At 40.0% G+C, this 144,179-nt stretch overlaps 2 protein-coding genes, 1 long non-coding RNA gene and 1 other non-coding gene across 12 annotated transcripts in view; 2 read left to right on the top strand and 2 right to left on the bottom strand.

The window, feature by feature from the left end:
- Positions 1-12,703, bottom strand: part of LOC125364959 — a 16,921-nt gene extending 4,218 nt beyond the window's left edge. The window contains exons 1-2 of the long non-coding RNA XR_007213601.1: positions 12,693-12,703; positions 9,646-9,651 (exon numbers count right to left, since the gene is read on the bottom strand). This is a non-coding gene — a long non-coding RNA (uncharacterized LOC125364959). The remainder of the gene's footprint in view (positions 1-9,645; positions 9,652-12,692) is intronic.
- The window catches only part of Klhl5 (kelch like family member 5), a 67,117-nt gene extending 5,338 nt beyond the window's left edge, over positions 1-61,779 (top strand). For 3 of the 8 annotated variants that reach the window (XM_048364779.1, XM_048364775.1, XM_048364776.1), the window contains 12 exons: positions 14,884-15,360; positions 16,457-16,555; positions 26,106-26,285; positions 29,688-29,824; positions 30,343-30,539; positions 36,247-36,459; positions 43,954-44,140; positions 48,704-48,928; positions 53,154-53,316; positions 55,046-55,258; positions 57,044-57,215; positions 60,188-61,779. In XM_048364779.1, the coding sequence (XP_048220736.1) occupies positions 14,978-15,360; positions 16,457-16,555; positions 26,106-26,285; positions 29,688-29,824; positions 30,343-30,539; positions 36,247-36,459; positions 43,954-44,140; positions 48,704-48,928; positions 53,154-53,316; positions 55,046-55,258; positions 57,044-57,215; positions 60,188-60,244 (2,226 nt within the window). In that variant the 5' untranslated portion in view covers positions 14,884-14,977 and the 3' untranslated portion in view covers positions 60,245-61,779. Of the gene's footprint in view, positions 1-969; positions 1,041-14,883; positions 15,361-16,456; positions 16,556-26,105; positions 26,286-29,687; positions 29,825-30,342; positions 30,540-36,246; positions 36,460-43,953; positions 44,141-48,703; positions 48,929-53,153; positions 53,317-55,045; positions 55,259-57,043; positions 57,216-60,187 lie in introns of all 8 variants that reach the window. The other 5 variants (XM_048364781.1, XM_048364780.1, XM_048364777.1 and 2 more) reach the window with 4 other exon arrangements.
- A 17,340-nt stretch (positions 61,780-79,119) lies between these two features.
- On the top strand, positions 79,120-142,134 carry Wdr19 (WD repeat domain 19). 2 transcript variants are annotated; one of them, XM_048364773.1, is made up of 37 exons: positions 79,120-79,252; positions 82,090-82,175; positions 82,511-82,576; positions 87,083-87,208; positions 89,412-89,527; positions 93,781-93,896; positions 97,634-97,711; positions 98,964-99,076; positions 99,306-99,479; positions 100,171-100,241; positions 100,697-100,869; positions 100,964-101,078; positions 102,675-102,781; positions 104,039-104,161; positions 105,315-105,464; positions 107,382-107,529; positions 107,626-107,830; positions 109,451-109,610; positions 110,305-110,415; positions 111,378-111,487; positions 113,011-113,068; positions 115,622-115,762; positions 115,843-115,925; positions 116,753-116,836; positions 118,180-118,326; positions 118,877-119,001; positions 121,702-121,814; positions 125,730-125,798; positions 128,909-128,986; positions 131,061-131,157; positions 133,963-134,087; positions 136,223-136,304; positions 138,459-138,609; positions 139,690-139,813; positions 140,607-140,683; positions 141,198-141,322; positions 141,853-142,134. In XM_048364773.1, the coding sequence occupies exons 1-36, from the start codon at positions 79,247-79,249 to the stop codon at positions 141,307-141,309; spliced, it is 4,020 nt and encodes a 1,339-aa protein (XP_048220730.1). In that variant the 5' UTR covers positions 79,120-79,246; the 3' UTR covers positions 141,310-141,322; positions 141,853-142,134. The 2 variants fall into 2 exon arrangements, with proteins under 2 accessions (XP_048220730.1, XP_048220731.1); XM_048364774.1 differs by lacking the exons at positions 121,702-121,814; positions 125,730-125,798; positions 128,909-128,986; ... (6 more) ...; positions 141,198-141,322; positions 141,853-142,134 and adding an exon at positions 120,777-120,787 and having other exon boundaries at positions 118,877-119,052.
- Positions 135,266-135,372, bottom strand: LOC125365070. The gene has a single exon (XR_007213627.1). It is a non-coding gene; the product is annotated as a U6 spliceosomal RNA (small nuclear RNA).
- Positions 142,135-144,179: the final 2,045 nt, after the last annotated feature.

Here is a 144,179-nt window from a genome sequence, read left to right as displayed (position 1 = left end):
GAAAGATCAGACAAAATGGGGAGGAGCTCAGGTTCAATTATAGAAAATATGGCTTACATTATAAAATGTGCTTATACTTTTATTTCTATGTAAAGTGGTCTTCTAAGTTCAACTAAATTGTTCAAATGCAGAAAACTACCATACCATAGGCTTTTTATTCAGATGAATATTAGACCAAAATCACCTTTTACCAGCAAGGTACTGTCAGTGTTCCTTATCCATGGGAGTGATCTTCACAACATTCAGTCCTCCCAAAGCAGCTCCATACCTTTTGGGCAGTGTCTCTGAAAAAGTGGGCACAGAGCTGAGCACTAGTGGCTCATGCCTTGTAATCCTAGCTCCTTGGGAAGCTGAGACCCAAAGATCACAGTTCAAAGCCAGCTAGGGCAGAAAATTCCATGAGACTCTTATCTCCAATTAACCACAGAAAAGTGGAAAGTGGTGCTGTGACTCAAATCACAGCCAGAGCACTGGCCTTGAGCAAAAAGGAGCCCAGGGACAGCTCCTAGGCCCACAGTTTAAGCCCCAGGATTGACAAAAAAAAAAAAAAGTTGGCACAGTAGCTACTTGGCTTAACACACACACACACACACACACACACACACACACACACACGACTCTATTTTGCAACTCTGTAGACTTAGCTGAAAGGCATGTGCTGATGAAAAGAGCCATCACAGAAAGTTAAAACTGTAATTTGCTTTTGAGGAATTAGATATACAGATCTTGAGTCCTAAGTAAATGGACTAAGCAGGGAGCTCATTCTTACTATAAGCAGTGTTACCTCAGTTGAAATGTCCAGTTTTACAGATTGACAGCAGTGCCGAGCTAGGAGGGTTAACTGAGTACAGAGGAGACAAGTTTTATTAACTCTGCTCACATGTGTACTGTCTGCAGTGCCTTTCATTTGGAAAATATTCAGTGATATTATTTTTCTTGATGTAATGTGTTTTAACTTTTTATTAATAGGTAAAAGTGTAAAATAAGCTGAACTGTTTTAGGACTAAAATATTCAGACACTTGAATTCCATACTAAAGAGGTTGGTGTTTATTATCTTCTAGATCAAAAATAGAAGAATCAAACCTTTTGTTAGAATGATATAGTCACAAATTGTACTCCAAGTTCCTTTAGCTATACTGAGGACAGTGGGTAGGAGAGGATTTAGACTTGAGGCTGCTTGGTTTGTTTCTAGTTTCTAGGGGCAGAGAGGTATTTTTCTGACAGGCAAGAAAAAAAATTCTGTGCTCTGTGGAGTTTAGAATTGCTGAACAGGTTTAGCATGATTCTTTGGGAGGGGCCTGAACTAGTTTGTCCTTGGAGATTATTTGTCATTCTCTTCCCCATTGGGGGTTGAGAAGACCTGTCTAATGAACCTCTTAATAATGTTGGATTTATTGTAGTGTACAATTAGCATTAAGAAACTTTCACAGATTTCCATTTCCCTCACTGGTTTGTCCTCTTTTGCTTTTTGGAGCTAATTTATAGCAGTGTATTGGTGGCTTTTAAATTTTATTTTTATTTTTTAAGTTAAGTTTTAGAAGAAGCATTTCTAATTATGAACATCCCATTTTGTCCTCTGTATTATTTACATATCCTTTACTGCCCTTTCCTTGTCTGGCTTATATGCTGTTCTGATGTTACTACATTGTTTATAAAATCTGATTGGTCCTGCAGCAGAATCAAGTTGATCTCTGATTTGTTCATTTTGTGTTCATACACCCCAGGCAGCTTTGGTTATATATACTAGAGAGTACTGATTGGTTATCTTTTTTACCTCTGTCACCCTAAAGCTACACAGAAGACAGAAACACTTCTGGACTTGGTTCAGGTCAGTACAAGACAAAATGACAGTTATCCACACTGTTACTTTTTATGGCACATAAGCCAGATGGGTGCCTCGACACATGCCACAGGTAACAGATCAGGCCAGGTATTAGCAGTGGTTCTCACCACTTTGTAGTACTACAGCTCCTGTCAAGTGTCACAGCAAATACAAAATATAGCTATATCCACAAAAATCTAAGGAGTATGTGGCAAGGGAATCTCTCTTTCTCTCTCTCTCCTCTCTCTTCTCTCTCTTCTCTTTCTACCAGTTGTGCATGATTTTTTTTTTTTTTTTGCCAGTTCTGGGGCTTGGACTCAGGGCCTGAGCACTGTCCCTGGCTTCTTCTTGCTCAAGGCTATCACTCTGCCACTTGAGCCACAGCGCCCCCTCTGGCCATTTTCTGTATATGTGGTGCTGGGGAATCGAACCCAGGGCCTCGTGTATATGAGGCAAGCACTCTTGCCACTAGGCCATATCCCCAGCCCTCTTTCTCCCAGTTGTGAAGCCAAAGGCTGTTTACTAATTTTTGTGGAGCTGGGGAGGATTGAACCCCAGGCCTTTGCATGTTTAGCTAGGCAGGTATGTGCTCTACCTGGGAGCTATCTGGGGTTATATGTAGCCACTATTTGGCTACAATCATGCTACAGTCAACTATAATCTTATACAAATGAGTTTGAAAAGAAAGGATACATGGGGCTGGGAATATGGCCTAGTGGCAAGAGTGCTTGCCTCGTATACATGAGGCCCTGGGTTCGATTCCTCAGCACCACATATAGAGAAAATGGCCAGACATGGCGCTGTGGCTCAGGTGGCAGAGTGCTAGCCCTGAGCAAAAACGAAGCCAGGAACAGTGCTCAGGCTGAGTTCACCGCCTAGGACTGGCCAAAAAAAAAAGAAAGGATACATAATATTAATTTAGTCAACTTCAGAAGAAACAAATTTTGGCCACATTAGAGTACTCAGGCCCTCACATTTGCTTAGCTTGCTTGCTCTCTACCACTTGAGCCTTGCTTTAATATCCTAGATTTTTGCTGGTTATTTTAGAGATAGAATCTAATGAACTTTTCTGGCAAGGTTGGCCTTGAACTGTTTTCCTTCAGGTATCAGCTTACCAAGTAGCTAGGAGTACAGGCATGAGCCATATTTTCCTAACTGCTTAGCTTTTTAAAAGAGGTTCCTATTTGAAAACCAGATATTACTACAGACAGGTGGTTAAGGTTACTTTTAATGTTGCATATCAGCACTTTATCTTATAGGAAATAGTGACAGAAATGGAGGGAACCAAGCAGTGAGAAATCTGAAGCACTTATATTTAGTGCATAAATGCCACTGTGGTGTGTAATTGCAACTATGATGAATTTAATAATATTTTTATGTAAGTAATAATGTGTTCTTCAAGCGCTCTTTTAGTACCTTGTTTACTATTAGTTTGTTGTGGGCTTTTTTCAGGGGGGGATGGGAGTTGGTTTTTTTTGTTGTTGTTCTGTTTGTTGTGTGTGTGCTGTTCTTTGAACTCAGGGCTTCATGTGTTTGCTTGGTTTTCTTTTTTTTTTTTTGGCCAATTGTGGGCCTTGGACTCAGGGCCTGAGCACTGTCCCTGGCTTCTTCCCGCTCAAGGCTAGCTGGTTAATTGGAGATGGAGCCTCAAAGACTTTTGAGCTTGGTCTGGCTTCAGACCATGATTCTCTGGGTCTTAGACTCCTGAGTAGGTAGCATTATAAATGTGAGCCACTGACCTTCAGCTCATTTGGTTTTTTTGAGACAAGATGTTGCTATATATCTCAGATTGGCCTCAAGTTCAGCCTGTGTATCCCAGGCTAGTCTTGAACTTACATTCCTTCTGTCTTGTCCTCCTGAATTCTGGGCTTAAAAGATGGAAATCTCCATGCTTGACTCTCATTTACTAGTAGTTTGATCAGATCTTACTGGTAAAATAATTTTTGTTCACTTCACTATTCTTCATTTAGACATCTAACCTTGTACTTGGAATCTGTCCTTGTTTGTACAATGAGCTAATAACTACTGTATCTACCTCACAAGGTAGTTGAGATGATTTTCATGTAAGTTTTTGATCCTACTTTACTGAGAGAGCTTAGGATCGGGAGGTGATTTGCCCCAATTATATATTGGCTGATGAATGGCTTAGCTCAGGCTCTTGTACCATATTAATTAGGCAATCACTTAATGATAATGTGGGAAAATAAGAACAAAGGACTCTCAAACCACTACCTTTTAACGGACTCAGATTTAACCTGATGCTTTCTTTTGTGTCTGTGAAATATATGTACTGATCCCAACAGCCAGCTGAATGAGGATGGCTCAGTAGACTACACCAGAACAGAACTGTAAGGTGTATAATTCACAAACCTGTTTCTAACAGTTGAACATATAGGAATTGTAAAACTATGGTAAATGCAAAGTAAATAGAATATAAAGTTATTTCTATGAAAATTAATGAATGCTTTGGGATATTTCAAAAAAGTGAGTTATTAAAAATTTGCTATCAAATCGAATCAACACTGGATAATTGTAAATGATTAAGAAAAAAGCTCTCAAAGTCTTTCTGTCAAAGACCCTGGATCAGCTGCCTAGTCTTTAGACTGTTATTAGTTCTCAAGGAAGTAAGGCACTCACACCAGAATACAAATGAACAACATCACTAAGTACACTGTTTGGTTCAGCTGACACTTTTTTTTTCTTTTTTGTGGTAAGACTTCCTTCTTGAAGAAAGCAATGAATTTAGTCTGGCACTGGATTTTTCTGAGGTGGTCAGACCACTGGTCTAATGTATTTTGTATTATTCTGCTATTCTATCAGAAATGTATATTGTGTTCTTCCAATGTAGAAACCCTAAGTGTAAATCATGTAGATTGATAGATCATCATTGGCATGGCTTATATAAGAAAGATGACCCTAGTCCATTAGGAGACTTTCTCAAGTATATGGCTTTAACCTAGTACAGAAAGATTTGTGAATAGATGTGCATTTGTATGTCCAAATCAAAAAATCTTTAAGGTTATATACATGTCCTTTTTTATGATTGCTGACTTTTTCATGCAATTGACGACTATAGATTTTACCACAGTGTGGAAACAATGGCTCAAGGGGTAGATTGCTAGCCTTGAGCAAAAAAGCTTAGGCCCAACACAGACCCTGAGCTCAACCTAAGGAAACAACAGAAGACAAGAAACAAAATGAGAAGCTCCTTAATGAAAGAGTTTACCAATTTTATGTAAGTAGTCACTGGTGTCATATTTTCAATAATGTGGAAAAAGTATGCTTTTCAATATACCTTCTCAAATTACCTATATTCAGGTTAATGATGAGTGTATCGTAACAAGTAACAGAAGGTGCTTAGAAAGTATGTTAAATAGCATTATAGTTTGCTGTAATATGCATGTATGTTTTTAAAATTAGAAATTAATGACCAAATGTCAACATACCAAGCATTTTCAAAAACTTTTCACACGTGCCTGAGTATCTAGGGTGTTTTTAATTTGCTTAATAGAATATATTCCTGTTTTTGTGTTTTCATAATGTAATATTCTTAGTAGACTCCTGCTTTTAAAACTTTGTCCCCAGTGGACTGGGCTGTTGTGGAACACTTGTAGACTTCTGGGTGGAGGAAACAGGTCATTTTGGGTATGTCCTTGAAGGCTCTACCAGGAATCTCTTTTGCTCTTCCTCCTCTTAACTGTCCTCCTCCTCTCCCTCCGCTCTTCTCCCTCCCTTCTCTATAATTTTCAAGGTCTCCCTCAGCCTCCTTCCTGGCTGCTAGGAGGTGTGGTAATTCTCTGCTCCATTTTCCCACTGTGGTCATGTTGTGTCCAGTGCATGGGTCTCAGGAATGGAGAACAGAATCCTTTGAAGTAATGAATCAAAATAAACCCTTTGTCTCTTAAAAAAAAAAAAAGATTTTACCACAGGGTGACTTTCACTGTTGTGTTGATTGTGACTGTGACTTTGACCTCTGTGACTGTCTTAGCTTACCTTGCTGTCTTAACTTATGCCTTGTATTTCTTTGTCATGCTGTAATTGCAGTTTTTAAATTGAATGTCAGTTCCTGACTTATAAGTGCCTTGAAAGCCACAATCCTTTCACCTTCATAGAGAAGGTATTAATAAGTAATATGGGTAAAATTATGGAGTTGATATGAGCAAGTTGATATGAACTGCCATAGGATTGTATGATAATAATTTAGTTTATGCTTAAACTTTATTCCACTTACATTTTTTATCTTACTTATAGGTATATATTCTAATGATTTTATTCAAGTAAAAAAAGTAAATAAATAAAACAAAAATCCCTTTATGGATGGCTTTTACTGTGAATTCTTACTCCCATCTTCAGGATATGCCAGAGTTCTTAACTGCTCTATTTTCATTTGCCAAGAAGCTTACAAAGCCAAAGCCTTCTCTTAGCTTGTTCAACTCATTTAAATATTTGATTTTAAATTTTATTTACTGATCAGAAATAATTCTCAATTATTTTTAGCAAAATGATTAAAAATTGTACTTGGTGACCTTAATTTGGGATTTTAAGGCTTATTTTCAGTTTTTTTAATTACAAACAAAATTTTGATGCAAGCATTTGTGGTAATTTTGAAAGGAATTCAAACAACCAATGTTAACAGCGCAGCATTTTTCTACTTTCTTCTGGTTTCTTAAATAGACTGTTCTTTTAAAGGATAAGCTAATCCTCCTTTAGACTCTCATTTAGTGGCTAGATAGATAACTAAAACCAAACTGTACAGAGTCACACTCAATCTTTCTGAAACTATATCCTTCTTTCATTCCTTGTGTCATTTTTGTCTCTGTCACCAGGTCTCAGAAAAATTTGTTGTTGTTGTTTTGTCTTTTTTGTTATTTTTTTCTTATTTATTGTCAAAGTGATGTACAGAGAGGTTACAGTTTCATACGTTAGGCATTGGATACATTTCTTGTACTGTTTGTTACCTCCTCCCTCTTTCTTCCGTCCTCCCTCCCTCTTTCCTTTTCCCCCCATGAGTTGTTCAGTTGGTTTACACCAAACAGTTTTGCAAGTATTGCTTTTATAGTCATTTGTCTTTTTATCCTGTGTCCCTCAATTTTGGTATTCCCTTTTACTTTCCTAGTTCTAATACCAGTATATACAGTTTCCAATGTACTCAGATAAGATACAGTGATAGTGCAGGTACAACCACAGGAAGGGGATACAAGAGGATCATCAACAATAGAAGCTAAGGTTTCACATGGCATGTTGATAGTAATTACAACAGTGATATAGCACTCGTTTCCGTAACATGGAGTTCATTTCACTCAGCATTATCTTATGCATTCATAGCAGGTCTCTGAAATATTTTAAAACTATTTATCCCCTTTCAAGTTCTGTGACTTCCAGCCAAGTTTAAAGAAGTATTAAATAAATGACTCTTACATTGTCGAGTTTTCAAACAGGTTCTACCTCTTTGCCCTCATAAATCCATTTTTGCCACTGCTAAATTCATCTTCTTGAAGTTTACCTGTAAGTCCTTACCTTCAGAATCTTTTCCTCACCGAAGTACAGGATACATTCACTCCTTCATATACCAGGAAGCCTTCATTCAAGACTTCCTTCTGCCTAATTTTAGGATCTGCATTATCAAGACCTATGTCGTTGATTCATTTTTTATATTTAAGTTCAGTAAATATTTAAATGGCCATGTACTATATATACAAAGAGTGTCATTTATTTTCTCTTCTTTATATAGAACAAATGTCTGTAGAACTTACATACATGCAGGATTTTTTTTTCATTTGTAATAATGAGGTTGGAGAAGAAGTATTGAATATTTTTGAAGTTATCTTTTCTAATCTGGGTAAATTTAATTAATAATGTTTTCTGCCATCACACATTATAAAGTGCTAAGTTAGAATTTAAATAATAGAGTATTAGTATGTAAATTTTAGAAATAATTTTTATAGATTAATTTGGTAAATTTTTTTTTTTTTTTTTTTTTGGCCAGTCCTGGGCCTTGGACTCAGGGCCTGAGCACTGTCCCTGGCTTCTTCCCGCTCAAGGCTAGCACTCTGCCACTTGAGCCACAGCGCCGCTTCTGGCCGTTTTCTGTATATGTGGTGCTGGGGAATCGAACCTAGGGCCTCGTGTATCCAAGGCAGGCACTCTTGCCACTAGGCTATATCCCCAGCCCTGGTAAATTTTTTTAACTGTCCTGCAATTTCTAAACTTTAGGTCTTTAGAAATTATATGATGTAACTCATTCTCTTCATAATTGAAAGTATGTTTAGAAAGGAGAGTTTGCTGGGTTATTAGTATAATAAAATTAGTTCTAATGTTTTTATTACATTCACTTTTTATATTATATTATGTTGTATATTTTATGGCATATTATTACATAACATGTTAACATATATTACATTACAGTAATAGATCTATTAAAACTGATTATTCATAAATACTATCATCTAAACTCTTTTTTTTTTTTTTTTGGCCAGTCCTGGGCCTTGGACTCAGGGCCTGAGCACTGTCCCTGGCTTTTTTTTTTTTTTGCTCAAGGCTAGCACTCTGCCACTTGAGTCACAGCGCCACTTCTGGCCATTGTTCTGTATATGTGGTGCTGGGGAATCGAACCCAGGGCCTCATGTATATGAGGCAGGCACTCTTGCCACTAGGCCATATCCCCAGCCCGTCTAAACTCTTATGTGAAGTGAGAATTCTAAAATGGTGATAAAGTGGTTATCATATAAACTAATTACCAAATAGATTTAAACTGTTGAGTAGAGCTATAGATCTAAAAAAAAAAATCCCCAATAACAAGGAACAGTCAAAATGTATTACATGCCTAAAGCATTATTAGGCTTGTTCCACTTACATGCCTAAGGCTTCTTAGACTCCAAAGCCATAGCTTAAAAGCCACACTGTTGAAGTGTGTTCATCTCCTTATCTAATGACATTTAATTGTTCCTATTATAAAATTGAATAATGTCATCTTTTAATTTCACAGACTAACATTTGAACAGACTTGAAGCAGAAATTTCAAAATTTCTGAAAAATACATTCATAGATGACACCTATTTTAAATAATGTATGAGCTGTGTGTCTCAAGTTTAACTTGAACTAAGGCAAGTATATTAAGATAAAAGAAAGAGGTACAGATTACAATTTCATAATCCACTTGAAAAAAGCATATGTCAGTTTGAAAACTGCCATTTAGCCATTGGATTTCAAAGTGATAATTTTATTCCTTAAGAATGAAGTTAAATAAAAATTTTTAAATAATAATGTATTATTTTTCTTAAATTAAAATACTGAAAAGATTTTATACCAGAGGTAATTTTTATCATGTTTTTTGTTGTTGTTTTTGTTGTTTATCAGTTGTAGGGATTATACTTACAGCCTGGTTGCCTGAGCTTATTTTTTTTGCTCAAGGCTAGCACTCTAGCACTTTGAGCCATGGTACCACTTCTGGTTTTCTGGCAGCTAATTGGACTTTCCTGCCTGGCTGGCCTTTCAAACTGCTATCCTCAGATCTCAGCCTCCTGAGGAGCCAGGATTACAAGCATGAGCCACTGGTGCCCAGCTCTCTTTCATGTTTTAAAAGTATGAAGTTCATACTTTATTTTACAATTGGCAGTATATAGTATAAATCATTTTTAACATCACTCCTGTAATTGTTGTTTGTTCATTATTAGAGAAATATTCATTGAGCACTGTTTGTCACTAACCTGTATAAATGCACTGCAGTTACAGAGGAGAATTAAAGCAAAGCTTTACTCAAAATTACCTTATGTATGGGGCTGGGGATATAGCCTAGCGGCAAGAGTGCCTGCCTCGGATACACGAGGCCCTAGGTTCGATTCCCCAGCACCACATATACAGAAAACGGCCAGAAGCGGCGCTGTGGCTCAAGTGGCAGAGTGCTAGCCTTGAGCGGGAAGAAGCCAGGGACAGTGCTCAGGCCCTGAGTCCAAGGCCCAGGACTGGCAAAAAAAAAAAAAAAAAATTACCTTATGTAGTGAAGTTAATGACAGTAAGTAAACACCTGATATGCCACATAGTGTGAAGTGCTGCAAAAAAGTTAGTTTAATGGCCAGAGAATGATAATGTATACATATTAAATGGACTAGTTAATGATGTCCATGCTGGTAACTTAACTGTATAATTGTGTTAGAAAATATTTGGCTAAACCAGTTATTATATTGTATGGCAGCACTTGATGACAAGCTAGGTGCCAGTGATTCATATCTTTAATCCTAGATACTCAGGAGACAGATCTGAGGATACTAGTTCAAGGCCAGCTCAGGCAGGAAAATCCTAGAGATTCTTGTCTCTACATAACCTTTAAAAAGTACTGGAAGTGGAGCTCTAGCTCAAGTGGTAGAATACGTTTTAAGTGACAAAACTAAGGGACAGTATATAGGCCTTGAGTTCAGGCCCCGGTACTCACACTTACATAAAGTTGTTGGGCAGAAGGAAAATTAAATAAATGCTGAACTTCAGGCCATAAAAGCACTAATGCTTAGCTAACTACATATTTTTCATAAAGAGAATATCAAATATTAGAGCTCTTACAATCAAGAATATAAGGATAGGCAGTTGAAAATAAGAGCATGTGATCTCAATGTCTCCACTGCATAGAGGACATCCAAGTAGTGAATAATAAACATGAAAAATTACTCAATAGCACTTATAGTCGAGAAAATTCAATGAAGCAAATGTTATAACACCTCTTTATACCCAACAGAATGGCAGTACCAATGTTGCCTGGATGTAGAGTAACTGCCGATCTCATGCACTGCTCTTAGGAATATCAATTGGTAACAGTCAGAGTTGAACACATGTATACTTTGTTATATGGCAGCCTTACTTCTGAAGATAGATGTAAATGTATATACACACCACTATAATGCATGTATATCCAGACCAGACAACATATACAAGAGTATTTACAGCAAAAATTTAAAACTAGAAACAACTGAAATAACAGAAATAGAATGGGCTTTGATGGTTGTACATTTATGCAGTAGAATAGTATATAGTCATAAAAACCTCAGCTACTACACAATACAGTGTTGTTGTTTTTTATGGTGCTGAGACTAAACCCAGATGTATAAGACAAGAAGTCTGCTACTACTGCTACTACAAATTGATTTTAAAAAATAGGAAATAAAAGAATACATTGGAATGCAGGTGAAAATAATTTATCATGAGGATAGTGGGAAGGGGTGTGAGGAAGACTTGTTAAGTGTTGCTATAATCATAATTGTTTCTGAGCCTGGTGAAGATTATATGATGGGTTCATATGTTAAAAATTCATGTATTTATCAGTTGCACAGTCTTCTACTGTGTGTCAAACTTTCATATTAAAATGTTGCTATCTATCTGGAAAATAGATGCAAAAAAAAATTTCCCAAACAAGAACAAAATAACTTGAATGTCTGTAATGAGCAAAAGGCTTCCACTTGGTGATGAGGCAATGAATGACCTAGGAGAAAAATAGGCAAAAAAAAAAAAAAAAAAAAGTAAGTTTGTAGCTCAGAAATAGCCAAATAGACCTATGAAGTTATGCACCACATCCAGTACCCATCTGGAGTTATGACAGAATAAAGTTAGCAATATGATCCTTCTTGGCAATAACCAATAGTCCTATAAATTTGCATATGTGGTTAAATATGATTTTAACATGGAGAGAGATGTGAGTCTGTGTACTTACCTTTCTATGCTGATTATTGGGGAGAATGAGTGAAGGAGGGCAACTAAGTGAAAATAACATGTAACTAATCCATTCATGTAAAAGGATTTTTTAGTGCATATGTATACACAAACACATACATACACATGCATATATGTGTGTATGTATGTATAATAGACATATATGTATATATGCAAAATAAAAACAAATCTATATATAAAATATGTGGGGATAAAATGAATATGTGTATATACATACAAACATATGAATACATGTATACACATGTATATATACATATATGCAGATAAGCCCATCTTCTTGGCATTAATAATTAAATACTACTAGTTGGTCTTTTCCAACCCAGAATTCTGGTGTCCCTTTAAGATCATGTGTCCTCCCACCGGTAGCCACATAGAACAGTTACTACATTAAGGAGGTATTCATTCAATGTATAGCTCAAATTTTTGGTTGAAAGACCATTTGGACCTTCATGGGAATAGAGGCATAATTTAACCCTCATACCTGTAATATTCATATCTCTGTTAGTCTTTGAATTTCTTCTTATAAAAAAATAATAATAAGAGTGGTCTCGCATCTCAGTGGCCTTGAGTTCAAGCCTCAGACAGGCAACCAAACAACAAAATCATTAAAGTGACTTCTAGCTATTGGAGCTATCAAAGCTAGAATTTACTATAATGAGGACCTCTGGTCTGTGCTTTCACAACACTGTTCTGCAGAATTCAATATAAAATGTTATTTGTATGAGTTGCATTTGTTAAAATTCGTTCCTTTGAAATACTCATTTAATTTTCCCCTTTGTTAAGAGTGTAAGCTTAAAATTTCATGAAAGCACAATCTGTTAGTGAACACATGAACCCTTGGTAAAAATGAAGAGAGTGATGGCAAGATCATTATGAGCTACAGTGGAGATGTGTTTCATTGTGTCAGTCATACCATGCATGGCAAGATGTCTATTATTTCTGGCCCTTGTCCACTCAATGCTGTTAGCATACTCTGAAATCTGCCCTTCCCTCGATTTTCAGAAGCCTTTGTGGGAGGAGGTGGTGGTGCTATTTTTATCGAGACCCACAAAGCTAGAGTAATTGAAGAAATGTTCCAGATGGGGCTAGGAATGAGGCTTAGTGGTAGAGTGCTTCTCTGACATACAGGAAGCCCTGGGTTTGATTCCTCAGTACCAAATAAACAGAAAAAGCCAGAAGTGGCACTGTGGCTCAAGTGGTAGAGGGCTAGCCTTGAGCAAAAGAAGCTCAGGGATAGTACGCAGGCCCTGAGTTCAAGCCCCAGGACTGGCAAAGAAAGAAAACTAGAAATATTCAAGAGGGTTGACAGTGCTTGAATTCTACCTTGAAGGAGTAGTGTTTTAAAACCAGAGAAATCAGGAGACTGTACACAGCATTGTTAAAGGAGAAACAACATAATGTAGACTATCCTGACTGATGAAGCTGATAGATTGATATAAAATAAGACAGGTATGAGGAAGGAAGTGAACATATTGACAAAGGAGGAAGGTGGGAAAGTAGAAATAAAGTGACGTTCATTGAGCTAGAACAGTGTGGATATCTGGAAACAGTCTGTCAGGGAAAGAAATAATTTCATTCTGCAGTTTCCTTGTCCAGTGCATCCTGCATATGACCCCAAATTAATTTTCTAAAACATTGTCCTGTTCAACAGTCACTTAATAACACATTTGCTTTATGCTCAAGGCATTTTATCTCATCAGATTCATCTAACTTTATCTCACCCTTTAAAATTAATTAGGTATGGCTGGCTGGCTGATCAAACTGATACTTGCCCTCTTCCTTGGTCAGTATGTTCACTTCCTTCCTCATACCTGTCTTATTTTATATCAATCTATCATCATTCTGCCTGAATAACTTCTTATTCTTAGAAGCCTGATGTCTAGTGAAACTGGCCCACACTACACCTTCCTCATACCTTTTTCTTCCTTAACATGGAGTTGTACGTGGCTTTTCCTGCTTCTCACTCTTGTTTTCCTGGATAGTTTTTTATTGTAAGCAGCTTGTGAGGTTAAGATATATGTTCCACAATACTTTCTATCCTTCCAAAGCAGCTTTTAGTTGGTTATATATATTTTTTTGTTCAGCCAATAGAAGTACAGCTTTTTGTGTGAAATTATCTTATACATGAGTAGATATTGAGGACCCTGAAAACTGAAATTATGTACTTATAGGATATAAATTTTTAGTATATTGGCATTATAATGTTTTGTATTTTAACTTGTAAAATATTTGTGTTACAATAACTAGATTTCATTTTATTAGACATTAGAATTCTAGCAAGATATTTACAATTTTTGTGTCCTTATGGTACCTAATAATGCATGCATTACTCACATAATCACTCAGCATTTTTAGATTTGATTTTTATTTGTTTTGTCTGTTAACTTGCCTTCACTGTATTTGTTGTCACACCCTTGCTTTGTTTTGGCAACAACAGTGGGTACCCCCAAGTAGGCACCAGTGTACCCAAAGAAATAGCCTCTTTAAGTGCCGCATTTTCCTTTTCCTAAGTAGTATCTTAGAAATTTCAACCATTCTACTTAATGGAAGGGACCCTATCTGAACTATAGAGCAATATTGGCTTCAGGTCATTTATTTGAAAAAGAGTAAGAACTGTCATATTTTAATCCTTGGTAGTTTTCAAACTTTTGCTTCCAATTCTTACTACTCTTTGTTCAAATGAAGTCTTACCCATGATCTTACCTCATTAATTGAACGTACTCCTCCTTTTCAGATGAAGGCGGAAGGTAACAATCTGGAGCCCCACCTTTGTATTGCTTCCCCCCCTCGCCCCCCCCCCCCATCCAAAGAGCAAAGCTTGACAGTCATCGTAATTCACCTAATTTAAAAAATGCTTTTTACAGAATTCCTTTTGTGGTATTTCATCTAGCAACTTGATTCAAGACTAGAAATGCCTCCATTGTAAAGTGTTTTTTAAGTACAAAGGAAAATGCTTTGGAATCCATTTCTTGTTTCAGCAATGAAAGAGTTAATACACTAAGCAGGAGAGACTGAGACACTGCACTGGGATAGTGCTTTCTGTCTCGGTCATTTGTGGTCTAAGAAAAGGGGGTGGTATTCTGCATTTGAAAGGACTTTAATGAATGCTGTGAGTGTTTGGGGAGAGCTAATGGTCAGATTGGGAAAGGAGAGCCGGGAAAGTGGTCTAGCTGCTTCAGGATAGGTGGATCAGAGTTTGCTCTGATTGAACGGAATGTTCCACCGTGTTTCATCTTTATTCATTATCCTTTGTTCTTTATAATCTGACAGATATATTGGCATGCAAGTAAATGTAGATATATGTGACTGTGATTTATTTTCCCTTCAATCTGTTTGTTGTGTACAGCAGGGCATATACTTCTCTTGTCTTGGTCGGATGCACATATCTGTGTGCAGTGCTTTTTGCCCGTTGCCTAGACGATCACTTGGTTTCACTGAGGATGTCTGGTTCTCGTAAAGAGTTTGATGTGAAACAGATTTTGAAAATCAGATGGAGGTGGTTTGGCCATCAAGCATCATCTCCTAATTCTTCAGTTGACAGCCAGCAGGGAGAATTTTGGAATCGAGGACAGACTGGAGCAAACGGTGGGAGAAAGTTTTTAGATCCATGTAGCCTACAATTGCCTTTGGCTTCAATTGGTTACCGAAGGTCCAGCCAACTGGATTTTCAGAATTCACCTTCTTGGCCAATGGCATCCACCTCTGAAGTCCCTGCATTTGAGTTTACAGCAGAAGATTGTGGCGGTGCACATTGGCTGGATAGACCAGAAGTGGATGATGGCACTAGCGAAGAAGAAAATGAATCTGATTCCAGTTCATGCAGGTTGATTATTTTCTTACTGTTAGAAATGGGGTGTGGGGTTATACTCTCTATACTATCCTAAAATAGTGTAGTATTTATTGTTTAAAATATATGCTTATATGTGCATCTACAAGCGTCTGCATAAATAGTATCGTGGTATAAACATGCAGTACTTTTGCTAGGATTTAAAAAAATGCTCCAACATTAATTCTATAAAATTATAAAGATAATAAGTAGCATTCATTTTGAAATAGCTTGTCTCTCATATGTAGATCTGACTATGCTTTGAAAATAATATGTAGTAGCAATTTTAAGCATCATTGCCTAGTGGTTTGCTTTATTTACCCTCTAAATGCATAGCAAAACTACGGAAGACATTTCTATAGTATAAAATTTTGTGACATTTTAGCTTTAATCGATTATGGTCATTTTAAATTGAATGGAAATGAAGGCTTTACAAAGAGATCCACATGGCAGTTGCCCATTCTTGACACCATTTTAGTTGTCAATACTATTTTTCTGTGGTTATTTCTCTTTGTCCTGTCTCTGTTTCTGCTTTCCTGACTAATACAGAGAAACACCAAGTAATACATCTCTTTTCAAAATGACAGCTACTAATTCCTATTACCTTCACTTTTACTGAGATTCCAGCTGTTTAGAGAAAGGAAGGACATTCTTTTTAGGCGAGTTTAAAGGAATGTAGAGGGACTAGCTGTCACCCACTGCTGAAAGGGGGGCGGGGGCAAGAAGAAGGGGAATAAATTAGAAGAAAAAAGTAAAGATTAATAATGTCATTCAAATATTTTCCTCATCACCCTTGGAATTGGTTGGTTGGTTGGTTTTTTAAGAATAAATTTTCTTAATAATCAGTTTGGACAGCTGTAACTTATCATCTAACAAGTTAGATCATAAGTCACCTTTTCAGTTCATTTTCATTGGAAAATATTTCTAAATATTTAAAACACAAGTAGCATATGATTTGGCTTAAAATTTCTTTCAGGTTTTGCTTTGTTATTGTTAATTTAAGCATCAAAAGGGATTGAAATAAAATTAACTTACATATATAAAGATCTCCTGATTGAGGATATTTACTATCTTTTACCTTTCTAACCTTCAGAACATGGAATTCTGAATTGTGGTGTTGGAATGATAAAAAATATAGACCAGTCATCTGTAATCAATTGTATAATGGAGAGAGGGGCATATCATTACATAGGTAAATAGTGCATTTAATTTTTTTAATTAGTTCATGACTTGTCGTTGTTAGGGACTAGGAAACTACAAATTTTGTTGCAGAAATCACTCAGGCAGTGTAATTTTATTGTTCTGTATTTTCTGTGGATACTTGTTGCCATAAAGAGAATAACTTGCACAGTAAAAGGTTCGTTGATCATTTTTGTGAGAAACTGAAGGATAACCGTTGTTCCATTTGAAAATTGATTTACAAAGTTTTTTTAAACAGAATTAGAAAAGAGGGAATATTCATTCCTTTACAACAAAGGTTATAAAATTCTTAACATGAATCTATCTCCTAGAAAAATTATGTGTAATCTTGGGAAGAATGTACACATATTGGTCACCGTAATTTACTTCCTCACAGCAATGGCAGTTCACATAGATAATGATACATGAAACTTAAAACATCTGTTCTTTGGTATGGCTCGGTAAATATCTTGGTGGGATACTTACTATGAAAGAAACTGAGTTTTTTTGTATTGAAAGATTGCATCCTGCATTTTCCAAGAATTTTAGATTGACATTTAGTTGATAGGAAATCGAAAAGAAAATGGTATTTTAAAACCTAGAGCAAAGAGGTATTTTAAAACTATTAATCAAGAAGACTGATCAAAGTAAGATGGTAATATAGTTTGCACTTCAGAGACCAAACTTTTCCCAAGTATTATTTTGAAAATAAAGTATATTGAAAGAAAATGCCTCTAATATTTGACATGAGGGGAATATATATTCCTGATCATCTTAAACCAAATTCTTGATGTTTTAAAACTTCAGCCTTTGCATATCACTGAAAAAAAGTCTAATTATAGAATGTCCTGTGTGTCTTAACACTTTCATGTCTGTTTTTCTAGATTAAATGTACCTAGTATTTACATCTTCCTTTGATTCTATAGTTTTGTCTTTGACCTTTGTCCAAAAGACACATATATTTGCCCTCAGCTTTTTGATTAAGTGAACATCCTGATTTTTCTAAGTGGTTGTCCTGTAGTAAGCAAAACAAAGCCTATCATGGTTAATGTCAAGAGAAATTTCAATTACATTAATCAAATACTTGCATATAACTTGGAAACAGTTTTATTTGCAAATAACATAAAAGAAATATTTTGAATACATTATAGATTGATACCTTAAGATACTAATTTTTCATATTTAAAATCACAAAACCCTCAGTGGATCTGTGGATTTAAAGCAGTAGTTAGGAACATATGTAAGTAATATTATTTGCCATATATATTTCTAGCTAAGAAAAGTATGTGCCTGAACATTAGATACCTGATCATTGCTACTGTCTACCTAAATGGTTTTTTAATTTTCTGTCTTTTTACTTTGATCTTGGGTCCATTACCTATTGACTATCTCTCCACGAGAATCATCTAAGTCATTGATATTAAAATATAAACTCTGTATATAATATGTATAAATAATGTATGTAATACATATAACTCCATTTTTTTTATATCATGGGGAAGTTTAGACACTAAACAAAATCATATGAACTATAGATTGCCAAGAACCTCAATTCCAAATTCTTAGCAAGCTTTATATGGTAGTCATGATGTTGAGTACAGTATAATACAAAATGTATACTTTATTGATTTACTCACTCTGAAGTTAATTTAACTTGTGACATCTTTTAAACTGAGGGAAATTTCCTTATTTCAAATCTTATTTATAAATTAGCTTAATATTTTAGATTTTAGACTTTTTACTCAATTTGCATAAGGTTTCACTTGTAAACAATTCCAAAATAATCATTATCTATATCTAATATGAGGCATACAGGAAGTTTTAAGCATATGAATATATGGATTCTTTTTGCCTTTACAGCAGATTAAATAGTTACTGTTACTTGCAGATGAAACAAATAAGGCACAGAAAGGCTAAGTAACTTGCTCACAGTTAGTAAATAGAAGATCTGCATTTTAAAAAGAAAACTTCAGTTTAGAATAGCTTAAAATTTAGTAAAAAATAAAAATAGTACCATATACTTATATACATATGTGTATATAAGTGATATACAGTATAGAATATAGAATATATATATTTTTTAGTATCCCATGCTGAATTTTTTCTATTATTTATACCTCACATTAATATAGGTACATCATTGCTTTAGTGAATCAATGTTGATGCTATCTTTTTTTTTTGGTCAGTTGTGACACTTGTACTAAGGGCCCAGGCATGGTCCCTGAGCTCTTTTACTCAAGGTTAGTGCTGTTCCACTTTGAGCCACAGCTCCACTTCCAGTTTTCTAGTGGTTAATTAGAGGTAAGAGTCTAATGGATTTTCCTGCCCAGGCTGACTTTGAACCATTAACCTCAGATCTCATCCTCCTCAGTAGCTTGTATTACAGGCATAAGTCATTGATTGGCTCCTTGGCTTGATGTTATTTTTAACTAAAGTTCATACTATTCAGGTTTCCAAAGTTTTTTTTTTTTTTTCACTGAATGCCCATTTTCTGCTCCAGGATCTGACCCAATATATATATAATTTTGCATGAAGTCATAATGTCTTAGGTACCGCATGGTTATGACAGTTTCTTGGATTTATCTTGTTTTTGATGATTGTGGTGTATTGTAGACTGTTTTACTCAGTTGGAATTTGTCTGTTTTCTGATGACTAGACCAGAGTTAGGAGTTTAGGGGGAAAAGTGCCACAAAAATAGATTTCATGCTCTTACATATGAGTAGACAGTTCTCTGTGCATGTTCACCTTGGCTTAACATATAGTTATTTATTCAACCAGTTTTACCTTCTTTCCCAGTTAATTTTCTTCACTCACTTCTTTCTGAATTTCAATTGTGGGAAGGACCAAAAACAGAAAAGTCAAGATGTCAACCAAGTGACATGTGCTACATATATCAGTACCGCTCGCTCATAGGCACAACTATGCAAAACTGGAATCACTGCAGTGTTGACCTGTGTCTGTAGTTCACTCATTGAGAAATGAGTGTATTTGAGGTTAGAGTAAAAAATATACAAGAAGTGAAGACAGTTATATAGAACTCCACAGTTCTTTGTATCTCACTTTAATTTTTTTCATATTGCACAATATTTTTTAATCATAGAGCTGTTGGAAAAAGATAAGCAGAAATGGAAAAATAGAAATCAGGTCTACATACCTCAAAATAATAAGTAAGGGAAGTATTATGGTTTATTTTCTATTTGTGAATAAAAATAATAATGATAAACATTTTTAAATAAATGTTCAATCTAATGGTACATACTGTTTTGTAATTTGCTTTTTACTTGAATGTAGAATTGAAAATCAAAACTTTTTGTTGAAAAGAGCAAAGCCAAGTCAATCCAATTTAAGCAAAACCTAGAACATTTTGGATATAAAAGTAAATAAAAAGTCCAAGGGTAGGATCAGGCTTCAGACATTGCTGCATTTAGATACTTAAATATCACCAGTCACCTATTTCTCTCCCTCTCTAAATTCAGCTTTTCTTTGTGATGGTGTTATCTCAGGTAGACTCTTACTAGAAGAAGGAATTCTAGGCAAAAACTGCTTTGTTCACTAAAGTAGCTTTCCATGTCATTAATTGCCCTTTATCTTTTTAAATGACTGTACCATTCTCCCGTGTATGGATACAGGCATATCCTTTATTTATCTGGTATTTAACTTGTTCCAGTATGTTCCTCTTAGAAGCAACCTGTGATAAATTCTCCCTATAGCTAGATGTCTGTACATAAAGATGATTATTTATTTCCCTTGGACCAAGTCCTAGGGGTCTGCACATTTTTAAGGCTTTTGATTTGTGTTCTCCAATTCTCCAAGAATACTGCTATTTTATTTCTCACCAGTATTGTCTGAGAGGGTTCATTGGCCTTTCTCTTTCATATGGGTTAGTAAGAAATGTTTTAAGTCTTTGTTATAGATAGCCTACTGACCATGGTACCAGAGGGGGGTGATAAAATACCCTTAAGTTTTCAAATCAAAATACAGTGGTTAAGCTGAACACTGCTGGCTCACATTTGTACTCATAGCTATTTAGAGGCTGGGCTGTAAGAATTGTGGTTCGAACCAGACTGGACAGGAAAATCTGTGAGACTCATATTTCCAATTAACTTCCAAAAAAGCTGGAAGTGGCACCATGGCTCAAGTGGGAGAGAATTAGCCTTGAGAAAAAAACAAAGATTGCTCAGAGACAGAGGCCAGGCCCTGAGTTTAAGCCTCAGAAGAGGCACAAAGAATTATAAATAATTATGTATTATATCTCAATAAAGTATTATAAATATACATATATTTGTCTTGAAGAGGGTAAGAGATTAAAATATTCTTTTAGAGAGGGTGCTGGAGCTTGGACTTGGACCCAAATATTAATCCACACTGCCCAGGAGGCAGAGATAGAAGGGTCATGGTTTGAGACCAATCCAAGCTAAAAGTTAGCCATCTCAACAGCAAAAGCTTAGTATGGTCCATGAGCCTTTCATTCCAGCCTCACAAGAAGTTTGCCTAGGAGGACTGCATCCAGTCCATCTCAAGCAAAAGAGCACGAGACTATTTAAAAATTTTTAAATAAAAGCTAAAAGGGCTGGGCTGTCTTAGGTGCACCTGTCGAGTAAGCACATGAGGCCCAGAATTCAAACCTCATCCTGTACCCCAAAATTCACCCTTCACCTAAAACTATCTTATAAGGTATAATTCCTATGAAGTAATTTTTGAAACTTCATTTTAAAAATTACTTCATTAAGGAATATTGAGGCATAACACTATGGAAACTGAATTTTTTTTTTTTTTTTTTTTTTTTGCTCAAGGCTAGCACGCTGCCACTTGAGTCACAGCGCCACTCCTGGCTGTTTTGTGTGTGTGTGTGTGTGTGTGTGTGTGTGTGTGTGTGTGTGTGTGTGTGTGTGTGTATGTGGTGCTAGGGAATGGAACCCAGAGTCTCATGTATATGAGGCAAGCACTCTTGCCACTAGGCCATATTCCCAGCCCCTGAAAACTGATTTTTAAGGTGTGTAAGAGAGCCGAGGGCTGAGGGCTTCCCCTGTAATCATAACTGCTCTAGAGGCTGAGACCTAAGGATCTTAGTTCAAAAACCAGCCCAGACAGAAAAATCCATGAGACTCTTATCTACAGTAAACCACCAAAAAGCAAGAAGTGGAATTGTGACTCCGCTGGTAGAGTACCAGCATTGAGCAAAAAAGCTAAACCCAGAACCCCAGGTACTGAGTGCAAACCCCCATTCTGGAGGTGGTGAAAAGATGTACAGGCGAAATGACACTTTTGGTATCTGTCTTCTGTAACACAGTCAAGGGAGTAAATCCTAAATGAAAAGAAGTCCCGCATCCCGCTAAGATTTTAAGATTTGGACCATCAACCTTAGGTCCATATTATTTGTTTTGTTTTTGTTAGTGTATATTAGTTGCATAAAGTTGGGTTTTATTATGATTTGTCCAATTTCTGTACCTTTATGTCTACTGCTCAACTGTGATCCTACAGGCATAGATAAAACTCAATTTTTAAATGCTAAATAAAAAGTTTTAAATAACCAAGATTTTGGTGGGAAGGAGAATGGTAGAAGCCATGTTGAGTTGGATCCTTGTACAATCATTTAAAGATACTGTTTAATTTAATTTTGTTAATCCATGGAATGGAAGAGTCAGATATGGGACAAAATTAGGTATAGTGGCACTGTCTTGTAATTCTGTCACTCAGCAGACAGAAGCATGGAAAATATGATTTCCAGGCTGGAAATCATATTTTCCATGCTAGCCTGAGTATGTAGCAAGACATAGCAAGACTGTGTCAAAGTAAATGAAGAAAAGGGGGAAAAATCCTAGTACAAATTCTCATGACCAAACTAAAACACATAGGAAAAGGAAGAGGAAGTGTTTACATTGTCAATTACAGATCAGAAAGTTTAGTCAGAGACAGGGATGTAATCACTAAGAAACCTGAGATTCTTGTTCTTACCTGGCTAAGGTACCATCAGTCACGGGACTGTGCATTGGATTTTTGTCTCAAATCTCTAAATATAATGCCTTTTTTTCCTGTTGAATTACTATTTTCCTCTCAGACCCTCAGTCCTTGCACTCATTGCCTCCGTGTAAAAGTAAAGGAGAATTCCATTCCCTCATAGATAGATGATTTGACCGGCTCTGAATATCATCTAGTCCTGGCCATTTGGGACCTCAAATGTTCTCATCTGCAAAATAAGGCAGTTGAACTAAATGACTGAATAGTTTCCATCTACTTGTGAAAATTGTGTATGTCATTTTAAATTATATTAAACTATAGACCATAGTTTAATGGTCTAGAGTTATAAGAATGAGCAGTAGATTTTTTTCTTTTTCTAAACAAATTATTTCTTTAATTGCTTTTACAAAGTCCAAAATGTCTTTAAAAAATAAAAACAAGAATTAGCAAAAAGCTATGCAGCTTGCTTATTGTCTTTTGTGAGGGATGGCTTTGCTTTTCTATAGAATTCAAATGAAAAGATTGCACTACTTTTAGCCGGTACTGGAAATTAAAGTGACAGTCTTGTGCTTGCTAGGTGGGCTCCCACACCTACCTACACTTCTTTTGTCCTTGCATTTGGAACAGGGAAAGTGATGATTGTTATACCCACACTACTATGAAATGTCTCCTTGTTCAGTTAATATGAAATGGTAGTTGAAGACGTGATAGCAAATAAAGAAGTTTGAAGTGTTATTATAGAAGTATAGGGTTTTTGTTAATGTTTATGTATATCAGTAATGTTTTCCTATATGCTCACTTTGCAAATAACAGATTTAACTTATGTTGGTAAATGACTTTATTAAGGGAAATTCAGTTTACATGAATGGAGTAAAGTATTCATTGTGTAATTCAGTGTTTTTGTTTTTTTCTTTTTTCTTTTTTTTTTTTTTTTTGGCCAGTCCTGGGGACTGGACTCAGGGCCTGAGCACTGTCCCTGGCTTCTTTTTGCTCAAGGCTAGCACTCTGCCACTTGAGCCACAGCGCCACTTCTGGCCATTTTCTGTATATGTGGTGCTGGGGAATCGAACCCAGGGCCTCATGTATATGAGGCAGGCACTCTTGCCACTAGGCCATATCGCCAGCCCCTAATTCAGTGTTTTGAACTGTGGGTTCATCATGGACTGATTTCATACTATACTCACCTCTTGGATTAGGTGTGTGCTGGCAGCCCTCAGCCTATGACACATTAGGATTACCTGTAGGGTTTCTGAAAAATAGGGATCAGGTCTCACTCACCTCAGAACTAGTGAATAAGCCTCAAGGAGTAGGGCCTCAGGTGGGAGGACCCTTCATGTTACACTGTTTTGTTTCAGGATCTGAACCCAAAGCACTGAAAGTTCTTGACAAGAATCCAGTAATTGGGCTTAGATCAGCATCCAAGTTTGCTTGTACTAATCAGTGATGAAAGTATTATAAAATGTTGTTGTTCTTTTGGATTCAACATTTGTAGGTGCTTACATTTGAATGGCGACAATTCACTCAAAAAATAACCAACTAATTGTTTTGTCATTATTGATTATTTAAGATTTAATGTAAGAAATGTGCTATAAAATATAGGAATGCTAAGAAGTATTTGATTTATTTACTTTGTTCTTAAATTTGTGGCTTACAAAAATTAGAATTTAGGGGCTGGGGATATAGCCTAGTGGCAAGAGTGCCTGCCTCGGATACACGAGGCCCTAGGTTCGATTCCCCAGCACCACATATACAGAAAATGGCCAGAAGCGGCGCTGTGGCTCAAGAGGCAGAGTGCTAGCCTTGAGCGGGAAGAAGCCAGGGATAGTGCTCAGGCCCTGAGTCCAAGGCCCAGGACTGGACAAAAAAGAAAAAAAAAAATTAAAATTTTTTCTCATACTGAGATCGTTTATGTTTTCTTTGGGGGGTGGGGGCATGAGGGTAGGCATTGAACCCAGGGCCTCACACATGCTAAATACTTGTTTTTACCATGGAGCTATATCCTCAGACCATGTTCACTTTTTATATTTATAAAGCATTGAAAATGCAACGGACTAGGAAGACATTTACTAGTCAAACTACTGTTAACTTCAGAAACACATAAATCTCAGTCCAATGTAAGTGTTGTTGTGAGCATAATCTATATGATCATTCTTGCTTCAGTGGCCATTCTTGTGTTTGATCTCTTCATCTAAGGCCCCACCTTTCTCCAGTAAACATGTAGATGGGAAAAGTATAGGAAGGTCGTGCTGCTCTTAGCCACAACAGCTAAGGTGAACTGTGCAATAACAATTCATTTCTATCATAAGACCACACATATCTGCAAGTGAGTCTGGGAAATGCTTTCTGGCCATAATCCTAGAAGAGAAAGAAGAAGGGCTTCAGTAATCACAGAGTAGTCCCTACAATAGCCTTTATGCCATGAATAAATGGTACAGTTCTTGACAAAGCACTTAATTCCTTTGGCTTTAAAAAGTTAAAACTTTCAATGTCTTTTAGGTTTTTGATGAGATTATTAGTTGTATTAAGAAAACTATCAAGATATAGAGAGGCTTGATGCAACAAAGCATTCATCAGTATCTTAATATCTTCAAGATGTGATAAGAAATGGGTACAAAACTGGTAGCTTTTGTTGATTGCATAACCAATGGATAGCAATTACTTGACTTAAATGATTTAGGAAAGTCAGGCCTGGTGGCACATGCATGCTAGCAAATATGTTTCTCAAATTATAATTTGCAAACTTCAAATCCTATTTTAAACTCCTGGGTTTTAATTTAATCTAACTTATTTACTATACATTATTGGTTACCTGGGCTTTTGAGGAGTAGCCAGGGAGTCAGAAGATTTATAACACCTGTTTTTATGGCAGTGTATTTAGTAAATGAACTGTGCAATATAACCCATTTTTAAGTAAAAAATGACTAGGATTTATATATCCAAAACATTTTAATTGTCTTTTTGCCTCCAGACATAAGACAGAATGATTACATACACCATTAAATATAGTGTTAGGGATAAGGCTATCAATATGAATATAGCTTGGCATTATAAAGAATATATGTAACTTATTGGCTAGCAGTTAAATGACTCATTCACTCAATGTTTACAGACACACAATGGACCTGAGCCTTCATTGATTTTAAAAGGCAAAAGTAATTAGTGTAGGCCTGGTGTGTCACATGTCTGTAATCCCAGCATTTAGAAGACTGAGGGAGGTGTGTCATAAGTTTTAGGCAAACCTGGCTATATATCAAGATCCTGCCTCAAAACAAATGCAGTGGTGGTATTCACAGATACATTGACTATAGAATTTGTGAGTGAGGACAGGAAGAAAAAACTGGGAGAGAATGAGAGAAGGAATGACATTGTCCCAAAAGAAATGTACTCATTACCTGACTTGTGTAACTGTAACCTCTCTGTACATCACCTTTATAATAACAATTTGAAAAAGAAAAAAAGTTCCTGCCTCAAAATCAAATGACCATACATTAATATCAATTAGCATTGTTTTTTTCCAATACATTTGAAGTCTTTAACAAAGTTTACTAGGAAAGGTCTTTTTGGTGTGATAACAATATTTTAAAATGTGTTTTCTTTCTTTTCAGGACTTCCAATAGTAGTCAGACATCGTCTTGCCATACCATGGAACCATGTTCATCAGATGATTTTTTTCAAGCCCTTAATCATGCTGAGCAAACATTTAAAAAAATGGAAAACTATTTGAGACATAAGCAGTTATGTGATGTAATTTTAGTTGCTGGTGATCGAAGAATTCCAGCTCACAGGTGACTGTTTTCTCATTTCTAGCTATGTGAAATATTTCCTAGATAATTCTGTTATATACAGTGAGATCATTTAGGCCCATTAGCTTCTGCTCCCAAACATGTCTTGTGGAATTTCCATGAACAGTGCATAGGAAGTTACTATACATTGAATGAGTGTAAGTGGTTGTGTTTGTTTTTGTAGAAGCACAAAAACAAAACACATTAACCCCAGTTGTCAATATTTTTGGTATAAATTTTGGCTATTATAAGCACCTTTCACATCATATTCTACCTACTGAATACTTACTGTTAGTTTTGTTTTGTTTTCTGAGACAGATTCTTTTTTTTTTTTTTGGCCAGTCCTGGGCCTTGAACTCCGGGCCTGAGCACTGTCCCTGGCTTCTTCCTGCTCAAGGCTAGCACTCCACCACTATGAGCCACAGCGCCGCTTCTGGCCGTTTTCTGTATATGTGGTGCTGGGGAATCGAACCTAGGGCCTCGTGTATCCGAGGCAGGCACTCTTGCCACTAGGCTATATCCCCAGCCCCATGAGACAGATTCTTGTTAGGTGGTCCAGGCTTGTCTCAAACACACAGTCCTCCTGCCTTACCCTCCTAAGTGTCAGGATTACAAGTACACACAACCACACCTGGCTTAGCTGTTGAGCACTTTAAGTAAACTTAATGAAAGGGAGAGTTTGTGGGTAATTAAAAGCAAAATAGAGTTTCAAAAGTCTGGACAATTTTTAGGTGATTTATGTAAGTGCTGCTGATTTAAGCCTGTTTTCTATCACTGAGCTACATTCTTATATTCATAACAGATTTTTAAATGTTCACCTTTCTCCCAGTTTCTGTTTGCTGACCTCTAAAAACTATGGTGTTAGGAAGAATAGCTTTGACGCAAATCATTCTTGTTTCTTAAATTAAGTATTTCCTAGAGTAAGCAAATGAAAAGACCTGTTTTAAAAAGAACAGTTTGTTTTCTTCTTGCAATTCTGTATTCATTCAGTTGTTCATCGTTAATTACCACTGTGAACCCAGAGGGTTTTTTCTTTGATGCCTTTCAACATTAATTAACACTGTCCCAAAAGTTTTTGTAAAACTCTACAAAGTGGAAGCAAAAGCATTGGAAAGAATGAGTTTAGTGTTGTAGTTGTCAGCATTAATGAGATATTACTATAAACTAAAACAGGAGGTCCATGTTTATGAACATGGGTTATTAGAGAAGATATTGCAGATGTTATTGAGAATTTCATAGGAAGGATCTCAAAACCAATATTTCCAAAAGTAACATATTACCATTACTCTTAGGGTTGTATTAACTCTCATTTTCTCATGTAGATTACTTATGTTACCTCCTAAATCTGCTCCTTGCTTCCTCCTTTCTCTCTTCATTCTATTTTCTGTTTGTCAGTACTGGGGATTGAATTCAGGACCACATGCTTTCTAGGCAAACCTTGCTCTACTACTTAAGCCTCAACCCTGGTCCTTTGCTCTTACTTTGTTTTTTAAGTAGATATTCAACCTTTTGCCTGGCCAGCCTCAGAGCACAATCCTATCTCTGCCTCCCACCTGAGAATCTAGGCATGAGCCATCACATCCAGCTTGTTTTAATTTTGATATGGTTTGGAGACACAGTCCTATCTTTGTCTCCTAGGTAGCTGGGATTACAGGTGTGAGCTACACTGCATTATGTTTTAACCCAGCTGCCTGAGTGAATCTCTTTACATTGGAACTAGATTGAGTCACTTCTGTGATCAGACATTTTACTGACACCTCATATCATGGAGTATGAAAGCCAAAGTATACTCAGTGACCGATGTCACCCAGCCTGCCTTGAATTCTCTCATGTTTTCCCCATTTGCTTTTTTTTCTCACTCTTTATGGACCGCACAGACCCCACCTGAACATGCAGGCGCACTCCTTCTACACAAATACTGTTCTCAGCTGCCTGCATGATGAAGTCCTTCAGCTCCTTCATGCTTTTGCCCAAATGTTACCTTCCAATGAGACTGTCAACCCCCCCAGCCATTCCCCACTTATCTTTCCCTGCATTCCTCTCTATAGCTGTTATCTTTCAATATTTCCTTTTATTGGTCATTGCTTATCTCCCTTCCTTCTAAAACCTAAGATCCTACCAAGAAGGAGGTTTAGTCTGTTTTGTGCACTTTGTCCCATGTGTCTACCATTACTTCTTAAGTACTCAATAGTATTTGCTTACTGAAGGAAAAAAGGAAGGAAGGGAGGAAGAGAGAGAGCATATGTTAGGGAGAGAAGAATGAATGGGCAGTTCTTCAAAGAAGGAACCAGGATGGCCAATAAATATTTGAAAATCTCTTCACTAGCAATTAGGAAAAAGACTGTTAACAATGAGATAGTATTTAGCATCTTGTAAATGTCCAGAAATTTAAAAATCTGACAGTATTGTGAGGAATCCTTGGCTCTTATACAAGGCTGGTAAGAGTCTGATTGGTACAACCTTTAGAGAATAATTTGGCAAACTTACTACTTAGCAAATCATTCCTAAAAATGACTGGGAGACACAAAAGGACATTTGATTATTGTTTGTATCATAATTTTAATCATTTCAAAAAATGAATAAATTAAATCTGCATAAATGTTGTTAAGCAGAAATACCATCAGGACACATAAGTGGAAAGAGGTATATGTATATATGTGCTGTATATAAAATATATAACACATAAAATATATATTGTGTATTTTACATATAACCTTAAATATGATTCAGAAATTTTACAAAGACATACTGTAGTATAACCTACTATAAGTTTGTTTTAATGTTATAGTTCTATAGTATTATAACTACTGTAATTATATATTGAAACACATAATATACTACAATAACTTAAAATGTTATAGAAGAAATAACAATAAAATCATTTTCAAATGTCTCAAATATTTAGTACTTCTACTAAACATAGCTTAGATTATCTTCAAAAATGATAACTAGAGCTGGGCACTAGTGTCTCATGCTTGTAATCCTAGCTACTCAGGAGGCTGAGATCTGAGGATTGTTTTGAAGCCAGACTGGGATAACACCTGGGCCAAAAAAACAAAGAAAGAGATGAAATGACTTACATAAGATAGAAAATGACTTACATTTTCCTTTTTTAAAAAAAATATGGTTGACAATGCTAATGGCTCATAGGTTTTTTTTTCTTGATGAAATAAAGTGGTATTTGCATAGTGAGCAGGTAAATTATTATCTGAGCAGAAAATTTTCAGTAATGGTAATTTATTATTCAAAGGAAGGAAGTAGAACATAAAGCCAATTTGTCAAACTTAGATACGTTTCCCAGTACCATGTACTTTCTAAGAGTATTGAATGAAAAAAGAAGAAAACACATTAAATGAACATCAGCATTATTGTGGTCATTAATTTTTTTTTCCAATGTGTTCTCAGATTGGTGCTCTCCTCTGTCTCAGATTATTTCGCTGCCATGTTTACTAATGATGTCAGAGAGGCAAGACAAGAAGAAATAAAAATGGAAGGTGTAGAACCAAACTCACTATGGGCCTTGATTCAGTATGCATATACAGGTAATAAGTCTGAAAATCTCAGTTATAGCCATTTAAATTTATGTAATTAGATTTTAGGCTTCTTGCTTTTAATGAAACATTCCATAACTAGTAGTCTAATTCTGCTATTGTCATCATCCCCCCCATGATACCTTGAATAGGTTAAAATCTCCATATTAAAGCCTTTAAAATGGTTAGTTTAATGGGGCTTTTGAATAGTATGTTAAAATATTAATGTACAATTCAATGAGTGATATAATTAGTCAAAATTGTTTCATCTAGAATCTGAGACTTAGGTAGAGTAGATAATTACCAACCAATGTATCATTTTAAAATGCTGAGTTTTGAGGCTTTTAGTCACAAAAGAGCACATATATATATGTATATATATATATATATATTCCATTTCATACTTTCTTTCCGAATGTCTTAAACTTTCTACATCTGCAATACATGCAATGACTTCTTATTTAGAAATATTACTGTTCCCCTCAGTTATTTTGTTCATAAGATTCATGATATTTCTTCTTGTCATTAAGGCCGCCTAGAATTGAAAGAAGATAATATTGAGTGCCTGTTGTCCACAGCCTGCCTTCTTCAGCTGTCACAAGTTGTGGAAGCATGCTGTAAGTTTTTAATGAAACAACTTCATCCATCCAACTGTCTCGGAATCCGTTCTTTTGCTGATGCCCAGGGTTGTACAGATTTGCATAAAGTGGCTCACAATTATACGATGGTATGTATTGTTTAAAGCATAACCTCTTTACCTTATCCCTTACTATTCATGTTCTGTTTTCACAAGGCTTTGCTGTGGGTCTTGAGGTTCAGGTGGTCTAGCATGTCATATTTTTCAGCAAGTTATGAAGGCGGAAAACACTAAGCAATAGTTCTACTGACAGGTGAGTTAAGACCTAAGTTAGTACAGTCACTAAGAAGCAGGGAAGTAGTCTACTATTCTGTACAAGATTGTCAGATCAGCTGCTTTCTAAGCAATTCACCGAACATTTTACTTTGCAGCCCATCGGTGAATCTCCTAATCAGGCAATAATGGATTAGATATGGTGCTAATACAAATGAGAAGAGGACTAGATGGAAGACTTTTTCTTAAAAATAAATCTTACTATATTTGTGAAGTATTTGTAGCAATGTAGACCAATGTTCTTATTAACTATGTGCTGAAAAATACATCATAGAGAAGGTTCTGAGTAGCAGCTTAAAGAGTAATGGAATATGGGTTGATGTCAAATAAGAAAAGAAGGGCATGTTGAAGGCATTTTATTAGGACTAGTCTTGAATCTTAATAGTAGAGGACACAAGGGAAGGAAAGTGTATGGGTTTTATTTTGAACTGCCCATTTTGCCATGATGTCATAGGCAGTGGTTCAAGAGTGTTGCTTTAAGAGCTTCAACTAGGGCAGCACAAATTCAAAGAGAAAAAAGAATATGAACATTGATGTACCTGCATGTAGTTGTCCACATGGCTAATTGTATCAACATCCTAGTCCTCCCTCATATATGCTGCTATTGATTTGGTTTGTCTGTGAAGAGATTGACAGTGCTCTAGGACTTTTTGTTAGTGTAAGAATTGGAAAAGCTTGAATAGCTTTTGCAGTAGATGAATGGATGTTTGCAAACTATTAGGAAGATAAGCTTGATGTGAGGATTAAATGAGTGAATTGAATTTGACATTCAAAGCAGTGATTGGCATATCACAAACTCAGACAGTAAGTGAAATCACATCACATGGTGGCATGTTTACTCTGTTCAACTCAATAGGACTTAAATTTGAGTAAACACTCAGATAAAATCACAACTATTATAGTGTAATCACATTCTCAAGGATGATGATTGCCACAGGTCTTCAAGTGAAACAATAAGAGATTGTATAATAGGACAGTAATACACAGAATCAGTATAGTGTTCAGCTAATATTTCTTAAGTCCTTTCAAATCCCTTTCCCCTCAATCTGTATCCTTTTTAGATATTATAACCTTACACATGCAAGTTCAAATACTTTTGAAATAAGATAAACTTATAAAATAGAGCTGGGTTTTTTCTTCCTAATAAACTTTTATAACTTAATAATTCTCTCCTACACAGGAGTTTTTCTCATGTGAAAACATTTGCATGCATGTAGGTCACTCCTGTTGTTTACAATAGAGGCATGATTGCTGCTTTAAGCCTAGACATAAATTAAATTTAAATTAGTTGGCTGTTTTTAAAACTATTTTTATAGCCAATTAGTTATGGTAGAGGCTTTGTTTTTTTTCCCTCAAGGTCATTACTTATCATTACTTAGTTTGAACAGCCATGTGAAGTAGAATTCTAGTAGCAATAAGTAATTTAGAGGCAGATCATCTGATTTGAATTGTTGCTATGGGAACTGAATAAAAATGTATAGCAAAAATTTAATCTTCAGTTTAAATTCCTCAGTAATTTTATTTGCTTACAAACTATTCCAGAAGAGGAAAGGGTGCCAGTCTATCAAGTTTTGAGGGGCATATATATTTCTTGTATTCTAACATGTATTTTAAAATGTGAAGTAAAAGCTGGGCACCGGTGGCTCCTGCCTATAATCCTACCTCCTCAAGAGACTGAGATCTGAGGATCATGGTTTGAAGCCAGCCCAGGCAGGAAAGTCCATGAGACTCTTATCTCCAGTAAACTACTCCTAAAAGGCTTGAAGTGACACTGCGGCTTAACTGGTCAAGCAGGGCCAAAGAAGCTCAAGGTCAGTGCCCAGGCCCCAAGCCACGACTAGCACAATATAGGAAGTAAAAGGCACAGTGGCTCGGTTATAATCCCAGTTATTCAGGAAGTAGAGATCAGGAGGGTCCTGATTCAAGATCAGCCCAGTAAAAAAGTTAGTGAGACTTCCATCTCATCAAACAAGCATGTATCAGTTCATGCCTATTATCCCAGCTACTTGGGAAGACTATGTCTGAGGCCAGCCTGACACTCTCAAAAATAACCTAAAGCAAAAAAGTTTCACAGTGTGACCCATGTAGTAAAACACTCATTAAGCAAGCACAAGACATTGAATTCAGCCCTCAGTGTTGCCAGAATGAAAGAAGCAGCATAATGCTATGCCAGTGAGGTCAGTTAGTAAATACTGCATGTACTGTGTACATTCAAAGATCTTACACAATATGAGCAGAAATTCAGGAAGAGGAGTTCCTTTTGGGAACCTGGAGTGGGAACTCTTTCTCTAGTTCCAACTGCCACTGACCAAGCCATTTAACTTCTAAAACAAGCCTGAACACTTCTGCCATTACAAATAGGTAAAATACAAGTGGTTTTCTACCAAAACAAGTAGAAACAGTTAATTTTGCAATTTGAATTTTTGTTTCTAAATCTACAGAACTTAGAAAAACATTGAATTCTGCTTTTAAAAAATACCATTTTTAAAAGCAAAATAAAATGGGCTGGGGATATGGCCTCCTGGCAAGAGTGCTTGCCTCGTATACATGAAGCTCTCGGTTCGATTCCCCAGCACCACATATATGGAAAACGGCCAGAAGGGTTCGATTCCTCTGTACCACATATATAGAAAAGACCAAAAGTGGCACTGTGGCTCGAGGCAGAGTGCTAGCCTTGAACAAAACGAAGCCAGGGACAGTGCTCAGGCCCTGAGTTCAAGCCCTAGGACTGGCAAAAAAAAAAAAGCAAAATAATACTTTTGCATAGAATTTTTGTGCTTAAATTTGGGTTCAGTAGGGGCTGGGAATATGGCCTAGTGGCAAGAGTGCTTGCCTCCTACACATGAAGCTCTCGGTTCGATTCCCCAGCACCACATATATGGAAAACGGCCAGAAGGGGCGCTGTGGCTCAGGTGGCAGAGTGCTAGCCTTGAGCAGGAAGAAGCCAGGGATGGTGCTCAGGCCCTGAGTCCAAGGCCCAGGACTGGCCAAAAAAAAAAAAAAAAATTGGGGGGTTCAGTAATATTCTTTAATTTGTTGAAAAACTCAATTTTTACTTAATGTAAATTATACTCGAATGCAAAGGGCAGTGCTGTGAAATGGGAACAACAAATAACATCAAGTTTCTAGTTCTCTCAGTAATTTTCTTGCTGATGAAATGCAGTTAATAATAGTTGAAAACACAGTAATAGTTACACCAGTATTGTACAGTTATGTTACACATGCTGTACACCAGACTTTAAACTACCAGAATGCAGGTTTCTCTAAACTATAAATATATACACACATCTATATACACATATACACACACTTCTGTACACATACATACAGTGATCCCTCACCTATAGTGGGAGTTACGTTCCAGAGATTCCCCCATGATAGGGAAAAATCTGCAAAGTAGCAGCCTTAGATTTAGTTGCCCCTTACTATATCACAGTTCACTTGTTGCTTCATTGCAGATTTTCATATATTACAAGGGGTCTCTGGAACATAGCTCCCCCATAGGTGAGGGATCACTATTTACATGCTGTTGTTTTTTTAACCCACAGTACAGTGAAGCCTCAATAAGTGAACTGCAATACAGTCAGGCCAACTCTATGTGTCTATGTCCTTGAAATGTCCTTTGCCTGCTTTAAAGTCTATTGGGTTACAACCTCTTCTAGATGGACATTTTGTGCCCTTCCAACAGTCTATTTCTATTTAGTACTCTAAATAATAATACAAAGAAGCATTGCTAGGCATTGGACTTTGTTAAGGTTTAAATTAGAAATAGAACTGAGTTGAGAGTTTTAACTTTTTATTTTCTAGTCCTGGGAATTGAACCCAGAATCTTACCTATGTTAGGCAAGTACTCTTCATCTGAGCTAAACTCCAGCTCACTTTTAACATTTTCATAACTCTTATTGTGAGGGTTACCAAAGCATTTTATAATGTCAGTTATACAGTTGAACAGAACAATTTGCTTGAAGCCATTCCAGCATTGAAATTTTATTAAAATATATTTCTGAAAATGATCATCAATCACTTAAAATAGATTCATTTGGGTATGTTTTAACAAACCATGATGAATTGGAGCAATTGGGCTTAATTAATTATTTATGAATGGTTTTCCTCTGAAGAATTTCTTCTGAAAGGAATGTCACCCCAAGATATATTATCAGTCAGTATCTCACTCAGATTACCACAGGCTAAAAGAATATATGACTCATTTTAATATAGAAGGTAGTTATTGGCAGACCTTCTCTCAAGCTCTAATTTAAACAGCTACTTTACTGAAACCCTATAGTGAGCTAGGGATAGTACCTTGGGAAGGATAAGAAAACACTAAGGGACCACACATGTACAGCATTTGCATTTTTATTTAGCAGTATTCACTGTCTATGTGTTAAAACTTTGAAATCAGAGGGTAAGCATTCCTTCTCTCTAGATTACATAGCATAATAACCTATAGAAGTCATCTTATACCTGAGAACATTTCTGGTGTTCCATTTTAAAGTATAGAGGGCTTGATTCCCATGTGTAGCCAAGACTGAATCATGTTCATCTGAGGTTCTGGCCCTAGGACCTGCCTCATACACTTTTGCTTTGGTTCTTTCTCCTGTGAGCAAAATTAACTTTGTACATAAATCAGAGTAAAAAAGATTCAGGTTTTCAGAATAGACCTAGTATCACTGGTAGTCTTATATACTTTTGATCCAGTCATGGTGGTGCATACCTGTAATTTCAGAGGCAGAAAGATAGTGTGTTTGAGCACAGCCTAGACTACTAACAAGATTTTGTCTCAAAAAATGACAACAGAAGGCCAATTTGGTTTTAGGATACATACTTTTGTCAGGTAGGGTATGAAAAGACTGTGGTCTTGATTGTCTGAGGAAGTCTAGCTGGTCTGGGGGGCACGTGGGGATGATTTCTGGATAAGACAACTTGAAGCTTTTCCAGTAATCCAGTGATTTGGCTTCACCATTACCCAAATTCTTTTTGTGAGTTTACTGTTTGCTTGCTTTAAACAGAGTGTGGCTACCTATTCCTGGCTGGCGTCAAACTTGATATGTAGCCAAGCCTAGCCTAGAATTCATAATCCTCCTGACTTCAACCTGAATACTGATACTATAGGTGTGTTCCACCAGGCATGGTACCATTGCCTCAATTTTTCAAACCCAAATCCACACACCTTAGCCTGATGCTAAGGTGTCCTACATCTCAGTATCTAATCCATTTTTTCTATCTCCTCTCAAAAGCCTTGCCACAATTACTCCCTAATATGGGTAAATCAATCCCTAATTGCCACTGATTTCATTTATAAAAAGTAGTGAGACAACACTTAATTTTCCTTATTTATGTTCAGCAATGTAATTTCAGTTTCAATGTTTCTGCTGTTTCCTTCCCAGTAAGTGGCAATATACTGTAGGGTCTGAAGTATAAATTATGTTTGAGCATCTAATTTAACCAACTTTTAGCATCTTTTAAATAAACTGTGATGTCCAGAAGGAACAACATTATTTATCTGCCATTGTTTTTCCTCTAGGAACATTTTATGGAAGTAATCAGAAACCAGGAGTTTGTGCTCCTTCCAGCCAGTGAGATTGCAAAGCTGCTGGCCAGTGACGACATGAACATTCCCAATGAAGAGACCATACTGAATGCGCTTCTCACTTGGGTCCGGCATGATTTGGAGCAGAGACGGAAAGATCTCAGCAAGCTTTTGGCTTATATTAGGCTACCTCTGCTTGCACCACAGGTAGTTAGTTAGTAGGTACTCATTTATAGGAGTTTTTTCTTTGCCTATTCTATCAAAGATAATAAGATAACAAAATTCCACTTACATTTTCAATCCAGAGGCCTTGACTACCTAAATTACATCAATTAACATTCTTGATTTTGAGTTAATTTTAATTGACTAAGCTATAAACCTGCCCTACCAACTAAAGGGAAATGGGTACTGAAAGGAACTTTGGACTCTAAGAACTGAACAATGCAGATTAATTCGTTACATGTTTATTAAGTATCAGCTAACTGCTGGATTCTAGTTATAGAGATCAATAGCATATGATAATGGTTCCAGCTCTGCAATTTTAAAACTAGGACTTGGCTACTTGTACAACTCCGTTTCCTTGACAGATAGTCAAGTAGAGGGAAAATCCTTTCTGACCTGTCTCATAGGTTCTATGAAATAAATAGTAAGAATTAAGAGAAAACTAATTGGTACATTTGGTACAGTCAGCTTTAACATTTACATACATAATTTTTACTTTTTTAAATGCCATAAATGTTAACTTTATTTGTACTAATCTTGATAATATGCCCTGGTAATGTAAGCAAAAATTACTCTGCCTTAACAAAGAAGACAGTTAATGCTGGTGTTTTACAAGAAAAACCTCTCTCTAGAAATAGAATATTTAGAAGTAGAATATAGTATACAGGAGTGAAACTTCATGAACTCATAGCAATTCAGGAAAAATAACATAATAAAATGTTTCCCTTGTGATTAAAGTTAAAAATAAGGGAGTTATTTTTATACTGCTATCTGGCAAATTTTCAGATAAAATAAAATAAAACCTGAAAATCCTATTAGGCATTTAAAGGAATCTGTGCAGTTAAGTAACCATGAAAATTTACTGCAGTTCTGCAGCTTCAAATATTTATGTTTACTTGATTTTCATAGACCTTTAAAATGCTTGCTATCCCAGATACTGCAGATAATCGTATAAGTTCTTCTTAGAGTTGAAAGGAACTTTAGGGATGATTTAGTCCAAACCCTGTGTTACAAATGAAATAACACCAAAATGGAAAACCATATGTTTAAAATCACAGTGATTGCATAAGTTACCATCCTTCTGTACTATAGTATTTTTGTGGGGTTTTTTGGCTTTTATTCTTGGCTAACATCATAGAGTTAATGAGAAGCAGAAGTGGGATTTGAACTCAAGTAGTCTGTTCCTTTTTCACTAAACAATTCTGCTTATAGAACATACTATGATTAAAATTACTGGGTGTGGGAGAAGGAAAAAACTAATTAAAAACTAATGTGAAAGCCAGGCACCAGTGGTTTATGCTTATAATCATGCTACTCAGGAGGCTGAGATCTGAGGATTGTGGTTTGAAAGCCAGCCTATAGTGGAAAGTTTGTGAAACTTTTATCTCTAACCACTAAAAAGCCAAAGTGGAGGTGTAGTTCAAGTGGGAGAGCACCAACCTCGAGGAAAAAAGCTAAAGGACAGCATCCAGGCCTCGAGTTCAAGCACCAGCACAAACACACACACACACACACACACACACACACACACACACACGCACGCACTTAATGTGATTACTCTGTAATATAATGAGATTAAGCCTGTGATAGTTAGATGAACATGACATTAAAATAATAGGAGTGGCCTCCAAAAAATTGATGGTAAGAAAGAAAAGAGGACATCCTGAAGTGCCATCTGATCTCTGCCATGGGTTAGCCACCCCAAAGGGAGATACAATACCCAGAAGAGATGGAGATTGCATGTTGTTGTGAGTCATGAGTGAATATATTGTGTTCTGGAATTTGAAGATGGTTTGCGTGACTCAAATACAGAAATGAAACAAGAATATCAAGTGATAGCGTTAGGGAGAGAAATGGGCCAATCATGAGGAACCCTGGTCCTGTCAGCGAGTTTAGATTTCATCCTAAAAGCCAGGAGGCAGCACATTTCTATGTAATGGACTTTTATAACAGGAATGCATAGGTATAATTTTATTTAGGAAACATTATTGTAACTACATTGCAGAAAATGCATCACAGTCAAAACTAGAAACCCATTAGGAAGGCTGTTGGCATTCAGCCAAGTAAAATAGGCACTCCTGGGCAGTAGAGCTAGAGAGAAATTACGAGGCTAAGAATGATCTAGAAGAGCAAATTGACACAACCCAATAACACTCACCAAGTGGTGAAGGGCACGGACTAAAAGAAGGACCCAAAAACATTCTGTCTTGTGTAACTAGATTAGTGAAGCTTCTGTCATGAGACAAGAAACGCAGGATGAAGAACTATTCTGGGGGCTGGGAATATGGCCTAGTGGTAAAGTGCTCGCCTCGTATACACGAAGCCCTGGGTTCGATTCCTCAGCAGCACATATATAGCTGAAAGTGGCGCTGTGGCTCAAGTGGTAGAATGCTAGCCTTGAGCAAAAAAGAAGCCAGGGACAGTGCTCAGGCCCTGAGTCCAAGCCCCACGACTGGCAAAAAACAAAACAACCCCCCCCCCAAAAAAAAGGAACTAGTCTGGAAGTAAGAAAGGAAGTAGGAGAATCATGTTTCTAGAATTTCTTGACATCTTTAATCCTCTGTGATTCTATGAAAAACAAAATTGAAACTCCTTATTTAGATTGTTGAACCAAAGACAAGAGAATGACACTGGCAAAGAACACGAGTGTTAAGAGATGGGTTTCTAGCAATTACTAATTTTCACTGGTTGTTCCCAAGCCTGGCTCACTTAACTAGAAACTGGTTCTAAGTTTCAAAAAAAGGAAGTGTTAATATCATCAGATGCCACAGAGAAGACCAATAAGAGGATGAGGGAAAAGCTCTAGATTAGCTCAGCAGTTTCTCAAAGGGTAGCATCAGCAACATGTGGGAATGTGTGAGGCCTCTCCTCACAACTACTGTATGTGAAACTGGGAAATAGACACTGTCCAGATGTGATGTGTAGGTCCTCCAGTGGTTTGATGTGTCTTCATCGTTGAGACTCACCATCCATGTGAGTCATGCTAGAAGGAGAGACTTCACTGACTTGGCCACATTTCTGGATAACTTCTGCAGTCAAGTTTCTTTGCTATGATAATATAGTGCTCTCGTATTGTGACTCTTAGAGACACTGGTGATGATTTTGTTTTGGTTTTGGATTTTTGTCTTCCTTGATAAACGTACCAGGTAAGATTGCAGAATTAGTTACCAAGTAAAGTTTTGAAGTAGTTACTGAAAGCATCAAGAAAATGTTATATTGAGTTGTGTGTGTTGGTTTAAAAGGTAGGAAGAGCCAGGTGCTAGTGGCTCATGCCTGTAATTCTAGCTACTCAAGAGGCTGAGATCTGATCTGAGGATCATGGTTCAAAGCCAGTCCAGGCAGGAAAATCCATGATACTCTTATCTCCAGTTAAGTACCAGAAAAGCAGAAGTGGTTTTGACTCAAAGAAGTAGAGCACTAGCCTTGAACAAAAGAGCTCAGGGATAATGCCCAGTCCCAGTCCCTGAGTTCAAGCCTCACAACCAACCAAAAAGGAAAAAAAAGGAAATATGACTGTTGTTATAATTATCTAATGCCTGTCAAATAATAACTAATTTTTTAATTGAGGTTAGGTATAATAATCTAGAGAAATTACTTTGTGTAAGTTTTTCCCTCAGTGACAACCAATTAAATGAGATTTTTACCCTGCTTTATTAATAATATGAAACATTCTATTTAGCCTAGCTAGAAGAGGCTCAGCTTACATATGGTAAGTTTATTATATTATCTCCAATGATAAATCTTCTAAATAATGTTAACAAGTAAGCCAAGCCTCGGAGCTTATTCCTGTAATCCTGGTTACTTGAGAAGCAAGAGATTAAAAAAACTATAGGTTAAGGCCACCCTGGACAAAATGTTCATAAGACTTTGTGCTAACCAATGAAAGCTGGGTATAGTGATATATGCCTGCCATCCCAGCTATGCAGGAAGCATAAATAGAACTGTAGCCCAGGCCAGTCCCAGTTATAAACATTCAAAAAAAATAAGTAAAATGGAAATGGCACTATGGCTCAAGTGGTGGCTTACTAGACTACAGCTGAAGAGCTCAGGGACAGCTCCCCCACCCAGAGTTCAAGCCCCATGACTGACAAAAATAATAATAACTAAAGCAAAAATGGGCTCAAGCATAGCAAGCAGAAGGCCCTTAGTTCAACAGCAGTGTGCTTCAAAAGAAATAACATGTATAAATTATAATCCTCTACCAAGTGATCATTATAATGTGACTTTAAAAAGAAAAACTAAATAATTGAAAAGACAAGTGTTGGTGGTCATCTTATTTTACTTTTGCCTTGAGTATTATTAAAAATTGATTCCAAGTTCAAGAAGAATGAAGTATAAACATTATTAGGTGCTACAGAGAAGACAAACTTGTAGATGTGATCAAATTTTAAACAAGGTGCAGGAAATACTAGGACACAAATACATTATTTAAAAGATCTTAACATTTAAATTGTCAGTATTACCAATGGTGATCTGAATTATAAGTTTGAATAACAAAACTTTTATTTTTCCTGAACTTTAAACTGTTATGCAAGGGAGACAAGGGGGCTACAATTTAACATGTTCATCTGAGTGTCCAAGGTTTCTTGATCAAAGTCACTGCTTCCATCATTCTTCCCATCCCATCTGTTTCCTCTCCCCAGACTCATTACCACATATGTACATTGAGTCTATATGTACATTCTTGCTGTATTTGTCCCCTGTGAAAACATTTTTCTATGGAGTTCATAACTCACCTATAGCCTCCTTGTGTGTGAGGGGACAGGGTTAGATAAGTAAGTATATAGGGCAAGGAAGTGTGGGAGCAAAGATAAAATCTGTAGATAGAAAATGTGCCTCCTCTCTTCCAAATGCTTTCATGTTAATGGTTTCCCATTCCTTAGGTCAGAGAAAGCATTTATAGAATTGGAAGACTATATAAGAATTCATATTTTATAGTTCTCTCTTACTTGTACCTACTGATTTTCAGAATGACACCTGGTACCTTCCATTTGATTAATCTTACTCTGGGATTAATGTTTGTTGTATTTTACTGTAGTCATCTCTTTGCCTAACTATAATTAAGCTCATTTATTAATAGGTTATAAAGACTCACCATTCTAAGGAATGTATTTTACTTCAAATCATAGCTACTATACAATCTTCTTAAACTACTCTCTACATCTTAGTTTTGCATTTATTTTTATTTAGAAAGGACTAAAGTACATTATATGCAAGTTAATTTGACATTAATCTCTTAACTCAGTGCATACTCACTAATGGTTTCTATGGCAAATGTAACCATTTTTTGTGCATGGAAAAAATGTGGAAAATGAATACCAGAATTAACATTCCATGTAGGTCATAAGACTTGTATCTTAATTAGGTATTTATTGCCTTTGGCTTTGTATGCCAAGATTCCAAAGCCATAAGCTTTTCTACATACTTTTTGCTAGAGACCTTTCCTTCCCTGCAGTTATCAAAACCTGAACATAGTCTCATCCAGGCGCCAGTGGCTCATGCCTATAATCCTGGCTGTTAAGGAAGCTGAGATCTAAAGACTGCAGTTAGAAGCCAGTCCAGGCAGGAAAGTCCATGAGATTTTTATCTCCAGTTAATCTCCCAAAACCCAAAAGTAGAACTGTGACTCAGTGGTAGAGTGTTAGCCTTGAGCAAAAAGCTTAGAGACAGTCTAGGCCTAGGACCAGCTCACACATACATGCACACACACACGCACCGAAAGAAAAAAAAACAACATATTCTCAATGTAATTAGTCATTAAGGAAATATACAATAAGACTACATTTTTTGTACATATTCCACTGACTAAAATAGAATGTAGAATTGTTGGCAAAGATGTGCAGAAACAGGCCTCATCTAGTGCTGGAGAAGCATAATATGGAGAAGCCGTTTAGGGAAATAGTTAAAAAAAATTAATTTAACAAATTCAGCATATGACCCACTAAGTCTACATAGTCAAAATATACACACAATAGCTTCCTTAACACAAATTTTCTTAGCAGCTTTACTTACAGTACGCCATACTGCAACAACCTGTGTCCACCAGGGAGTGAGTGGAGCTCCATTCACCATGATGCTGTGGGGTGCTACCACTGTACAAAGATGTGACACCCCAGTTCATGCTTAACACAGACAATCCAAAAATCGTGCTGTGTAAAGAAAAGGCAGGCTCTAAAACACCACATACTGGATGACCTCATATGAAAAGTTCAAAACAGACCCATCTACAGAGACAGATGAATGTTGAACAGGAGATGTAAGATGGAACAGGCAAGAGCAGGAAGTGGGCATCTGCCCTCTGAGCTATTCATAGTAAGGCTCCGGAACTATTTAATGGGAATGGCTGCACATTTTGGTAAATTTACAAAAAATAGAATTGTTTATTTAAAAGATGCCTCGCATGTGCAGAAGCTAGATCTAAAATACCCTGGGATATGATAAATTATACAGGACTCCAGGCTTCCACACACAGTGAAACCAAAGGAGGATATTCTTAGGGGAAGAACACAGTACCTGTGATCATATGAAAAAATATTTATCAAAATGGACTCCAGGGGGGCTGGGGATATGGCCTAGTGGCAAGAGTGCCTGCCTCATATACATGAGGCCCTGGGTTCGATTCCCCAGCACCACATATACAGAAAATGGCCAGAAGTGGCGCTGTGGCTCAAGTGGCAGAGTGCTAGCCTTGAGCAAAAAGAAGCCAGGGACAGTGCTCAGGCCCTGAGTCCAAGCCCCAGGACTGGCCAAAAAAACAAAAACAAACAAAATGGACTCCAGGACATGGAAATGAAGTTTTGTTGTTGTTTTTATTTTCTTTTTATCTTGTTTTTTCATTTATGGCTCTTTAGGGGACACAGAAAGGAGGATAAAGGATGAACAAATGGAGGGACAAAGGGTTAAATGCAGCAGTGGTACTCACTAGAAAATGAAGTATACAACTTGTGGATGGGGATGGGATGGGAAAACTGAGAAAGAGGGAAGGGTGACATTGTCCAAAAAGAAATATACTCTTTACCTGGCTTATATAATTGTAACCCCTCTGTACATCACTTTTATAATAACAATAAAAAGATGCCTTAATAAAATTGTAAAGAAATATGTTGTCAAAAACAACTGTCATGTAGCAAAAGGATAATTTATGACCAGGAAGGTCTTTTTTCAAGAAAACAGAAATGATTGTCAGGAAATATGTCAAGTTGATTATTACCTCAATTTAAGAGAAAAAAGGTATAATGATCATATTGGTAGATGTATAAAAAGTAAAAAATATAAAATATGTATATAAAGTAAAATATATATTAGGTAAAATATTAAGTATAAATATAAAACATATACATATAAAGTAATATTGACTTGAATTTTTTCAAATCAATATTACCTCACTTGAATTTAAGTGAGGTAGTTTCTATTTGAAAACATCATTTATTCTATATCCTATTTTCTTAGTAACTCATTATATATACTATTCTTTTGTAGTTTCTAGCAGACATGGAAAACAATGCACTTTTTCGGGATGACATAGAATGTCAGAAACTCATTATGGAAGCAATGAAATATCATTTGCTACCAGAGAGACGACCTATGTTACAGAGTCCTCGGACAAAGCCTAGAAAGTCAACTGTTGGTACTTTATTTGCAGTTGGAGGAATGGACTCAACTAAAGGTATTTAACGATATTTTATTTGGAGGGACTAGGGGCAGGGAATTTTAATAACTTAAATATATGACTTAGCATTCTTTAGAGAAATGGCTGGATGCATGACCAGGGCAGGAGAAGAGCAAGGTGACCCTGGACTGGAACCTGAGTGCTCCAGGAATGGGGGAGACAGGTAAGAGGCCTACAGAGTAGCTTGTAGGCTCACCACTGTCCAAATCTGCAGTGACTGGGGTACCAAAGTAAGCGGTGATAGTCAATGATAATAACTTACTAAATTGGCATTTAACACAAATAAAGAATGAAGATGGTCAAGCTCTTCCTTACAGTTGAGTGCCAACTAATGTGGAAGGAAAGATACGTTTAGGAAAAACTAATCTTTGGCAACCATTAAAATGCAGTCTGAGCATGCTTACTTGGAACATCGGAAATTTGTAATTTTCTAAAATCAGAAACTCTAGAAGCAGCCTTGACACTCACAAACTTCCAGATTTTGGAGCATTTCAGAATATTTGGATATTTGGAATAGGGATGCCCAACCAAGAAAGGAATATTCCAAAATCTGCAGATTTTCATCTGAGACATTTCTGGTCCCAAGTAGTTTGAATAAGGAACATTCATCTTGTAATACCTGATTCAGTCAACAATCATCAATAGAATCTGAAGACTGCTGGGTAAAGGTTTGGGAACAGGATATTTAGTCGCAGAGTATCGCTAGGCACATACTTATTAGTTACAAAGTACAGCAGAGAAAACTGGCGTACAACTGCTTAACCAAAGATTGGGCTAATGTTACCAGTGTTGAGATAAACAGCAGCATGTGTCCTGATAGAATGTACCGTCAATAACTTAGCGGCTCATCTGTGCCTTCTTGCCTAAAATGTACAACCCTAATCATGGAGGCCAGGGGTCTTGTTGAGAATAGTTATACTAAATAGCTTGCCTGTAGTATTAAAAAAAAATTGTCAGTGTCAGCCTAGGTGCCAGTGGCTCATATCTGTAATTGTAGCTAGTTGGGAGGTAGATATGAGATGATCACAGTTTATAGGCTAGCCAGGGCAAAAAGTTGGTGAGATTCCCCAAACCTCATCCAATGGCTGGACACCGTGGCATTGGAGCTGTCATCCTAACTGCAAAAAATGTAGATGGGGGGCTGGGGATCTGGCCTACTGGCAAGAGTGCTTGCCTTGTATGCATGAAGCCCTGGGTTCGATTCCTCAGCACCACATATATTGAAAAGACCAGAAGTGGTGCTGTGGCTCAAGTGGCAGAGCGCTAGCCCTGAGCACTCTGCCAGGGACAGTGCTCAGGCCCTGAGTTCAAGCTCCAGGACTGGCAGAAACAAAAATGTAGATGGGGAAGATGAGTTCCAGGCTAGCCCAAGCAGAAAAGTTCAGAAGACTCCCATCTCAACAGAAAACTGGGCATGATGGTGCCTGCCTGTCATGCCACCTATGGTAGGGAGTATAAATAGGAGAATCATAATCCGATGAGGCCCAGACAACAAGTGAGATCCTATCAAAAAGAGCCAGAGCAAAAAGGGCTGGAAGTATGCCTCAAGTAATAGAGAATCTGTCTACCGAGTATGAGGCTCTCAGTTCAAACCCCAGTGGTCAGAGGAGAAAAAAAAAGAAAAGCCCCTATAGGGGCTGGATTATGGCTCAAGTGGTAGAGCGTCCATCAAACAAGCAAGCTGAGTGTGAAGCTCCTAAATCCAAGCCATAGGTATCGAAGGTTCAGACGTTGTTGGAGATCATAGGAGAAATAATAAGGTATATCAACTATTGTAATGCATTTAAGAAGTGAACCTACAAGCAACTGAGTTGGAGAATTAGAATGGCTATGCTGGTTTGTCTCTAAGGAGGCAAAAGTAGGAACAGAAGACAAGCACACAGTCATTAGTGGTCTTGGTGATGATTTCCTACTCATCCGCATTGTAGGTGCACCTCGTTGTGCGTTTATTTTCCCGGGGCAGTCCTGTCAACCAGTTAATCCACCAGCTCTTAGACAGTAAATGCAGATTCCTTTTTAGTTTTTTCTTTTAAAATTTTATACTACATCTTGTTTAAAGTCTTCTGAATGTATGTGTGCATGTTATTAAAACTGCTTTTTCTCAGTTTAAAAAAAAAACTATTGTACTGCATCATCATGGATTTTCTTTTGCTGTAAAGGATATAATTGAGACAAATGGCAAAATCCAAACAAGGTCTGTAATAGGTAATAGTATTGTAAAATGTTTACTTCCAAATTTTAATGGTTTGGGGGGGCGGTATTTGTTTGTGCTGATCCTGGGGCTTGAACTCAGGGCCTGGGCACTATCACTGAGTCTCTTTACGAGCCATGACGCCACTTCCAGCTTTTTCTGAGTAGTTTATTGGACATAAGAGTCTTACAGATTTTCCTGCCTGGGCTGACTTCAAACCATCATCCTCTTCTGAGTAGAATTACAAATGTGAGCTACTGGTGCCAGGCTTCTATTGTGTTTTTTGTTGTTGTTTTGTTTTGATTCCCTTATTTTTTTTTCTTATTTATTGTCAAAGTGATGTACAGAGAGGTTACAGTTTCATATGTTAGGCATTGGATACATTTCTTGTACTGTTAGTTACCTCCTCCCTCATTCTCCCCTCCCCCTTCCCCTCTCCCCCCATGAGTTGTTCAGTTGGTTTACACCAAACAGTTTTGCAAATATTGCTTTTGTAGTCGTTTTATCCTGTGTCTCTCAACTTTGGTATTCCCTTTCAGTTTCCTAGTTCTAATACCAGTATATACAATTTCCAATGTACTCAGATAAGATAACAGTGATAGTGCAGGTACAACCACAGGAAGGGGATATAAGAGGATCATCAACAATAGAAGCTATGGTTTGTGTTTTTATAAAAGAATTCTTTGTTATGAAGGAGACAAACAAGTATTCGGAGTATAGGATTGTCATTTCTTTAGTTTACTCTTCATTCAGGGGAAAATGCACACATACATAGAAAGCAAATACATAGAAAGCAAACACAGGCATTTAGGAAGTCTTGGCTCAAGGCACCTGTGAATTCTTAGTTTCATCCTTGGAACATTTAATACTTCTAGTGAAAGTAATAGTGCTTACCATACAAAGTACTACTGGCTGTGAGAAGCATTCTGCACAGGATCTCACAGGGTACACTGACTCATCAATACTTTGTATTCCCACTGCTAAGTCTTCATCCAAAGACAGTACCTTTCTGGCCTCCAGCTATCTTTCTACTTCAGCTCTTTCTTATGTTTCATCTTAGCTCCTTTGCTCACTTCTGTTCCAGCCACCATTGGCCTCATTTGTCTATCAATCTATCTTTACCTATCTATCTAATTTTGTGTGGCATTGGGATTTGAACTCAGGCCTCACACATAATAAGGATGTGCTCTACCACTTGAGCCAGGCCTCTAGCCATTTTGCTCTAATTACTTTTCAGATAGGGCTTTGCATTTTTTGCTTGGGTCAGTCTGGAGCATGACCCTCCCAAGTAGCTTATACAAAGTTTATGCCACCACACCCAGATGATTTGTTGAGATGGGTCCCACTAATTTTTTTTTTTTTGTCTAGGCTGGCCTTGAACTTCAGTCTTCCAATCTTCCCTGGCCCATCACTAGCTAGAATTATAGGCATGCCCACCCCCCTCACTGGCGTCTTCATTTAACATGACAAGAATTTTATCACACAGGGCTGGGAATATGGCCTAGTGGCAAGAGTGCTTGCCTCATATATGTGAAGCCCAGGGTTCGATTCCCCAGCACCACATATATAGAAAATGGCTAGAAGTGGCACTGTGTCTCAAGTGGTAGAGTGCTAGCCTTGATCAAAAAGAAGCCAGGGACAGTGCTCAGGCCCTGAGTCCAAGCCCAGGAATGGCAAAAAAAAAAAAAAGGATTTTATCACACATCAGTGATAATGTGTTGATATTATCTATTATTTGGATATTCGACCCCTACTAATGAAGTTCCTTAACAGAAATGACTCACTCATCCAGGTAAGTCAACTTCTTCTCAAATGTCAATTTAGAAGGAGGCTTTCCATGACATTGAATAGCAATTTTGCTTGCCACTTTCTATCCATTGTCTTACTAGTTTCCATCTCTTAATCTGCACTGTTTCTTTACAGACTTCATTATGTCTATATATGGTCTGCCCACCTCTTCCCAACTCAGTAAGCTCCAGAAAAGCCACTGAAATAAAGCCATCACTGATGACCCCCATGTCACTTAATCTAGTCTTCATCTTACTAGAACCTCCAGTAGTATTGGATGCTGCAGGCATACTTGCCTGCTGTAGGCATTCAACCTCTAAACTTTGCTTCTTTCCTCCCTCTCTTGAATGTCCCTTTCCACCTCTTTTGACAGATAACCCTGCTTGATGTGGAATGTGCCAGGAGAATGGTAGGAGAAAAGTTACATACATATAGAGGGACCAGATTGTACAGAGGCTTCCTGGGAAATAGTAAAAGTAGCTTCATTACTGCTAACAAATTATAGTCTTCTATGTATAATTTCATAAAGTAGTCAACAGTAGTGAAATACTTATTTATGTAACTTCTATATTATTATTAAGGAGCAACAAGTATTGAAAAATATGATCTCCGTACAAATATGTGGACTCCTGTAGCAAATATGAATGGGAGGAGGCTACAGTTCGGTGTCGCAGTGTTAGATGACAAACTGTACGTGGTTGGAGGCAGAGACGGACTGAAAACTTTGAATACTGTAGAGTGCTACAACCCCAAAACAAAAACTTGGAGCGTCATGCCTCCTATGTCTACGCATAGACATGGCCTTGGTAAGTGGAACTGTGCAGATTCACTCACAATGACATGGATGAGGCTTCCACAGCATTTTGCCTTCTGTCCAGGCAGGAAAGGCCAGTGTGGCAGCCATGTTGATAGTAGCTCATCATCAAGCATTCCTTCTCAGGCTTCCTGTTATCTAAAACAAAGAAGCAAAGCTCCCTCATCCACCAAACATGCAGCCACCAGCACCAGTGAAAACATGGCCACCTGAGGTATGTAGGGAGTGTGATGGTCTGACATGCCACCTTTTATGTTCGTGCTTGAGTTGGCAATTAGTGTATTCTAGCTGAAGTAGAGTACTTATTTAAAATTTCCAGCTTTGTTGCTTTTCATATATATCCTCTGATTTTTAAGCAGAAGTAAATCGAAAACCCAGAAAAATTTTGAGATAGCACCAAGAATGTAATAGAGATTTTTGTTCTTTTGTTCAGTAAGTTACTGAGCAGACATTGTTAGCGTGGATTTTGTGCCCCCCCCCCTTTGTTCTGTAGGTACACATATCAGAGAGATGCTTTACCCTTAAGGAACTGGTGGTACGTTCTGCAATGCATGGAAGAGAATTTAAGGCCCTCTCTCTTCTTGGCAAAATAGAAATGATTGTTTAATAAGAATTAAGGGTATAGGAATAATAATTAGCTGGGTCTTGAAATGTTGTATATCACCCAGTTTTTGCTGTAGAACAAACACTCCAAGATTTAGAAGCTGGGCAGTTCTTTGGGACCAAGCTGCCTTGGGTGAGCTATGCTACTTTGGATGATCTCTGCTGGGTTTTCATGGTTCTGTGATGGGCAAGTAGGTTGGCTAGATGATCTATGATGCCTAGTTGTTGCTAACAGATTGGAGGCCTTGGCAACAGAGCCAACTCAACCACATGTCTCCAATCAGAGAGCAGGCTAACCCAGTCTTTCCTCACATGGTGGCATCACACCGTTTTGAAACCAGCATGAAGAGGCAATTGTGTCCTAATGCACAAATTTTACTCCTGTTTGTATCATGTTTACTAATATCTCACTGGCCAAAATAAGTCAAATGGGACAGCTCAAAGTGAAAAAGAGAAGATGTAGACTCCTACTCATGAGAGGAACTGTAGAGTCACATTGCAAAAATGCATACAATCAGAGGAAGAATTTGTCATCATATTGTCAGCTCACTGCAGTCTGTGAAAGGTTTAAAACAGTTCCAATAAAGAACTTGATAGGTCATTATAAAAGATGGCCGCAGGCACTGATTGTAATCCTAGCTACTCGGGAGGCTGAGATCTCAGGATCTAGATCCAAGCTAGCTCAGGCAAGAAAGTTGGTGGATACTTCTCTCCAATTAACTGGCAAAAAGCCCAAAGTAGAGATAAAAATGGCTAAAATGGTAGAGCACCAACCTTGAGCAAAAAAGCTTAGGGGCAACACCCAGGCCTTGAGTTCAAGACACACACACACTAGCTTGGAGACAACCAAGGCATAGTTGAGCTCTTTGCCATAGAGTAGTACTGAGCATCAAAGAAGAGGCTACCCAAAGACTGGGTAGCCAAAAAAGAAAATTATTTAGAAATGTAAATTGGTACAGTGGTAGGTACAGCAAAATATTATATGAGCAGGGATTCCACTGAATGTAATTAGGATTCATTGAAAGATTCTCTCCCACCCCTACCCCCTTTCCTTTTGTGTTTGAGGCCTGGCCTCATATGTACTAGGCAAGTACTCTATCATGAGCTACACGCCTCAGCCCTCAGTAAGAAATGACTAAGTTTCACATTTGATAAAGAAGCAAAACCAGAGAATTAGGGCTAAGGTACTAAGAAAAGGAGCCTAAAATGTATATGAAATTTAACAAGGAAAACTATAGGACATTACTCTAGAGTCCATAAAATCAACTTTTACTTAGACACAAAATAGTTGTGTGTTTGTGTTTGCAGTCCTTGAGATTGAACCCAGCACCTTGTGAATGCTAGGCAAGCCTAATTCTACTGAGCTACACCTCCAGCCTGAAAAATATATTTTAAGGATGAGTATAAATTGGGGTTTCATGTAAAATCCAGTGATTGTAATGCAACTGCATGCTTCTCCCTTAATTCTAATTTAGGGCAAATCCTACAGTATATAGAATTTGACTGTTGATCTAGCTGTATTTGAACTAATCAAACCATGCATGGAATATGTTTTAGTTCTAATTTCTGTGTGAAAAGGTATCATTGTACCACAGGAAATTCAAAGGAGGATGATCAGATTATTTTCTCAAAAATTTACAGTTTTTTGGCTGGGGATATGGCCTAGTGGCAAGAGTGCTTGCCTCGTGTACATGAGGCCCTGGGTTCAATTCCCCAGCACCCCATATACAGAAAATGGCCAGAAGTGGCGCTGTGGCTCAAGTGGCATAGTGCTAGCCTTGAGCAAAAAGAAGCCAGGGACAATGCTCAGGCCTTGAGTCCAAACCCCAGGACTGGAAAAAAAAAAAAAATTTACAGTTTTTGTTGCACTTAAAACTGCCTTTATTTTTATTTAAGTATCACTCTGTATCTCTCTTCATATGGGATTTTTATAAAGATTTTATTTAAAAATGGGCTTCTACTGCTAAAATTTATTTTCAGAGTCATTGTTTAAAGGGTAGACTAGATAGAACTTTTTTCTTCTATTCTTTGTACCTATACATCTTTTGTTTATATATACTTATTTTATATACATGCATATAAAATATGTATGGATAGTCTATACAGTGGTAATATATACCAATAAATGTGCATGGTTATTTCATTTTTAGTAAACATACCTTATCTGTAGATTTATTATGTATAATTTTGGCCAACTATGAACAAAATAATTTTTTAATCAAAATTTCAAAAACAAAGAATTTTTAATTCCCTTACATGTATTACACAGCTTAGTTGATGGGAGGGAACTCGCTGCATTATCAACCATGTGTTTAAATCATTGTTTGATCCACTGAGAATTACCCTGCCCTTAATTTTGTGAAAATACAGTGTGCCTCACAAAAGAAAGGTAGAAGTAAATGTGCTTAATTAAAGTAACTAAGTTGAACTTTGAGACAGGCAGACATTTTAGCAGAAGTTTGGGGAGAGGAGTGAGGTTTATGGAGAAAACCAGCCACGCATTCACAGTGCAGCACTGAATTTGCATCCTAAGCACTCTCCAGTTCTCACCAGTGGTGAGCTCTTGGTAGTTCATGTCTGCAGATACCACAGATCTGCCATATTACACATAGGTAGCAGTCAGTGCTCAGTAGGTAACAACTGAGTGAAGGCATTGCTTTGGGTCATATATGAGTGATGAATATTTTCATATGGCCACAATGGACAAATTATAATGTGATTGAATTACAAAGGATTTTTTTTGTCCCTCAAAGTGATATGTATCTGTCTCACTTGGCCATCATCATGTCACAGTCTTCTCAAAACCATCTACTGCCTCTCCATCTCATTGAAAATTGGTTCCTCAGTCCTTCTATGTGCTCCCCCTCAGTCACTGCCCAGCCAAACTGACCACCTTGCTGTACTTCAAACACACTACGCATGCTTCTCGTGTCCGTTGTACATCCTGTTCTCTCTGCCTCATCTCTTCCCCCAGATATCTCAATGTCTGCTCTTAATTGCATCTATGTTTCTACTCAAATGTCATCCTGTCATATACATTTCTCCTGACTTTGTTAATTTGCAAATTCTTTTTAGTTAGCACTTGCCAATACCTAACATATTCCGTGTCTGTTTCCTGACTGAAACATAGGATCGCATTGATCCATGAGGATGCCGCCCTTACCTGTTAGGTTCTCTTGAATACATAGCACTTAGTAGAAACTTTGGTAGATGTTTGCTGAATCATTTAACAAGCAAATCTGGCTTAGCACCCTGATGACGAATCATACAAACAGACTGGTGTCCAGTGTGGCTGCAGTAAATTTGAATTGATAGGAACCAAAGTGCTTCTCAAATATATCTATCTTAAATTCCACTTCTGGAACAATGTTTTAAGTCATGGTAATGTATGTATCTGGTATAGTTAGAAAATAACTTTTCCCTCATGTATCTCAAAATACTGCCTAGGAATCTTTTAAGGGCCCAACTAGCATGCTATTCCATCCCCATCTACCTTCTAAGGACAGCGATACAGAAGCCAAATAGCTCTAGCATACATGTTTGATTGGTTGAGTTTGCATGTTCAGCTGGAATGTGTCATTTGGAAATGGTTCCTGTTTCCTGCCTCCTTGCAGGTGTGGCTGTGTTGGAAGGGCCCATGTATGCAGTGGGCGGGCATGATGGCTGGAGCTACCTGAACACAGTGGAGCGATGGGACCCCCAGGCCCGCCAGTGGAATTTTGTAGCCACTATGTCTACACCCAGGAGCACAGTAGGGGTGGCTGTACTAAGTGGAAAGTAAGAAAATAGTTCAAGCTCCATTGAAATCACAGTAAACCAAATTTATTACTACATGAATACCTTGTTTTGGGAAAGCTTTTAAAACAATCACTTTTTAAGGGTTCTAAATATGATAATATCTCAATTTTAAGTTGGGTTTTGTTTTAATGTGCACATAGCATAAGTTTCTGTTTATTTAATGAGTAAAGAAAATTTATGTCCAATATTAAATTCTGCCATAAACATCTGGTAGTTTATATATGCCTTATGGTGGTATGGTCTTGGCCCACACTGGTGGCTCATGTTTATAATCATAACTACTCAGGAGGCTGAAATCTTAGAATCATGGTACAAAAGGCATTGTGGCAGAAAAGGTCTGCTAAATTCTATCTACAATTAATTGGCAAAATATTGGACTAGAGATTTGACTCAAATGGTAGAGTGCCAGCAGTGAGCAAGAAAGCCAAGTAAGAGCACAAGGCTTTGAGTGTCAAGCCATAGAACCAGCACTAAAAACAAAACAAACCAGTATGTATGTATGTATGTATGAATATATGTGTGTGTGTGTGTGTGTGTGTGTGTGTGTGTGTATATGGTTGTTTAAAAGTAGTGTCGTTTCTGTCAGTGTCTCCCTAAAAGTTCCTTCTATCTTTTCTATGGTTTATCTTGCTTCTCCTTTTTCTTATTTTTGTAAACTAGAATGCCTCTATTTTGTAAACACACTGCCTCTATTCTGATCTAAATAAAGGAGAGTTGCAGGAGGCCTCTCCTCTAGCTCTTGATTACCCAGAGGTTAAATATGAATGGCTTTCAATTTTTCTCTGCTATGAAATGAAGCACTCTGTAGTTGTTAAATACAATTTACTCTGTTTCAGTCCCTTTGTATTAGCATTTCCAGAAAGAGAGAAATCATTTGAAACAGAGACTTAAAATCATTTATTATAAGAAAAGTAAGAGAATATTACTCAAATGTTTTATATTTTATGACCCAAGATCTTGTTCAATTTTTAGCACTATCATAAGGTATATGATAGATAAAAACATTTTTTACATGTAGCAGTTCCCATGTCCCTCCCCTGGCTTGTTTTAAAATTCATTGTTGTATATCTTTACTAACCCGTTAGTAGACGAGCCCACCATCAGAGAATCAGAAAATAAGAAGAAAGAAAAAAATCCAAATAGTCTCTGCTCAACTTTGACCTTTGGGTTTAAAATTTAGACTTTAGCTTTGGGGCTAATATTTGCTTTGTACAATTCTCTTAGCTTTTATTTCTAAAAGAATAACTGCCTTCTTTCACCAAACCTGATCTTCAGTTTGGGTGGGATTTTCATGTACACACAGAGTGACATAATAAGTATGTGTCATTTAGTTGGTAACATATCTTTTCTATCAATGACACATAACTTGACAGTCTGTCTTACCACAGATAACACTTTTTTTTTTTTTTGGCCAGTCCTGGGCCTTGGACTCAGGGCCTGAGCACTGTCCCTGGCTTCTTCCCGCTCAAGGCTAGCACTCTGCCACTTGAGCCACAGCGCCACTTCTGGCCGTTTTCTGTATATGTGGTGCTGGGGAATGGAACCTAGGGCCTCATGTATCCGAGGCAGGCACTCTTGCCACTAGGCTATATCCCCAGCCCCCACAGATAACACTTTAAATGTAGTGAAATACTGTAAGAATAGCCTCCTTGTCTTCAGTACAATAATGGCTATTTCTTATTTCTCATTTCATTTGTTCTTTTAACAGACTTTATGCAGTTGGTGGCCGTGATGGAAGTTCCTGTCTCAAATCGGTAGAATGTTTTGATCCTCACACCAATAAATGGACACCATGTGCACAGATGTCAAAAAGAAGAGGTGGGGTGGGAGTAACGACCTGGAATGGGTTGCTGTATGCTATTGGAGGACACGATGCCCCTGCATCCAACCTCACTTCCAGACTCTCAGACTGTGTGGAGAGGTAATTTACTGTGAAGGAACAAATGTCTCTAATGCATCCAGACACAGCACCTCTGTGGAGGAGCTATCACAAGTAGGCGGGCTCTTTCTGGGTCCTGTGAAGATGGGGTTATAACATTCTGTGCTATAATGAAATGGACCAGTTGTCTCTCCGTCTTCCAGCAGCCTACTGGGGTTCTTCTCTTATATTCCTGCCTGCTTGTTTAAACTTTCCTTTAGGACTAGATACATTGTTTATTAATTTAATCATATGATAAACCTCCTGTGCCTTTTCTTTATTGGACACTTCTGAGAATGTGGCTCAACTGGTAGAGTGCTAGCCTGGAGCAGAAAGATGCCTGGGACTGTGCTCAAGCCCTGAGTTCAAGCCCCAGGACTGGCAAAAAAAAAAAAAGGAAAGAAATGAAACTTGATGAATTCAGACAATTAATTAGGGAATGGCATTTTTAAAAAAGCAAAGGACTTAGAAATATGTATGGACCAATCTGATATTAACTTAAATTTTAAAATAAAGGCTAATAATGCATCTTTACCAAATCATCCAAATTGGCCTCATGAAACTCAACTTAGTGGCAGGTAGAGAGCCTAGTAGCAGTGGAAGTTTAGATGGTAGGTCAGATTCCCGTTTGTTACATTCTATCCAATTCAAGAAATGGAGTTCCGGGGCTGGGGATATGGCCTAGTGGCAAGAGTGCTTGCCTGGTATACATGAGGCCCTAGGTTCGATTCCCCAGCACCACATATACAGAAAATGGCCAGAAGTGGCGCTGTGGCTCAAGTGGCAGAGTGCTAGCCTTGAGCAAGAAGAAGCCAGGGACAGTGCTCAGGCCCTGAGTCCAAGCCCCAGGACTGGCCAAAAAAAAAAAAAAAAAAAGAAATGGAGTTCTAATGGAAGGAGTGAGATCTGACCAAGATAAATCAACATTCACATAAATCAACATTAAACTATAGACTCTTTGTACAATCATTTGAAGAATAAAAAAGTTAAAGAAGTCATTTTCCACGAAGTGTCTGCTCTTAGATGTCTTTGGGCATTCTAATTAGGATGCTTCATAAAAGGACAGTAAGATCAGAAAATGGACAGCTACAGTGATTGTAGGTGCAAAGTATTTTGGAAGAGTTAAATGTTGATTTGCCACATATTCAGCCAGTACGCTAGAAGTCTCAAGGCTGTGTTCAGTCTAATAGTTATGCATCTGAGCCAGGTGCTTGTAGCTCATACCTGTAATCCTAGCTACTCAGGAGGCTGAAATTTGAGGGTTGCGGTTTGAAGCCAGCATGGGCAAGAAAGTCTGTGAGACTCATCCCCATTTAACCACCAGAAAACCAGACATGGACCTGTGGCACAAAGTGGCAAAGGACTACCTTGAGCAAAAGAGCTCAGGCCCTGAGCTTAAGCCCCACAACCAACCAAAAAACAAAGAGCTCTAATTTGCTAAATGAGTATGTGTTCAGGAAATAATGATTGTTTTTCTCTAAAAGATGTTCAACTGTATTTTATCAAAAATAGCATATACAAGACAGAAGAGGGCTGGGAATATGGCCTAGTGGCAAGAGTGCTTGCCTCATACACATGAAGCCCTGGGTTCAATTACTCAGCACCACATATATAGAAAACGGCCAGAAGTGGCATTTGGCTCAAGTGGCAGAGTGCTAGCCTTGAGCAAAAAGAAGCCAGGGACAGTGCTCAGGCCCTGAGTTCAAGGCCTAGGACTGGCAAAAAAAAAAAAAAAGAAGTACAAATATTTTGACAGTGTTTGGCTCTAATTCTAAAACTTTCTTTCAGATATGATCCCAAAACTGACATGTGGACCGCCGTGGCATCTATGAGCATCAGCAGAGATGCAGTGGGAGTATGTTTGCTTGGTGATAAGTTGTATGCCGTTGGGGGCTATGACGGGCAGACGTACCTTAACACCGTGGAGGCCTACGACCCCCAGACAAATGAGTGGACCCAGGTATGGTGCTTCCTTTACTACCGTCTTCACTCACTTTGGTAAAGAAATGCTTCTTAACTACATCAAGTATCAATGTCATAAATAAGATAAAAGTCTCCTTTTGATTAAATCTGGGAGGTGGAAGAGATAAATAGAGGCCTTGAGTTCCACAGGATTTCTTTAGACACTATGTGGTTACTTAGTGCCAGCCTCCCACCTTAGCAAAAGTAGATGTGAATGACAGGCACAGAGCCTAAAGAGAGGTATTGGTGAGATGTATTTGGCTTGAATCCTTCCAATACTTTATGCTGAATCACTCAATCAAAATCAGTGGTCTTTAGCCACATGGCTATTTTGTCTGTGTGCCATCTGTATCACTAAAACTGTGTCTGAAAATAAATGTTGTGATGTTCTCACAATAGACAAGGGGGTATTTATGTAAGGGCTGAAATGAGATTACAAAGTCTGAAGCCAATACCCAGCCCCCTAGTACCCTTAACCCTAAGCAGAAGGTGACTTTACTATATTTAGCAGATTCTCTAAAGCTGTACTTCTTAGCTGATTTTCATGGCATTGTCACTGTTGCTAATAACAGTTAAGCCAATAGTTTGACTTAAATGATTTAGATGTTAATACTTCTACCATACTATAAATACTATGGTTTTAAAATAGGAGATATAGCACAATTAAGTGAGATAGCAAAGAAAATTCTCTTAAAATGGAGGACCAATCTGTTTTTAAAATCTCATGGTAGGGGGGCTGGGGATATAGCCTAGTGGCAAGAGTGCCTGCCTCAGATACACGAGGCCCTAGGTTCGATTCCCCAGCACCACATATACAGAAAACGGCCAGAAGCGGCGCTGTGGCTCAGGTGGCGGAGTGCTAGCCTTGAGCGGGAAGAAGCCAGGGACAGTGCTCAGGCCCTGAGTCCAAGGCCCAGGACTGGCCAAAAAAAAAAAAAAATCTCATGGTAGGTAGTCAGACTACCTTTTGGTATTGTGGATTTTATTGTTTCATAATACTTTCTTAATACCCTAGTGAATATTGAAAAACATACTTTCAACTGGGCACTGGCTCATGCTACTAATGAGGCTGAGATTTCAAGATTATGGTTCAAAGCCAGCCATGGCAGCAAAGTCTGTGAGACTCTTATTTCCAGTTAACTACTAAAAAAGTCAAAAGTGAATCTATGACTCAAGTGGTAGAGCACTAGCCTTGAGCAAAAACTCAGAGATAGCACCCAGGCCCTGAGTTCAAACCTCAGGATTGGCACATAAACACACACACACACACACACACACACACACTCAGAGCACACTTTCCTAGCATTTTCCATTAGTCACCTTCCCACATCCAAATGCTAATATTTCTAGCCCTCTTGTTTCTAGTATCTAAATTCTTGCTGGTCTCAGACTAGTTCTTCAAAAAGCATTCAGTCAACTATTCAGTCAAAGCATTCATTCAACTATGAATTTCAGAACAGTAAATAAAATGTTTAAGAAGGCCGGGAATGTGTCCTAGTGGTAGAGTGCTTGCCTTGCATACATGAAGCCCTGGATTCAATTCCTCAGCACCACAAATATGAAAAAAGCCAGAAGTGGCGCTGTGGCTCAAGTGGTAGAGTGCTAGCCTTGAGCCAGAAGAAGCCAGGGACAGTGCTCAGGCCCTGAGTTCAAGCCTCAGGACTTGCCAAAAAAGAAAAAAAAAAGTGTAAGAATTGTTTCTTGTTCATTTGGATACAAGAGGAACCAAAAATGCCCCTGGCCTGTATCCATAATCCTGATCCCTATTATAACTTATATCCAATAGTAAAGATGGGACAGTGGCATTTTAGTCAATGGCGACCTGAGCTCTTTCAAAACTTCAGCCTAGTTTGGCAAATGATTTCTCTCAAGGAGCAAGATTGCTTATGTCATTAAGACTTCACCAACTAACTTACAATAACTGTTAACATAAGTAACTGCAGTAACTACTGATCAGTTTGTTCTTGATAGCTCAGTGGAGTCACCATACAGCTACATAAGTTATATGTAAAGTGAGGACACTGTATAGCTATTCAGATCAGCTATTAACTTGGGGCATGTTTTCATTTGCAAATTCCATAGCCAAACTCTGTAAGGTGGTTAGCTTAAAATCTCACATAACTGCTAAATCTAATGGCAATATATATCAGTCAAATATTAAGAATATTAATAATTATTTCTTAGTCAGGTGCTCATGATTCATGCCTATAACCCTAGCTACTCAGAAGGCTGTTAACCAGCAAAAAGCCAGAAGTGGAGGCTTGACTCAAGTGTTAGAGCACCTGCCCTGAGTCGGAAAAGCTGAACAACAAACAGACAGTATAAGGTCCTGAGTTTAAGCTCCAGTATTGGCACAAAAATAAGATAGATAGGTAGGTAGAGAGGTAAGTAGGTAGGTAGGTAGGCAGATAGACAGAGTTTCTTATCAGCAAATGGAGACTATATTCCACCATACAAAACACTATCCCTGTCTCATTGTCATAGACCTACTCATTATTATTACTCTACTAAAAAGTAATTGAAGGCCAGGCACTGTCAGCTCATGCCTGTAATACTAGCTACTCAGGAGGCTGAGATCTGAGGATCACAGGTTCAAAGCTAGCCCCAGCAAGAAAGTCCATGCGACTCTTCTCTCTAATTAACTACCAGAAAACCAGAAGTGGCACTGTGGCTGAAGTGGTAGAATGCTAACCTTAAGCAAAAAGAAGCTAGGGACAGTGCTCAGGCCCTGAGTTCAAGCTGCAGGACTGGCAACAACAAAAATCACCTTTAAAGAGAAGCAAATATTATGCAGTCTTGTGATCTACTCAGAACATCAGGAGAGGGTCCACAGGGAACGGCTGGGCCTTTGCAGGGCTGGGGTTGCAGGAGTTGGAAATAGAGTCTGTTTTTGTCTTTAAGCTGTAACAATAGTATTATCCCCAGTCATTTCCTTTAAATCCAACACCTCTCTCCTTCATTTTTCCTTAGGTTGCACCACTCTGCCTAGGAAGAGCTGGAGCTTGTGTGGTGACTGTAAAATTGTAATGAAATGCTTTGTTTTCTAAATGAAGATACCTTCTTCTTTCACTAATTTTGTACAATTGTTCTACTATCAATGGATACATTTTTAGTAAGTGTGCAATGCCACATTCCTGGGCACAAAGTGCCTCATCTCAAAGTAAAGATATTAAAACAAGGGAGGAAGAAGTCTATGGACCAGGAATAAAGGCATATTTCTCCATAACTCAGAACTACAGCGACTGGATTTTGAACATGCTTCCCGGATAGAAAAATCGGAGGACAAATGCTACTCCAAAGTAATCCATTGCTAACTAGGAGTTTCATTTCTTCCATAGTCAAGTAAATTCTACTCACCTTGTCCAGATTTGTTTTATTATAGTGCAAACATAACACATTAAACTTCTAGAATGCTGTTTTATAAGTTTATTCTATGAGTTGTAGTAATTTTTGTTTAATCACAACCACTATTTTAATGACTATGCTGTTTAGTTTTTCACAGATAGCTATTATTCTTTGGTTGTGGATTTTACTTCTGAAGTTGGCTCAGTCCAATCAATGAAGAAAAGCACTAAAGTGTTAAAATAATAATGACCAAATAGGATTGATGTGATCTTTGCATGGTTCTTAAACATTCATTCCATTACATTCAGATTCACCAAGAACTACATGTATGATATTCTTCAATTGAAATTAAAATAAAATGTTTTACATTAAATTTAAGATATGCAAATTAATGTAGAGAGAAAAATATTATATGCTCTGTAATGTTATTTCACCAAACTAGTATTTAATTACATGGATTACAACAGATGGTTTGATTTTGTCTTTTGATACTCAAAATTCTTATGTCCTCAAGTCTGTGTTTCCTCCTGCCTTGTTGTTTATGTTTACTACAGTTAATAATCCATTGTGCTTCCTTGTAATCAAACCATTTTAACAGAATGGTCTAACTGAATGTTTGAAAACCAGAAGTTTAGAATATTTGCTACCCAGAGTTTTGTACACTTATAAACTCTATAATTGCATATGTGAATGTTAGTACTCTCAGTGAGTTATTGTTCGCAAAAATGCACTGGGGAGTAAAATTTTGTGAAATTTCCTATTAAATGTAATTCATTAACTTAATAAAATAAGTATAGACTAAATTCCCATCTTTTAAAATACAATATTATGTTAATGTATAATTATATCAATGTAACCTTTATTTTAGTTGCTTTTTAAAAAGATTGAAACAAAATATCCTCTCTTGTAATGAATTAATTTTAGATGTGCATGAAGTGTTTCTGTCTTGGAAAAGCAAGCTAGTGCTTCTGTTCCCAAGTCCACCCTTTGCTCATTGTGCTCATGTGGTCACTGAGAAAATAGTGGTGGGAACAATATGTTGTATGCTAATATTTCCATACACTTTTTATTATATCGGAGATATGAATTCACGTGTTTTCTCAACAAAGAGAGATCAGGCTGTGGAGATATTTATGTGTTTAGGAGAAGCAAGGTAAAGAGATGAAAAAGCTTAAGAAACAAATTTCAGTAATAGCATCTTCAATGCAGTATCACCTTTTTGAGGAGACTGAATGCTCTGGTCACTGGCCCATGGCCCACAAAACCCATGGCACTAAAGGACTGGTTTCTCTCTCCATTGACTTCCTTCCTGTATGGATTTTCTACTCTGGTGGTAAAGGGCCTCTCTACTATAGTGCTATATGCAGTGCCACTCACTCTCCTGGATTTTTAAAAAAAACCTTTATTTCAGGGCTGGGGATATGGCCTAGTGGCAAGAGAGCTTGCCTCGTATACATGAGGCCCTGGGTTCAATTCCCCAGCACCACATATACAGAAAACAGCCAGAAGTGGCTCTGTGGCTCAAGTGGCAGAGTGCTAGCCTTGAGCAAAAAGAAGCCAGGGACAGTGCTCAGGCCCTGAGTCCAAGGCCCAGGACTGGCAAAAACAAACAAAAAAAAAAACCCTTTATTTCCAAATGAGTGGGCATTTGCTAGAATTTCATTTCTCTTCTAGTCCAGGGTCTTATAAATCTAGGCAAAAATGTGGATCTTAACCTGTCTTTGAAATATCTAGATGCTGTTTTTTACTCCCAATTAATGACCATCTGATGAAAAATACTATTTGCTAATGAATATCCCATGCTATGGATAGAAACCAAGTTCTTAATGCATTAATACATTTAATCTTCACAACAATCGTTCTGTTGTTGATTATATTATTTCAGCTAAGGAAGCTGGGTACAAACAAATTAACCCTAGGATTATATATAGCAAGCTAGTGTCCAAGGGAAGTGAAATGCAGACAGTCCAGCAGAACATTCCTGCCTCCCCAGTAGCACACACCTGTAATCCTACTGTAGAGACTGAGATCTTGGGGGTGAAATTCAGAGCCAGCCTGGACAGCTAAAGGTCTGTGAGACTCTTATCTACAATTAAGTACCAAAAAAGCCAAAAGTGGACTCATGGTTCAAGTGGTCAAGTGGTAGAGCACTAGCCTTGAGCACAAAAGCTCAGGGACAGCACTCAGGCTATGAGTTCAAGCCCCAGGACAGCACCAGAAAAAAATAAAAAACAAATTAAAAATCTGATCAGACCTACAACAAAGAGAACAAGTCACTGAGCAAAAACTCTTTGCAATGTGTGGGTATGCTGGTCAACCCTATGAGACATACAAAAATAAGCACCAACCAATCCTCTAATCCCATTCCCCAAAAAATGGAATAGGAAGGAATACTGTGTAACTCACCCTATAGGAAGTGCATTACCAAAGCCAGACATAAGTACCACGAGAAAACTAACCAATAAAACACTAGGAGGTCCAATCTGACTCATAATAAAAGGTTTATACATTATAATGACCAAGTGTTATAAACCATGAATGTATTCTATGACATTCCACACAGGAATACAGAGATTGTTCAACATACAAAAATTAGTCATGTCATACTCCACATTAATAGAATGAAGTGAGGAAATCTGACCATTTTCAGTCCTTTTTGAAAGTATTTGACAAAATCCAGTATCCTTTCATGGTAAAAACAAGACAAACAGTAAAAACATTCAACAATCCAGAGAGAACAGGAAATTTCCTTAACTTTATAAAAGATACTTAAGAAAACCCACAACTGACAACATAGGCAAAAGAAAGGAAAGGAAAGTTATACCCCTAAGATCAAGAAAATGCCTGCTTTGTGATATTCAACACTGAAATCAGAAGTAACCCAAGAAATTAGGGCAAGAAAAATAATAATTGAAAGGGAGAAATATAACTATTGGTATAATTGGTACAATATAATTCTAATATTTAAAAATTCAGCAATGCCAGAGGATAAAAGATCACACACAAGTCAATTATGTGTCTATCTATACAGTAACAAAAGTCCAATAAAGAAATTAATCCTGTAAGAACATAAAAAAGAGCAAAAACATGGGTTCAAATTTAATCAAGAAAGGTGTAAGACAGCTATTTTCATGTATGGGAAGACTTAACACTGTCCTGATGACACTACTCCCAAAATTATTCTATAAATTGGATGCAATTCCTATCAATCTCAGTGACCTGTCTTTTGAATTAGTAGAGTAGATCTAAAACTATAAAATTTCAAGGGACCAAAGAAGACAAAAAAAAATAGCTTAAAACAAAAGGAATAATACTGAGGAACACAAATATTCTACTCTCATACTTTTTGACAAAGCTACACTAATCAAAAGAAAGTGGTTATTTTAGAAGGTGATATAAAGCATAGGAACTGGGGTTGTGACTCACAGGTAGAGCACCTGCCTAACAGACATGAGGCCCTGAATTCAATTCTTTTTAAATAACAAAACTGTTGTAGCCTAGACTAAAAAATCCAATAATCAACATACTCTAGTCAACCAATTTTAATAAGCATGCCAAAATCATTTAATGGAGAAAGAAGAGTCTCATAAGTAAGTAGTGCTCAAACCACTAAATCCCCACATGCAAAAGATTACAGTGCACCAAGTACAAAAAAATTAGTGTAAAATATGACCTAAATATAAGTGCTAAAGCCATAAAATTGAGAAAAAACATAGGACATGAGTCTTATCACCTTGAATTTAGTAACAAAATGAAAATAAGTGGAATTCTATCATTTAAATCTCCTATGTGTCAAAGGATACTACCAAGAAAATCTTGTGTGTATGTCAAAGCATACTACTAAGAAAATGAAAAGGCAACACACAGAATAGAAGAAATGTAATTGCAAATTACATATCTGGCAAGGGACTAGTACCCAGAATATAAAAAGAACAACTACATTCATCATCAAAAAAAGAAAATTCAGCTAAAGATGGGTCAAGGGGCTAAATACACGTTTCTCCAGTGAAGATAAATAGCCACTAAGCCCATGAAAAGATGCTCAGCACCATTTCACCATTATGTAAACCATCACAATGAGATACCACCTCATCCACCAGAATGACGATAATTTCAAAAAGAGACAATCAGTATTGGAGAGGATGTGGAGAAATTAGAACTTCACTCCTGCTGGCAGGCAAGGAAATGGTGCAGCTGCTGTGAAAAACAGTTGGCAGTAACTCAATGAGATTAATATAGAATTACTATAAACCTGGCAGATTTACTGGCTGTACACCAAAACCAACTGGAAACATGTATGTTCAAACAAAAACTTACACATAAATATCCTTAGCAGCATTAGGCCCAATGATAAAGAGAAACAATCCAAAATGTCCACCAGCTAATGAATGGATCGATGTATACAAATACTGGAATTTATTCAGGATAAGAAAAATAAAATCTTGATCAGCCTTGAAAGCAAGTGAAAGAAGTCAGGCAAAATGCCATGTATTGTATGATTTTTTTTATATATATGAAATAGTCCAAAATAGGCAAGTTCATTCAGAAAGCAGATTACTGGCTATCAGAGAGGAATGGGAAGTAGGAAATGACTGCTTAAGAAAGATGTTTCCTTTGTGGAGGATGAGAATGTTCTGGAACTAGTTTTTGGTGATGGTTTCACAGCATGATAAAGATACTAAATATCACCAGTGGTTAAGTTTCGTTATATTGTGCCACAATTTAAAAAAAAAACTATTGGATATGTTTTTAAATGTCATAAGAGTATGCATTCTATAAACATCACTAAGATCAATACTCTGGATTTATAGTCATCCCAGAGAGGATTTGTTTTTCTGTATAATTTTCAGATAAGTTTGGTGTTTTTTTTTAAATCTTGACAGAAAGATTTGGGTTTTAGTTCCAGTCTAAGCAAGTGAGAAACTAAAACATAAAAATGTTTGAGAGGTCTTCCCTGCAGCCTGCCACATGAGAGACATTCTGGAAATTTTTAGCAATTAGAAAAGACATCTTTCCATAAATGCCGTATATTACTCAGAAATGCTGTCTTAATTATTAAAAACAAACTTTCAATTAAAAATGATCATTTTATTGTACTGAATTTTTAGTTTCACGTGTTATGGTCTGAATATTCTGTTTCCCTACAGACTTAGGTGAGACCTTGGTCCCAAGCTTCTGGCTTCTGACACCATTTGAAAGGTGGTGGAAACTTTGGGAGAGGGACCTAGCTGGAGGAAAGGGGGAGTTCCTTTAAGGATTACACCTAGTCTCTGGTCCCATCCTCTCTCATTGCTTCCTGCCCTCCATGCAGTTAACTCCTCCTCCAATGTTCCTGCCACTGGGATGCTCTGTCCCCATACTTTGGGGGACAACAACAATCAGAACTCCAAAACCTGAGCTACATGAAGGCCTTCGTTTTTTAAAGTTCTGTTCAGATATTTCATCACACCCACACAAGAGAAACTAACACAGATTTGGATACCTAAGAAGGGCAGTCATGGTTGTAGCGAAACAGCTATGACTGCTGTTCCTAAGTGTTCAGAACTGGATTATGGGAGGAGTTTGGGCAAGTTCAGAAATGCAGGCCAGAGAAAGCCTACGTTCCTGTTAAACTCTGCATTCATTCCTAAAGCCCATAAAAGTATCAAGTTAATTTTGCGCTTTCTCCTGGGCCTAAAACAACTCTAATATCTTGTGAATACTAAAGAAATGCAGAACTGATTGATGTGAGTGTTAGCATCGTGATTAGGCCTTATTGCCACCTCGTTTCTCCCTATCTTGAGATAAAATTACTTCCTTTAGGACAGTTTAGTAAAATTGAAACATCAAAGCTTGAGGAGCAACTTCAGAGTTGGCTCCATTTGATCACATTTCTCTGGCTAATAGGCAACTATTGAGAATATTTTTAAAGTTTTATATTATTGAGTCAATATTCCTTGCATAATAGATTTGCATCTGAAAAAATGACATAGGTGAGGCAAGCCAGTGGTTACTCAGTGGCAGTTGTAACTGTTAGTGATGGCATAATGAGTTATGCTCACTATCTGTTATGTTTTAGAACTGTCCATTGCCAGGCACTGGTGCTCACCCCATAATCTTAGCTACTCAGGAGGCTGAGATGTGAGGATCACTGTTCAAAGCCAACCCACGCAGGAAAACCTGTGACACTCTTATCTCCAATAAAATACTCAGAAAATAGAAGTAGCACTGTGGCTCAAGTGGTAGAGTGCTAGCCTTGAGCAAAAAAAGCTCAGAGACAGCACCCAGGCCCAGAGTTCAAGCCACAGGAACAGTCGTCCCCCCCCCCCCCCATAAATTTTCGGAATAAATTCTCTTCAGTCAGTTGCTACATTTTTAGAGTAAAAGCACAAAGCTAAGTTAATCAAGTAACTAACTCCTGAAGATAAGCTCTGACTCCATTTTAAATAGTTTTCTTGGAGAGTCATTTTTGTGTGACTCAAAAGACCATGTAGAGTGAATGTTGTGAAAGGAGAGAGTCCTTGGCTTGTGGGAGCTGGAACAATGAGGTGAAGGGGAAGCTGTCGCTCAAAGAGCTGTCTGCACAGGGACAGGAATAGCTGTGCAGGTGAGAGCAGCAGAGAACGCAAGTGTAATGTAGTAAGTTGCAAGAGCTGACCTACTTACTTGATTCTGTATCAGAATCTCAGTAGCAGAGCTGCAGAGAGGAAGGACTGAGGGAGGGAGTTAATCTGACAGAAAATTCCTTTATCTCAGAAACACTGATCAATAAAGCATTGAGGGAAACAATAGGGAGGCTGAAGTCATATACATAATAGAACATAAAGCAAAGGAAGGGAAGGAATGTTAGCTCTTTGGGGGCATGAGCACTGATTATTTTTTTTGTCTCTTCTGCATTGCTTACCATTTTGTCTCCTGATATAGCTTCACATAATGTACATTACTGGGGGGAGGGGAACATCAAAAATCTAAATAGTCCTAAATCCAGTTAACATCTTCCCACAAGAAAACTGTGGACCAAGATTTTTACCATTGGAGAAGGAAATTATGAATACAGAAAAGGAAAAATTAGAATGAAGCATGACTTGACACTCGAGTTAGTGCAAACTGTGGTTGACAAACTAGGTAAACTGGATAAATAAACTAGATAGATAAACTAGATAAATAACTAGATAAACTAGATGTCACATAATAAGAGAAATACGCATATATATGAATATGAACGCATGCATATATGTGGCTCTACGTAAAGTTATAGAAATAACAAGCACATATATATTCATATGTATATGTGCATATGTGTGTGTTAGTATGTGTATACAGATATGAATAGGTGGGTAGATATATCCATGGCATAAGACCAAAAAATATTCCATGGCTCTCCTCACTGAAAAAGCCTGGAAACAGCAATAATCACACCTTCCAGTTCCTAACTTCTAAATACCATTGTCTACTAAAAGGAATGGATGATCTTGGAGAAACAGCTAACTCCAGAACTGGAGCAGGAAAAAAAAAGAAAACAACGTGAAATGTCTTTCTGTACATGTACCTCAAAACATGAGGTCATTCTCAAAGAATGATGGGGGCATGTCCAAAGGAGAAGGCATTCCTCCTGGATGTGCTCCCACACACTAAATGAGGCCAAATGGACTAGGCCCATTTGAATACAGACACAAATAAATACAACATTTCCTGAGGACTAGCTATTTCCACATTCTTAAAGTATATCTCCCTCCAAAATATTTCTTTCTTCCAGAGGTCAAAAAGTAACCTTACCATTATGAAACCTAGAAGATGTCACTTGCATCAAGTGACCAAAATGAACAATCACCTTGTAATGAAAAAAACTCAAAATCATTTATCTAAACTATGGAGACATAGGCAGAAGTAAGGATGGCTAGGTGGCACACGGGTGAGGTTTAGGGCAGTGGAACTATTCCGCATGATCCTACAATGGCCGATATGTGATTTCTTTACATTTGGTCAAACCAACAGAATGGACCGCACTGAAAGGGAGCCCTAGTGAAAAGTACAGGCTTTGGGTGATAATAATGTGCCAGTGTAGGCCCAGACATGAGAACAAAGTACCACTCTAGTGGGACCGTGGAGACAGAGGAGGAAGCGGCTATTACTGAAACTCTGGGGCTTGGAGGATTTCTGGATGGTAGAGCACTTGCCTAGCATGCATAAGGCTCCAGATTTGATCTTCAGCATTGCAAAGAAAGAAGAAAACAGAGGAGGAGGAGGATTTTCAGTACCTTCTGCTCAATTTTCCTGTGAACTTAAAGCTACTCTAAAAAATAAAATCTATTTTTCAAAGACTTGGGTTACACAAAAAGATGCATGAGAACATGGCATTACTTCTATGAAATTCCTGCCAAACAGTCATAATCTGAATGTGACTATGAGTAAGTAACAAAGTAATGCTAGGGGTAGGTTTAGAAGATTAAGGCACAGAAGTACAGAAAGACTTGATTAACCATGCTAGACTGAAGACAGAAAAACTTAACAATGCAGCACATGACCCTGTAATGAATCCTTGGGCTAGAACCCAGGGCCTCTCCTATGTTTGAGGCAGGTACTCTACTTTTAAGCTGCATTTCTAGCCTGCTAAACAAATTTCTTGCCTTCCTCAGATGTATAAGTATTAGTGGATCTGAAATAACCTATGAAGAATTGATGGGTAACTGTACATCCAACCTTAGAGTTGTTTGTGGGAGCTTCTGCACACATGACCCATCCAACCCTTCATCCTAAAGATATGTGACAGGGTTAATGAAAATGATCCATATTTATGAGATTGCAAAGGAGGTACACAGAACTCTCCTTTCTCTCTTTTCCCTTTGGGAAATTCTAGGACACAAACTGATAGTGTTGCCCGTGGAAGGGCTAAGCAAAGGTGTGTGGATGCCTAAAAAGAAGCACCAGACGTTCCAAATTACCATTTTTATGAGTATAAGATGTCATGTATATTTAAATATCTTGCTCGTGGAAAGCCACAGGGAAGGAAACAGATTTCTTTTCCACATAGTCATGATTTCCAAGTCAGAGAGAAAGTAAAAGGGAGACAAGATAAAGGAGAGGAGATTACTCATTAAACTTCCTGAGTTAAAATTTAAAGAAAAAATTAAGAGACCAAGAGGAAGCTAATTTAATCTGAATATTTTATTTCCCTGGCCTATCATCTTCCTTGTCCCATTTAAATATGTCTGTATAGCTGACCTATATTAAACATTCCTCTACGACATTTCTTAGTCCTAAGAGGGTGTTGAAGCTTCAAGCAGCCATAATTTGATGATCTGAAGGTCTTAGACTACTGAATCAAAAAAGGCTCAGGCCTCATTTAGAATTCACTGAAGGACGCACACACACACACACACACACACACACACACACACACACACATCTATGTTGTTCTCCAAATCTTCCTTTGAAAATAATGTGGGGTCTATGGCCATACCACCCTGAACGCACCCGATCTCGTCTGAAAATAATGTGGGGTTTTTTTTATGATTGTTTTAGCAAACCTATCTGTATTAGCTAGCTTTTTCATACTGTGACAAAACACCTGAGTCTTAAGGCAAGCTCATTTTAAGAAAAAAAAAACAACAACAAACAGGTGCCATTGGTTCACACCTATACATCCTAGCTACTCAGTAAGCTAAGATCTGAGAATCAAGATTTGGAATCAGCCTGGACAGATAAATCTAAAGACTCTTCTCTCCAATTAGCCAACAAAAGGCAGCAAGTGGAGATAGATGTAGCTCAGGTGATAGAGCATCAGCCATGAGCAAAAAACACAAGAGCATGAGGCCTTGAGTTTAAGTCACAGTACTGAAAATGTAAAAAGAAAAAGAAAACACACAATGGCTCAGGGAAATCATTCTCATTGCAAAAGGAAAGAATAGGGGAGATTAGGAAAGGATCAGATGCAAGCAAAATCAAACTGTAAATCCTGCAGCTCCAGATCCAGCAGCCAGGGTTCCTGGAGACACCACTGCATGGGCCCCCCAACTGGCTTGGCATGGAGTGACTCCATGTGTCTCGCCTTTTGCAGCTCACCTACCTTCTCCCCTAGTCTGGGGCCACTGCTTGGCTCTGGCATCTCCAACATCCTGGGGCCTCCTTGTAGCTTCATGACTCACCTCTCAAGGGCTGCAGGCGGGAATCCAGGCCTCCCATGCTTTCGCTGGAAATCCTGCAACCCTTGCATTTTGAATGCCTGCATTCAAACCAGCATCCTATGGAAGATTCTAGATCTGTCCTTCACTTTGATCCTAGCTGAACTGGCCTCTGAGTGCCTAGGCAGCCGGGCACACTGCAACTCGACCGCAGGCTGCTCTGTGTAAGCAGGGAACACAACCACCCACCACCACCACCATTAGCACCAGCTCATCAGCCGCCTTCCCCCTGGGAGCACGTCAAGGGAGTTTTCAGCCTTCCACCCCTCAGTGTGTCATGACTTGCTTGCTTCTGAGATGGTTTCAACCTATCCCCATGCATATTTCTTGGCTTTTTATTTTTAGTGGCACTTATCTTTTTACCAACCACTCTATTCTTGTCTACAACTTTTACGGAGTTTCTTTTTCTGGCAAGGTGCATATGTTTTCAAATCCTTCCTCTCTGCTTCTCGCTCCCAATTCTGCCCACAATCCTGGCTAAAAGCAGCGATATCCATGTCGTAGCCTAAATGCTATGTTGTCTTGGAATTTCATCTGCCAAATTCATTAGACTATTTCTTTTAAATTTGGCATCCTCAACATCTCAGGATATGGACAAGATGGAGATATGCTCTTTGCCAAAAATGTAACCTAAATGTGACCTCCAGTTCCAATCAACTCCTCATTCCTCTACGAAATCTCCCAAACCTTGGTTTCACTGTCCACACTGTCCTTTAGGGATTCTGGACTTCTGGTTTCCTGCCAGAATCACCCAGGAGACCTGCTTAAGGCATTCTGGGACTTTGGTAGCCCACATCTCCAAGCTCTTACAACTTAAAAAACACACGGTCAGCTTAGTCACTGCAGCATCCCCACTTCCGGTGCCAGTTTTTTGTATTAGTGACTATTGTCTAGCTGTGGCTAAAATGCCTGACACAAACAACTTCAAGCAGGAAAGGTTTATTTGGGCTCATTGTTTCCAAGAGTTGTGTGCATGATTTCTTAGCTCCATGCACTTGGGCAGAACTTGGGCAGCAGGCACGTGGAGGAGTTTGTTCACTAAGTGGCCGCAGAGAGTGAGACAGAGGAAGGGGCCAGGGACAAGATATCCCCAAGGACTCATCCCCAGTGACCTACAAGCTCATTTCCACTCTCCAGAGTTTCCAAAAACGCCTAAAATAGCACCACCAACTAGGGACCAATGACTCAATATAAACTTATGTGCATCCTGAGCCTTTACTACTCACAACCATTTCCACTTCTACAGGTAGTGTTATTTCATAAATCACATCGGTAGTATCTGAGTGAAGAAGCCATGTTTTAAGCACAATCCAGTATAAAAACCATTCCTATAGAATATAAAAGCTATGTCAAACAATTCTATATATAGTTTCCAAATGAATATGTATTTTGATATATGTATAAATTTAGATCTGTATAGATCTATAGATATATGCAACTGCCCATCATCTATCATCTATACCCAAACTAGTAAGCTGTAATTGCTATTTTTTTCAAAATTTTATTATCAAAATGATGTACAGAGAGGTTACAGTTTCATACGTTAGGCATTGGATACATTTCTTGTACTGTTTGTTACCTTGTCCCTCATACCCATCTCCCTTCTCCCCCTTTCCTTTTCCCCCCCTGAGGTGTTCAGTTCACTTTCACCAAACAGTTTTGCAAGTATTGCTTTTGTAGTTGTTTGTCTTTTTTTACCCTGTGTTTCTCAATTTTGGTATTCCCTTTCAATTTCCTACTTCTAATACTAGTATACACGGTTTCCAATATACTCAGATAGGATTACAGAGATAGTGTAGGTACAACCACTGGAAGGTGATACAAGAACATCATCAATAATAGAAGCTACAGATACACATGGGAAGTTGGAAGTAGTTACAACTGTGAAATAACAATCGTTTCCATAACATAGAGTTCATTTCACTTAGCATCATCTTATGTGTTCATAAGGGTATAGCTATTGGGCTCTTGTGATGCTCTGCTATGACTTGCTTAAACCTGTACTAATTATTCCCAGTAAGGGAGACCATAGAGTCCATGTTTCTTTGGGTCTGGCTCACTTCACTTAGTATAATTTTTTCCAAGTCCTTCCATTTCCTTGCAAATGGTGTAATTGCTATTTTAAAAAGAAAAGAGAGAGAGGAAAAAGAAATTTTCATTAGTATCGTCTGCGGGGTGGGGGGTGCTGGCATTTGAGGCATGGCACAGATTCCCTATTTGTGTACATTCATACAGAATTACCGATCAGTCTGTGCTGTCTCACTTGACTGCGGTCTCAGGAGGGCCTCGTCTAGAGTTGGTATATGGAGTTCTCTGTATCCAGCAGAACTGCCCGCACCCAGAACAGCAGCCTGCCTTCTGTGCTCCTGTGAGCCGAGGGCTGCTCCTCTTCTCCATCGCAGTGCTCCTATGTTATGTATGACTGCAATGACCAGGGCTACCAATGAACTCGTGATAAAAATCACAGGAAGTGTGCCTAATTTCAGCAATAAAATGCTTATGTTGAAGGCACTATCTTATCAGAAATTTTACAAAATTCAGCCTAGCAATTTTAGATAATCCTTCTCAAAAATAATTTTTCCTTAAGATTTTTGGGAAAGTCATTTTTTTATTCTTTTTATAAAATTTTCAATTTGGGAAGCAGGTGCTGGAGATGAAACCCAATGTTTTATGCAAGCTAAGCAGGTGTCCTGACTCCAAGCTCTGTCTCCAACCCCATGGAGGTTCCCTTCTTAAAAAAAACAAAACATATATATCTGCATACATGGTTATATATATATTTATGTATAAATTATATATTTATATATGTGCAGATGTACTATATAATGCATATATATAATGAAATAATGAAACATACAGGAAATTCTTAACCATTTTTTGTAATGAGGAAGTCTCACTATGTAGACCAGGTTGTTCTTGAACTCTCAACCCTCCTGCTTTAGTTTCTCAAGTAGCTGGGATTACAGGCTTGTATCACTGTCCAGCCTCTTATTTTTAACTTTTTAACTTTGATTCGCCAACTGTTTACATATAGCTTTTTTTCCTACTTGAGAAATATTTGCCACAAATAAACACATTTAATTCACTTACCAATGCATATGATGACAAATGGGATGGAAATTTCCAGTGGTTTACAAATGCCAGACAGGAAAGAGTTCAGCCATAAGGTACGTGACATGAGCCATAGACCACCCTCCAAGTGTTTAACTTCAATTCTGAGCACAAGATTGCAAGTCGCCACACTTCATGGCCCTCCATGGCATTATGAACAGCTGAAACAGCAGATGTGCAATCTGTAATTGTTAATGATATTGATTTTCTTCCATGTTAGAAGAAAACAAATGTGTTATGTATGATCATGTCATCTGTTTTAAAAATTGTTTGTTGAAGGAAAACCCACTTTTTGTTTATGTTCTAATTCAATTCTTCTCAGGTCCTTCTACATAAAACTTTTATGTTTTGTTTTTAATAAAGCTTAGAGATAAAAATTGTCTCAAAACTTTGAAAATGCGTCAATTGCATATTATAAATGTTGGATGCTTGATTGATACTGATCTGTTTAGAATTAGAACAGGTTGCATGCGTTCTCCTGACTTCTGTTGGCACTCGTGATAGGTAAAGATGACCATAAATTCTTTTTTTTTTTTTTTTTTGGCCAGTCCTGGGGCTTGGACTCAGGGCCTGAGCACTGTCCCTGGCTTCTTTTTGCTCAAGGCTAGCACTCTGCCACTTGAGCCACAGCGCCACTTCTGGCCATTTTCTGTATATGTGGTGCTGGGGAATCGAACCCAGGGCCTCATGTATATGAGGCAAGCACTCTTGCCACTAGGCCATATCCCCAGCCCCACCATAAATTCTTTGTGGCTTCCCCATCCATACATGGAAGGTGTTTCCTCTTGAATTCTGGCTGGATCTTCTGCCAGTTCAATTGTCAGTTTTGCATCTGGGAGCTCACTCTTGGAATCTCAGGATCCAGCCACCATGTTTTAAAGACCTTGGATCACAAGGAGAGGACACATACAAAAGGCCACCTGTAAGAAAGCAATTGTCAATGGCTCCAAACAATCTGTCAGTTTATAAGAAGAATAAAATATCAGTCATCTTGGTGAACCATCTTAGACCCAAACTACACACACAAATGACAGAAACATGTGCCAACACCAAATAGAGACGAAGAACTGTCCTGAGGAGCCCAAGCAGCCACAGAAAGGTGAAAAAAAGTATGAAGGTTATTGATTTAGAACATTCAAATTCTGTCGTGCAACGAGACAGTTAAAAAAACACTATTATATAGTCTGGACACTGTCATTAAAGAACAAAAATTTGCTCTTCTGAGGCCACACACACAGGTTCACAATTTGCTTCCTAAATGTGCTATTTTAAATCTTTTTGTTGTTGGTTATGGGGCTTCAACTGCGGACCTGGGTGTTGTCCTTGAGCAATTCTTGCTCAAGGCTAGTGCTCTACCACTTGAGCCTCAGCTCCACTTCCAGTTTTCTGGTGGTTCATTAAAGATAAGAGTCTCATGGACTTTTCTGCTTGAGCTGACTTTGAACCATGATCCTCTGATCTCAGCCTCCTAAGGAGCTAGGAGTCCAGGTTGAGCCACCAGTGTACAGCTTGCTATTTTCATTCTTGTGATAACACACATGCCATCTCATATCATTTTATAACAACAGATATGAATAGATAGCTGCATTTCTTTGTCAAATAAGACTACTTTCTTTGGTAATTGAAAAAAAAAAACAACAACGTAAACTGGTGTCACGATGTACCTGTAGACCCTGTAGTCCCAGGTACTCGGGGGGTTGAGGCAGGAGAATCATGGTGTGAGGGATCATATATATCCAGTTGTTCCGTAGCCATATGCTTTACTTCTTTTGTCTTTTTTTTTTTTTTTTTTTTTTGGCCAGTCCTGGGCCTTGGACTCAGGGCCCGAGCACTGTCCCTGGCTTCTTCCCGCTCAAGGCTAGCACTCCGCCACTTGAGCCACAGCGCCGCTTCTGGCCGTTTTCTGTATATGTGGTGCTGGGGAATCGAACCTAGGGCCTCGTGTATCCGAGGCAGGCACTCTTGCCACTAGGCTATATCCCCAGCCCCTACTTCTTTTGTCTTGACTCATTGTCAAAGTTCACATGACTCGATCTATTTGAATCTATTCTGGGATATTATGTTCTATCAGCCTATTTGTCCATTCTCTCACTAGTATCATATTGTCTTGATTCTGTAGTTTATAGTTAGTCTTGAAGTCATTTAGTGTTCCAAATTGTTCTTGTTCTCCAATATTGATGAGGCTGTTCTAAGTCTTTTTTTTTTTCCAGTCCTGGGGCTTGAACTCAGGGCCTGGGCACTGTCCTTAAGCTCTTTATGCTCAAGAATAGCACTCTACTACTTAAGCCACAGTGCCACTTTTGGCTATTTCTGTGTATGTGGTACCAAGAAATCAAACTCATGGCTTGGTGCATGCTAGGCAAGCACTCTACCACTAGGCCAAATCCCTAGCCCCTGTTAGAAGTCTTTTACCTATAAACTTCCAAATCAGTTTATTCACAATATATCTTGTTTGATGGATATACAGATCATATTAGGGGAAGCTGACATCTTAAAATTCTGTCTTCTTACCCATGAACATACACTGCTGTCTCTCTTTCATTTAGTTCTTCTCTGAAATCTATCAGGATTTTATAGTTTTATACATTTAGATCTTATACATGTTGGTATGTGTTTCACTTTGGAGGTAGTAATATATTGTATTGTGTTTATAATTTTAAATTCCATTTGTTCATTGCTGGCATATAGGAGAGTGATTGACTTTTTTTGTCAGTTGTGGAGCTTGAACTCAGGGTCTGGGCACTGTTCCTAAGCCTCTTTGTGCTCAAGGCTAGTGCTCTACCAGTTGAGCCATAGCACCACTTCAGGTTTTTGAGTGCTTAATTAGAGATAAGGAGTCTCACGATGACTTTTATGCCTGGGCTGGCTTCAAACCTCGATCCTCAGATCTCAGCCTCCTGAGTAGCTAGGATTAAAGGTATATGACACTGGCACCCAGCTAGTAATTATCTTTTGTATATAGCACTGTACCTTGAAACCTTGCTGCAATATCATTTTTTGGTTCGTTCTTTTAGATTTTCCACATAGACATTCAAATCACCTGTAAAAGAAAAAAATAATCTTCCCCCTTTTCTAGTCAGTATACCATTTATTATCTTATTGCATTAGTTAGAATTGCTACTTTAGTGTTGAAAAGGTGGCAAGAGGGGACCTATGTGCCTCATTCCTTAGTAGACAAACTTCATGTTTTACACCATTAAGTATAATGTGAGATATAGAGGTTTTTGTACATATTCTTAGTCTTGTTGGGAATTTCGCCTCTATTATTAGTTGAGAATTTTAATCATGATTGGATGTTATATTTTTTGGTATATTTTCTCTGTGTATTGATATAATCACATATATTTTTCTTTAGCCTGTGATATGAACTTTATCAATTATTTCTCAATTGTGCAATCAGCCTTGCATGTCTGAAATAAGTTGTACTTAGGCAATAGTATGTAATTCTTTTTATATATTATTGGATTCTATTTGCTAATTAATTTGTTATTTGTTGGCTTTGAACTCGTATTCACATGAATATTGGCGTGTAGTTTTCTTTGGGTTTTGGTATGAGTATAATGTTGGTTTCATAAAATGAGCCTGGAAGTAGTTCCTCAGCTCATTTTCTTGAAAACGCTACAGAGAATAGATAAAATAGCTTCCTTAAATATTTCGTACAACAGGTCAATAAAATCCATAGGGGCTAGGTAGCCTGTGGCTCACACCTGTAATCCTAGCTACTCTGGAGGCTGAGATCAGCATATGGTTCAAAGCCAGCTGGGCAGAAAAGTCTGTGAGACTCTTATCTGCAATAAAATATCAGAAAACTGGAAGTGCATTGTGGCTCAAGTAGTAGAGCTCTAGCCTGGAGCAGAAGCTCAGAGACAGTACCCAGGCCCACAGTTCAATCCCGACAAGTGACCAAAACAAACAAACAAACAAACAAACAAAAAAACTCAATAGGGCCTGTTACTTTTCTCTTCTAAAGGTTAACTATTGATTCAACTTTTTTTTTTTTTGCCAGTCCTAGGGCTTGAACTCAGGGCCTGAGCACTGTCCCTGGCTTCTTTTTGCTCAAGGCTAGCACTCTGCCACAGCACCACTTCCGGCTTTTTCTATGTATGTGGTGCTGAGGAATCGAACTTAGGCCTTCATGTTTAAGAGGCAAGCACTCTTGCAACTAGGCCACATTCCCAGCCCCTGATTCAACTTTTTAATATATATTAAAATATAGTATTCAGATTCATGATAGTAATTTTTGTTTTCTCTCCCTTTTAGACCTACCTAGATCATCAACTTTATTGATCTATTAAATGTACCTGCTTTTGATCTTGCTTTTTCCTGTTTTTTATTTCACTGATTTCTGATGTAGTTTTTAATCTCTTTTTTTTCTTCTTACTTTGCTTCTAATTTCCTAAAATGGAAGCTTATATCATTTTCAGGTCTTCTTCCCTAACATTTACATTCAATACTATACATTTCCTTCTAAATAGTCTTTTCACTGCACCCCCTCAAAAACTAGGAAGCTGTATTTTCGTTTTCATTTAAGTTTTTAATTTCCCTTGAAATTTATTCTTTGACCCTTATTATTATTTAGACATATGTTGTTTACAGCCTCCATGTATTTTGGTATTCTCCGGCTAACTTTCTGTTATTGATGTGTAGTTTAATTTCACATGGCTTGATATTAGGAATCAACTGGAAAAAAAAAATCTTACTGCAAAAATCCCACTTTAAAAATCCATAAATTCTTATCATTAATTCTATTAAATCCTTATTTGATGTTCCCTAAGTCAGATTCCTAGACGACACTGGAAAGAAGAAAACAAAACGATGGCAAGTCTTGGCATTTTGAAAAGCTCAGGCAGAGCTGCCCTTCCATGCTGTAAACAAGAGGCACAAGTACTACGGAAGAAGGTTGTGACGCCTAGACCGCCTAGACTGCGAGGGGACAGCGGTCCCGAGAGCCAGTCCCCGCCTCCTTCACGCCAACACCGCGCGCCAGGTGTTTTTATTTTCTTGCTAACTTCTCAGAGCCCACTCACGCTACGATTAGCTCCTTAAAGTGACACATTGCGCAGGCGCCTTTCAGGGCTCATAGAACCCGCCTCCCGAGGACCAGTCTCCAGTTTCAACCAATCAGAGGCAGGCAGGAAGTTGAGAGGCTCTACGAGAACTCGCGACGCCCAACTTGGCGGGGCTTCGCTCCGCCTCCAACACGTGACTACGTCCTTGCCTCCTTTTCCCCGCCCCCTTTACTCTTGGAAGGCTCCAGTGGAGCCCCGCCTCCTGACCCCCGCCCCTCATCTAGTACCCTCTGATTGGTCGCCGCTCGCGCGGTCTCCTGGGTGACGGGAACGCTCTAGCCTTCTAGGAGGGGACCGGGTGCGCCTGCGCACTTCCTACATCGCTTGGCTGCTGGAGCTTTGAGATGAAGGTAAATAACTTACAAATGTTGGGGTTATGGGGGGCGCGACCACTGGCTCCCCTCCGTCCGCAGAGCGCAGAGCGCCACGTCCGCCCCCCCTTGGAGTGCGTGAGGAGAGATGGGGATTCCCGAGGGAGGGCCAAGCGAAGTTGGAAGAACAAGAGAGAAGGAAAGGAAATAGCGGGGGAGAAGGCGGAGAGCGAGGCCTGTGGAGTTCGCGACCGGGACTTGAGTGAGCGACCCCTGCGGGGCGGGAACGAGCTGACCGGACCCTGGACACCCGAACTGCAGGGTGCGGTTGGCCCGATCCAGTGTCCCAAGCTGTTCCTTGCGGCTTGGCCGCCTGCCTGGCAAGCGGTGCAAAGTCTTGGGGTGGTGGGGCGATCCTCCAAAATTGCATTGCCCGTGACTGGTTCAGTTTACAGATTCCCTGGCGTCGAGAACGCGTAATTCAGGGCGAGATCTGCGCGCCAACCTCAGCACTCGGGGTTCCTAAGCTTGGCCTTCCTGTGACTCCCACCCCAGGGACCCGGGCGACGGCTCCCTTGGTACCTAGCAGAACTCCCCATCCTGCTTATGGAAAGCCCATTATAAAACTCATTTTACACGTCCTGTTGCCTCGTGGCTATTCGTGTGGAGACTGGAATTGACGGGCCAGGAACCCTAACTCGCGATTTTGTGGATATATTGGAAGTGAGCTCTTCTTTTGACGTACCGGCGGGCATTTTGTGCTTCAGGTCATGTTAGAGACTCGCATTAAACTCTAGGGTTACATTTCAATCTTGGTTTTCTTTGCAGAACTAATATTTTTCCCTTCTGCATTGAGCCTACAGCATCAATAGAGCATTAGGAGAGAAAAAATAATATGTAAAAATCACAACCAGAAGCAGGTCTGTCATGAAGGTAATAAAGTTCAAGTTTAAGGATTCCTTGCTTTCATGAAGAGGTAGTTACAAAATTCCAAGAGTAAGATGCTGGTGAATTCTCTCTTTTTTTCCTTATGAACATCTCTGTACTCTACAAAATGTGAGTGTGATGATAGCTCACTTGAATGGAGCTTGATTTCAGTGTTAGCACATGTAATACTCATTGACTAGTGCTTAATTTCAATCACTGGAAGAATTTTTTTTTTCCCCAGTCCTGGGGCTTGGACTCAGGGCCTGAGCACTGTCCCTGGCTTCTTCTTTTGCTCAAGGCTAGCACTCTGCCAACTTGAGCCAAAGCGCCACTTCTGGCCGTTTTCTGCATATGTGGTGCTGGGGAATAGAACCGAGGGCTTCATGTATATGGGGCAAGCACTCTTGCCACTAGGCCATATCCCCAGCCCCTGGAAGAATTTTTTTTATGGTGGCTCAGAAGTGTCTAAACTTCATACACCTAGATATGAACATCCTTGTTTAATTTATAATTTAAAACTAACATCTAATATTTTTTACTTAAGCTCATGTTCCTAGGTGTTCTAGACCCACACTGTCTTATATAAGTATAATGTGAGCCAATGTAATTGTACATTTTTCATAGTCATATTAAAAATGATTACACAGGTGAAATGAGTTCTAATATATTTTGTCCTGCCTTGTATATTCAGATTAGTAGTTCACCATGCAATCAGTATAAAAATAATGATATAGTTTGCATTCTTCTTTATGGTATTTGAAATCTGATATCTATAGCACATGGATTGCCCATGTTTCAGAACTACATGTGGTTTATGATTCCTAGATTGAATAAGTGGAAAGAGAAAGCCAGGTAGCAGTGGCTCACACCTATAATCCTAGCTACACAGGAAGCTGAAATTTGAGGACCGTGGTTCAAAGCCAGCCTGAGCAGACAAATCCAAGTGACTTATCTCCAAGTAACCAGCAAAAAAAAAAAAAAAAAAGTGGAACTGGAGGTATGGCTGAAGTGGTAAGGCATCAGCCATAAATAAAAAACCTAAGGGAGAGCTCAAGGCCCTGAGTTCAAGCTCCAGTACTAGCATAAATAAATAAATAAATAAATAGCAATTGATATGTCATCCACCTGATACCCAAATTAAATACTTCATGATAAAATAAAGATAATTAGTGGGTAAAGGAAGAGAATACTTTTGATGTATAGACATATATAAACGTTAAAAATCACTTGATATCTAAATTTTTATTACATAAATTAATCAGTTAAGATTTTTAGATAGTAATATTGTTAAATTTAATTTCCCCAAATTCATATGATAGTTAACTAAAAGTCAGGTTTGAATTGTTTTCAACTTTAATGTGTACAGAACACCAAATTACACACAAAAAAAGTTTTTATACTAAACACCTTGTCTGTCTGTCTTTAGCAATCACTTGTGCTTTGGTTGTTTTGTTTTGTTTTGTTTTATTGTTAACTCTTGGATCATAAACATTAGCCTAAGCCTTTACCATCCCCAAGCCTTCCTTTTTATTTTTTTTAAAATTTAATTTATTAATTGAACACAAATTTTTTTGACAAGGTGTTGTGCAAAAAGGGTACAGTTACATAGTAGGGCAGTGTGTACATTTCTTGTGATATCTTATGCCCTGTTTTTCTTTCCCTTCTCTAGGTCAGGTAGACATATATACAGTATACAATGCATCAAGAACATATACAGTAGCCACGTGGCCACGCCCAAGAAAGTTCGCCTAGGGCTTCAAGCCTTCCTTTTTACATGATCATGATTTTTGCTTGGGTTTGACCTCAGATCTTCCCACGTGATATACAAGCAATTCTAGCATGAGAGCCAGCCTCCTGCCTGCCTCATGATCATGTTTTGACATCTTTTCTGACTAACCCCTGATTATATATGTCTTCAGAATTAAAGATTGTATTTTTTTTTTTTTTAGCGTGTTTTCTCACTGGGAGAAAAGCTTGGCACACCGATACAGTTTACCTGGCAAAAATTATCTGGAAACTACCTGGCAGTAACAGGGTAAGAAACCCAGTGAATGTTTTAAATAATGGTTAAGTGCTCACATAATCATGCCCTTATTATCTGTACCTTATCTGTACCCTTGTTATCTATTCAGCAGAGGTCCTGTGTGTCAGTTGCATGGTGGGAAAAGGAACATAACTTTCTCCGCTCACAACACAGTTCATAGATCCTTTTCCCTGAGAATAGGAAACTATTTTGTGAGAATGCTTAAGTTACTTGGACAGTAGCTCAATTTAGATAGAGAAAGAAAGAAAGAGACAGAGACAGAGAGACAAAGACACAGAGAGAGAAGTAATACTTCAACCCTGTCTTTATATTTGAATTGCTTCCAGAGCTGATCACATTGTGAAGATCTTTGATCGTCATGGTCAAAAAAGAAGTGAAGTTAACTTACCTGGGTAAGTATAAATCAAAATTTACTTTACAAGCTTGATTACTTAAAAGATTTTTAAAAAGTAGTCTTAAAAATCAAGGGGAGTTTTATTTTATTTTATTTTATTTTTTTATTATCAAACTGATATACAGAGCGGTTACAATTTCATTCTTTAGGCATTGGATACATTTCTTGTACTGTTTGTTACCTCCTCACTCATTTCCCCCCCCCCTTCTCCTTTCCCTTTCCCCCCATGAGTTGTTCAGTAGATTTACACTAAACAGTTTTGCAAGTATTGGTTTTGTAATCGTTTGTCTTTTTTACCCTGTGTCTCTCGATTTTGGTATTCCCTTACTGTTTCCTAGTTCTAATACCTGTATACACGGTTTCCAATGTACTCAGATAAGATACAGAGATAGTGCAGGTACAACCACAGGAAGGGGATACAAGAGGATCATCAGTAATAGAAGCTACGGTTTCACATCGCATGTTGAAAGTAATTACAACCGTGATATAACACTCGTTTCCATAACATGGAGTTCATTTCACTTAGCATCATCTTTTGTGTTCATAAGGGTATAGCTATTGGGCTCTTCTGATCCTCTGCTGTGACTAGCCAAAACCTATGCTAATTATTCCCTATGAGGGAGACCATAGAGTCCATGTTTCTTTGGGTCTGGCTCACTTTCAAGTGGAGTTTTATTGTATAAATTACTCCATGTGTTTTGCTTTCTCCATTTACAAAGAAATTGGCATATTTATGCCATAAATTGTTAAGGAAATGTATGCATATGTAGTTTGTTTATATATATAAACATACATAATCAAAGGGAAGCTTTATAGAAAGATTGTGAGTCTAAAATAAGGATAGTTTGATTAGCAATACAACTTGTATATACTCTAGTATTTCCTCTCTGATAAAGCGTTGCTTTCAACCTGCTTTTTTTAAAAAAACAAAACAAAAAAAAGACTTTATTTTATCTACTTTCAGGATCCATTATAAGTGTAATTTAGGCAGTTGTAATGAATCAGTGTAGCTATCACCTACATTAAGTTATTCCAATAATCTCAGTAGTTATTAAGGTATATTAAGTTCTTCAACTAATAGCTTTATGCTGCTGCTAAAATTCCCATCTGCTTTCTGTAGTTTATTGACTTTTCTGCAAATCATGAGTTTCAAGTCTTTTGGTGTCAAGCCCTTCCCACCTCCCGCTCTGCCCCACTATCTAATGCTACCATTTGGGCATTTGCCATTGTTCTTAATTGTTACTTCTGATTTCTATATTCTGGGAAACAAGAGATTACTATAGTTCTGTCTAAAATAAGAAAGCACTCAGTTAAAATCTTCCTTGAGTGAATTATATAAACTGGATTGCCTAATCTCTGACATCTATCTTGGTCAAATAATTCTTTACTGTATTTATAATAGCTGAATCTGATTTAAAAAAACAACAAATACTATTAAAGTTTATGCTTTAATTGAAAGATTTTTATCAACAATTTTCATGCTTCTCACTTCCATATTCTCAAAATTTCTGAGAATGTAGGAAATTAAGGTACCCAAATATATTTTAATAATTTGACAAATAAAATGATTGAAGAGATTTCTACTTTAAGTGTAAATCAAGGAATGGCTTAGCCCATGTCCAAGAGCAAAATCTCAAAATGAAAAATAGCATTATAGAGAAGAAGAGGTCTGTTTTTTTGCAAGACCTGATAAATTTTTTAAAAAATTACAACAGAGATTTGAGAATAATATTAAGCAATAAGACTCCTGTTCAACAGAACATTTCCTGCCTGTAAGTTATAACTTTTAAGTGACCACTGTCTTTATTCCATAAAGATATAAAATGAAAATGATCCTTTTTGATCCCTTCAGAATTCACTCTTCCCATTGTTTGTTAGCCTATGTTTACCAGCGTTGTTTATCTCACTTGCAGTTTATCTAGGCATAACTTCATTTCTCTTATTACTAGGGTTTGAACTAATGACTTTGCACTTTTACACTTGGCTTCTTCTTTTCACAACTGGCATTCTACCACTTGAGCCTCTAGTTCAAGCTGTTAACTGGTTAACTAGAGATAAGAGTCTCAGATTTATTTGCCCAGGCTGGCTTCAAACCTCAGTCCTGAGATCTCAGAAACGAGGTTTGTAGGCACAAGCCACCGTCACCTACCTATAATTTCATTTTTCATGCTACCTTCTTTTCCTCTCTGTTAATATGAGATAATCATTCAAATCTTTGTTTTTGTTTTTGTTTTTGTTTGCCAGTCCTGGGCCTTGGACTCAGGGCCTGAGCACTGTCCCTGGCTTCTTTTTGCTCAAGGCTAGCACTCTGCCACTTGAGTCCACGCGCCACTTCTGGCCATTTTCTGTATATGTGGTGCTGGGGAATCGAACCCAGGGCTTCAAGTGTACAAGGCAAGCGCTCTTGCCACTAGGCCATATCCCCAGCCCAATTTTTTTTTTGGGGGGGGCCAGTCCTGGGGCTTGGACTCAGGGCCTGAGCACTGTCCCTGGCTTCTTCTTGATCAAGGCTAGCACTCTGCCACTTGAGCCACAGCGCCACTTCCGGCCATTTTCTGTGTATGTGGTGCTGGGGAATCGACATTCAAATCTTAATGTTAAAAATTACCTATAGTTTCTATGTCTGATTCATTTGTTATAGTTCTTATTGAGTTTCCCTTATCAGAAGACCAAGCCCTTTATAGCATTCAAGAAAAATCTGTTCATTTATTAGATATAAATTATATTTAGAAGTGAAGAGTAGAAGTGTGACTCAATAGGTACAGTGCCAGGCTTAAGCAAAAAAGCCAAGTGAGAGTATAAAGCCTTGAGTTCCATTCCTTAACAAAGACCCAGAAATGCGACAAATCAAAAAAAGAATGGACAAATGGGACTGCATCAAACTGCAGAGCTTCTACAGGGCAGAGGACATAGCTTGCAAGATAAACAGAAAGCCCACAGATTGGGAAAAGATCTTTATCGGCCATACAACGGACACATGCCTCATATCTAAAATATATACAGAACTAAAAAAATTACATTCCTCCAAAACAAAACCACAAAGAATCAATAGCCCCCTCAAAAAGTGGGCTAAAGACTTAAAAAGAGAGTTCTCTGATGAGGAAATGAGAATGGACAAGAGACATATAAAAAAGTGCTCTACATCACTGGCCATAAAAGAAATGCAAATCAAAACAACTTTGAGATTCCATCTCACCCCAGTAAGAATGTCCTATATCAAGAAAACTAACAATGACAAATGTTGGAGGGGATGTGGCCCAAAGGGAACCCTACTTCATTGTTGGTGGCAATGTAAACTGGTTCAGCCACACTGGCAAGCAGTATGGAGATTCCTCAGAAGGCTTAACATAGAGATCCCCTATGACCTAGCAGCCCCACTTTTGGGCATCTACTCAAAAGACCACAAACAAGAACACACTAAAGCCACCAGCACAACAATGTTCATTGCAGCACAATTTTTCATAGCTAGAATCTGGAACCAACCCAGATGCCCCTCAGTAGACGAATGGATCAGGAAAATGTGGTACATATACACAATGGAATTTTATCCTCTATCAGAAAGAATGATATTGCCCCATTTGTAAGGAAATGGAAGGACTTGGAAAAAATTATACTAAGTGAAGTGAGCCAGACCCAAAGAAACATGGACTCTATGGTCTCCCTCATAGGGAATAATTAGCACAGGTTTAGGCAAGTCACAGCAGAGGATCACAGGAGCCCAATAGCTATACCCTTATGAACACAAAAGATGATGCTAAGTGAAATGAACTCCATATTATGGAAACGAGTGTTATATCACTGTTGTAATTACTTTCAACATGCAATGTGAAACCATAGCTTCTATTAATGATGATCCTCTTGTATCCCCTTCCTGTGGTTGTACCTGCACTGTCTCTGTATCTTATCTGAGTACATTGGAAACCGTGTATACAGGTATTAGAACCAGGAAACTGAAAGGGAATACCAAAATCGAGAGACATAGGGTAAAAAAGACAAACGATTACAAAACCAATACTTGCAAAACTGTTTAGTGTAAATCTACTGAACAACTCATGGGGGGGAAAGGAAAGGAGGAGGGGGGAGGGGAGGGGGGAAGAGGGAGGAAGTAACAAACAGTACAAGAAATGTATCCAATGCCTAAAGAATGAAACTGTAACTGCTCTGTATATCAGTTTGACAATAAAAATTTAAAAAAAGTAAAGTAATACCCCCCCAAAAAAAGTCCTGAGTTCCAGCCCCCTACTGGTACTCATGCAGAAGGAACAAATTATATTTAATATAGTACATGAAAGTGGTATTGAAAATAGAATGTTAAAAAAATTCCACTGTCTCAACAAAACACACAAAAAAGAAATTAAAGTAAGCAGTGAAGGTTGAGGTTCTCATTTAGTGTTAATGAGCTTTTCAAATACATTGAATGGCCCTGCTATGGACAAAAGTCTTATGTAGGTGGATATAAGTTTCCTTTCTGTTACTTTAAGAAAACTATTGTCTTTTTTCAAAGCAACTGTGTGGCTATGGACTGGGATAAAGATGGAGACATCCTAGCAGTGATTGCTGAGAAATCTAGTTGCATTTACCTGTGGGATGCCAACACAAACAAGACCAGCCAACTAGACAGTGGCATGAGGTGAGTACTTTTCTGGCTTTTCAAGGAGTGGTCTCTACACCTTATTTTTTTATTTAGCTTACGTTTGGGGTTAACATTATTAATTGTCTATAATAACGGCACAAAGTGATACTTTAACACATGCATACAGTGTATACTGATAAAGTTTTAATGGGCCTTTCCCAACTGTGTTATTTTTTAAAATTTAACTTATGATTATTTGTGGGACTGATGCTGACAGTTCTTGCTGTTTGGACTTTAAAGATGTCTTTACTTCTTTTCTTATAAAAGCAAAAGCTTGTTTTATTAATATTATTATATTAATTATATATAGTATTATATTATTGTAGATACTATGTATTATAACTATGAAATAGAAATAGCTTCTGGCTGGGTACTCATGGCTACCACCCAGCTACTCAGGAATCTGAGATCTAAGAATGGATGTTCAAAACCAGCTCAGTCATACAAACATGAGAGAGTATTGTCTCCAGTTAACTAGAAAAAAGCATAAGGGGAAATATGACTCAAGTGATAGAGCACCAGCCTTGAGAGAAAATAAAAAGTACAGGAAGGAAAGGGATGGGAGGGGAGGGAAGGAAAGAAAAGAAAGTTTGTTGCTTTCAGGAGATTGCACTAAAAATGACAAAGATGAGACAAAATGTCTCTGAGGAAATGTAGAGAGGAGATTGGCTGTGAGGACATTGAGTCTAAGAGACTCACTGATGCACTGAAGACTCGTGGCTTTTGGCCCTTCTTTTTCTGTGTTGACTTTCTCCAAAGTCACATTCTCACCAGCAGCTGTAGACTCAGCTTAGTCCACACAGAAAGGAGCCAGCCCTTCCTTCCTCCATTGCTTGTTCAGTTCCTCAGAAGTCTCTCAGTAAAATAGACCCAGGCATGGGTACCCCCAGGAGCAGGGCAGGATAAAGGATGGGACATTTCTCAAAAAGTACTGGACAGGAATAAAGTACAGATCCCCACTACAAGGGAAAAAGATTTAGCATATGGGAAAAACAATACTACAACTAAAACTGCCATTGAGGCCATAGGGAAGTTACTTGGTTTTTCACTACGCCTCATCTGTTTGAAATGAGAATGGAAATAACATCTGCTTCATGGTTTCATGGGGCACACAGGTGAACAGCGAGCAATGACATAAACTCTTCAGATGGAAGTATCCAATTTGTTTATTTAATAAAGAGTAATAACAGAACCCAGAGAAATATAGATGGCCAGGAAGAATAGGACCAAAGATGACCTTAGCATAGAGGTCCTGACCCTCTGAGTGGCTCAGGAGCCATGGAATTACAGATGTCTTCCCCGTGAAAAGTCTTTCTAAGTCTCAGAATGATTTTTGGATTTTGGCTTTTTTGCCAGTCCTGGGGCTTGAACTCAGGGCCTGAGCACTGTCCCTGAGTTTCTTTTGCTCAAGGCTAGTACTCACTCTACCACTTGAGCCACAGCACCACTTGTGTTTTTTTTCTGTTTATGTGGTACTCAGGAATTGAACCCAGGGCTTCATGCATGCTAGACAAGCACTCTACCACTAAGCCACATTCCCATCCAGAATGTTTGTTTTTTCTTCAGCCTTTTCACACTTGGAGTTTACATACACACTTTTCAGAAAGGTCTTATAGGTGCTCTACTATCGGAGCAACACCTGCAGCCCCTTTTTGTATAGGTCATTTTCAAAGTAGTATGTCTTTCCGCTTGTGCTTCCCCCATGTTGTTGAGGATGCCAGGCACATGCCAGCACATCCAGCCATTGTGCTTTCTCTACAGCTGGGATAATAGGTGTGTGCCACTGTGCCCAGCTATTGTGTGAGAAGGAGCTCGGGAACTTTATAAAGCATGGAGTTCCACCATCCATTAATTTTTTTTTTACCACAATTAGAGTTTAAAACATCACTAAGTACACAAATTAATATCATGAGTCATCCTATGGTTTAAGATTTCATCATTACTGAATTAGTCTATATTTATTATATATGTCTTTGAGTCTAATGAATGTTAAGTCATCTTAAGGCATCTCCAAAATCTGTTTAGCACTTAATCTTTTTTCTGCAGGTTTAGTTGTAATTTTGTTCTTGAATAGAGATTAAATTTATTTGTGAAATACTTTTTAAAAAATTGATTATTTAGAGGTCCTATTGTGACTCATCAAATAATTATTGTGATATTGTTATTATTAAATAATTGTTATTACATCTCAATGTCACAGGGATGAAATGTCTTTCCTTGTTTGGTCAAAAGTTGGAAGTTTCCTGGCTGTTGGAACTATGAAAGGAAATTTGCTTATTTATAACCACCAGACATCTCGAAAGATTCCTGTTCTTGGTAGGTGCTAAATACTTGAAATGCTTTAGCTTACTTTAAATTCTTAGATTTGGATTCCCTGGTGCTGCAACAGAACTGTGTTAGCATGAACATCATCCCTTGTCCAGCCTTAAGCAACGAAACAGGAAGATTGCGCGTCTGCTTCCTAAAAATTTTCCGGGGTACACAGAACAGTCTTAAGGTCATCCTATGCCTCTGGGCATCAACATATGAATATCATGGCCTTCATTTTCCTTTCACACACTGCATTCTACATCCAGGCATGGCTAACTCATATGCACATCAATACCTACTGAACATATGTGTTTATTTCAGTTATTCATTGTAGTTATTAGCCTTTTATTGTGTTATAATATATGGAATTCTGGTCCCTATAGTAGATAGATTGGGGCCTTTGGCATCTCTTTGAATAGAGAACATGCAGATTCCTAATTCTAATCCCTCATTCTGTCCAAACAGTAGTGGGATCTAGGTTTGGGCCTCTAGTTCCATAGGTTTTTGTCTCCAGGTTCATGACCAGAGGGTGTTTGCATTGGTTCCTTGTTTGACCTGCTGTCAGGCTCTTTGATTCCTCCAAATCTCTAAATATGGTCATGTGGCACCTGCCCTCTGAATACCCTAGAAGAAAATGAATAGTATTGACTCGCTTTGTGGTCATGTTACATGCCCATGGCCAGGGCAGGTAGAACTTACCACCTGCTGCAAAGGTGTGAAACATGATGACACCTCAGAAAACCTACTGTTCCATTAACAACAGCTCATTATCTCAGATTATTTTCACATGTACATGTGTCTTTAATATTTATTTCAATTTTTGGTTTAATTTTTAAATGTTTATTTCTTATTATCTTTAGTTGTACAAAGAGTTTTTTCAACTCAGCATGTTAATGTATAGTACAGTGCAACTTTTTAAGCTTTGTTAAATCAAGTAGTTATACAAAGGGCTTTCAACTCCAGAACTCAGGTTATGAGTAGTGTATCTTGATCAGTGTCACCCCTTCCATCATTCTCCCCATCTCTCCCAGACCCACCCTCAGGTTCCCTTGCTCCTCGTTCATATATGTACATTCATCCGTGCTCACTCACCCTATTCGTCAGCCTTTATTTTAACTTTAATGCCACACTAAGCAGTATTATCATTTAAGTTACACAAGTCAACTTTTGCCATATAAATGGTCTATTTGTTTTCAGCAGATATTTTGTTTCCTATATGCAAGTATATCTTACTAGATAATTTTATAAACTTTAGAAAGTTGGATACTTGAAGTAATAAAATATAAGTTGGCTGGGTTCCAGTAGCTCATACCTGTAATCCTAGCTACTTAGGAGGCTGAGATCTGAGGATTGCAGTTCGAAGCCAGCTTAGGCAGAAAAGTTCCCATGAAATGCTTATCACCAATTAACCACTTAAAAAACCGAAGTGGAGCTGTGGCTTAAAGTGATAAAGTGCTAGCCTTGAGCAAAAGAGCTTTAGGGACATCACCCAGACCCTGCATTCAAGCCTCACAATTGACAAAAAAAAAAAGAGAAGAATTTGTCAGGTTGGGGACATAGCTCAGTTGGTAGAATACTAGACAGTGAGTGAAAACATCAGGTACTGAGTTTGAGTTCAGATCTCCAACCAAAAATAATAATAATAATAATAGTAATTTGTCAGAGCATCATTACTTTTGGTATCAGGCATTTGTCATATGTACAATGATTTTATATGTAATCTTCATTCTCAATATGAAATATTGATTCTGCTTACATTCTTGTTTAGTAACTATGAAATAGGCCCATGGAGAGTTGAACTAATCACCCATCTTAGTTCCTTTACAGAAATGTGTAGCTGCCTTTCTTATATCATTGTGACAATGTTCTCACTTTCTGCAAAGCAAACATCCTACTTCTGATAGTCTCATGGGTACATAACTTCATGGCACTTTGTAGTCACAAAGTATCACTGTCCTTGCTCCATGTTGACTGATTTGTTTCTTTGAGCTAGACAAGATACAGAAGTCTTGCTTTACATAATGCCTGTTTCTCAATAGCTCAGTTCCCTGCTTGGTTACCATAGTACTACAGGGAGGCACACCTAGCATGTGCTACCTCTGAGCTGAGTTGGGTTTTTTTTGGGGGGGGGTTGTTGTTTTGGTTGGGGTGGGGGGAGTTCGTCTGTCATGGGGCTTGAACTCAGGGCCTGGGTGCTGTTCCTGAGCTTTTATGCTCCAGGCTAGCGCTCTACTACTTTGAGCCACAGCTTCACTTCAGATTTTTAGTTGATTAATAGGAGATAGTCTCAAAGACTTTCCTACTGGGGCTGGCTTTGAACTGTGATTTTTCAGGTCTCAGCCTCTTGAGTAGCTAGGATTGCAGGCCTGAGCCACAGCATCTGGCTAAGCTGAGTTTTCAGCAATGGAAGCAAAAGGGTCTGGGAATATAGGAAAAAGACTTCCTCTCACTTCCTTGGGAAAGAAAGGTAACTTGGCATCTTTTCAGCTCCCTTCAACAAAGTCTTTTTCCTTCTTTGTTTAGTGCCCTCCGCTAAGTCCTTTAACCTGTGATCAGGTAAATCTCTATACCCATAGTCTCTTCTCTGAATATCCACTGCACTTCTGTACTCTGGTCTCTGATATGCTAGATATGTCCTAAAAACTTCATATCTTCTAAATGGAACCCTTACACATCCCTGTGCTAGTACTCTCCAATGAGATGTCTAGAAATACTTCCTACTTAATCTCATCAAAACCCTCCTAACCCACAGTGCCCCTCTTGTCATTGATGGCATTCCTTCAGTTCCAATCATGAGACCAAACTGAACCGTTAACCCTGACTCTTCTCTTTCTCTGCTCTTCCATGTCTCATGCCTCAGCAAGTCCCGTAGGACTACCTCCTGATGCCTCCAGGTATCGTGGGAGGCCACGGGTATTTTCCACCTGGACTTCTGCACCCTCCTCTTCCCTGGCCTCGTATTTCAGCTCTTGCCCTGCTATCGATAACCCTGGGGTAGCAGGCATTACATCCTTGGGTTCAACCAACTCCAAGATGAGAACTATTAGATTGTCCCTACACTGAGCACATACAGACTTTTTTTTTTTCTCATCACTACTCCATAAATGATATGATATAATTATTGACATTGTCTTAATATACTAAGTAGTCTAGAGAAGATTTAAATACACATCAAGTCCCATGCCACTTCAATAAGCAACATGAGCCTCCATGGATTTGCGATCTCCAGGGTCCCCGGAACTCATGCTAGAGCATACTAAGGTCTCCTGTATTCTCAGCCTAGATGTAGAAGCAGCCTCTGCTCAGAACCTTCCAGCAGCTCTCCATCTCCAGAAGCAACAGAAGCTGTGGCCCTCCCCTCCCTCTACTGCCCCCTTCAGCCTCTCTCACCTCCTGTCATTCTCTTGCCTCCTCCACTGTAGCCCCTGTGCTGAGCTGAGCCTCCTGTGGCCCCCACCCATGCCTGCACCCCAAAATCTACTCTTTACATCATTTGTTTAATGCTTGCTGTCTGCATGGGTACTGTCAGGTGTACCAAAAATAAAATGAATGTGTCCCTTCTCAATGACAGCTATTACGAGATCCAATAAACGGCAAATTTCACATCTCTAAAGCACTTCCTGGTGCCTGGTTTCATAGAAAGTGCTGTCATTCATTTATTCATCCACTCTTCAGCCCTGTGAGATAGGTCCACTGTAGTTTCCAGTTTATGGATGAGGTCACTGGAGAATAGGTGGACAGTAAGTAGCAGAGCCAAGATTCCAAGGAAGGTAGCTTCTGAACAGATGTATTTACCCATTCTTCTCATTAGTAGAATTAACCTGGAGATTCCTGAGGGTTTATCTATTTATTCCTATTATAATTATACATGAGCAGTTGAAACTATGAAGATTAAATCTGCTTAGATCAAAGGCTTATCAATCTAGTAAAGATGGCTTTACTGCTTTGGGATTTACCTCTCTTAAGACAGTATTGTTACAGGTTTGGTAATGTGACAACCAAAACTTCTCAAAGAGTCTTTTTTGTTTGGGCCTATGCTTATGTCCAGATAAAAAGGTGGGAACAGTAGTATTACTCTTATATGCACACAAACTGCTTTTTGAGATTTCTAAATTCCTTCTTTGTATGTCAGCTATTCCTGCAGATTATGTTTGTATGTTTGTTTAGGCAGTATTGAGCTCAGGGCTTCATGCTTACTTTTTAATTGTTCAGAGACATTTGTGTGCTTATATGAAGATGCTCTTTTTTTGCCTTCTTAGGAAAACATACTAAGAGAATCACGTGTGGATGTTGGAATTCGGAGAGCCTGCTCGCGTTAGGTGGCGAAGATAGGATGATTACAGTTAGCAATCAGGAAGGGGACACAGTAAAGCAGGTAATACAGCAATCCCTCTGTGGTCTGATACATTTAAACGTTCCCAAAAAATTTTATCAAGCTAAACTATAACAATTAAGTCTCTTTGTGAGATATGTATATAATAACTTCATATTGTAAATGCCAGAAACTTTTCTCTTTACATATTATTAGGATGTTTTTCTTTTATATGAATACATTATAAAAAAATAACCTCTTGCTGGATGCAGTGGCTCAACCCTAGTTATGTGGAGGATGGAGACTGGGGATTGCAGTTTGAAGCCAGCCAGGGTATAGAAGACTCCATCATAAGACTCCATCACAACCAGTAGATGGGCAATATGGCCTGCCTTCCTGCCTGCCTTCCTTCCTTCCTTCCTTCCTTCCTTCCTTCCTTCCTTCCTTCCTTCCTTCCCTCCCTCCCTCCCTCCTTCCCTCCCTCCCTCCCTCCCTCCCCCTCCTCCCTCCCTCCCTCCCTCCCTCCCTCCCTCCCTATTTTTGGTGGAACTGAGGTTTGAACTGAAAACTGCCCCTTGCAAGGTCTAGTGTCTCATTGTCCTTCTATCTGACTGCTCCCCCATTTTCTGGGATGTCCGTCCTGTGTCCTTCTGCATGGCTGAAGCTTGTACACAGGAGCTCACGGTCCCTGGGGAAGAGAAATGCAGCAGGAGAAATCTGTAAGAAGCCTGCCCTAGGAGCCACGCTTTCAAATTTCCATTTGCGTCCTATGACTGGGACCTAATCATGCGGCCACACCTCACTGCTCCCAGGAAAGCTGCTCATTTCCTCTACCAAGGTGACCGTGTGTTCTCCTACGACTTGTTGTAAATTTGAATAACACAAAACATTGAGCAGCCTGACACGTAGCCCACGCAGAGCAGCACGAGCAAAGATCAGAGGGAAAACACATTGCAGCTTGTCCACACCTGACTGATGGAACTGAGTTTTTAAAGTAAGGTGGAAGAAGGAAGTTAATTCTGTAGGTGGAAAATGTTCCTCTGTCATGTTGATGGAAGTAGATCTTAAAGAAAATTGTTTGCTATGGGAAAATAACTAGAAACTAGACTTTTAAAAAACATCTAATTATGTTTGAGTTGTACATAGGAGTTTCATCTTAGCGTGTCAGTTTATGAATACAATGCATCTTAGAAACCTTGTAATTTTGATCATTCTGTTTGCATGCTCATTAGACAGAAGAGCAGAAACACAGCACCAATGGTACAGTGCCCCCACCTGGGCCCAAGTCAGATACCACCAATCTACAATTGCATTTTTTTCCTCCACTGAGTCATGACCTAAGAATATTTTCTGCTAGCATCCTAGGGTTCCTTAGCGTCTATTAATTACACACAGGGAGTTGATTCCCTTTGTAGTCCTTAAGATGCCTCCTTCTAGCATGTCACAGCCTACTGAAGTTGCTATGTGGTAGAAAGCCTACTGCCTTAGAGGTCATTCTTCATTGGGATGTCTCTCTCTGGTAATGAAGAGGTTTTACCAGGAGAGAGAGAGAGAGAGAGAGAGAGAGAGAGAGAGAGAGAGAGAGAGAGAGAGAGAGAGAGAGAGAGAGAGAGAAGAGAAAGAAAGAGAGAGAATTTCTTTTTATTTCTCCTACTCAGCATATATCTTGGTTCCTGGATCTGAAGATGACTGTCTTTCATCACTTCAGGCAAATTTTTACTCATTGTATTTTTTAATACATTACCTCTTATCTTTCTCTTCTGCCCTTTCATAGCATCCCTTAAACATATGCTACACTGTCTCACATCCCATTCTTTTTCATAGTTGCTTTTTGTCATTTGTATAACTTCAGGGTTATTTGTTTGTTTGTTTATTGTACTAGATTTACTAGATTTATGCTTGCTAGGCAAATAACTCCACCACTTGGCCTTAACCCCATCCCTTTATTGCTTTTAGAAATTTTTTGGTTAGGGGCTGGGAATATGGCCTAGTGGCAAGAATGCTTGCCTCCTACACATGAAGCTCTCGGTTCGATTCCCCAGCACCACATATATGGAAAACGGCCAGAAGGGGCGCTGTGGCTCAGGTGGCAGAGTGCTAGCCTTGAGCGGGAAGAAGCCAGGGACAGTGCTCAGGCCCTGAGTCCAAGGCCCAGGACTGGCCAAAAAAAAAAAAAGAAATTTTTTGGTTAGTGTTGAATTTATCCATGAGCTAGTATGGATTATGATCCTCCTATTTATACTTTCTCTATAGTGAGGATGACAAGAAGTCTCTGCCACCCTACTCAGCTTTTAATGATTGAGAAGATAGGGCTCTTTCAAACTTTATGCCTGTGATGGCTTTGTACCCCGATCCTCCTGATCTCAGCCACTCAAGTAGTTAGGATTGCAAGTGTAAGTCATTACCTTTTTTCTTAATTATCTGGGTTTTTTTTGGGGGGGGGGGCAGGATTGATTTTGGGGCTTGAACTCTGGGCCTACGGCCTGTCCTCGAGCTCTTTAGTTCAAGGCTAGTGCTCTACCACTTGAGCCACAGTGCCACTTCCTTAATTATCTATTTATTCCATGAAGTTTTTTTTCCTTAATGGCTGTACTTTTAATTTTTGAAAATACTTTATAGTTCTTCTTTTAATCTCCCTAAAGTACAAGAATAGGCAATTCATACAAAAATGGCTCTCATATAGATGAAGAAAAGATCATCAAGCTTGTTATTAAAACCTTGCAAATGAAAGCCACACTGAAATACTATTCCTCACCTGTAAGACTGGAAAATTATTTAGAACAAGACAGCATACGCTGTTGGTAAAACTTTGAGTAAAATTAATATGCCCTTCTCGGGAGGCATTCAAAAACTTTGAACAAAGCTTCATGGTAAAAGATGCTACTCTAATAGATGAAAGATATTTTATCTCAAAAACCCCAAGCAATGCTTCTTCTAAAGCTCTACTCCACAGCTTCCTCCTGCAACACAACAGGACAGATGCACTTCATACATCTGCCTGCATTTTTAAATGTCTTTTTTCATGTGTTAATATCTTAAATTACTTATAAAGTATTTTATGATCTCTGATATATTTATGATCTCTATATTTTAGATCTGCTTACTCTTGCTTCTCTGTGGGTTTTGTAACTTTGAACTTTGACCTCATCTTCAGCAGGGTTTGTGGAATTTTTTGCAGATGTGGGAGGAGCTCTGGATTTACTTTTGGCAAATACTGCAGGGATTTCATGAGCCTGGGTCCTTCCACTTTTTTTATTACCTGCTCACTCCAGGACTCTGAGAACCTTCCATGTATAAACCGTGACTAAGCCAGGGCCTTCAACTATAATGAGACAAAGAGGGCAGGTCTCTGATTACAGGTGCTGAAAATGAGCTGTCTGCCAAGCAAGATAAATAAGCTTCCTCCCAATCTCCTCCGCAGCTGCTCGGGACTCAAGATCAGCATCTGCACACAAACCTTTGCATTCTGTCTGAATTTTACTATGGCCCCTGTAAAGTGCCCTTTTCTCCTCAGTAGTTTAAGTGTCCATCTCATAACACATAGATTCGGTTTTGGCCAGAACTTGTAAATATTTATGACAGTAGATGTTCAGTTCTTAGTCTAGCTTTAGTCAGAAATGAAGCAAGTTACCTGTCTGGTTATGTTCAGAATGAAGTCGAAGGTGTATATGGGGGAGGAATTGAACCTAGGGCTTCATACAGAGCATACATGTGCTTGACCACCAAGCTTCAGCCTCAGCTTCTTCACACTGAATCTGAATAGTGGATATATTCACAGCAATGATGTTTTTATCCTGTAGACATCTGTGAGATCAGAGCCAGGCGACATGCAGTTTTCCACGAAGAAGATGGATGATCGCGGTTCTGTCGAAAACACAGTAAGAATCCAGTCCATGCCCAGATCCCTTCAGTAATTTTGTCTGTGATTGCCTTTTCCCAGATGGCTCAGATCTTCATAAATAAATTATGTTCATTGTAGATTAAACAACACTTGGGCTCAGTCTCTCAGGCCTAAAATTGGTTTTCCCTGCTGCTGGCCAGCTAGTTGCAGTTGGTAAATAGTAGGGGGTCCCTTGCAGGGTAGAAGTCATGTCAACATGATTTTTAAAAGTTTTTACTCTATACATTGTGGAGAACTCATCGCTAAAACTTGTAGATTTTGTTTCTTTAATCCTTAAAGTGTTGTTTTTCCTCCCACATACTAACATCCCAAACTTCACATTTCCCATAATCATATGAACATATTTCAGGAAGAAGCATTGCTTTATTTTCTAAAAAGCTGTTTTTAAATTGATGGCAATTTGCAGTTGATGGTATATTAGGATCAAGAAAACATATCAAATGTCACTCTTAATGAGATTAAATAAGTAATACAGTCCTTTCCCTCCATAATATAGTGACAATTTCCACTGAGACTTGTGGATAGGATTTAGCCACTCTGACCCCGGGAGAATGACCAGTAATGATATTAAAGCTTATAAAAGCTTCTCCAAAGGGGTGCAGACCTATAATCCTGAGTGGCTCGAAGGCAGGGTGCCCTCTTAGAAGAATCTAGATTCTGAACATGAATTCAAATTTTTTTGTTGTTGTTGCCAGTCCTGGGGCTTGGACTCAGGGCTTGAGCACTGTCCCTGGCTTCTTCTTGCACAAGGGTAGCACTCTACCACTTGAGCCACAGCGCCACTTCTGACCTTTTCTATCTATATATGTGGTAATGAGGAATCGAACCCAGGGCATCATGTATATGAGGCAGGTACTCTTGCCACTAGGCCATATTTCCAGTCCCACATGAATTCAATTATAATGAAACTGCATCAGAGTTGCATCTCCAATGTAGCCCAGCAGTCTAAACAGAGTTCAATAAGAATTCCACAAAGTGATTTTGTTGTATTTCAAAAGGATATACTGAAGATTTGTAAAGCCAACGATCCTTTCCCAGAGTGTACATCTGCTGCTGCTTTTTTTTTAATGTCAGTCATATTATCTTGCAGATTATAGATAGCATTTGGCACATCTATGTTTGTCTTCATTGTTTTCATAAATGAGTTTCAGCTGTTTGGATTTGCTCCTTAAATCTGTTCACAAAGCACTAAGTAATTCATTACCCAATCTTCTAATCTTTTCTGGCAGATAAGTGTGGTGGTTGGCAAGAGAAGTTTATTCATTTATTATCTGAGTGAACCAGATAGCCCCGTAGATGTGGAATTTCAGCAGTGGTATGGCAACATTGTCTGCTATAGCTGGTATGTGTGATGGGACCTCTTGGGCTCTTCCTTACTAGCTGTATTTTAAGTTTCCTCTGCTAGTATTCAGTTCTCAAATATAGCATTTTCTGAGTTACAGTCTATGATTTAGTATGTAAAGCAACCTGGCACAGTCCTTGATACATTTTATACTCTGTCATTCCCTCATTCCAAGGTATTTATTTACCCTATTACAAATTTTACCATATCGTCATCTTTGTTACTTCAGGTATGGGGACGGCTATATCATCATTGGATTTTCACGTGGGATTCTTGTGGTCATTTCAACTCAAGTTCGGGAAATTGGGCAGGAGATATTCCAGATTCGTGACTATAAAGACAGTCTAACGAGTATAGCCTTATCGCAGAGTTTGAACAAAGTGGCTACGTGTGGAGATAACTGGTAAGTCACAGCTACTCAGCTGGATTTGCCTGTGGAAAACCAGGAGAGCCAGCAAGACTTCGGTGCGCATAGGAACCTGACACAGCTCTGTCTTGGACTTTTAGAATGTATATGCAGAGGAAATCAATCTCTTTCTGTCTGTCTCTGTCTCTGTCTCTCTTTCTTCCCTCCCTCCCTCCCTTCCTTCCTTCCATTCTTCCTTCCTTCCTCTTGAACTGGGGTTTAAACACAGAGCTTCACACCCTCGTTCAGGTTTTCACTCATAGTTGACAACCACTTGAGCCACACCTCTACTTGTGGTTTTTCTGCTGGTTAACTTCAGATAAGAGTCTCAGAGACTTTTCTGCCTGGGCTAGTTTTGAACCAAGATTTTCAGATCCCAGGTACCTGAGTGGCAAGGATTTTTAAGCATAAGTCTGGAATTAAAAGTGAGTCCTCATGCCTGGCTAGAAATTCTAACACTTTTTAACCCAATAAATGGTCCTGTGTATCAGTGGGAGATCACTGACCTATTCCATAGTTTACTCTGTGTGTGTGTGTGTGTGTGTGTGTGTATGTGTGTGTGTGTGTGAAGTAAAACACACCAGAAGAAGAGTTTCAGAATTTTAGAAATTTTCTTTGTTTCCAGATATTGATGGCTTATTCATTATTCATGTGAATATGGAATAGAACTATTTATTTTATTTTTCAGTGTTAAAATCCATGACTTAACTGAATTAAAAGACATGTATGCTATCATCAACCTGGATGATGAAAATAAAGGTATGATTTAACTGAAAAGAAAAAAATGGACATGTCATGATTTCAAGTAGAGAGAGTCACATTGTGTTTGCTAGTATGGAATTTTGTTCGTTGTAGGAGAAATGAAATTAACTTCTTTCACTAGACTCCCGGTCATCTCCTTAGTGTAGTAATTATGTCAAGCTACCTGACAGGAAGGTGGAACACATGCACTTTGATCCAGAGATTTCCCAGTGAATTTCTCTTGATCCCATTGTAAAATGGGGACATTACCTTTCTTTTGAGCCGAATCAGATGAGACAGGGCCCATATTATTTAGCCAATTCATGGTGAATTCCCTACTCTCCTTAAAGACTATGTTAGGAAGGAAAACACTTGATGATTTGTAGTCTCTAGCAGTCTACATGAGAATATTTGCTTGCTTGCTGCAACGTGCTTTTGTTTTTGCACGGTCATTCATTGGTGAATGATTTCAGGGCTGGGAACCTTGTCCTGGACGGATGATGGCCAATTGCTGGCACTCTCTACCCAAAAGGGCTCACTGCACGTTTTCCTGACCAAGCTGCCCATTCTCGGGGACTCCTGCCAGACAAGGATCGCCTATCTAACCTCCCTCCTCGAGGTCACCGTGGCCAACCTCATTGAAGGAGTATGAAAATGGTGTTCTTGTTCTTTTCTTGTTTTAATGAAATCAAAACCGAATTAGTGATTGATACAATAATGATTACTTCTCTGTCCTACAGGAGCAACCAGTGACAATCTCTGTGGATGTAGAACCCAACTTCGTGGCTGTGGGTCTTTATCATCTGGCTGTAGGCATGAATAATCGAGCTTGGTTTTATGCCTTAGGGGATAATGGCAAGTTTGAGTCCATTGTTTTATTTTTAATCTAGCATATAAACTCTGCTGTGCTTCTTATTTGAGAAATGCTGAAGTGTGTGTGTGCACACGCGTGTGCATGCATGCACGCGCGCACACACACATGCATACACTGGTTTTGGGACTTGAACTTAGGGCCTTGTGCTCTTTTTTAAAACTGATTCTGGGGCTAGAACTCAGGGCCTGGGTGCTATCCCTGAGCTATTTAGCTCAACAATAGCTCCTAGCTCTCTATCACGTGAGCCACAGCTTCACTTCAGCTCTTTGTGGTTAATTGGAGATTAGAGTCTCACAGACTTTCCTGCCCACACTGGCTTCAAACTAGGATCCTCAGATTTCAGCCTCCTCAGTAGCTAGGATTATAGGTGTGAGCCACCATGGACTAGCTGGGCTTTGTGCTCTGACTTAGCTTTTACACTCAAGGCTGGTGTTCAACTATTTGAGCCATAGTTTCACTTCAGCTATTTGCTGGTAACTTGGACATAAAGAGTCTTATGGACTTTTCTGTCCAGGTTAGCCTCGAACCACAATCCTCAGATCTTGACTTGCTAAGTAGCTAGGATTAATTAAACCACTGGTTCCTAGCTGGGAAGTTTCTTTCATAAGACCATGCTTTCCTTTTTATTCAGACATCATTTTTCCTAGCTTCCATAGCTTTGAGAACCCTCAAAAGTTTTGAATAATTTGAAAATGTACTAGTCTTTCCCTTTGTGGTGAAGGCAGCTGGTACAAGTAGGCAGAGTCTGAGCTTTGGGCCCTGAGTTCAATTCCCCTGCCTTTGAGTTAAGCAACTACAGCCTGCTTACTTTCACCCTATGAGCTTGCATTATCATCTGGAAAATGAAGCTGGTTTGATGAAATAAAATGTGCTGTCACATGGCCAGGGCTGTGCCTTGGAAAATGTTACTTGCTTGTAAGCAGAAGAGGGAAGCTTGGAAACTTGCTGTGCCCTCCCCCCTTCCTTTCTCTCCCCACTTCTTTCTTCTCCTTTCTCTCTACTCCTGTTTCCTTCTTTCCAATTTCTTTGTTTTTGTTGCTAGTCCTGGGGCGTGGACTCAGGGCCTGAGCACTGTCCCTGGCTTCTTTTTGCTCAAGGCTAGCACTCTACCTCTTGAGCTACAGCACCACTTCAGGCTTTTTTTCTATATATGTGGTGCTGAGGAATCGAACCCAGGGCCTCATGTACACAAGGTGAGCACTTTACCACTAGGCCATATTCCCAGCCCCTCCAATTTCTTCTTCCTCTCCTCCATCGCCCACCTCTAGTCAGATGACCCCTCAGACAGAAGAGGCTAAGAAGTATTCTGTTAAGTAGACAACCGGTAAAGCTTCATCTCACTTAAAAGCTGATTTTGTACGTGCCCTTATTTTCTCTTCTCTTGATCTGTGCGAACCATTATGGAACTTCTGAAGGTAAATTTGCAGAGGTGCTAAGAATTTTTTCAGAATGGCTAAAGGTTTTACGTTCAAAAGACCTTTGTGAAGGCACATGCACATTAAACAGTTATTTGCCATCATTTGTTTGAGATAGTTTTGTCTATACTTTAATATATCTAATTTTAAAAATTGCTGCAGGTGTCAGAAAATTAAAAGATATGGAGTATCTGGGAACGGTGGCCAGTGTGTGTCTTCACAATGACTATGCAGCCGCGCTTTTTGAAGGCAAGGTCCAGTTACATTTGGTAAGTCTGATCCCAGCATCCTGGGATCTGCTTCTTCTGATGCCAGTGCCCCATGTTTCATAGCAAGAACCTAGGTCAAGGAGCAAGTGTGTGTAGACGAAAGCTTGAAAGCCCAGTGTGGGGAAATGATAAGCAGAACTCTCACCCTTCTGCATGAGGTATTTACTTGATCTGATAGCTCCATTCCATAGACACCTGATAAACAGTGCTATTTATAACAATTATTGTAAAGATATTTCCATTGGTTCACTGAATCTTCTTTTTGTTGTTTTTGGCCAGTTCTGAGGCTTGAACTCAGGGCCTAGGCACTGTCCTTGAGCTTTTGTGCTCAAATGAGCACTCTACCACTTGAATCACAGCTCTTCTTCTGGCAATAGGAGATGAGAATCTCACAGACTTTCCTTCCCAAGTTGGTATTGAACCACAATCCTCAGATCTCAGCTTCTCAAGCAGTAAATCTTTTTTTTTTTTTTTTTTTGTCAATCCTGGGGCTTGAACTTAGGGCCTGGGCACTGTCCCTGAGCCTCTTTGTACTCAAGCCTAGTTAGTGCTCTACCACTTCAGCCACAGCTCCACTTCCAGCCTTTTCTGATAGTGTATTAGAGTCTCACAGAGTTTCCTGCCTGGGCTGGCTTCGAACCGAGATCCTCAGATCTCAGCCTCCAGAGTAGCTAGGATTACAGGTGTGATCCACTAGCACCCAGCACTGAATCTTTTTTTTTTTTTTTCATTTATGGTACTGGGGATTAAGCCCAGGGCCACATGTTTGCTAGGCAAATGTTCTACCACTTGAACCAAGTCTCCAGCCTGATAATTGCATCTTGAAGGAGCTACAAAAGAGCCTTAAGATCCCCAGAAACACCATACCTTCTAGTCTCCTAAAACACATTACCTCTTAAATTTAGGCATGTCAAATATGGAGACCCTCAAAGCTACACCTATATAGATGTTCACGAAACACTGTACCTGTGAGGATAGGCCTTCGAACTTTAGAGCCTCGCTTGTATCTATTGCTTCACTTTGCACTGTGGGAAGCCAAAGAGTTTAGAACCTATTGAAACCCTACTGCAAAGACTTCCCACCGAGGAAGAAAAGATGCCAGCTGGCCAGCTTGCTTCCTGTCATATTTTTCTGAGCAAGCCAGCTTTGAGTAGTCTCAAAAATGTGAATGTATAGTTGAACTTGAGAAAGGGAGATTTTCCTCCAGAGTTACACCAAGTTTACTTAAATGTTTGGACCATTGTTTCTATGTTGTAGATAGAAACTGAAATCCTGAGTGCTCAAGAAGAGCGCGAGACTCGGCTCTTCCCAGCCGTAGATGACAAGAGTCGCATTTTGTGTCATGCCTTAACAGGGGATTTCCTCGTCTATGGGACAGATGTACGTATTACCTTCTTTCATATAGGATGTAGGCAACTTCTCATTTTGTCATCTCACTCAAATTTCTGTATTACATGTTTGATTTGGGTTTGTACAAGTTCATTGCTAATATAGAGTATTCAATTTGTCTTTTTTTTTTTTGCCAGTACTGGGATTTGAACTCAAGGCCTCATACTTTGCTTAGTTTAGTTTGCCCAGCTGGTGCTCTAAAACTTGAGCCATACCTTCAGCCCTGCATTTTGCTGGTTATTTTGGAGATGAAATCTCATGGACATTTCTGCCAAGGCTAGCCTCAAACCACAATCCTCTGGATCTCAGCCTCCTGAATGGTTAGGATTATAGGCTTGAACCACCAGAGCCTATTGTTTGTCTTGTTTGCATTATTTTTGTCTGAAAACAAAATTTCTAATTTGCATATTAATAGTATAAAATGTATGATATTATTATATTTGAAAGTTTCTCTTGGGCTGGGTGGGAATGTGGCTTAATGGTAGAGTGCTTGCCTAGCATGCATGAAGCCCTGGGTTTGATTCCTCAGCACCATATATATAGAAAAGGCCAGAAGAGGCGCCATGGCTCAAGTGGCAGAGTGCTAGCCTTGAGCAAAAAGAAGCCACGGACAGTGCTCAGGCCCAGGACTGGCAAAAAAAAAAAAAAAAAAAAATACTAGAAGTGGCCGGGCACTGATAGCACACTCATTTAATCCTAGTTACTCAGGAGGCTGAGATTTGAGGTTCACAGTTCAAAGCCAGCCCACGCAGGAAAGTCTGTGAGACTTTTATCTCCAATTAAATCACAGATAAAGCCGGAAGTGGCACTGTGGCTCAACTGGTAGAGTGCTAGCTTTGAGCAAAGGAGCTCAGGGACAGCACCCAGCTCCAGAGTTCAAGCCTCAGGATGGGCAAAAAAAAAAAAAAGAAAAGAAAAAGATACTAGAAGTGCTAGTTTATTGAATTGCCTCTGCATTCCCATTTCATTTATTCTCTTAGGCCTGGATCTTTCATATATACCACATATGATTCTTAGAGTGTACCTTCATCAAAAATATTAATAGTTTTCTCTCAAAATTAGAAAGTGTGCTTAAATGCTGAAAATGTCAATATTTTTTTAGCATATCTTACATTTCCATGACTGGGTTCATTTTTATTTTTAGACTGGTGTTATTCAGTACTTCTTCATAGAAGACTGGCAGTTTGTTAGTGAATACCGACATCCTGTCGGCGTGAAAAAGATTTTTCCTGACCCAGATGGGACCAGACTGGTTTTCATTGATGAAAAAAGTGATGGATTTGTCTACTGTCCAGTAAGTCTAGAAAATTTCAAAAATGCTTAGTTCTCAGCTGTGATTAAAGAAGTCAGTATTTTTGAAGTATATCTCATGTAAACATTTTCTCCAACACAGTACTAAGGATCCTAGCCTTGTGACACCATGTTTACGAGCAATGTCAAGACAACTTTCTGCTTTTGTTCTATTTTTCATGGTATCCGTCCCAGAGAGATTTTTCTTTGAGACAGGGTCTTGCTGTGTAGCCCAGGCTAGCCTCAAACTCATGATCCTTCTATCCTACCCTTCTGAGTGCTTGGATTATAGGTATATATCATCATGTATAGCTCCAAAGAAATTATTAATAAATACTATATGTTCTGTGTTACTTTTAACCTTTCATATCCTGCACCCTATAGTTTTTCATTTATATTACTTTTCCCCCCAGATTCACCAGAAACTTCTTCAGAGAGCCAGGGTCACATCTTGTCATTTCTGTTCTCCCCCTTCCTTAACGGTCTTGAAGCCAGGAGTGGTGGTTCTGTGGTCGTAGCTACTCAGGAGGCTGAGATAGGAAGATCAAGGTCTGAGACCAGCCTGGGCAAAGTTAGTGGGTGCCCCTACCTAAAAAGACAAAGTAAAAGCAAAAGGACTGAGGACGTGGCTCCACTGGTAGAGTACAAGGCCCTGAGTACATCTCCAGTTCTGCAAACACTTGAAGAGGAAATGTTTTATCATCAAGTGATTAAAACCAATGTGATATCACTCCCCACACTTGGATCTTCCCTTTATTCTTTTCACCTAGTTCATGGCTTACCTTGGACATCATTCATCCAGCCCGCAGCTGCTCTAAACCCTGTGTGTGACAGCCGGGTTTGTCTTCCTGTTCACTCAGTAGAAACTACCCTCTCGCCATTGTATTTTCTGTCTCCTCCTGCCTCCTTCCTCCTCCCTGCCCCCTTTCTTCCTTTCTCTCCTCTTTAATTATTTTTTTCCTTTCTCTGCAATACATAGCAGGCTTCTATGGGAGTATCTGCACTACTTGTGCCGAGTTCCAATTCTGCTAATTGATTTTTTCTTCTAGTGCTGGGGTTTGAACTCAAGGCCTTGAACTTGTCAGGTGAGTGCTCTACCACATAAGCCACACTCCCAGCCATTTGGTGTCCTGGTTTTGCTCAAGGCTAGTGCTCTATCCCTTGTGCCACACCTCTACTTCTTAGGTTTTTACTCTTTAATTGGAGTTAAGAGTCCCACAGACTTTTTTCTGCTCAGGCTAGACTTGAACCCTGGTCCTCAGATCGCAACCTCCTGAGTAACTAGGATCACAGACATCAGCCACTGGCACCTGGCTTTACTGTTTTATTCTCTTTTTTTTTAATTGTCAAATTGATGTAAAGAGAGGTTACAGTTTCATACGTTAGGCATTGGATACATTTCTTGTACTTTTTGTTACCTCCTCCCTCATCCCCCCCTCTCCCTTACCACCCCCCATGAGTTGTTCAGTTCATTTACACCAAACAGTTTTGCAAATATTGCTTTTGTAGTCGTTTGTCTTTTTTACCCTGTGTCTCTCGATTTTGGTATTCCCTTTCTATTTCCTAGTTCTAATACCAGTAAACACAGTTTCCAATGTACTCAGATAAGATACAGAGATAGTGCAGGTACAACCACAGGAAAGGTACTGTTTTATTCTTAACCTACAGTCACTGTGTCTGTAGTTTGTCCTACAAATTCATCAAATTTTAGACCAAACTCTTGAGTGGCCAAATAGCTACAGTTGTGTGGGTGTTTTTCTAAACCACGTGTAGTAGGGAACTTGAAGCGCAGCTCCTGTTACTGTGGCTGCAGCAATGCCCGGCAGGTGGGTGGGTAGCTGTGCCAGCCAACACTGCAGACCGGCGCCTACTGGGTAACAGCACTCAGATGTGAGGTGACACTGTCCATCTCATTTTGTAGGTTAACGATGCCATCTACGAGATTCCAGACTTCTCACCTACCATTAAAGGTGTTCTTTGGGAGAACTGGCCGATGAATAAAGGTGTATTTATTGCTTACGATGATGATAAGGCCTACACTTATGTCTTTCACAAGGACACTATACAAGGTACTGAATCGTTTCCATTTGTACATTTGTTGATAAATGAACTTCCATTGCAATGAAGTTAAGGCCAAATATTTGCTGGTCTGTTTTATAATCCAGGATCCAAGGTTATTTTGGCTGGTGGCACCAAGATTCCCTTCTCTCATAAGCCTTTGCTGTTATACAATGGCGAACTAACCTGCCAGACACAGAGCGGGAAACTGAACAACATCTTCCTCAGCACCCACAGTTTCCTCTACAACCTCAAAGACCTACATCCCACTGACCTGAGGCAGATGTTGGCTCAGACCCTCATGCTCAAGAGGTAAGGGGGCACATGCTTCTCCTGGAACTTTTTGTTTACATTTGTAACTTTCAAGATTCAATCCAATTGGCTAAATGCAAATACCACTTACTTTATTCATTTCTCTGGGCCATGAGGAAGCTCAGTTAAGACAGGAGTATAGAAATGCACAATCATGCTTAAGCTGCTGCTTGTTGTAATGGTATGGGTGCTGTATTACAAGAAAAACCCTTCAGAACTTTAAAGAGCCCACCTACCACATAATTCCAATGCACTTTAATTATTTGAACAAGGTCTTGATTTCATCCTACTTTGATTTTTGCCTTGCTTCAGATTTTTTTTCCTGATTTTATTTTTCTCTTACTCCATAGGGCCACAATGAATCAGTGAATCTCTCTCTGTGGCTCTGTCTTATCTGTCTGTCTGTCTTACTGTCTGTCTCTGTCTCTGTCTCTGTCTCTATCTTTTATGCCAGTACTGAGGCTTGAACTCAGGGCCTGAATACTGTTCCTTAGCTTTTTTGCTCAAAGCCATTCCTTAGCTTTTTTTGTGCAAAGCTAGCATGCTACCACTAGAGCCACAGCTCTACTTTCTGGTGGTTAATTGGAGATAAGAGTCTCACAGACTTTTCTTCCTGGGCTGGCTGCAAATCGCAGTGCTCAGATCTTAATCTCCTGGGTATCTAGGATTATAGGCATGAGTCACCAGTGCCCTCTGACCATCTCTTAAATGGCACTGCTCCTCAGGGCCCCATGAGCTCCCTCTTCTCTTCTCATTCTAATTCTTGAACTGCCTCCTTCCATGGTTCTGGAATGCCCTGTAGTGAGACCCCACATCTCAGCACCCCCTCCTCTAGGAGGCCCTCCCTGACTCCCACCGGCAGGCCTAGGTGGAGTCTCCTGGCCTTCAACCAGGGTGAAGTACTGCTAACTGCAGTGTGGCTTGAGCTAACCTCATGTCCTCATCTATTAAGGAAAACCAACAGTACTTAGTCAAGAAGGTTGTTAGGGTAAGCTACTAAAAAATGTATGTGAAACACACTCATAGCACAAAGATCCACACATGGTCCCTCAATTACCGCCACATACATGAACATATGTTCACTCACCCCAATGACAACTGCCCCAAAGACAGTGACTGGGTGACATGTCTCGATTGTAAGCACATTTCTGCACACCAACACTTAGCACTTAGGTGCATAGTGAATGAGAGTTGCATGGAAAACTCAGGTGAGTATGTAGATGACGGATGAGTAGGTAAGTGGATGTGATAGGCAGTTGATACAGAGGGTCTGGGGAGAGTAAAATCTGAATTTATGTTCGTGTTTTAAAGCAGAAGTCAACAAACCCTTCCTGCTATTGGCCAAATGGTAAATAGTTCAGGCTTTCTGGGCCATTGGGTCTGTGTCACAGCTCCTCAAGTAGGGTACTGTGTCACAAAACCATCCAGAAACAGGCTGTCCAGGAGCTGTATTCTAATCAAGTCATTCACTGGATTTATCCTGTCATGAAGAAAGTTTAGAATTTTTTTTTATTATTACTTGCAAGTGATAATTAGAGTTTATGAAAATGTGTATGTAGTGCGAGTATTGCCTGTTGGTGGCCAGATTGCTGTGGGGCTAAGCCCGTTACTCCATCCCAGGTTTTCTGATGCGTGGGAAATATGCAAGATCCTGATGGACCCCTCTGCCTGGTACGAGCTGGGCCGAGCTTGTCTACACCACATGGAAGTGGACTTCGCCATCCGTGTGTATAGGACGATTGGGGATGTCGGAATCGTGATGTCTTTGGAACAAATAAAGGTACCCAGCTCTGTGGGAGAGTGGCCGGATTAAGATTTCAATGGATCTGAACTCTGGTGACTCACGCCTGTACTCCCAGCTTCTCAAGAGGCTGAGATCTGAAGATCATGGTTTGAAGCCAAATCAGGCAGAAAAGTCCTTGAGACCTCCACTCAGTTGGAAATGAAACTGTGGCTCAAGTGGTAGAGTGATAACCTTGAGCTTTAAAGCTAAGGGTCAGCACCCAGACCCTAATTCAAGCCCCAGGGCTAGCACAAAAATAAAAATAAACAATTCATTGCAGTCTATTCAGTGTTACATTTTGGCCTAACATTTGAATAGGTAGAGTGTTCTTACTTCCAACTGAGCAAAATCTTTAAAAAAAAATAAAATTCAGCCAGATGCACGTGGGCCACACCTGTAATCCCAGCTACTCAGGAGACTGAGGCTCACAGTGCAGATCTGAGGTTCACAGTTCAGTGCCAGCCCAGACAGAAAAGTCTGTGAGGCTCCGATCTTCAATTAACTACCAAAACATCAGAAGTGGAGCTGCAGCTCAGTGGTAGAGTGCTAGCTAGCCTTGAGCTGAAAAACAAGCAAAAATCTCAAGGACAGTGCCCAGGCCCTGAGTTCAAACCCCAGAAAATAAAAAATGTAATTCACCACTTACATTTCTCTCACCTCAGTTTCTTTCTTTCTTTTTTTTTTTTGGTAGGGAATAGAAGACTATAGTCTACTGGCAGGACATCTCGCCATGTTTACTAACGACTTCAACCTGGCTCAGGACCTCTACCTCACATCCAGCTGTCCCATGGCTGCTCTGGAGGTACGGGGGGTGGGGGCACTTTCCCGATCACTTAACATATATTACCTCATTTAACCCTCCCAGCCACCTTAGGAGACAATACCATTGTTTTCTCTACTTTCCAGAAGGGAAAACAGGTTCATTTATCTTCTACTTACTATATGACATTGTCTTTTGTACTAACAGTTAAGAGGGACTGACCATGTAGCTTTGGAGGGAAAGCAGCCTCTCTGTCTCAGGTTGTAGACCTCTAAAATGGGAATAAGAAAAGTTCATCACAAAAGGGTAGTTGTGAAAAGTAAAGTAAGCAAATATTCTAGCTTAGTACCTGGCAAAGAATAACACTTGGAAAACATTAGCTCTTATTCTTTTTTTAATTTACATATTTTTACATTATCTTTAAAGAGTTGTACAACATTGTTTCAGTTCAGCATGCAGCTATTATTCTTTGTAGTGTATATTGATAGAAATGAACTTTTTAAAACATCACAGGAACTAGGAAGCAAGACACTTCAAATTTGATTGATGTTTTCAGTTATTTATGCTGCAATATAGCTTTGAGTCATCTAAGAAAATACATCAGTTCCTGTAGTAAAGTGGTTCCCAACCTTATTATTGCCTCACTAAGATGAAAATTAAATTTTAACTAATTGATTACATTCATTTAGGTTTACATTAATTTCTGTCTACTGAGAAAAATTATATAATAAGGAATATGATTTTGTTAGGTAAAATGGAGTTTTGGGTGAGCCACAAACCACTCGCTATAGAAGCTACCACTTTTTGCCAAGCATAGGACTCACTCACAACCATTGAGAAGGCATGCTATAGCGATATATTATCTTTATAAATGGCAAATTTCATTATTAAATATTTCATTATTAAAAGTCTTTTGTGACTGCTTTTATGAAACCTGGCACTACATGGTGAGTTTTCGGAGTTAATTAGCTCTTTTGCAATAAAGGTTTTTCCCTCCCGAATAGATGAGAAGGGACTTACAGCATTGGGACAGTGCTCTACAACTGGCCAAACGCCTGGCCCCAGACCAAATACCGTTTATATCCAAAGAATACGCTATTCAGCTGGAATTCACGTGAGTCCTCATCTCCATATGTTTTAACTGCATTCCGTCAGTTATAAATTGCCATGGACTATAAGGATTTAATAAAAGCCTTTCCAAGAATAAAATCTTTATTATTTATATATCTTAACATGTTTCATCCAAGCCAGGTACTGGTGGCGCTCTAGCAATAATCCTAGCTACTCAGGAGGCTGAGATCTGGGGATTATAGTTTGAAACCAGGCCGAGCAGGAAAATCCATGAGACTTTTGTCTCCAGTAAACTACTCAGAAAAGGCCAGAAGTGGTGCTGTGGCTCAAGTGGTAGGGCTCTAGCCTTGGGCACAAAGAGGCTCAATGACAGGACCCAGACCTTGAGTTCAAGCCTGACAAAAATGTTTCATCCACACAGTTGCCCACTTCTGTTTGTAGCATCAACATCCAAGTTTGGGTGTAAACTGTTCCCACTTTCAGAGTCTGAATGTGGTGGAGAATCTCATGCAGCATAGCAAGTCTGTGTTGCATGCGGGTGACACCCTATCAGAACCTATGCTTATGATTCTCACCTCTTCTAACACTTGGAGGACTTGTCAAGTGAGTTTGGCCTGTCTCTAATCCATCCAGGCCACTGTAACAGAACCCCTGAGTCAGGGAATTTACAAAGAACAGAAATTTACTTTTTATAGTTCTGGAGACTGGTAAACCCAAGACCTGCCTCTTGAGCTATGGCTCCAACTCTACCACTTGAGTGACAGCTCCACTTCCAGCTTTCTGGGGGTTTTTGTAGGTTAGTTAATTGAAGGTAAGAGTCTTGGGGCAGGCTTTGACCCTCCATCTTCAGATCTCAGCCTACTGCGTAGCTAAAATTACTGACATGAGCTGCTGGCATCCAGCTGTTTGCTCCTTTGAGTTGATTTTTCTCAGGCATTATGTCACAGTGACAGAAAGCTGACACTTTTGTGTCATGTATGGTTCCTTTATTCATACTGAGACCAGGGCCTTTACTACTGTGCCTCCATGTCTCCCTTTAATAAGCTGATATGACTTGGATTGTCTTAGTGCACGTGCTTAGAAATATTTAGCATCTAGAGGAAAATTGGGTTTTATGATCATTTGTCATTTAGTACCTTAAAGGAACTCATTAAAGTGGCCCATAAAATTGACTGTCATTTGATCCCAAAATGCCTAGCATATCACATAGTAAATACCTTACCCTGTAGCATAATAAGTTGATTTTTATTTTGAGGCAGGGCCTCACTTTACAACCCAGCCTCAAATTAACTGTGTAGCCCCAGATAGCCTGCAACTTACTATCCTGACTCAATCTCCTAAATGTGAGGATTATAGGCATGTACCTCCATGCCCAGTAGCAGTCAAATACTTCTAATATAGCAAAATAATGATTGGTTATACTTTGAAAGAATGCTTGTGTATATGTTGCATATCACTTCTTTTGTGAGCTGAAGCAACACAGTAACAGAGATTACCTTTTAAGTTTTATATATGTAAATAAAATATATGAGTATGAACTAAAGTTCATTGTGACTTTTCTTTCAGGGGTGATTATGTAAATGCTTTGGCTCATTATGAAAAAGGAATCACAGGTGATAATAAGGTAAAGTAAATAAAGATAAGCTATACATAGTTTTCATGGGCTTATTTTCAACTCCATGACAAATTCTGGTCTTTCTGGGTGCCAGTGACTCATGCCTGTTAATCTTAGCTATGCAGGAGGCTGAGACCTGAGGATTGTGATTCAAAGCCAGCCCAGGCAGAAAAGTCTGTGAGACTCTTATCTACAATAAAGTTCTCAGAAAACTGGAAGTAGCACTGTGGCTCAAAGTGGTAGAGCACTAGCCTTGAGTGAAAAAGCTCAAGTACAATGCCCAGGCTCTGAGTTCAAGCCCCAGGACCAGCAACAACAAAAATATCTTGTCTTATTTCCCTTGTGTTTATTTAATACATCTGGTCAGTAAACCTAAGTTTTCAGTCAATTAACAACTTTGCAACAATAGTTCATTTTAAAACATTTTAAATTCTTTAAAGGTGACAACATCTTTACCCATCTGAAAAAAAATTTCCATTATATCCTAAATATAAATTAAGAGTGGAGGCTAAATTTGTATCCTTTCCCACACTCAGACTAATATAACTCAGTAAGAGAGTGGATTAAAAAAAAAATTTGATCTGGTCGCTGGTGGCTCACTCCTGTAATCCTAACTGAAGATCATGGTTAGAAGCCAGCTGGGGCAAGAAAGTTTTATTTCCAATAAATTATTCTTATCTCCATTGAATTACTCAGAAAAAGCCAGAAGTGGCACTGTGGCTCAAGTGATAGAGCACTAGCCTTGAGCATAGAGAGGCTTAAGAATAGCACCCAGGCTCTGAGTTTAAGCCCCAGGTCTGGCAAAAATAAACACACACACAAAAAAACTTATGGTATATACAAACAACATGCCTTCCAATAATGCTCAAAAAAATCAAAACAGTATTGTTAAAGTTCATAGACTTTGTAAGCTATGTAGAGTAGAACGATAATTTTCATCATTGTGAAAATTGTATACTGTGAAATATATGTAATAACTTAAACCCTTAAAAAGAAAAAAGATGAAAACAGTTGGTCAGGCACCAGTAGCCCACACCTATCATTCAGGAAGCTGAGATCTGAGGATTGAGGTTCAAAGTCAGTATAGCAGAAAAGTCCCTGAGACTTTTTTCTCAAGTTAACCATCAAAAAGCCAGAAGTGGAGGTGTGGCTCAAGTGGTAGAGCACCAGCCTTAAGTAAAAAAGCTAAAGAAAAATGCAGGGCTATGAATTCCAGCCCACATACCAGCACACACAGTTACACAAACACACACATACACACACACACATATACACACACAATGGGAATGGTTTCATAGAGTTAACTTGGGAGGCCATTCATCAGCAAACACTCTGCAGGGTGGACATTGGTCTTCGCCCAATGGAAAGAAGGAATGATTGCTGATTTTGTGAAGCCCCTTAGTATATGTGTATTTGTCATTGGCCCATTATGATTTTTTTGAAGGATTTCCCTTTTTCCTTTCACAACAGGCACTTGGAAAATAAATTCTATGAAAGTTCATTGTCCTATGTCACCATTCTCATGAAATCTTTGACCGTGAATATGGAAGCCACACCCACTATGTATTTTTCTCATTTCAAAGTTAGCTCAAGAACATCAATGTTGTGACTACAGTTGGTGTTGAAAATCCAGAGCCTCCTGCCCAGTAGCCATATTTTAAGCATTGAGTAACCACTTATGACTATCACCTACCATGTTGAACAGAGCAGCTAGAAAACACTTCCATCACAGAAAGTTCCAGCAGATAGGCTGTTAGGTAAAGTACAATCAGATACTACGTTTTACCAAATGAGATTAGTTATTAGAAAAGTTCTTTAGTTGTCTTCATTGTCTTTAATAAATAAAACAAATTCTAAGTAACACATGTACATGTAATCGTGCCTAGCAAAGCGTATATTACTTCTTCTATAAAACTTTATGCCAAGAGAACATGCAAGACAGCCTTCCAAAAGAGTGAAATTTTTCTTTTAGGAGTAAAAGATCTGGGCTGGGAATATGGCCTAGTGACGAGAGTGTTTGCCTCGTATACATGAAGCCCTGGGTTCGATTCCTCAGCACCACATATATAGAAAAGGCCAGAAGTGGTGCTGTGGCTCAAGTTGGCAGAGTGCTAGTCTTGAGCAAAAAGAAGCCAGGGACAGTGCTCAGGCCCTGAGTCCAAGGCCCAGGACTGGCAAAAAAAAAAAAAAGAAAGAAAGAAAAAAGAGTAAAAGATCTAAGCTAGGCACTGGTGGCTCAGGAAGCTGAGATCTGGAAGACCATGGTTCAAAGCCAGGCAGAAGAATCCATGAGACTCCCATCTGCACAATGACCAGCACAAAGCAGGGCTAGAAGTATGGCTCAAGTAGTAGAGTACTAGCCAAGCAAGCAACCTAGTTGAGTGAGTGTGAGTTCCTGAGTTCAATCCCCAGTACTGTCACACACACTCAAAAAAAGACTTATTTCAAAATTGTGAAACTTCTCCCAAAAGATAAATTCAAGTCAGTCACAATACCTGGACGATGCGGAATGCACTGTGTCAGTTAGGACTCAGTGTGTTGGTGTTTGCCCTGTCCTTGCAGGAGCACGATGACGTGTGCTTGGCAGGGGTGGCCCAGATGTCCATAAGAATGGGGGACATCCGCCGAGGGGCCAACCAAGCCCTCAAGCACCCCAGCAGAGTCCTGAAAAGAGACTGTGGAGCCATACTGGAGAATATGAAGGTATCCTTGTCCCTGCATAAATGTCCATGTGCTCTTATGCATAGCAACTTTAGAATTTTAATAAGCCTGTTTTATTTTAGCAATTTTCAGAAGCAGCCCAACTCTATGAGAAAGGCCTCTACTATGACAAGGCCGCATCTGTTTACATCCGCTGTAAGAACTGGTAAGGGAGCAGGTTGGTCTACAAAGGAGTGTGTGGAGGTGTGTCCTCCTGTCTCATCATCACTCTGCCTGCCTGTCCGTTTTCTTCTCCCACCCGCACCTGTCTTCCTTCACTCTCTGAAGTACCTAAACTTGTAATTAGTCGTCATTTCCTAGTTAACAGCAGCTTCTGCAGTTTGATATGGGAAAATCCTAGTCAGAAATATTACGATGAAAAACAAAACCCCAGTTGTCACAAAGAGCTAGTGAACTAACTTTCATCTTCCCACCTTGGGAGGGGAGGGTATCAAGGAGCCAGGATTTTTTAAATAGCATGCTAACTGGTTTTTGAATCCTAAAAACTAGCATTGGAGGGGAGTGAGGTGTGATATCTCACACCTGTAATCCCAGCTGCTTACAAGGCAGAGATAGGAGGAGCACAGTCTGAGGCCAGCATAGATAAAAGTGATAGACCGGAGCTGGGAATATATATGGCCTAGTGGTAGAGAACTTGTTTGCCTGGTATACATGAAGCCCTGGGTTCAATTCCTCAGCACCACATACAAAGAAGAAGCCAGAAAGTGGCGCTGTGGCTCTAGTGGCAGAGTGCTAGCCTTGAGCAAAAAGAAGCCAGGGACAGTGCTCAGCCCTGAGTCCAAGCCCCAGGACTGGCAAAAAAAAAAAAAAAAAAAAAAAAAAGGATAGGGCTCTTGCCTAATAAGTACAAAGCCCTAAGTTCAAACTCTAGTACCACAAAAGAAATAAATAACAACAGTTTAGCATTGGTTGTAGGCAGCCCAATGAGGAGGGACCAGGGTGCTGACATCATTTCCTTGAATCTCTTTCCAGGGCAAAAGTTGGGGAGCTTCTGCCTCACGTTTCCTCTCCTAAGATCCACTTGCAGTACGCCAAAGCTAAAGAAGCAGACGGAAGGTCGGTACAGTGTCTCATGTTCATACAAATTTAAAATAATGTATGTTTGATAAACCAACCATTGATAGTTACAACCCTGTAAGAATGGCCACACAACATCTGACAGCAACAGCCGCCAAGTAAAAATTTTGTTATTATATGACATGGATGGAGTTCAGTGGTCATCAAAGGGTTAAAGAGACTAACCTAAAGAAATAGAGGAAATAAAAGAAATGTGAACTTCACACATATGAGTGCAATATTTAAGCCACAAATCAGACCTAAAATATAGTCATGAATAGTTGATACACTGAATGGGAGACACTTAAGACAAGAAGGCAAGTCCCAGCAGAGAAAACATAGCTAAGAATTTATATTATTTATATAAACTTAAAAAAAGCATCTACTTCACAAAAAATAATCACAGCATTTTATCATATTTGAAAAGATTTCTTTAAAGTAATAACCACACTGTCAGAATGCACTTGTTATTTGTGATTGATAGAAGTGAAATTTCTAACATCTTTGGAAAGTATCTACTAAGATTTTAAACATTAGTAATATCCTCAACCTTTAGAATAGCAAGCTTTGGAAATAGATGGGTACTAAATATCATGTTGAAATGGGAAGAAATGAAGAGTTGTACAAACTGAAAAGAAGTCCTAGGTGCCATCTAGAGGTTGAAGTGAGGATTTTATATATTAAGTCATTGTTTTATCTGTGCAAGTGCAAAAAATTCTGGATTTCCTATGTTTTCTAGATGAACCCTACATTGCTCTAATATTTTTCCCACTCATAAAAGAAAAACACAGACTGGGAATGTGGCTTAGTGGTAGAGTGGTTGCCTAGCATGCATGAAGCCCTGGGTTCGATTTCTCATCACCACACAAATAGAAAAGGCCAGAAGTGGTGCTGTGGCTCAAGTGGTAGAGTGCTAGCCTTGAGCAAAAGGAAGCCAGGGACAGTGCTCAGGCCCAGAGTTCAAGCCCCAGGACCAGACAGAAAACAAAACATAATTAGGTATGGGTACATGCCCATAATCCCAGCATTTGGAAGTTGAGGAAGGAAAACCATAAACTCAAGGTCAAGCCTGGGCCACTTGGTGAGACACTATGTCAAAAAGAAAATGAAAATAGAAATGACATGATGTTGATTCAGATGAGGAAATAAAATTCAAAATTGGTATTTCAGTGTTCATTTATAAAACCATACACACAATGATATATTTTAGTAGAAGAGTTCCTGATATTTTTTTTTCTGAAAAGAAAAAAGAGAAAAGTTCCAGAAACCTATCCATGTCCCATTGGCATTTTCCTTATACATTGATGGGCTCAGAGGCTGAAGTGATGCAGTGTTTCTTACAGGTACAAGGAAGCTGTGGTGGCCTATGAGAATGCCAAGCAGTGGAACAGTGTGATCCGCATCTACCTGGACCACCTCAACAACCCGGAGAAGGCTGTCAGTATCGTCAGGGAGACCCAGTCCCTGGATGGAGCCAAGATGGTGGCCAGGTGACAGCTCATTCTTGGTTTTGAACTTCCAAACACTAACTTTAAAACAATCCCTGCTGGGTGCCGGTGGCTCAAGCTATTCAGGAGGCTGAGATCTGAGGATCATGGTTCAAAGCCAGCCCAGACAGGAGTATCTGTAACACTCTTATCTCCAATTAACCACCAGAAAATCAGAAGTGGTGCTGTGGCTCAAGTGGTAGAACACTAACCTTGAGCTGAAGAGCTCAGGGACAGTGTCCAGGCCCAGAGTTCAAGCCCCACAACCAACAACAACAAAAAATCCCCTATTTCCTCTTCCCATCATATACATACATTCAAAAGGAAGATTTGTTCCTTTTGATTTTTTAATAGGATCCGGCTGCTTTAATTCAAAGGCTGATAGTTGCAAGTGTATGAGAACCTGTTTGTCAAATGTAAATGTACCACCTGCAGCAGAAATGTATGCAGTAAAATATATAACTTCAAAACCATTTTTCTAGTTGAAAAAGACTGCTTTTATAAATCAGTTATTTTACATAACAGTGGAGCTAACAAAAACACTCTGTCTTAGGTTTTTCCTACAGCTCGGTGACTATGGGTCTGCTATCCAGTTTCTAGTCATGTCCAAATGTAACAACGAAGCTTTCACCCTGGCTCAGCAGCATAACAAGATGGAAATCTATGCAGACATCATTGGTAAGTGCCATTGTTTTTCCTATGTGATTTAACATCTTCTGATCAGGTGGTGTACACAAAATACTCTTGTTGCCATTTATACTAGACACACACATATAGATATTACTTGGTAGGTTGCATGATCCATAGGACTTAAAAATTAGATAATATCATAAAAAGGACTGTTTTAAAAAAGTAAAGTTTTTTTTTTAATGAATTCTAAGAAAGGCTAGATTTCCCAAATCCAGTAGCAACCAGTAATGATAAGACAAGATTTCACTCTGCACAAATTATGAGAAATGCAGGGTGATTTCAGAAAATATCTTTTCACAAATTAAAAAAAAGAGATACAAATTAAGACCATATGGAGCCAGGTGCCAGTGACTCACACCTGTAATCCTAGCTATTAAGGAGGCTGAGATCTGATGATCAGGATTCAAAGCCGGGGCTGGGAATATGGCCTAGTGGCAAGAGTGCTCGCCTTGTATACATGAAGCCCTGAGTTCGATTCCCCAGCACCACATATATAGAAAACAGCCAGAAGTGGTGCTATGGCTCAAGTGGTAGAGTGCTAGCCTTGAGCAAAAAGAAGCCAAGGACAGTGCTCAGGCCCTGAGTCCAAGCTCAGGACTGGAAAAAAGAAAAAAAAGATTCAAAGCCAACCCAGGCAGGAAAGTCTGTGATATAGATACAGATATAAATATAGATATAGATGTACATATGTATATACAGATATATGTAACATATATTATGTGGTTACTTTGATGACTTTAATATATGATTTTTAAAGATTATTCATGTCCAAAAAATTTGTATGTTCTGATAATACCTTTCCATGTTTGCAATTTATTCTTAGAAACAAAGTAATTTTCAAATTTTGTTTTCTAGGCTATACATGATATTATTTGTATTGTTTTGCTTAAGTTTTTGTTGTTTTTTAATTCTAGTAAAACATAAAATTTACATTTATAACTGCTCATTCCTAGGCTGGGCTAGCTCAGTGGTGTCTACCACTTGCCTAGAACAGATGAGGTTCTGGGTTCAATTCAATCCCCAGCCCTGGGGGAAACAAAGATGCTCATTTCTCATTAAATACATTCACACTGTTGTGTGACCACTAGCCCTGACCATCTCAAGAACGCTCATCTTCCCATACTTAACTCTCATCTTCCCATACCCCATTGACTCCCCACTGTCCTCTTTCCCAGCCCTGTGACCCTATTCTACTTCCTGTCTGTATGAATTTTGTTCTTCATGGGACCTCTTCTAAGTTGTCCTTTTGGGTTATTTTGCTTTCTAAAATTCACAAAATGCCCATTAGAACCGATTCATGAGAATTTTTTTCAGTCTTCATTGAAACATTTGTTTCCCAAGAAATTGGAGCTAAGAAAAAAAAAAGAAATATAGATAAAAGCAACCTTAAAATCAGATATGCTGGTGTAGACTTATAATTCCAGCACTTGGAAGGAGAAGGTTGGACAATTACAAGTTCAAGGTCAGCCTGGAGTGTATAATGAGACTCTGTCTCATAAAACCAAGCACTGGGGATGCAGCTCAGTGGTAGAGCTCTTGCCTGTTATGTATAAGGCCCTGGGTTTGACCTCAGGGCCTGTGCGTATGTGTACACATACACACACACACACACACACACGCACACACACACACACACACACACAACCACCTTTAGAATTACCAGTATTTAACTTGACAGGTAATATATTTGCCTTAGCATTACAAGTCATGATTGCACTTCAGTGCTTTAGTGTGTAATGGTTTCTAAGTTGGTAAAGATAGAGCATATCCTGTGTAAGAGACGCATTGCTACAGACATCCCCATCCCCCAAACACACATCCGCTTCTCTCTATCTTGCTTTATGGCCTCCTTTCTCTTGTACATTCCATGATTGCCTGGACTATAAGTATAGGACTGTTATCATACTTCAGTAATCCCAACTCCCAGGAGTAAATGAAAACCATGTATTGGAACTCCAGCAGCTCCCTCTGAGTTTAGTATAGTTAAAAGTCCTAAACCAAAAGAAAGATGGTAACTCACATCTAATGTCCACTGTCTTCTTCCCTATTTGTCAAACATAAATGTTGTTCACACCAAGCGTCGAGCCAGGTGTGGTGGTACATGCCGGTATTTCCAGCTACTAGAGAAGGTTGAGGGAGGAAGATTATGAGGTAAAGGCCAGCCTGTGCTACACAGTGAGATCCTACCAATAGAAGAATAGAATAGATAGGACAGAATAGATTGGAAAACCTAGAATAAAAAATAAATAGAAATAGAAAATCAATAGAAATAGAAGTACAAGAAAATATTGCTAGGAATGAGAAATGCTTATGGTTGTTGTATTGGGGCTGAGTTGGCTTCTGAATATTCTAAGGCTGACAAATTGTGGGAGGTCAGTGTAGTCCCTGTTGTGTTAGAAAAAAGGTTTAGATAGAGGGAATGATAAAGTCTTGGAAGGTAATGGCAGAGCGGAACTGGATTCTTCCAAAAATCTTATTTCCGGTCCTAATTCCTGTGGCGTATGAAAAGATGGAGCAGAGCTCCTATTTGGACTGATGGTGATGAAAACAGAGACTGATAGTAATGTTGATAACTGCTCTTAAAATTTTGGGGTCTCCTATTTATAGACTTCTCCTTTCTAATCTTTTCAGATTAGCAATCAAAGACAAACAAGTTCTGCCCAAACACTCAACAAACTTCTTTTGTAGGTTCTGAAGACACAACTAACGAAGACTACCAAAGCATTGCCTTATACTTCGAAGGAGAAAAAAAACATCTCCAGGCTGGAAAATTCTTCCTGCTATGTGGCCAATATTCACGAGTTAGTATTTGCTTTACAAAAAAAAGAAAGAAAAAAGGAAAGAAAGAAAGAAAGGAAGGAAGGAAGGAAGAAAGAGAGAAAGAAAGAAAGAAAGAAAGAAAGAAAGAAAGAAAGAAAGAAAAAATAAATACCAGGGCTGGGAATGTGGCTTAGCGGTAGAGTGCTTGCCTAGTATGCATGAAGCCCTGGGTTCGATTCCTCAGCACCACATAAACAGAAAAGGCCAGAAGTGGCGCTGTGGCTCAAGTGGCAGAGTGCTAGCCTTGAGCAAAAGGAAGCCAGGGACAGTGCTCAGGCCCTGAGCTTAAGCTCCATGACTGGCCAACAAAAACAAACAAAAAAGAAAATACCCTTGTCAGACACCGGTGGTTCATGCCAATATATCCTAGCTTCTCGGGAGTCTGAGATCTGAGAATCACAGTTCAAAGCCAGCCCAGGCAAGAAAGTCTGAGATACTTATCTCCACTAAATTATCAAAATATTTGCAAGTAGAGTTGTGGCTCAAGTGGAAGAGCACTGTCTGAGCAAAAGAAGCTCAAGGACAACACCCAGGCCCTGAGTTCAAGCCCCAGAACTGGGACAAAGAAAGAAAGAAAGAGAGAGAGAGAGAGAGAGAGAGAGAAAATACCTGAGGCTCCACAGAAGTGATCAGAGGAAGTATGCTAGCATGCTCCCCCACACCCAGATTTCAAATCTGAGTCAGTTTTTGTTGCAAGTACTGGGAGTCAAACCCAGGATTCTGGCATTCTTAGCACATGCTCTCCTACTGAGCTACACCACCCACCCAGCCTTGTAGTCACCTGACATCTTCCTCCCCCTCCCATACTGTGCCTGCCATCTTCTTCCCTAGACTCTTCCCCCTCTGTCCCTTTCATTCTACCTACCATCTACTCAGCCCATCCCAGGTAAACTTGCTTTTAACTGTTGCGGTAGTTTCCTGTTTCCCCTGTGTTTAGTTTCTCTCCCTGAATTCATTCTTCATTTGTTCCCCCAAATAGTACTTTCATTGCTTAAGGCAGGGACTATGATGTTCCAACAAGAGACATGTGTGAACTGTGTAGCTGTGCCTGGCCTATGTGGCAGGGAAGGGACTGCTGGGTGGCACGGGCTCTGCCTACAGTGGGCAGCTCCTATTCCCATCTGAAAAATTAATAACATTCCCCATCATGATGGTTTTTTTTCTTTTCTTTTTATTTATTTATTTTATTTCTATATTTATTTATTTATTTATTTATTTTTTGCCAGTCCTGGACTCAGGGCCTGAGCACTGTCCCTGGCTTCTTTTTGCTCAAGGCTAGCACTCTGCCACTTGAGCCACAGCGCCACTTCTGGCCATTTTCTATATATGTAGTGCTGGGGAATTGAACCCAGGGCTTCATGTATATGAGACAAGCGCTCTTGCCACTAGGCCATATTCCCAGCCCCTTTATTTATTTTTATTTATTTTATTAATTAAATTTTGTTGACAAGGTGTTGTGCAAAAGGGGTACAATTACATAATAGGGCAGTTGAGTACATTTCTTGTGATATCTTACACCCTCGTTTTTCTTTCCCTTCCTTAGATCAGGTAGGCATATATGCAATACCCAGTGCAGGGAGACATTTCTTGAGGGGGATGCCTTCAAGATGCTGAGAACTTTATGGAAGAGTGGATTGTTGTTGAAAAAAGTAGAGAGTAAATGTCAGATCAGCTTATTTGGTTGGAGGAGAACTTACAAGTCAGATGCAATTGAATGTTTAAAATAGGGAAAAAGATGAAATGAGCTGTGTTCTTGCAGAGTAAAGGAAGCTTATGCATACTAAATAAGTACAAATCTAGCTCATTGCCATTGTCAAAGAGGAGGGCCAGGCTTCCAGTCTTTGCCTCTGAATACAACATGAGCCTCCAGCTGGTTCCTGGGCGTAAGAGAGATTTGTACTATACCCAACATCCAGAGTAACCCTGAGATAAAGTCCATGTTTTAGAGGCAGACCATAGCACCGCTATTCCTTCTCACAGGTTTTGTCCAGGCAAGCTCAGCTAATTCATGAGGCAAATTTGAACCTTAATATTGCTGCTGCTGACACAATGAAATGATGTGCTAGCCAGTGAAAGAATCCATTCCAGCCATTCCAGGGACCACGTGGAGATAGTCACAGACAGGAGAAGGTTTATAAGGTTTATTAGTGGGGCCACATCTCCTACAGGAGAGGGAGCAATATGGCTTCTGCACCTTAGTCCAGGTGGTCACTACTGTAACTCTAGGGCTAGAGGGGAAGCAGATAGGTCTGAGTGGCAAGTGGGAGTGGCCAATTATAGCTCTAGGACCAGGAGTTCAGGTATGGGTGGAGCTGGGGGCTAATGGGAGGAGCAGAGGACCTGAGGTGGGAGAAATACTAACATCCAGCACCGCACAGACAATGCCTGTCTGTAGAAATGTTATTGGTATTATTTCATCTATCAATCTGGTGAAGTTGGAATTTGTATCTTCCACTCTAAAGTTCTGTTTGTATTTATACAGTGGCCCTGACCCCCTACACTAGTGTTATTGTGGATTCTTTCTATTGTTGTCATTTGCTGTAACAAGATTGTCATCTTGGATTCCAGCTGTCTTTTGTCATGTGCTTATTATTTGTCTCCTTGATTTTAGTCAACACTTCTCTAGTGTATCTGAGTTTGGGATCATGATGTTTTAAGACAAAGAGAAGTCTGAGTCTCCCAGCTTTTAAATACTGACCCAGGTATTTGTATAATTAATACCATATTGGGTAAAGAAAAGCATACTTCTGTATGCATTCAACCTACAGGCTGCCAATACATTGTTTCTATCTTCTTAGAAAAAAAATCTAGAGTCTTGGCTGACCCTCAAGAGAATTTCCACCACTCGGTCAGCCAGCCTGAGCCTCCAGCATGGTAGCCAGCTATTTCTGTGGCTGCATCCTACACCAGACTCTTACAGTGAGGCCTCCACTGGCCTTGTACACTATCTTCCTGTCTGCTCCCTTCACTGTCTACACAAACCTGCACATCCTGTAGGTTTTGTCCTGTATCACCTTCAGGACATCCCAATCCATAACCATCTTTGCTGCCTCAGAGCAAAACCAACTGTTTATGGACACTCATTATTTCTTTGCAGGTGGGATGTTCAGGAATTAGATACTTAATAGCTTAACATAAGTGACTTTTTTTTTTTTTTGCCAGTCCTGGGTCTTGAACTCAAGGCCTGAGCACTGTCCCTGGCTTCCTTTTGCTCAAGACTAGCACTCTGCCACTTGAGCCACAGCACCACTTCTGGCCTTTTCTATATATGTGGTGCTGAGGAATTGAACCCAGGGCTTCATATATACGAGGCAAACACTCTTGCCACTAGGCCATATCCTCAGCCCCATAAGTGACTTTTTTATTAGCATCACATCACATAGATACCTCTATGTGATACCTAACACTCAAGCAGAGACACAGCACACCTTCCTGACATTCTTAGCAGGATCTGGGATAGTCCTATATACATAGAAACAGGTTGTCAATGAATAGTTGAAAGAATACTGCCAAATATGTTGGCTCACACCTGTAATCCCATACTCAGGAGCCCAGCCTAGGCTACATAGCAAAATCCTGTCCCAAAAGCTTCCTACTGAATGGAGGCACATTTTTACATTTTCGTTTAACCAGAAATCAGATCTAGACTCTTCAGAAGGTTAACTGGACTCTTCCATTTTTTTCAAAGCAAGGGCCAGCCTTTGAAGTATGTGTTTAAGACTCTACATGGTACAAACTCCCAGTGGAGATGAACATATTTTTACAAACTATAACTTATGAAAAGAACTATAATTTAAACTATAACTTGTGAAAAGAGCTATAATTTGTGTGACAGCTTTGTTAATCTCAGTGTGAACACACTGAAACTTTTTCATTGTTATACATTTCTCCTTTAGGCACTTAAACACTTCCTCAAGTGCCCAAGCTCAGAAGACAATGTGGCAATAGAAATGGCAATTGAAACTGTAAGTAAACTCTAACACAACTTTCAAGACTACCTATCTTTTTTAAGCTTTTTTTTTCTGAGAGCAGATAGAATCAGGACATCATATCTTTTGTTTAACCAGCATTATAGCTCACCATTTCCCCTCTTTATGTTAGCCAACTCTCTTTCTTGCTTCATCTTCACTACCCAGAAGCAGACTCACTATTTCTTTTTTTGTTTTGTTTTGTTTTGTTTTTGTTGCCAGTCCTGGGGCATGAACTCAGGGCCTGAGCACTGTCCCTGGCTTCTTTTTGCTCAAGGCTGAGCCACAGTGCCACTTCCGGCTTTTTTCTATATATGTGGTTCTGAAGAATCGAACCCAGGGCTTCATGTATACAAGGCGAGCACTTTACTACGAGGCCATATTCCCAGCCCCAGACTCACTATTTCTAACTTTAACCTAGAACTGTCTTTTATACCTAAGAAGTCCAGACATTGCAGACAGCCCTGGTTTAATCCTGCTTTCCTTCATTCACCCTCACAATCATTTTGGTTTGGATGATGCTACCCATGGCTCTCTTCCTAACAATGTCTTTCTCATGGGACACAGCCATCCATGTTTCTGTTTAGATGGTACTCCACAGATGTCCACTGGTGAGTGCTCTTGTTTCTAGCCCCCATCCCTCAACTACAAATCAATCTTTTTCTTGGTATATCTTTTTTTTTTAATAATTACTTACTTATTGTCAAAGTGATGTACAGAGGGATTATAGTTTCATACGTAAGGCAGTGGGTACATTTCTTGTACAATTTGTTATCTACTCTCTCATTTCCCCCCTTCCCCCTTTTTTAAAAACTTTTTGAAGAAGTTTCTGAGTGTATGCAAAAGCAGACCTAAACAACATAACAGACTCGCGTACTGGTGCTCTGACTAAGAGACTGTTGTACAGTCTTTCCTTTGTCATATCCCACCTTCCTTTACTTGGGATTATTTTAAAGTATCTAAATGATAAGAACTTGTGTTCTTTAAGGTATAACGTGCAAATAGTACAATTCACAGGGCCTAGTCATACACCTGGAATAATGTTTTTATATGTGCACCTGTGTAACCCTGACCAGTCAACCTCACTCTGTCACCCCTAGTCAGCTCCCCCACCAGGCTAACCACAGTCTTGACTCCTCCTTAGCATCTATTCTTGCCTGTTTATGAACTTCAAAGAACCAGAACCATGTGTGCAGATCCTTGTCTGCTTTCTTTCAGTCAGCCTTGTGTCTGGAGATGAATGAATCTTGTCATATTGCACAATTCTATGGTTCATTCTTGGGTAGAATTCTAGAAAACTATATAATGATTTATTTAGCCTTCACTCTATTAATCAGCATTTGGGTCAATTCTACCTTAGACATATCATGTCTTTCAATGGAGTAAGCACTCAGCTTTAGTGGGTATCTAAACCGAATTTAAATTATTAGGTCATAGGTATACACATATACATATTTTTAAAATTGTATTTATTTATTTTTGCCAGTCCTGGGCCTTGGACTCAGGGCCTGAGCACTGTCCCTGGCTTCTTTTTGCTCAAGGCTAGCACTCTGCCACTTGAGCCACACCACCACTTCTGGCCGTTTTCTATGTATGTGGTGCTGGGGAATTGAACTCAGGGCTTCATGTATACGAGGCAAGCACTCTTGCCACTAGGCCATATTCCCAGCCCCATAGGTATACATATTTTTAGCAGGAAATAGGTTAACTATTCTAGTGGATGCATAGCAATACTTCACTAGGGTATCCCATTCATTTTTATTGATATTGAGCAGCTTTTCATGTGTTTATTGCCTCTTTTGTCAAATGCTATGAAAAGTCTTTTTCCAATTTGGAATTGTACCATCACATTCTTACCCATACATGTTCAGGATTTAAGTCTTTTTTTGTCAGATATATGTATTGTGAGGTGTATGCCTTCCAATTTTCTGACAGTGTCTTGATGAATAGAAATTCTTATGTTTTAAAAAGTCTTAATTTGTTAATCTTTTATAGTTAGTGCTTATTAGTCTAAAATAAGAAACCTTTATTGATCTTTTATTTTTTGCCAGTCCTGGGCCTTGGACTCAGGGCCTGAGCACTGTCCTTGGCTTCTTTTTTTGCTCAAGGCTAGCACTCTGCCACTTGAGCCACAGCGCCACTTCTGGCCGTTTTCTGTATATGTGGTACTGGGGAATCGAACCTAGGGCTTCATGTATTCGAGGCAAGCACTCTTGCCACTAGGCCATATCCCCAGCCCCACCTTTATTGATCTTATGGGTAAGACATTTCCTGTATGTTTTCTATGCAAATCTGATTGCTTTTAGCTTTCTTATTTAGGTTTATGCCCATCCTGAATTACTTTTAGTGTATGGCAATAGAGATCAATTTTTTTTTTCTTTTTCTGTCAGTTGTGGGTCTTGAACTCAGCCTGGATACTGTCCCTGAGCTTTTTTGCTCAAGGCTGATGCTCTAGGTACTGGCTACTAGGTCAAAACTTATGAAAATGTCATCTTCTCCCCACTGAAGTATCATGGAATATTTGTCATAGATGAAATGACCAAACATATGTGTGGTTTTTTAATTCTTTTGTTTCTTCTCTTGGTTTAGTTACCATCTTAATTTAGTTATATGTCCTTACCTGTCTTAATTATTATATATACTATATATAATAGTATAGGGCTGGGTGCTGTTCCTGAGCTTTTTCCACTTAAGACTGGAACTCTACCATTTGAGCTACCTCCATTTTGGCTTTTTGGTGGTTAATTGGAGGTAAGAGTCTCTTGGACTTTCCTGTCCATCTTTCTATCTATGAGATACTTTTTTGTTGTTGGTAGTAATGGTCATAGAGCTTGAACTTAGGGCTCGGGTGCTGTCCCTGAGCTCTTTTGCTCACTAGCCCTCTACCACTTCCAATTCTCTGGTGGTTACGTGGATATAAGAGTCTTAGGGACTTTCCTGCCTGGGCTGGCTTTGAACCATAATCCTCAGATCTTAGCTAGGATTATAGGTGTTCAGCTTCTGTGAGATACTTTTATGTCCAGCTCATCCCCTTTCCTTAGCAGATTATCTTTTCTTGCATAGGTTTCTGATAGTGAAATTGCTGGGGGTTTTCTCTTATGAAACAGGTTGGCCAGGCCAAGGATGAACTGCTGACCAACCAGCTGATCGACCATCTGATGGGTGAGAGTGACGGCATGCCTAAGGTATGGGAGGCTCTGCTTTGCACAATGCATATTTGTGGTTTTACTTTATTCAGCCCTGTCCTCACCTGTCACACATTTGCAATACAGACCTGTGAACTCATCTCTCTGAAAGTAGCGACTGGTCCTGTAGACCATCTCTGCATGTTAGAGACCGTTACATGTGACCACTCTTTAGAATTAGCGTCCACCTGTGAAAGAGCCGGGTCCTCGCCCCTACAGAACAGTCCTCACCACCCAGACTTCCTTAAATATTATAGTTTGGTTTATTCTAGGAATTATGAAAAATGACCATTGACACTATGACTTTCCATTGGGAAAAGATTTTTTTGTTTTTGTCTGTCATGGGGCTTGAACTCAGGGCCTGGGCATTGTCCCTGAGCTCTTTTGCTCAAAGCTAATGCTCTAGCACTTGGAAACATAGTGCCACTTCCTTCCAGTTTTCTGTTAGTTAATTGAGAGAAGAGTCTCACAGACTTTCTTGCCTGGACTGGCTCTGAGCCACAATCCTCAGATCTCAGTTTCCTGAGTAGCTAGGATAACAGGCATGAGCTACCAGCACCTCTCTGGGAAAAGTTTTTAAAAGTCACATTAAGGGGCTGGGGATATGGCCTAGTGGCAAGAGTGCTTGCTTCGTATACATGAGGCCCTGGGTTCAATTCCCCAGCACCACATGTACAGAAAATGGCCAGAAGATGGCCAGAAGTGGTGCTGTGGCTCAAGTGGCAGAGTGCTACCCTTGAGCAAAAAGAAGCCAGGGACAGTACTCAGGCCCCGAGTTCAAGCCCCAGGACTGGCAAACAAACAAAAAAAAGGCACATTAAGCTTAAAAGTAACTCACTAGACAGAATGAGATGATAAACCCCTGCAATTCTAGCTACAAGGGAAGCATAACTAAGAGTATCTCAATTCAAGGCCAAAGGTAAGATCCTGTCTGAAAAATAACCTAAAGCAGAAAGGCCTGGAGGTTGTGGCTTAAGTGGTAGAATGCTTGAGGCCCTGAGTTCAAACCCTAGTACCACCGGGGGAAAAAAGTAACTTAGGTAAAAATTGTCAAGAGTCCATCGCATTCATGATGCGATGTCAGTTCCTCTAGAACCAGTCTTCTCTGCCCCCAATGAAGACAGACACAATGCCTAGGAGAGCCCAGAGCCACTGCCCCAGCCCTTGTGTGCAAGAAGATCTTGCAGAGAGGGCAAGTCACTGACGAGAAGAAAGGTCCAGATGCTGTCTTGGCTAGAGAGCATGCAGCACTGAGTCCACTTCCTTTATAGTACAGATAAAACCCCTGAGACCCAAAGACAAGAGACACGGGCCTTGGTATTGAGACCAGCCTTCCATTCTGTCCCTTAATCTTCTAACATGGAGACTAACGCCATGTCCTGATGAAATGGCCTTAGAATAGGAGTGAAAAATGGCAAAATCCAAAGAAAAACTCATAAGAGAGAATAAATTGGCATAGGAGTTACAATCTTCTCGAATATTGTCAAGTTGTACATTGTTTCAGAATGCACTTCTTTTTTTGTGTGTGCCATTCTTGGGGTTGAACTCAGGGCTAGGTACTACTCCTGAGCTTTTTCCACTCAAGGCTATAACTCTACTATTTGAGCCACACCTCCACTTTTGGCTATTTGGTGTCAATTGGAGGTAAAGGTCTCTCAGACTTTCCTGCCCAGCTGGCTTTAAACCTCAGTCTTCAGATCTCAGCCTCCTGAAAAGTTAGGATTACAGGCATGAGCCACAAGTGCCTGGCTCAGAATACATCTTATTTCCAAACAGGAACAGACTGAACCCAGAACAGGGTGCCCAGGATCCTGGCTCTGCCCCTCTGCTTTGTTGCAGAAGTTAGGGTGCTAGCCATATCTCCTCAGGTGCCCTGAGCATTCACTGAGTTAGCATTTCCTACCCAGTACCACATACTAGCCTTTTTGTAGTTGTTGGAAAAGGGAATTCAATTGTCAATCATCAACTGATCAGTACTGGCAGACGACCACTGTTCTAACTGAAATGGCAGAGTACAGGTGTTTCTCCCTGACTGATGAGGAGATCCAAGTTTCTCTAATGATTTGTGTGTCAGGATGCTAAGTACCTGTTCCGCCTGTACATGGCGCTGAAACAATACCGAGAAGCCGCCCGGACTGCCATCATCATCGCCAGAGAAGAGCAGTCTGCAGGTAGGTCCCTGGGCTCTGTTGGGTTTTGTGGTGTTGGAATTAAACCCAGAGCCTCGGGCGTACGAGGCCAGCACTTGGCTCTGAGCTACATCTCCAGGTCCAGGTCCCTAACATTTTTTTTTATACCCAAATAGAGTCACACCCCACCTCTTCCCCACTCCCACCAGGAAAACTTAGCCAGTTTCCAGTCTAGGCTTGCTTTGAGCCCCAGAGGCTAAGGGCAGGCCACTACTAGGATTCAGAGACGTGAAAGAACCCACCGTAGCGAGGAATGTGGGATGACTTGAGGAAGGCCTCCTCTTGGACTCTTCCCTCACCCGTGACCTCACCGTCTCGATCTCTGTGCTGGTGACCTCTGACCTTTCCAGTTCATAGTCCCTCCTACAGACACACAGCATTTCTTTCCAATTCATGCACTTGGCCTTATCCATCTAAGAAATATTGCTAAGTGGAAGATCATTATGTTATATTATTATGGATCTGACTTTGGGGTGTTTTTTTTTAATTTGTTGTGTTTCTTTTGGCAGTACTTAGATTGAACTCTAAGCTGCTGGCTTGCTAGACAGGTGCTCTACCACTTGAGCCATGCCTCCAATCCCTGTATACCTTGGTTATTTTCAAATTAGGGCCTTACTTTATGTCCAGGAGCGGCCTGAGCTATGGTCCTCCTGCTTGTGCACCTTGGTGTTGCTGGAGGAGAGGAGAGGCACCTGGCACGGTGCCCAGCCTTTTTACCCCTGTCACTGGGCAGACAGGAGCCTGCTACCACACCGAACCATTGGTTGAGATGAAATGCTGGAACTTTTGTGCCCAGACTGGCATCAAACTACAGTCCTCTGGTTTCCATCCCACAAGTAGCAAGGATTACAGGCATGAGCCACCACACCCAGCTCAGATCTGGCTCTTCATAGGACTACTTAGAGAGTTTCTAGATGGTGCTGTTCACTCATGGGTTCTATAAATACTTGTTGAATAGGTTAGAGAATTATTTTATCTTCCCTAGTTTTTGCAAACTAGTTCTCTTTGATGTTTGTAAATATGGAATGCAGTTTTAGAAAGCATATAACTAGCTGGGTGCCAATAGCTCATGCCTGTAATCCTAGGTACTCAGGAGGCTGAGCCTGAGGATTGCAGTTCAAAGCCAGCCCAGGCAAGAAAGTTTGTGAGACTGATTTCCAATAAACTACTCAATAAAACAAATGAACAGAATTGGTGCTGTGGCTCAAGTGGTAGAGCTGTAGTATTTTTTTTTTTTTTTGCCAGTCCTGGGCCTTGAACTCAGGGCCTGAGCACTGTCCCTGGCTTCCTTTTGCTCAAGGCTAGCACTCTGCCCACTTGAGCCACAGCGCCCCTTCTGGCCATTTTCTGTATATGTGGTGCTGGGGAATCGGACTGAGGGCTTCATGTATATGAGGCAAGCGCTCTTGCCACTAGGCCATATCCCCAGCCCGAGCTGTAGCCTTGAGCACAAAGAGACTCAGGGACAGGGCCCAAGCCCTTCGTTCAAACCCAGGACTGGCAAAAAAAAAAAAAAAAAGAATATGTAAGTAAATAAGTCATGGCTTTATTCTGCTCCTGTTGTTCTGACTCCTACCATCTGTCAGATGCATGCTAGGAGATGAGCTGTCAGGGAGACCATTAGATGAGAGAGACTGAATGTGGGTTCATAGTTGTTTTCCAGGGTGACAAGTGCTAGACCAGGGAGAGAAATGTGATAATGTGGTAAAAGGTGCCAGGACCCCCTCCCCCAGATCCTGACATGAGGGGACAGCACTGGAGGGTGAAGATGGGGGAAGGACACAAAAACTCCTGCTGAGTTTCAAAGGCCCAGAGAGCCAGGGATGAAGAGAAAGCCGCCTGGGGAGGGCATGGAGGGCTGGAAAGGGAGCTGGGGCAGTGCTGCCTGGCTCAGGCCCCTGAAGGGCTCTGTTTTTGCAGTGCTGGGAATTGAACCCAGAGCCTCCGTCGCTCCTCTACCCCTGGTCTTCTTTTAGAGGGCTTCATACAAGCTGCGCACAGTTAGGCCCCGTGGCTCTTGCCTGGAATCCTAACTCCGCTAAAGGCTGAAATCTGAAGGCTGTGGTTTGAAACCAGCCACACAAAAAGCTCGTGAGACTCTTACCTCCAGTTAACCACCAATAAGCTAGAAGGAGGTGTGTGGTACAAGTGATAAAGTGCCAGCCTTGAGGGGCTGGGAATATGGCCTAGTGGCAAGAGTGCTTGCCTCGTATACATGAGGCCCTGGGTTCGATTCCTCAGCACCACATATACAGAAAACGGCCAGAAGTGGCGCTGTGGCTCAAGTGGCAGAGTGCTAGCCTTGAGCAAAAAGAAGCCAGGGACAGTGCTCAGGCCCTGAGTCCAAGGCCCAGGACTGGCAAAAAAAAAAAAAAAAAAAAGTACCAGCCTTGAGTTAGAAAAAAAAAAAACAACCCTCAGGGGCAGTGCCCAGACCCTGAGTTCAAGCCCTAGCATCAGAAAAACAAACAAATAAAAAGCCAGCAGTGGGCCTGAGCAAGAGAGGTGAAATTGGAAGGACAGGGAGTGATGGGGGCGGGGGGGGGGGGGGGAAACGCCACCCCCAGAAACAGTGTGACTTGTAGATAGATACTACTTTTCTCCAGAGGAACTGACCAGTGTTAAGCACCAGCCATTAAAACAGGCAAAACTGCTGAGTGTCTGTGTAGAAGAAATGGCTGAACTGCCTATCACAGATCCCATAATGAATCAACTCACTTGTAAAGGGTGGAGAAAGCCCTTCAGGTTGCTCCTTGGCGGTAACGTGATCTCCCACCTCGTTTCAAGGAAACTATCGGAATGCTCATGACGTTCTCTTCAGCATGTACTCCGAACTTAAATCCCAGAAGATCAAAATCCCCTCGGAGATGGCCACCAACCTCATGATCCTGCACAGCTACGTGCTCGTGAAGGTGAGGCCTGCCAGGACTTCCCACCCAGGGGCATTTCCTCCGGCCACCTCCCCACGGGTTAGAGCAACTCCCCAGGTCTCTGGATTGTTAAGGGATAAAAGCAATGTAGAGGATGACTGTAAGGTCCACCCTTTGGGTATAAAGAGGAAAAAGGAATGCATAGTTACTTGTTGCACACAAAATGAGAAAAACAGACTGAAAAGACTGGAAATGGCTTCCTAAAGGAAGGGGGCTCAGGGCGGGAGAGACTGAGCACACCAAGGGCAGTCACACAGGCTTTGCTCCTGTGACCTTCTAGATTGCTTTGACTTGGAGGATGATAGGTGTTATTACCCATGTCAAAAACATCTCCTGCTGGGCACCAGTAGCTCACACCAGTAATTGTAGCTACTAAAGAGACTGAGATCTAAGGATCATGGTTCAAAGCCAGGTTGTGCAGGAAAGTCCGTGAGACTCTGATATCCAATTAACCACCAAAAAGCCAGAAGGGGAGCTGTACCTTAAGTGGTAGAGCACTAGCCTTGAGAAAAAAAAAAACAAACTCTGGGGACTAGGAATGTGGCTTAGTGGTAAAGTGCTTGCTTAGCATGCATAAGGCCCTGGGTTCGATTCCTTGCTACCATGTAAACAAAGAAAAAGAAAAAAAGAAACTCTGGGACAGTGCATACACCCTGACTTTCATGACTAGCACCAAAAATAAAAATAAAAAGATCTCCTTAACACATTTTTGTCTAGCTAGAACTTGTTCACATTTTCAATTCTAAGGTGGTAAATTTTTTTAAATTTCAATTGTTTGTTCTTTTTCTTTTCTGATGGCACTAGGGTTTAAACTTAGAGCTTCATGCTTGCTAATCAGATGTTCTACCATTTGAGCCATGCATGTATCCAGTTTTGCTGTTTGGGGGTTTGGTTTGTGTGTGTGTGTGTGCGCGCTGGTACCAAGACTTACACTGAGGGCTTCATGCTTTTGCTCAACTTTCTTATTCACAACTGGCACTCTACTGCTTGAACCACACCCCCAGTCTAGCATTTTGCTGGCCAGTTGGAGATGGAATCTCAAGACTGGTTTTTCTTCCAGGACTGGCTTTGACCCATCATCCACCAGGTCTCACAGCTTCCTTTGTGACTAGATTACAGGCGTGACCCACCCATGCCTGGCTACTGCTCTGGCTGGGTGTTTTAATATGGAGCGCTTCACGAATTTGCGTGTCATCCTTGCACAGAGGCCATGCCCATCCTCTCTGTATCATTCCAATTTCAGCATCTGTGCAGCTGGAGCCAGCACTGTGCTGCTTAGGTTTGAGATAAGGTCTCAACATTTTTTGCTGAGGCTGGCCTCAAACTTCCATCTTCCCAATCTCCACTTCCCATTAGGATTACAGACATGAGCCCGCAGTGCCTGGCAAAACTCTGCTTATATTATATTATATTATATTATATTATATTATATTATATTATATTATATTATATTATATTATATTATATTGTTGTTGTCTTGCCAGTCCTGGGGCTTGAACTCAAAGCCTGAGCACTGTCCCTGGCTTCTTTCTGCTCGAGGCTAGCACTCTACCTCTTGAGCCACAGCGCCACTTCTGGCCGTTTTCTGTGTATGTGGTGCTAATTGAACCCAGGGCTTCATGCAAGCAGTCTACCACTAGGCCACCTTCCCAGCCCAGGATTAATATTTTTAGGTCATGGTTGATTGGAGATAAGTAAACCTGCACAGGGCTGTTGGGGAGGGGGGACTGACTCCTCTCCACCCCACTACCCCCCCCCCCCCGCATGGCCTCCCTTCACCCCTGTCCCTTTCTCCTGCAGACAGTGCCCACTCGCCCTCACGCACCGCCTGCATGACTCCCCACGCGCTGGCCTGTGCTTCTTACCACAACCCGGTAAAGTTGCTGATGGGCCTCAGGAACAGCCGGGAGGAGATGGAGCCGGCATGTGAATTCATGTCAGGTGGTCTAGGGCAGAGCACAGCGTGAGGCCGCTGCCGAGAACATGGCCCCGTGTCCGGGATAGGCCCAAGGCCCCAGGTTGCTCTGTTCTGGACCCCAGGCCAGGCCTTTGGGAGGGCCAAAGCAGAAGCCGGGGCTAACGTAGGGCTCTAAGGAGAACTTGTGTGTGTGTTTCAGATTCACGTGAAGAACGGTGATCACCTGAAGGGAGCACGCATGCTCATTCGCGTGGCCAACAACATTAGCAAATTCCCTTCCCGTGAGTACTCGGGGCCCTCAGTGCAGGCTGCTCGGCTGGGGCTCCCCGCGATCGCAGCTCCCTCCGACGGCTCAGCCAGCCGCCCGCACCCACCCCGTTACGGAGGTGGGCGGGGGGGGGCGGGGGGGGGCCTGGCTCCCACGCCACCGCAGTCTCCCTGACTCTGGCAAAGCAAAGGGCTTCCTAGCGGAAACAGGCCCAGGTGCCCTTCCCGCGGCTCCCACGGAGTATGGGCCAGCGGGCCCCGTGTGTGGGAACCAGAGCCGGGGCTCACCCCGTCCCAGAGCTCGCTGCCATCCACGCCTTCCCAGGAACCAGGCAGCCCGCGGAAGGCACCGAGCGGAGGCGTGGGGCGCCTTGTGGCCCTTGTCAGTTGGGGAAATGGAAATGATGGGGGCTCAAAGCCCAGGGTTGCCGGGGCCAGGCCCGAGGCCCGGCGCGCACGCAGACCTCTAAGGTGGCGGCGCCGAGCCTGCGCCGGGACTCTCCTGCCGACTCGGGTTCCAGGGAAGGCAAAGACGCGCATTTAACCACCAGCAGCCGCGGCGCCAGCTAGCCAGTCCGATTCTGTTTTCAACCACAGGAAGACATGGCCCCCCAGAGAGGTCCCATGGCTCTGTTATTCTAAATGACTGTCACTTAAAAAAAAAGTTTGGGGTTTCTTGGACAGTTAATCAGGGTTTGAACCCAGGAGCCCCCCTTGCTGGCATCTTGCGCGCTCTGACAGCGCTCTACCAGGTGAGCCAGGCCTGCGGGCCAGCCTTCTAATGTTTAGAGAGGAAATTTTGCTGACTTTTCTGCCTAGACTGGTTTCGAACCATGATCCTCCAGTGTCAGCCTCCTAAGTAGCTAGTATTACAGACTTAAATTACTAGAACCTGGCTCTTTTTTTTTTTTTTGCCAGTCCTGGGGCTTGAACTCAGGGCCTGAGCACTGTGCCTGGCTTCTTTTTGCTCAAGGCTAGCACTATGCCACTTGAGCCACAGCGCCACTTGTGGCTTTTTCTGTGAATGTGGTGCTGAGGATCGAACCTAGGGCTTCATGCATGCTAGGCAAGCACTCTACCACTAAGCCACATTCACAGACCTGGCATAAAATTTTTAAGTGAATAGACTTAATGTGACAGGTATTAGCAAATTGTTTCTATAATAGGCCAGATGGTCTTTGCACTATTAAGCTTATAAAAATTAGTATTTAATTAGTAGCTTTTAAATGGCTAGATGTGAAATACTTCGGTGGGCCATTCGGACTGTCACAACTATTGTCACTGCATTTTGGCATGAATAATACATAAATGAAGTGTAGATTCTCATAAAACTTTAATTTGGGGACATAAATTTGAACCTCCTATAACTTTAGCATATTACGAAACATTCTTCTTTTGGTATTTTTCCAACTACTTAGACACATAAAAAACACATAAAAAACTGGCACAAAGAAAAAGATAATAAAGAAAACCATTCTTAGTTCATGGCCATACAAACGCTTGAGGGCCAGCCGCCAAGCCCGTTCTCTGGATAAATTTGTTGTGACACAGAAAGGCACGCGGGGGCCGCAGGTGGGAGAGGACACGGGCACGCAGTCTCCATGCCGGGGCCATGGAAATTGCTGTGGGCTTTCAGGAAGAAGCAATCGTAAAGTGATTTGGAAAAGGTCATGAGTCTGAGGACTTGAGACCGAGGTGCCCACACCCAGACTAACAATAATGTGTTTAACTTCCCGAAGCCATTAATCTCAGTCCTGTCTGTGCAGAAGTGTATCTAGGAGGGTGTGCAAAGCCCCCCGGGGAGCTCCATGTGGCAGGATGAGGTGGTAATCAGGGAATGGGGGCACTCAGCCCCCCTCCAGCGCTGGCACACAGTAAGCCCTCCTCTAGCGCTGGCACACAGCCCTCCTCCAGCGCTAGCACATAGTCAGCCCCCTCCAGTGCTGGCACACACTCAGCCCTCCAGCGCTAGCACACAGCCCTCCTCCAGCGCTAGCACATAGTCAGCCCCCTCCAGTGCTGGCACACAGCCCCCCTCCAGCGCCCCATCCCTTGTGAAGAGAAGACAAAGACCCCTGGGTCCTTGTGGAGTGCAGAGCTGGGAGAACCTGGATGTCGGCCGGCAGCACAGGGCCCCAGCCAGGGTGCGTGTTCTGTTTCCGCTGCAGACATCGTGCCAATCCTGACCTCCACGGTGATCGAGTGCCACAGGGCTGGCCTGAGGAACTCCGCCTTCAGCTTCGCTGCCATGTTGATGAGGCCCGAGTACCGCAACAAAATCGACGCGAAATACAAAAAGAAGATCGAGGGGATGGTCAGGTAGGCCAGCACCGCCTCTGCTACCGTCTAGCAGAATTCCTGGGTGCATTTGTCAAGACAAAGCTAACCCAGAGGCTCAGGAAGATTTGAGGGAGGGGGCGGAGGGATTCATCCCGTGTGAAGCAGGAGAAACTCCAGTAGTGACTTGAACAAGTCAAGAGCTCCGTGACTCCCGAGGCTTCACAGTCCAGGGCTGCTGCCCTGGGGCCTCATGCCACCCAGAACACCCTGAGGCCACCCATAGCACGCAGCTTCCCTCCTCTCGGCGGCAAGGCAGCTGCTCCACCTACAGACATCACATCCCAGCTCTGTTAGAAATAATTTAAAGGATGAAGGATTCTTTGCCTTTTTTTTTTTTTAAGAGAATCAGTGCCACAAAGACTAAATGACAGAAGAGCCTTGTCATTCTCGCCTCATGTACCAACCTAGCTATGCGATCCCAAAGGGTTTCTGTCAGTTCCTCACTCTCGGCGCGTCTCGATTAGTGAGAAGCTGCATGGGGCTGGCTCCTGGTTGCCACACCTGACAGCACAGAATTGGAACCCCATTTTCATGATCGCAAAATTCCACCAGAACAGCCCCAGCCAGCCCCTGCCATTGCTCCACAGAAGAGGAAGGCCAAAGAGAAATACCAAGCTCAGCACTCCAGCAGCATGTCGTGAACTCCCCTAGACCCCCGCCAGGCCTGGGTGTTCCTTCTCCTCCCCAAACTGGCCCAACAGCTGGCTGGAGCCAGAGCTGCCTGTCTTGCTACGCAAATGGCTGGCACACGGACTTTCCTAATGTGTCTTCCCTCTGGGCCCCATGAGGAGAAAGGAGGTGGTCTTATTTTTTCGGTACTAGTTCTGGGGCTTGAACTCAGGGCCTGAGCACTGTCTGTCAACTTTTTCCCTCAAGGCTGACCTTCTACCACTCTGCCCTTTTGGTGGTTAATTAGAGATAGAAATCTCAGACTTGCCCTCTGGGCTGGCTTTGAACCTTGCTCCTCAGATCTCAGCCTCCTGAGTAGCTAGGATCGCAGGCCTGAGCCACCAGTGCCAGGGCTGAAGTGTTTTGAAATGACGCGCTGCTTCCTCGCAGGAGACCTTACACAACAGAGACGGAGGAGACCACGACCCCGTGTCCTTTCTGCCAGTTTCTCCTCCCAGAATGTGAACTCCTCTGTCCCGGCTGTAAAAACAACATCCCCTACTGCATTGCCACAGTAAGTGTCTCTGTGCTGTTTGCATACTGTTTTCTTCACTTCTGATGTGATCTTAGCCCCCAAATTTCCTACAGCATGTAGCATACTAGCTCACAATCACCAAAGTTGGACCTTCCCAGGGCTGGGAATGTGGCTTAGCGATAGAGGGCTTGCCTAGCATGCTCGAAGCCTGGGTTCAATTCCTCAGTACTGCATAATGGCTCAAGTGGCAGAGTGCTAGCCTTGAACAAAAAGCAGCCAGGGACAGTGCTTAGGCCCTGAGTTCAAGCCCCAGGACTGGCAAAAAAGAAAAACACCAAAAAAAAAAAAAAAGTTGACCCTTCTATTCAAGCCCTGTAATGATGGCGGCTTCCAGACGCCAGTGAGGCAGTAGCACTCGGGGTCAGCGGTCCTGCGCTCCAGTTCTTTTTCTGTCCCCTAGTGGCTAGAGAACAAGGTGCACTGTGGTGGACTGCAGTGACTCCAGAGACCAACTAGACTGCAGAGGGCTCGGGGAAGCCTGGAGTACCTGGCATGCCATAGCCTTTCCTAAGTGGTATTATTTATGAATTTTAAGACCCCCCCATCAGAAAACTTCAAGATATCCAATTGCTAATCCTGGGGCTCATATGCTTATTCTGTAGCTAAACATAAATTTAACACATATAATCTAGCTTCAGTGAACCATCTTTAATCCATATTCTAGCTTTAAGCCATCTCCCATCTCTAAGTGGAACGTGATTTCATAATTTATGATTTTCATAATGGTGGGAATCTTTGCATAAATACTTCACCTTGAACGTACTGCTTCCAGGGCCGGCACATGTTGAAGGATGACTGGACAATGTGTCCACACTGTGAGTTCCCCGCGCTCTACTCGGAACTGAAGACGTGAGTGCCGTTGTTTCCCTCACCTGTACCCCTTCCTCCAGAGCAGGCCTTCCACTCCAGCCTCCTAACGGCATGTTCCCGAAGAGCCAAAGCCCACCTCTGTCTAAGGCTGGGAAGAAGCCTGCCTCTCTGGTCTTTGAGAACGTCACTACCAGGAGGATCTGGGATGAGACCTTCTAAGGCTTAACTTACATGGTGAACACATGTTAAGAGGTATAGACGGGCTGGGCACCAGTGGCTCACACCTGTGGATTGCAGTTCAAAGCCAGGCCAGGCAGATAAATCTGAGAGACTGTTACTTCCAGCTAACAATCTAAAAGCCAGACATGGAGGTGTGGATCAAGGAGTAGAGCGCCAGCCTTAAGCAATAAAGCCACAGCGTGAGGCCCTGAGATCAAGCTCCCCCTCCCCACCAAGAAGGTGTAAACATAAAGGATCTGATTTTCACATTAGAACAACCCAAGGTAAAGAAATATTACATTTAATTTCCTCCGAATTTTCTCTCCTCAAACAGCATGTTAAACACGGAAAGCACGTGTCCTATGTGTTCAGAGAGATTAAATGCTGGCCAGCTGACAAAAGTTTCAGACTGTACCCAATACCTGCGACCAGACATGGAGCAGTGAGCAGCAGGGGCAGGTAAGTGCGGCCCGCCAGGAAGCCAGAGCCCCGCGGAACCAGCAGGGAACTTCCAACTGGACGAATAAGGATAAAATGGAGCTAAGTCACACACACATGCACGCAATGGTAACTGCTTTCCCCATGCCTCCATCAGTCTACCTCTAGTGCCTCTACTTCCCTTCTGAAGTCTTCCAGGGGCTGTAAGAACGGCACAAGGTTGTCAGTGTGCGCCCCGGTTTCTCCTGTGGTGCAGCACCACTGGGGTTTTGCTGTGCTTGAACGCGAGTTTCCCACAGGCTCTGCCGTCTTGCAGTCACAACAGCAATGCCTGAGGGTTCATTTGTCCCCATTCTCGCCAAAGCCGCTTACTGCCTGACACCCCGCGCAGCTCCTTAGACTGGAAGCCTTGGCGCAACTCCTCTCCGCACTTTGCTAAGCCTCTGCTTGCATTTCCTATTCTCACTGCCGACACTTTCTCAGGAACAATACTGACTGCAGACGGCATTCTACATAACTTGACTAGTAAAAGGTATGTTTGTCCTTTCTAGATAAAATGTTCCCAAGAAATGGCATTTTCCCCAGGAGGCTGTTCCCCGGGTGACTTGGAGCGACTCTTTCTGGGTAGACAAAAGGAAGCAAAGGTGGTCTCTCCAGCAGAGCGGCCCAGTAGTGACATGGAACCCTGTTTATTGTACTTTGTATAGTTCTCCTCAGTCTTCATGTTTTATGCTCTGCACTGTTCATAGTAGGTAACAGAATTGTAAATATTCAGCCTTTTGATGACTTTTATATTTTGAATTATCTCCTTTAAAATAAAATTGTTAACTAGACATTTTGTAACATGTTCCTGCATTTGAAGCTCGGAAGAGATAAAGGAAAGCAACTTTGAAACATCCTGTGAAATCTGGCCAGCAGAGATTAATACTGTAAATAGTTTGAAAAAGGTTTATAAGCCAGGCATGGTGGATCATGCCTGTAATCCTAGCTAATCAGGAAGCTGAGATCTGAGGATTGCAGTTCAGGCCACCCCAGGCAGGAAAGTCCTCGAGACTCTTATTAACCCCAGGAAACTGAAAATGGCATTGTAGCTCAAAATGGTTGAGAGCTAGCCTTGAGCAAAAGAGCTAAAGGACAGCGCCCCAGGCCCTGAGTTCAAGCCCCATGACTGACAAAAAAAAAAAAAAAAAAAAAGTATATAGCTGGGTGTTTGTGACTCACACCTATAATCCTAGCTACTCAGAAAGCTGAAATCTGAGGATCACAGTTTGAAGCCAGACTGAGCAGGAAAGTCTGTGAGACTCTTATCTCCAATAAACCACAAAATTAATTCACCAGCCTTGAGTGAAAAAGTTAAAGCATAGTGCCCAGGTCCTCAGTTCAAACCCTAGTACTGGCACCAAAGGAAAAAAGATATAAACCAAGACTGTTTAACAGCATCAGACCCTGAATCAAAGCACCAAGCAGTAAATTCAGTCTTGTATTAAAAGAATGAGTAAACTATAACCTCCTGTCTACTCATGCTGCAAGGTAAAACTCCTGCCAGATTTGTAATGTGACCCCTGAAAACACACTATTTGGAATCTTCCCAGGGACGTGGGAAGGGCCTTTTCCTATGTCATGTGCTGAGGAAATCCATACTTTCCCTCCAACTTCCTCTGTGTGCAATGTCTCTGAAGTGTGAGCAGCTGGCAGCAATGAGTCACCAAGTGAACTCTGAGCTGGATATGACTCTTCATTATGGCCACCAGCAACTTGAGCATCACAATGGTATTTATGAGCCAAGGCCAGGGCTGTAAGTACCAATGCTTCAGGACAGCCAAGTAACCTACTTGAATACCGCCAGCTTTACGACCTGCCCTTCCTTCCCAAGGGTGGGCAGAGGTTATAAGAAAACCCACCAACAGTCCCCTGCCCCTTCCTGTACCCTCACTAAATGGATGCTAGAAGGACACAGCAACTTGAGATCCTGGCACTTGCTTTGTGATTTACATGCACAATGGTACCAGATGATACTGGAAGATATTCATCTTTATATAATAATCTGTTCTGCATTTAGAATTTCAAGATGTTAAATAATGATGCCACAGGACTGCCAAAACTAACAACAAGGTTGAATAGTTGAGATATCAAAATGGCCTTGGTTCAGTGTATCTTGGAGCGAGTATGCAGGTTTGTATTGCCAAGACGTGTACCAGTGGATCCCTGAAACATACAAACCCAATAATATACAATCCCAACACAAACCTCAAGATTTAGATCCACACTACCACAGAACCAGCCTACCCACCATTATCTCCATGCACCTCATGCGCGAAAGAGAGCAGCAGACAGCCCTACAGTTATCACCATTATATATCAAAGAGCATACTTACAAATTCTAATTCTTAAAGAAATGTTAACAGTTATATACTGGCCCAGTCATGCAGAGAGCATTCATAATGAAAAGCCACAACAGCAGACAGGTGGAGGACAGCATTTGTGGTGCTGGCTGCGAGATGCCAGACCCTCATCCGGGCTGCACAGAGCAGCCATGACTTGGCCATCCGGAAGTGAGAAGTGGAGGAACGTGAGAAAACCTTCCTCATCACCGTGGTGAGGAAGTCTTCACTGATGCAGCAGTTTCCAGCCAGGCTTTAGCAAAGAGGAAAGAGAGGGGCAGCGCTCAGTAGGCACAGGCTCAAGGCAGTGTTTTATTTCCATAATGAATCTCCATAAGACACTTTTCACATGGGCAAATACACTTGAAATGTCTCAACAACTTCATCTTGTTTCCAAACAAGACTAGCAGCTCTTAAAGATAGGGACCAGCACTTGGTTTACATTCCTCTTGGCATCTGCCTCACAGAGGCAGCCCAGACCTCTGAGCATGTACTGT

The sequence above is a fragment of the Perognathus longimembris genome, chromosome 16 (genome assembly GCF_023159225.1).
Source record: "Perognathus longimembris pacificus isolate PPM17 chromosome 16, ASM2315922v1, whole genome shotgun sequence".
Classification (NCBI taxonomy): Eukaryota; Metazoa; Chordata; class Mammalia; order Rodentia; family Heteromyidae; genus Perognathus; species Perognathus longimembris.
This window is presented reverse-complemented; position numbering and strand designations above follow the sequence as displayed.

Coding starts and splice junctions, on each gene's coding strand:
- Wdr19 (XM_048364773.1), top strand. Junction 111,488..113,010: donor GCTATTCAGCTGGAATTCAC/GTGAGTCCTCAT, acceptor CTTTTCTTTCAG/GGGTGATTATGTAAATGCTT. Junction 128,987..131,060: donor AGAGTGACGGCATGCCTAAG/GTATGGGAGGCT, acceptor TTTGTGTGTCAG/GATGCTAAGTACCTGTTCCG.